Source organism: Strix aluco, chromosome 3 (genome assembly GCF_031877795.1).
Source record: "Strix aluco isolate bStrAlu1 chromosome 3, bStrAlu1.hap1, whole genome shotgun sequence".
Lineage (NCBI taxonomy): Eukaryota > Metazoa > Chordata > Aves > Strigiformes > Strigidae > Strix > Strix aluco.
The window spans coordinates 63,576,651-63,720,829 of record NC_133933.1 but is presented as its reverse complement, the minus strand read 5'-3'; the positions used below and the strand labels follow the sequence as shown (position 1 = coordinate 63,720,829).

Sequence of the window (144,179 nt, the reverse complement as noted above, 5' to 3'; positions counted from 1 at the left end):
TCTTCAGGGAAGTTGTGAAACCTCTTCATGCTGGATCTAAGAGCAATCCTCTTTGCTGTCCCCCTAATGCTTCTGTCTAACATAAACGATTAAAAAACACACATTAACATACATCATCTCATACAGCTTTGATTTGCTGTACTCTTCTGCTCTGTATCCCAAGCTGCTCACTGAAGATTGAATTTCTTGAAAACTAGTTCCTAAATCCCAATTTTTATCTTGCCACAATGCATCATAACTAGGAGTATCAGCCCCTTGCATGCTATACAGAATCCCCTGTCAGGCCACCTGCCCAAATCTCAGTAGATCAGTGTAGCTTAAGCAGCCCAAGTATTCTAAAAACGTGCTATTAAGATTTGTCACGGTTTGAGCTCAGAAGGAAACTGAGTACCACACAGCCGCTCACTCTCCCCTTCTCCCTCAGTGCTGGGAAGGAGGAAATAAAGCAAAAGGCCCAGGAAAACGAGATAAGGATAGGGAGGGATGATTCACCTGTTACAGCACAGGCAAAAGACAGACTTGTTAGGGGGAGAAAAACATGTAATGGACAGAGTAGGACTGTGAGAAGCATTACCACACCTTGAAAACACCTTCCCCCACCCCTCCCTTCTTCCCAGGCTCAGCTCTGCTCCTGATAGCTCTACCTCTCCCCCACAGTAGTGCAGGGGGCAGGGAATGGGGAGTGCAGTCAGTTCTGTTGCTTCTTCCACTTCAGGGGGGGTGTGAATTTCTGGCTTTCCTCCCCTGTTCCAGCACAGTCCCCCTCTCACAGGAGACAGTCCTCCACAAACCAGCTCTGACATGAGTCACTCCCACAGGTGTGTGGGTCACCCCTGTGTGTTGCAGTCCTCCCAGCACCGAACTACAACTGCGGGGCCTTCTTCCCATGGGGTCCCAGTCTTCTTTGGGCACAGTCACCTGGCTCAGCGTAGGGCCCCTCACAAGCCACAAATCAGCATCTGCTCCACCGTGGATTCCCATGGGTGGCAGGGGGGCAGCCCTGCCATCTCACCATGGGATACAGGGGAGTCTCTGCTCTGGCACACCTCCCCCGTTTCTCCTCTGTTCTTCCACTGACCTTGGCGTTTGCACAGATGTTCTCACAACTCCTCCTCACAAGTCCCCCAAATCCTCCTAGGTTCCCCTTCTTAAATACGTTATCTCAGAGGTGCAGCCACTGTTGTTAACTGAGGCCAGCCTTGGTGCAAAGGCAGGTCCGACTTGGAGCTGGGGGAGCTTCAAGAAGCTTCTCAAAGGGGCCACCACTGTAGCCCCCTCTTTTGCTACCAAAAAACCCCTGCCACTCACTCAAACCAGGACAAGATTATATTTTGTGTTATTTGTGAGAGAAGTGGCATATCTTTTCTGAAACCATTCTTGCCACAACTGTCACCACTCATTATATCCACTGGAGTTTGGCTGTAATCACTAAATTAATTTTTAGAAGCAGATGATTATGATTATTGATATGTTAAGTAATTGAAACATAGACCTTAAGAATTAGATTTCCTTTTCAGCTGAAGAATTGAGCATGTTTTTTGTTTGAGAGAAGGCACAAAAATACTCAAGATACCAGAATAATGGTATCTTAAGTCCTAAGAAGAATAGTACCCTATATACCAGGAAGCATTTTCAGCTCTTTCCAGATTTGTATGCCCATGCTGCTGCTGACATGAATTTCTTTGAATTAAGGTATACTGGTTATCACATTTTCCTCATCTCGACTTTTTCTGTTCTAGCTGCATTCCCTGGTTTCCTCAGATTTTGTACTCTGTTATGCACTTAAAAGGTTTTGGAGAGCCATTTTCCTGTGATTATGTAGAGTGCAGATTATAGTGAAAACACTACAGCTAGACCTATACAGGGTCTAAAAAAAATCAGTTGCACAGAGGGTCAGCTGGAAAGAAGCAGCTGAGTTACAGGAAAACCAGCTGTATTTGATCTTGAGATGGATGGTCAAGGGAGACAGGAATTTCCATCTGGATGCAAGGAAACAAAAGTAATTTTGGATAGAAGTTGCAGCATATATTGTCTGAACACTGGAGTCCCTTTAAATAAATACTGAAAGTATCAGTATATCAGATAATAGATATTGACACATTTAAACACACCCTAAAAATGCTAACAGTTTCCTGGTTTTGCTTAATCAAAATGTTTCATATTTTATTTGGTTTAGATGTCCAGCGATTGATGTTTTTAATCAGATGCATGCAGCTGGATCAGACTTGTTTCAGACCAACATTTTCCATTTGCCTCCCATTAGTCACTTCTGAGAAAGATCAGCTTTCTGGGACCTCAGACCATTTGTTCCAGGGTCATCTTTTACTGTCATTGGGTCTGTTTAGACAGAGGCTTGACACAAATATTGTGTAAGGCATAAATATAGTATGACACCCTCGTGGCTATCAGCTCAGTGACAGAACTGGATGCTTCTGCTAAACAAAGCCAGGAAATAGTCAAAAGTATCTTGGAAGAAAAAGACAGGAGAACAAAGAAGTAACCTTTTAGTCACCTCTTATTGTCAGAGCCAAGAATACAAGCAACCTAGCTTTATTTAATTCAAGCATTGTACTATTCTCTAACAAGTTCACTAGATTTAAGTCACACATTAAAAATATAAAGCAATTAAGTTTTTTAATTTTATCTGCACATCAAATGACACTCCACGAAAATTACTTCCAGTATTGCCATTCACCGCATTTCAAGGTCTGTTGCTCTTTCCATGAGCAACTCCCTCACTGAGAGGATGGATTTCAGTTGTGTGAGCTCCAATCTGGACTGAAATCTGGCATCAAACCATCTGGATTCATAACATTAATAATACTGATTATTAAGTATGCAATGCTTTCAGAAGAGCTACTTTCATCTATCAAGTTAACACTGTAACACATTTTGCTCTCCTTGTCCTGTTACAAGCTGTGGCCAAGGAGAGTGCTCAAAACTCTGAAGCGAAGTGGATTTTGGCATCTTGTGAGTTCCCCCATCCTCAGACCTCTCCGAATTATGGAGGTTGGAGGAGCACCACAGCATGCTCCCCCGCCAGTCTTCTGCAGGTGCACACAAATCCTCTCTCTCTCCCCCCGCAGGTGCGAGCCCCTCCAGTGGTCCTGGGGAGGGCTGTCATGGCACAGCACAGTGAGCCCGAGGTGGTCCTCTCCTGCCCAGCTGTGCCAGCCTTGGGGCCACGCTCCTCTGTGCAGCACAAAGCAGCTGCAGTGTGGGAGAGGATCTGGCTCTGCAATTAATGGCACGCACGCACACTGAACTCCTTCTCAGAGCACCAGGCACAGACAGACGAGGTTGTGTTTGCTCGCACACAAGCGAGTATTTATGCGGGCCTCTGCAGACTCTCTCTCACAGGCGCCCGCCTCGCAGCTTCCCGTCTCCTCAAACAGGAGAGAAAACACGGGAGCAGAAGCCAAGGACTCCTGAGTTTCAGTTCAACTGCTGGTATTGACTCATTGTTTGGCCTCACTAATCATTTAACCTCTCTGCCTTTAGTTCCCTCGCTGAAAAAGGACAAAGCAGCTGGATTTGACTGGGCAAGACAGCTCTCCCCAGGAAATAAACAGGGGGGCTGTTTTGGAGAGCTGAAGCAGCTCTCTCCCCAGGGCAGCTGGCCCTCAACAGACAGAGCAAAGTGCAGGGGGAGAGTCAGACTGTGACCTGTGGTATACAACTACTAATCTTTAACCTCTGAAAATTATTTTCCTGAGCTCCAGTAGCGCAGCTTCCTGTAGCTGGTATAATGCAGACAACAAGCTATTCTCTCTCATGCTGTTGTAATGAAGAAAATCATGGCTTACCTCTGCTTACCAACAGTGTGATCCCCCCCGTTCAGAGGGGGTGGCTGGTTGCCACGTTCCCCTTGGAAAGAGAAGGTCACAGAAAAGGCTGCAGGTAGGATCAATAGGCCAAGCTCTGGACACCAAGAGGCATTTGAAGGAAGGGAACTGCTCTGCCTCAGAAAATACCTGTCTCTGCTAACAGCGAGGGACCTTGTAGATATCCACCAACAAACCTACTGCATAAGAGTGCTGCCCGAATGGCCAAACCAATACAGAATGAAGGTTTGGGTCAGTGTGTTGTGGCCTGGAGAATAATTGCCCCTCAGCAAAATTTCATGGTAACATTTATGTTCTGCGACCTTTGGTAAGAGTTCTTCACTGCCACGTGTCCCCCACACATAATATGACTAGGAGTATAACATCATGGTTTTATTAACAACAATGAAGATTCAGTTTGGGTTTTTTTCTAGTTTCCAGATTTTTAAATTCTGATATTGTGGCATTTCTTCCTCAGCCATAAAAAACAAGGCTAGAGGTTGTCATTTACCATTTGGCTGCAGGAGCTAAAGCTTAGCAGAGTAACCCAATGGCTTTTGACAAAAGCATGAAAGCTGGCAACACAAGAACCTGCCAATACAGGCACTTGCCAATGTTAACAGACAGAAGAGGTGGGAAAATATTTCAAAGCACCAGTGAAGAAGCAGAAATGCTCTTTAACTGAGGGGTGTCTTTCTACATCAATTTAACTGGGATGAAGGTAGAAGAAGGAGCTATGCAGTCCTGGCCAACACAGCTACACTAAGCAGAGCTTGAATACCTGCCAGAGCACCGGCTGCTTTGTAATTCTGATTGCTCTTGCGGAGACACAGCAATGAAGCACCCAGCAAGGGTGGAAATCAGAACTTGGGCATGTATGTGCCCCACAGATACCAGCCTCGCAGGGCACCATCCATAGGCAGGTGCAATGACAGGGTCCCATTCACAAGGCTGTGCTGGGGGCTTGCTCTGGATGGGAAGTGCAGTTGGGGCTGGCCAGGAACACAAGATCCCCAAGGAACACAAGATCCCCAGAAGAGGTCAAGCAGAGGTCAGAAGAAGAAACTCAGTCCAGTAAACCAGTCAATCCAGCTGGCCTCAGAAAGCATACTTCAACTCCCTGCTCCAACATGGCCTTAATTAGACGCTTCACAGGAAGTCTGCAAAGGAGTTTAGGCACCAGCCACCTATTTACGTGCCTGCACTCTTCCCAAAATCACCAAAGCAGGTGGAAGGATTGCAGAGCTGGTCTTTACTAGCTGGATGTGACTGTGCTGGCAGAGAAGCAAAGGCACAAGCAGTCCATCTTCAAAAGAAGAGCCCAACCACACGTAGCACCTTAGCACAGGGCCACAGGCAGGGTGAGCACGGGTAAGGTGAAGCATGCTACCAACCACTCTGCCAGCACGTATCCTGGGCTAGTTGCAAGAACAAAGGCAAACTGTCCAGACATGACAGTGACAGGTACCGTACCAGCAACTCAGACAAAAGTAACGTTCCCACCCTGATGGCTAAATATCCCAAGGCATCTGAAGCTCAGGGAGTTGAAATGGGGGAAAGCTCCTACACAGAAGCATAGTGTCCTCTACTAAGTCTTCTAAGTCCTAGGTTTTGCCACCCCTTGGGGAAGTTACTGTGGTACATCAGTTCTTACCCCAGTGAGGGGCTGTGGTGCAGTCTGCTGGCAGAGATTTCATCCCTTAACTTCCCCCAGGGCTCTTTTTGCAGAAAGAATGATCTGGTCTTAGGTAACATTTCAGATCTCATGTTTTAGAGAAGAAAAGCCAAAGCATGCTGATTAAAAACCTGATTAAGAGATATTTCAATGACTAATATCTCACATGGAGAGATAACTCGCTGTCTGTTTCAGAAGTAGGGTTTGGGCAAGCTGTTCTTCACAGAGGCTATACTGCACTGAAGGGACTTAATTAATACTGTGTCCGCACTAATGGGTTATGTGCATTAAATCCCATGAATTTTACATGACAAATCATACTATATACTACCCCATAAATTCATATACTCATATTAAATATATGGATAATTATGCAAAAAACCCTGCAATCTGAAATACGAATGTTGTCCAGCCTCATGCGGAAGGACATTCTGCTTCACAGTGGGTTTGCAATCTGTTAGGACTCAGGTTGGCTCTGAAGCAGTAGTTAGTTAATAGAGTTTAACATTTGGGAACACAGTAATTGCACATGGTCAGGCTGAAGCAGGAGAGGACAGCAAAAAGTTTGGCAGGAAGAAAACTGAAACTTGAGGCTCAAAAGTAAAGTAAAAATGGGATATACTAAAACGATCCTACCTTGTTAATCTAAGGTTCTCTGTTGCAAAAACACCCTGAAGAAAGGAGACACAACATACACCAACTGCACTTTGAGAAGACAGAACATACAGCATGATCAAACTCTTTTTAGCATCTACAGCTTGTCATTTAGATAAGGTGAGATCCAAAAGACTCACCAACAGATAGGCAAGCATGGCTTTCTATGCTGTCTTTTCTAAGAACCTAGCAGGAGTTTGGGACAATTACTAGAAGACGAGTGACACCTCATCTCAGGCATGCTGTACTGAGCATGGGAAAATGATAAGGAAAAGGTCTCAAATTGGTCTTGGTAAAAGTAAAACTGTTTCAGAGCACAAGGTTTTTTGGGTGTTTTGCTTAGGAAACACCACCTTCTTCACAGACATTTAAGCCTCAAATTACCTAACTTGGGCAAAAAGGGTTGTACAGCACCATTAGTGTGGCACACAATCTAAACCAATAACTTCTGAGAATACATTACATTGAGACCACTTATTTCTGCTTTTATTCACCAAAAAAATTACTTGCTCAAACAAAACTATTTGGTTCACTGAACTAGTGATGGAGTTACTCCAGCTGGATGTCTCTGCAGCCCACAGCAGAATGCACCCCTTCTAAAAAAAATGCTATACAAAAAAGGTGACAAGCATCATGCACAAAAGCTATGAAAATGCTGACATTCAGGAAACCTATCTTTGCCTTCTCAGAATTGCTTTGAGACATCAATAACACAAGCAACTGCAAGGCAGCCAAACCCTTCTTGTCGCAGTGACTCGCTGCCCTGGGAGGAAAGCCTGAGCATTTCTCCCAGCGCCTGCTGTGATCAGCCTTGGCGGTCAGCCTTTCCTGTTCTTCTGATCAGGTGGTCATACTTCACTGAAAGAAGGCACAAGGGGAGAGGAAGGGAAAAGCATGGGCATAATTAAAGCTCTTTGGAATACACTGCATTAGCTGGAACCCCTGTGGGTTTACAGAAGTGTATCCTAAGAGCAAATAACACATCAGAGGCTGAGCTTGGGTGACAGATCCTGGCTTCTGCCACCACTGCACAAATATCAGGGAGCCAGAAGTCAAAGTGACATGCGCAGAGTTTGTAGATCCCAATTAACACTGCTGCTTCCTGTGAAGGCACTGTGGAAGTGTCATGTAAGAAGTCATCTGTCCATGTTATGGTGAAAGATGCTCTATGAAGAGCTTAATGTATGCTCTCTCAGCCTCTACTGAAGAAAGTTTTGTACCTTTAAACACACACTTTGACAGTTAAAGCTCCGCAGTTACTTGTACTGCCAGGCAGCTGCACAAAAGGATGTTTCATACCCCAGTTCACCTCTGAAGCCCAGGTAGCCTAAAAGGAATTTTGACGGGGTTTGCCTGGGGGCAAATTTCAGGAACAGAGATTGATGCTGAACACTTGTTTTTCCTAAGTGACTTAACTGGATGCAATTCCCAGAGAAAGCTGTTTCTGGAGACAGCCCAAGGGGTCCTGAGCTTTGCTCTGAAGGGGAAGAGCTGAGGAACCTGTATATGACCTGCAAGGACCTCTATGTGTAAGCAAATTATCATAAACCTATATTCAGTGATGAACTAGTACCATAAACAAGTGTTGGACAAGCAATGCATCTATTTGCTTTGCCACAGAAGACAGTGGAAAAAAACCAACACAAAACCCTAAAGAGATTTAATATAGCGATCAAAACTGTGGAACTAAAAATGTTTAAAAAATTATTTTTGCAGAGGCAACATGTATTGAATAGTTAGGGAAACCCACTACCACCTGTATCACAAATGCCAAGATCTTAGTAGAAATCTAAAGCACTGGAAATTCCTAGGGAAACACAAAACAACCTTTATTTTTTTTTTTTTTAAACAAAACCCAAACACCATCATCCTGGATGTTAGGAAATGGCTAAAAATCATCAGGATTTATATCTCAGGCTTGCACTTCATGGGAGAGATTATTTCCTCAATGCTCATGGCAAGATATCATGCATCTTCCTTCTGGCCATTGCAAAAAAATGTGACTGGACTTAACAGATCAATGACCTAATAATTACTCTAGTTCAATGTTATATTCATAATTAAGCCTAAAGAAGAGCCAAAGTTTATAACATGATAACACATAGTTCCACTTCTAAAACTTGCTCTGACTTCCTATTTTATTAATTGTACAAAGACATCTCAAACTGATTAAAAGTATCCTGATAAATAAGGAAATAAAGAAATGAACCAGTTCCAGGAATCTTTTCATGTGAAATCAGCCCTGATTGAATTAGTCTACAGACTTACTAGGAGACTACAGATGCCAACCCTCTACCCTCAGGGAATTAAATCAAAAGAAATAAATATTTAACTTCAGTTCCTTTTGAACAGTTTTGACCTACTAGCTGATTTTTAGGGAAGAAAACTATGCTATTCATCAAATCTCTTCTACATAACAGCTTTTTACTTTTACACTACTGCTAGTGAAAGAGACATAAAAACTAATTTTTCCTGAAGTTTGCTGAGATGAACTTAACTAGAAACGTTCTTTGCTGTTTTCTGGAGAAGTTATTAATATTTTAGTAAGCTGATTTGTATAGAGCAAATGCTTCAGAATGAAATAAAATTTACTGAGCTGTTAGCATCTTTTCTTTTTTGTTTGGGCATTGGAAGAGTTGTTGCAAGCCAAGCAGATACAGCTGGTCCTCATTCCCCTGTGTCTGTCGCAGACATATATCACTGCCATCGGCTGACTTAAGTCACAACCCCTCCTCTCTTTGCAATCTATTTTCTTATCAAAATAACTCAAACAATCAAAAAAAAAAAAACCAAACCAAACAACCCTGCAACCTGGAAAATTGTCATTCAAATTTCAACACAATTTAATGATGGACTGAAAATAAGATATATCTTCCCTTCACAGGGAAGTAGTAGTAGTAGTTTTAGTCAACATGAAGATATCTGAATCATCTTGAAATGCAGGTTGAAAGGACAAAGGATGATGTGCAGAAATAAGACTCTGTTAAGGATACAGACCTATGTACCATGCAGAAATGCAGATCACAGAAAATTGCAATTTGCACACTCTTAGGAGCTAATAACGAGGATCTAGAAGGCTAATAATAAGGATAGCTACAGCACAGGCACATATTCAGCTCTGGATAACCATGAAGTTGTGGGAAGACTCATAGTTATTGGCATACTTGGCATATGCAGAAACTTGCTCTCCACATTGGGGATGCTTAGATCTAGACTGATAGGGAAGGAAGTTGGAAGGACATTTGTCTTCCCTTTTCTATTTCGCATCTGCTAAGGACAGTCTTAGCATTAGGACAATACCATTTTATCACTGCTTCTCAACTCTCTCGGCACACAAATCTGCCAGACATTAGTGAATATAGTTGATCTATGCCAACAATGAGATATACTCATTCAGGCCACAGCCCAAGTATAAAAAGTCAGAACTTTTCTTCTTCTCTTCCAAGCCTATGTGCTTAAAAAGGGACTGGCCTGGATTCTAGCTCGCATGGCCACTGCTTTGAACTACCCTGGTGGCAATAAAAGGCTCTAAGGCTGATGTCATTGCAAGGTCTCCACACTGGAGAGTAAATCTCCAGTGGCACCATGACTGTGTAGCATCTGCACTGCATTCCTCTTGGATGAGGAAGTCTGGATCCTTGCACTCTGACAGCTCTTCTTCTGCTGCACTGGACTCCTGAGATATTATCAGCTAACCCTGGGCTGCAGCAATTTATAGGGCACCAACCTACTACTCACAGAGCAGCAGAGCTTGCAGCTATCACTGGTTGGGGCAGCACAGGCTTTGAAGTCACTTCTGTACAGTCTTGCCCCAGAGCTGTACCATCTAGCCTATGATCATCGTGTAGGAGCCATCTCTTTTGCACTGTGGTATAAACAATCAGGACTCCATAAAAACTGTTTCAGGATCTGGAAGGTGCCAGCAATATGCCCAGAAAAGTACTTCCCTGATGCCTTGGAGAGGCAGCTGGGGGAGGAGAGACATGATTTAGCATTTCAACACCTTGGCATATTTGAACCCCTGTGCAACTCTCAGCAATCTGAAGGACAGATTTATAATGTAGCCAATAGAGTTGCACTGAGATCTTCCGAACCTGGGCTCCAATCTGTCTGCACAGATTCTGGAAGAGCAGGAATAGGTTTCAGCTCAGTATAAAATCATGTGGCTTGGCAGCTATCTACATTGCCTGGAAAAGTCTGGCAGAGCCAGAGGTTCTCTGTTCTGTTCCTAGACTATGAAAATGGCTGCTCTCCCTTCTGCTAGTGACTGATACCATCTTTGTGACAATGACAGCCATTTGTTTCTTACCAAGGTAATAGACTTTTTAAAAATTAAAAATTTGGGCTTCTTTTAAGTCCACTGCAGCAGCAACAGTAGCAGCAAATAAGAACAGCTTATTTTTTTAACAGATTACTAACATGAAGTTCAAAAACTGCAGGTAGTCTGAGAAATAGAATTTGGAAATCATTAGACCGTATTCTCTTGATATTTTAGCTATCATTAAATCCCTGTATACCATCTAACATATGGCCCAAGTTACCACAGACCTACTTTCATCAGTGAACCATAGAAAATGCATTCCACTTAAGAAATATAATGCCACTTTGCATTAATAAAGTAGATATCAATTTAAGTAGAACATTGTCACATTTTCTCTCCTTATGGGATGGCACGAGAATAAAGCATCAACGAATGGAGGCAGTTTAATGCCTGACAATAATTCAGATAGTCAGGGGAGCAATTTTCCTCTCTTTGTTGCCTGTAACCTGCCATGACTATTAATATCAGAATGCATGTTTATCTACACACAAATATAGTTATTGCAACATCTGTAGGTGTAGGTATGTGCGTACATATGCACATACTAAATACATATGGTAGATGCCTGCGTGAAAAATACTTGATCCATGGTAATTCTATAATGCAGTGTATACTTAAACCACACCACAGTACAGCACATTACTCTATCAACCTGGCACACCTGGGGACTGCAGATGATAAACCTGAATGCCAGAATTGTCAAATTCAAAACCACTGGTATGTGTTTTCATTGTACTAAGTAAATTTAACTAAACAAAACTCTTCTCTGGGGGGGAAGGGAGGGAGCAAGAAACCGCATTTTACGTATGAGGAAACAGAAGATTAAGCGAAATTGCTTCTCTGCCTGGGAACTGCATCTTTGTATTGTAACACAACATTAGTTCCCCAAATTAACTTAACCAGTTTGTATAACATTTGGTTCAGTAAACATGATGACAATAAACAACTTGCTTGAGATCACACAGCACGCCAGTGATTCAGCTTCCTAACTGAGTCCTACGCCTTAGTCACTAAGGGTAGGTCTGCACGGCACACTTACTCCAGATGATTGGCTCTACTCAGCAAACACCAAGACTAATTAGCCGATGATTTCTGTGCAGACATTCCTTAAATGGTTCCCAATCTTAGAAAAACCCCTTAGTACTACTGTCTTGTATTCAGAACAGGGCTTTCACCGCTTTCCAATTACAAGAAACACAACCTGAAAGATCATGAGATTCGAGTGTGAAGTGTCAAATTTCTATAGCAATGGCTATTATAATCTTTCTTTTCTGATTCCTACCTTTTTTTCTTTTCTTTTTTTTTTTTTTCTCCCTGATTCCCTGTGAAATCTATAGCTGCAGCCAAGTGGCTGGTTCAGAGCTCTGTTCTTTCTGGGTCAATGACATTTTTACAGGATTTCTGAGGACTTTTACTTTCACCTCTGCTGACTGAGATGCCAGTCTCTTCTCTTTTCAGAAGCACTTTTCTGCTGTGTGCTGAGCTGAAGCAGAGCCTGACCTGCACTCTAAGCTCTACTTGTCTTTCATACTTCTCTTCCTCTGCAACTATCTGTTCTTACCCCATCAAACCATCTGTAAATAATAATTGAAATAACTTTGGAAAAGACTGAACTGTTGAAAATGCAGTTGGAGGTACCTGTACCCAAAGTTTCTTGCCTATACACCTTTCATCCACTCCTTAGAGCTCCCTTTTATATTTTTTAAACACCCTCACAGCACCATATGAACCACAGTATTAAGGCACATGCTACCTGCCAGCGTTAGTAGCACCCTTCTGGCCCTATAAAGTCTCTTGTCAGAGAACATGAGTAACGCTGCTTAACTCAAGTTCGCTGATAAATAAGTAAATGCAGCAATAAATCTCTCTCATAGAAACAGGCTGCATTTCCAGTATGGGAGGGGAGGGAGCTAAGGAGCCCTGACCTGGCCAGTTTGTTTATGGTGCTCAGAGGAAGAAGGACTACTGCTCCGACAGCTAAGCCCCAGGATGCTGCACACCAGAACAAGCAGAATCAGCACTTACTGGAGTGTTACTGGGGAGCGCTGGTGTTCACCATGACTGCGAAGGAAGTCTGAAGGATTAACTGACCATTATAAATCCACAAATCCTTTGTAACTGGTAGGTGACTTGAAATTCTGTATTATGTTGCATTTGGTTAGGTATTTGCTATTGTTGCAGTTTTATCTGGGGTGAAAGCATGGGAAGTGCTGCTTTTAAGGTCCTTTCCCCAGAGCTATCAGTAGGCAGCTGCTGGAGGGTAAACTGTTTACTCTGTGTGTGAGCAAGCAGAACTTGCATGTAGAAGTGAAGCAGACTCCGTATATCCAAATGATTTCAGCACAACACATCCTGAAGTGCAGAACTATACAAATAACCTCCTTACCTAGACTTAAACCAGGTATTGGTTCATCCTTGTAGAAATACAAGACATGTTCCTCCTTTTCTCCCTTTCCTTCCCTCTCCCCTTCTCCTCCCCCATCAGACTCCCAAGAGACCTCTATTTCTGAATGAGAAGACGACATGACATGGTACACACAGAATGTGGTGGTCAGACCATTACACAAATACCTCGCAGAAGTATCCCTTTTCCAGAGCACAGGAACTACCAGGACCACATACACAATCCACCCAGCTTTGCAGCCTTTCTGAGAGCACTTCAGCTGAGAGTATCCAACAGAGATGTACCAACGTAATGCCTCTTCTGTCACTGTGCAGTGTTGTTCAATATAAGACTTAATGATCATCACCAACAGACTCTCATGGGTGTCTGGAAAATGAAGTCCTTCAGACTAGCTGTCTTTTCATAGCAAGGATCAGGGATCTGCCTTGTACTGAAACTTTATCATGACTGCATGATGACGACAAGATTTCTTTCCAAAGAATCATACCAGTTGTCTTATGAATTTTGGACAAGATGGCATAAATAGACTGTCACAATGCATCCACTGAAACTAAGTTATTTAAAATTTTCATCCTCTTCCCTATGCTTTCAGGCAAGACAGTAGGATCTAAGTACTTGTTCAGCTTTACTTCACTTCTATTGCAGCTTAGAAAAAAAAAATTCAAAATCAAATCAAATTCAGTAAGATGTTCTGAATCTCCTGTAAGATGCTCCATTAAAGACCTTTCCAAGCAGAATTAATCAAGCCTCACAAGCCTTCCTAAATAAGTTATTCCTTTTTTACAGAACAGCCCCAGATGTCTCATGGAAACAGCAAAGAACATGGCTCAAGCAAGTAGAGTTGGCTGGGTAGCAGTTCTTCAGTAAAGGATTTAGGGCTCAGTCTCAGATTTGGCTTTCCGCAGGCCTTGCACCCTATGGGGTGCTGTTGGCCCAGCAAGAGCTGTGAGAAGGGGAATGAGCACGGCCAGCGCACTGGAGCCCCAGCAGAGCAAACTAGCCCAAGGAGAACACAGCTGCCAGTGCTGAGAAAAGCGCTGTCTGCCCAACACGCCCCAAACGACCATGACACGGGGTAATGGGACTGAGATTTAATTTAGATACTAAGAAAATGTGTCTAATGGTGAGGCTACTGAAGCAACAGAAGGTGTAAGTCTGGAGCAGTTGTGAGGTCTCCCTCATTACACACAGTATAAAGCAAGAATGGTTCAGGTGTTACAGAGACAGGTATTCATATGTGTTGGGACACAAGGGTGGGTTAGATGTTTCCAGTGTCCCTTCCAGGCATTCTCAGTGACTATTTCCTGAATTTAACCTCGGGTTTAACACTTCCAACCCATATCTTCTGCTTTCTATGAAATATAATCTTCTGCAGTACTCATACCAGTTTAATGACTTTCCTGGGCCACACATCTCTAATTTAGTTTCCTCACAGTGAAAATGAAGGTGGGAAACAAAAAAACACCCTTACAAAACACATTTTACTTCCTTGTAGAGCTAAACTTTCTGTTCACAGAGCCTAGGACATGGGTTAAATTAGAACAAATGACCCCAATTTTGAGACTGGGAGGCTTCAAGCAGAAAAAACACCCAGTTAATTTCCCAAAAGACATAAAAGCTTCTCACTTTCTTGGAAATTACAAGAGACAAATAAAAACTCCAAATCCCAGAATTTACTGAGGGCAACATTAAAACAGCAAACAAGAGAGAATAGCAAAATGTAATCTGTTTATTAGCTCACACACACATCTAACTCTCGTCACCGAAGAGTACTGATTCTATATTTTAAGAATTGAACTTGGCATTGATGTAAACCTATTGACTTAGTTGTTCTTGTAAAACATTAACCTGAGGCAGCAGTGATTCAAAGCTTGGCAGATACAGCAATAGAGAGGTCATATGAAGAGGGATTTTTTTTTCTAACTGTTAATCTTATCTAAATCTTAGTTGATCAAACCACTGGATTACAAGGTTTTGTGTAATACAGTGTGTGCTAGTTTCCAATACTTGTTACACACAACAGGTAAAACTATCAATTGCTTAGACAATTTCACAGGTTACAGGTGGGTAGGAAAAGAATTTCAGAAGACCTTGCATACAAAATTTTTTCTCATGGAAGCAGGGTCCTTTTTTTTTTTTTTCCCCCTCATAGGAATGACCACAAAACTCTTTCTTATTCACTAAAGAGCTTCCATATACTAGCAACCCCAAAACCATTTTGCTAATTGTGTGTGGTTTTTTCCCCTCCAAAACATTAATTCTTCAGTTATTGCAATTCAGTCAAAACATGTTTTTATAGATGTAATGCTTGCCAATATAGGACACAAAATTTTCCAGAAGAAAAGAATGTTGCTCTGAGAGGAATTACAGTCCTTTTACAAGGTCATACTGTTGTAAAAATGATTATGAATGGTGGAGGTGAGTTTGTGTTCTCTTAATTCTTCATTATGTAGAAGTATTTTCTACACAATTGTCTATATCAGATCCTGAAAAAAAGCAACTATTTTTCTTTGATAAATATATTGATTCCCAGTTAAACTCCCATTTCAAGAACAAGGTCTTCACAACATAAAGACACAGAGACTACAATTATGCACAAGTATCATGTGGTTCCATTTCACAGAGTGTTTTTTCATCAGTTTAACTAAGAACTGCAGTAGGAACTTCCGATATTGTTGCAAGTGGGCATAATTATTGCCTGGAAACTTTCCATTTTAAGAAGATAGTAGCTATGAATTATACTTCAGTAAATAAACACTCACTTAAACAAATGGAAGAGCATACATCTTAACATGATCTGATAAACAATACATTTATTTACAGCACAGATATCTGCTGCAGATACTTATTTTCACAAGAACCATTAAATTTTCTGTAGGACTGAACTAGCACATCATTGAACTCAAATAAGCAATTACTCTGAAAGAAATAAACAACAAACAACATTTGTTTCTATAATCCAGTAAGTTTTAAATGCTCCAGTGTAACTGCACTATTAACCAGGGTTGTTACTGTTCCCGTTGCCTTCTAGACCTGGGTGCATAATCCTACATCCCTGATATTACTGAACACAGAATGATGAACATAGAACAATGATGGAAGAAAAAAAAGTTATGAGCAACAGATTCGCTCTAATACTGGGTGAATCATATTTCTTTTTGTATCTGTCTATTCACTCATGTGTTAAGTGTTTTCTGAATTATAGAACATATAACCTAGCTTCATCCCTTCTGGAAAGACAGATACTTAAATAATTTATAGGTTGAGTCGTCCACCAAACCACTTACACAAAGTAATCTGCTATCTTGAAGCTTTCAGCAAGCTTTCAAATGAACTCAAGGAATTATTTTAGATAAAACTCGAACACTGGGGAGCTGCAGAAGTACATTGAAAGAAGCTCTATTCTAAGGCATATTTTCTTTAAACAGGAAAACAAAGTCAGATATTAGTCAGCATTAGATGTACGTGGCTGAAAGTCCATGCTACAGTGGACTTGCATGTAAAGAAAATCAAAGTATAAACCAAAACTGTATGGATTGTTTAGAAGGGTTTTCTAAGGAAAAATAGACTTAGGCAATCACCCTGAGTTTGTGTGTGTTCTTGTGTGTGTCCTCCTAATAACCTTGAAGCTACCTGAGAATGATGACAACAAATTGCTGCATGCTTGAGTGGAGCTGGGGGTTCAGTCAAGGTGCTGAGGGCAGGGCTGCCATTCACAGACCCCAAGGCAGGCAGGATGACTGACAGGATCCCTGTGAAGTTCAGCAAGGACGACACAGAGCCTGGCAGCCAGACCACAATAACGCCCTGCAGCAATACACAGAGTGGCATTGCAGGGCTGTGGGAGACAGTCATGCTGCTGTGGCAAGGGAATCACAGAAAATATGAGTCTTGGGCAGGAAATTCATAGCCCAAGGCCTTCAATTGAAGAGGAGGCGGCAATAAATTCTTCCATCACCTAGCTCAGACTCAAAATTGGTGTGTTTCCAATTCAGGAAGCAATTACAAACACTGATCAGAGTAGTGGTGACAAGTGACATTTAAGTGCAAGTAACAAAGGTGATTGTGGCCAGAAAAAAGGACTACTTAAAAAGCCCAGAAATGTAGAGCATCTCTTTTCCTATGTGAACGGAATGTAGCTTTTTATTTGTCTTTTGAAACATATTTAATTGACAAAATCAACACAATCTTATTCCCCTATTCTTTGAAACCTATGCAACTGAGGGGAAAACTTTTTTCAGTTCATGAATCACCAGAAAAAGTTAAAATTTATCTGCTCACTTGATCATAAATATAACAGCATCTTTGTTACACCTGTAAATTCCTATGTTCACTAAGGAAACTAACAAAGACCTACACAAGCAGTGAAAAAAAATAAAGCATACAAAGTCCTGTCTCAAACAGAAGACATGACATTTGAGGCCCAACGGAAGGCTACAGACCTCACCATCTTCCGACTTAAGAACTGAACATCTGAAACTTTTTATACTGAAACTTTGTTTACAGTTGATCCCTCCTCCAGAGAGGTCCAACTAGAAATCAAAAGAGGAACACTGCTAAATGTTCCTTTAGGAAAAACTTCCTAGTAGAACATCCTCATCTCAACAAAATCAGAAAAACAAAGCAGAACAGAGCAACATCCAGAATCAGTCATTGCCACCTTGAAGGAGAAACTGCAGGAGAAATTGTAAAGGTAAGTATTTATGCAACTGAAGTGACAGAAAAGAAGCCTGAAAACATTTCCTGCTCCTTGTTTGGGGCAGAACCGTGTCCGATTACATTGTCCATTAGAAAATGGATTTACCATTGAACATAATGAAGCAAAACACTGCCTAAATCTGTGAGAACGGACAGAAAAAACACCTCAGATCTATGCCATAATACTGTCTTGGGACAGCACCTGGTTCTGTGATGTCAACATAGCACCTTGGCGAGACATCAAACTTGGATGTTTGTTTTATTGTTGATTTGGGTTCTACATTATCCAATATAATAGGCACAGAAAGTTGAAAAGTGTGTTTAAAAAATTAGTAAAACTTTCTACACTCAAGAATAGTACTGTGTTCTTTTAATCTCTTACCTTGTTCAGAAAATATGGCTCACTTAATTACAAAAGTCTACATATGTCAAGGATAATGTTACACCAACACAGCATTTGCCATTTATGTACCCCTGAAAAGGTAAAACCAAAATAAATTAAGTGGGGCTGCCTGCACTGGGTCAGTGATTGTGTCCTCTGAGCTGTATTCTTCTGTTGGAAATTCCATGTCTTATCTAAACTTACCAGCACTCTAAAGACACATATCCAAAATTCTGATTTCACACACAGACACACACGGTTATACTTCTAAATTACTCACAAATTGTAAAATTGATCTTAGTAACTAATCATTTTACACTGCATGTTCTTTACTGCATGTTAGCACTCAAACATTTCAGTTATATAAAACTGCCTAATTATGACCCTGGAGAATAATTTGAAAAGCTCTTTTTCTTTTTTTGAGTGTTACTATCCTTTAAACCATATGGATTCTCTAGAAGGAAACAGGTCAGCAAGTAAGAAGCAGTATCTGGTTCATACTTACTAGTCCACTTCAGGCAATGGTCAGAGCCAGTTCCCGGTCAGCACAACCTGTGCGGATGAGCAGCATGCTGGGAATGGATAATTTGCATGCTACTGTGGGAGCAGTCTCACAAGTCCTGTGGGCTACCAAACCACAGAGCAGGAACACAATAGTCATTAGTCTCAGGTATGGTTGGGTCTCAGGGTGGGGAAAGGAAGAAAAAAGAAAATAGCTTTTGGTATCAAAGACAAGCCCTCCTTTCCCCCCCCCCCCCCCGCCCCCCCCCCCCCCCCTTTCTGTGTGAAATAAGCACAAGTCAGCTTCAGAAAAAGCAAGAGAGTAATTTCTGTGTGGTTTGAGACTGATTACTTACAGTGTGTTTTAGTACAGAATTATCAGTATGAACATCTGCATTATAAACATTTGTTCAAGCACTGATAATATGAAGAGCATGCTGGGTCAACAGCTAATATCTAGAATAAAGTACTAACAAGTTGTAACTTTAGGCCTGTACATGTGCTTAGTTTGCACACAGTCATTGTGAATCATGTCACGGGCTCCGTGCAGCATCCCCACTCTGATTTTCCTCATAATGTATATGCAACATTATGTATCACTGTACTGGTACTAGTAACAACTTGTTGCTGTGTATCTCAGTGTAAAGGCACAAAATTAAAGACTTCGAGGCTACCTCTTTAAACTTGCGTTGCTTTACATTCCCACTAACACTAGTGACCACAGACAAGTATTAGTCTGTATGAATGTGATACTGCTCATATGACACTAGATAAAATCCAACACACTACGCCATGTCTTTGTTTTCTCTAATGTAATCTGATGTTCTTTCCTTAGAGCCAGTGAGAGAATTGCCTATCTTTAAGACGTTTTATGGATGTATTCTAATTAGCGCTGTGGTCCTTAATTATCCTTGAAATATGTGCTAGTACAATTCTGTAGGATGCTATTGTCATTACAGCCAGTGGAAATATGTAGGAAGAATATCAGTCTCAAAACATGAATCCATTCCTCAGGCATCAGGATCATTAATTATTATGTCAAGAACGTAAGATCAGAGCAACTGACTATTGAGCAGAGAGGACAGGAACAAAACTCACCGTGATTTAGAAAAAAGGTAAATACTTAAAATAATATGTATTTAATATCTTCAAATAGATTTGCATAAATTAAAACAAAGCCTTACCAGCAGAAACCATCTCTTTATAATAATTCATGTTGAGGCTCATGAACTAATGAAACTCGTATGTACAAGAAATCAGGCCCTAAAATACCTAGACAACTTGTCAGAGTGAGTGGGTAGCTTATGGAGGTACATGATGCTACTGAAAGTGCATTCCTGAATTGCATGTGTTAGTCTTGCATTTGACAAAATTCCAGGAGCATTTTCTGGACACATTGCTAATGACCTCCTCATTTTTTGCATTTTTTTATGTTTATATTTTTTTTATTTTTTAAAGAAACATGTCCCATAAATTCACAGAAGCTAATTTTGACAGATTACTAGGTATTTTGATAAAATAAGGAAGAGCACAACTTCAGCATTATGAACCAGAGTAACAACACAAGTTTGTTGGGAAATCTATCTATGGTTATATCTACTTTCACAAGTAGTGAGCTTAATAGGCATAGATTTCTGTAGCAAGACGTTTGGTGCTGATGACCTGAATTCCACACCGTATGTGTTTTAAGGACAGGAACTCTGGACTAGCTCCAGCCTGGTCCTGTTAGCATTCGGATTGCATTAGGTATGCTTCTGGAACCTATCTTCTGGTTTATTTTTTATTTAAAAGAAATCTACTTCGCATTGCAAGACTGCCCCACAATATGAGCTGATGTACTAAGCAGAAATAACAGGAAAATTAATTTCAAAAGGGCATTAAAATACTAATGTGGATACATACAGAACCAAAGGCCAGAAGAAATTCAATCCCAGGCATTTAGTCAAAAAGTTTTGGATATAAGTCTTCTCACTCCCTCCTCACCCATATATACCTTTCCCATAACATATTTTAGCTTGTCAACACAAGTTTTTAATAATTTTTTCAGCCTGATTTCCTATGCAAGTGTACGACCAGTGTGTGTCTCTTGTCTCCATGCCCCTAAACAAGAACGTATTTCAATCAAATGATATAAAAGGGTAGGGGTCTTGAAAATACAAATTTCCTGTGCTTTTCATAATAAGCAACTGAGAAACTCCTCCTGTTCCTGTGTGCCTCCCACCGCCTCCAGGAATACTTGCTGGTGAGCTCAATGGCAGTTTCAAGAGCATCCCCACGAGAAAGGGCAGTAGGAAGCTGGGCTGGTTTTGCTGCAGACTGAGGGTCTCTGAGGAGACACAGAAGTAAGGACAGCTGCATATCCGGGTGCTGAGTAAGCACACAGAGGGGTGGGGTGTGACTAAGGGGGTAAAAGCTGAGCCAGATGCATCTGTCTGACAGACTGGAGGATCCTGAGCTCATTTGCCCTAGGATTTTTTGAGGAGGTGGGGAAACAGGAAGACGGAAGGGAAAAGATACCCTAAAATGGAAGATATGAATTTTCTCTGCCTCTCTTTGATATCAGAATCTGGAATCTAGAGCAAGTCATCTCATATCTACTGCACTAGTTCTATTACTATTGTGCAGTTAAGTTTTGTGACACAGGTACTAAAAATGTGCGGTGGGTTTTTCTTTTTTGTGTAAGCTGGTTTTAGTATTCTTGACTTATCCCGTCAGAAGTTTGATTATTAAGTAATTAAAAAACAAGGTATGATGTATTACAGAATATTGATTTACGGATGGATTTTAATCTTTGATACGAGAGAAAAAATATTCAAGAGTAAGACAAGACTAATAGAAACAACTGTTACATATGTAATTATGGAATAAAGCATTTAACCTTATTTTCTTCTTCAAATGTAACTCTAATAAAAGATAGACATTGTGAATATAAAAACAACAGCAGTACTTTTGAGATGCTGTCTTAATATTTCACTAGAGTTGAAAAGTCATATAGATAATAAATTAAATTCTAAGTACATAACCTACTATTTATTTAAAGATTAAACACCATTTGTGTTCCAAAAGGTTTTTCAGTTGAGGTTTTCAGAATCTGTGGAAACTTTCAGAACCTTGTTTTTCCTTTCAATTTAGAAAGAAAACCAAGTACACAAAAATATTAGGTATTTTCTGCATGCTAGAAATTTAGCTGGTTAGTCAGCACTACTGAACATGCTTTTAATTTTCTGTGACCTACCTAGAAAGAAACTTAACACTTTGCTAAAAAAAAAAAAGACAAGAAGAGAAAGCTCATCTATCTGTGGTTTCTGCCAGGAATTCTGCCCTTCCTATTCCAGCCAAGAACCATGATCAGCTGCTGCACTATGACAAGGCACATAGCAGGGCAAATTAGAAATCCTACAACCAATTTTACTCCTACATCCAATTAATACTCCTATATATAAGTAGCTTTTTTTAAAAAAAAAAAAGAGAAATGAACCTTCTTGGTGACAAACTGTGTGAATCCATTGCACTCTAGCACTCTCTCTCCTGACAATGTAGGAGACTCAGGAAACAGGTCACAGGACTTTAACACCTTTGCTACCAAAAACCTTGTGCTTAGTGAACACATACGCAACAGCAATCACTTACTCATACCCTTCACACGAACACTGCTTTCACAACAGTGCCACCACCTTGACTGAACTTTCCACCATCCTTAGGAGTTCATTCCCTAACAAGTATGACACGTAAATCGTCCGCCTGAACTTTCACCTCACAACTGGCAGTCCCCAGCGCAGTCAGATCCCTGCAGATTGCTATGGACAGACTGTAGAGTGTAACACCAAAGGGAGATACTTCTGAGCCTGCTAAATTCACATCCTTTTCTCAACTGTATATGGAGCTTTCAAGAGGAGCTCAAGAAAGGCTCCAAGAGTTGTCACATCACAGATCACTGAGCCAAGTTGCTTTAAGGTGGTCCCTTCCTGTCCTTTCTATAACTACACCTAAATGCACACAGGTAAGTCCCAGCAGCTGTTACCAGCTTCAAGTTGTTGAAGATTTAAATTACAGTGGGGTTAAACTTAGTTTTGTTTTTCCAAGTTTTCAGAAGAGGCAATGTAGCTGAAGTCTGGAAGGGCATAAAATGCATCAAGGTAACACTGGCATTAACACTTTGTTGTGCCAGTGGAACTGACTTTGGTATATACTGCAGAGTAAATATATCTCTGTGGGACAGATCTTTTTGGTTTGTAAACCACAAAATTTATCTAGCCTGTAGTCTTAATCCTTATTTGCACACTAGTCACAGAAACTCTGACTGAATTCCAGGTTTCACGTCCAATTGGCGAGACTGCTGCTTAGGGAAATGCTCTACTTAAAGGTGAGCAAATGTAATGAAGGTATCACCAAGAAACACAGAACCCTACTACACCATCTATTTTCCCAGTGCAATGGCACTTCTGGTATGGAAATGTAGAATGCTAAAACAATTATCAGTATGGAAATGCAAAATGCTAAAGCAATTACCATTTTCAACATAGTCAATGCCTTGAGCTTCCCATTAACTTCAAACGGACCAAGTTTTCACCTGTTTTTGTATTTACAGATGTATTTTCAAAACAGAAGTAGGAAAAATTAGGGGAGAGGAGCTTGAAGGCAGATCAGCTCCTCGCATTTTTCTCATCATCTTGCTACAGTTGTTTTCTCTCAAAAGTCTGACCTTATTTCTCTTAATTTTTTTTCCAGAATGATTTTTAAGAAATTTCTCACAAAAATATTTGAATTGTGAGCGATTGGGTTTTTTTAAAAAAAATTGATTAATATTGACAGCTGCCCTCTTTTTTTTCCCCCATGTGTCTTTTTTGTTTATACCTCTCCCCTCCTTCCACATTTACAGGTAATTCCTCTTTTCCTCCATGTCACCTGCTAATCTTCTCTGTTCTGCTTTCACTCAGTCTTCTCTCTTTCATCTTCTTATTCTCGTCCTCTCTGACCTACCTTAGAAACAAACTCGTATTTTCTCTCTTCCTCACATCCAAAAGCTGTTCTCCTCCCCACCCTGCATTGTTTGTGCTGAACTTCCAAATTCTGTAGTTGAATGTTAACAGATAGTTGCCTTCTGGTGATGGAACTGAATTGCTTCATCAACTCAGAATTAATCCAGATTTGCACATGTTTAAGTAGCTCACTTAATCCCACGAGTCTTTTGGAAGTCCAGGCAGTGCACTCAGCCAGATGTCAAACCGCAATGTCTGTGCAGGCATAAAATCAAAACCAGGAAGCCCTGACCCAGATGGATCCTGAAAACTAGGACAGTTCTAGTTTAAATGAACTAAATCTATATGCAACCATTTAAAACACATTCCATTCATATTCTGGGTTTAAGAATATCTGAAAGTGTGTTGAAGTATACTACCTCGTTTCACTTCAGCCCTTAAAACAAAATCATTCAGGCAGCAACTGATTTTTAAAACAAAGAATCAGGCTGGCCCACGGCCGAACACACCATGTTCATCTTCAGTGTACCACTGCTCAATAAGAAGGGAAAAATCAACAAATACATGACGACAGTTCCCACATATAATTTAAACCAGAAAAGAACAAAAGTAAGGAATGTATCCCTCTATAACATTGCTGAGTTGTTCTTCAAGCCATAGTGGATTTGGGAACTAAAAGACAAACAGAAGTTCAATTTTGTTAGTTCTGCAGAGATGCTCCTTCATTTAATATTTTGAACATTAGGCAATAATATACTTACCATGAATATTATACTCACTGTATAGATTTAAACAAATACAAAATCTGCAATATCACAAGTTGGTCATCTGCCTTGTAACACATGCTGCTAACCCATAGGTCTTTGGGTTTGAGATTAGTTTGCTTCTTCTAAGATCATTCACTAGTATCAACTGCAAAACAGCTAATCTTCCACCTATAAGATTATTTTTAATGAGTGTATTAACTACTTAATGCAGAAATACATCTACCTGTATCATCAGTTAATGTGAACAGATGAAAAGTTGATAAAGGATGCACTATAATACAAAAATACAATAATTTTGACATTTATTATATTATTGTTTAACTGATATGAATATAGAACTCCCTTTTAAAACAGAAATGCCTTTGAGAAATCACAAGAATAAAGAGCCTTTAAAAATATTTTATGAAGCACTGTATTTTGTTCTACACAGCATATTATATAGACACCTAGAAGGAAAAAATGTTATTTAAAAAACCAAAGCAGAATAAATATTTATCAGATAAACTAACCAGTTTTTACACATTCAAAGATTTTAGACGTTTAAGAAAAAATTACTTTTCTGAAAATATTAACTTTCGCTTCAGTTCTAAATTTATAAATCAGACTAACATGGAAAGAGCTATTTAATACTAGTATACTAATTGCCAAAGGAAAAAAAACATAGAAAAAACCCTGTGCAGTATTCACTGGGATTATCATTTTGGATCCCTCGTGTGCATGCTTTGTAATCATAGCTCAAAGTAAAATAAAAAAAAAAAAAAATCAAATCTGCAGAGTAAGTGATCCATAGTTACTTTGCTGACTCATTTCAGATGCACATGCAAGTTCCAATGAAGTGAACGCCCACTGAAGACAGCTGTGATGAAGGTGAGGGGAACAGACCAAAAACAGTTAGAGGCACCTCTTCGATCAACCTGCTGCTAAATCACTGCCTGCTGTCAAAGACTGCAATTACCACAGCATGTGGGTTAATAGACTTAGTTCCGAAATCTTCCAGCAGATGTCCTCGCAAGGCAGTCGTGTCAGGGAGGTTAGAGATGTCACCATTTAAAAAAGGCTGAGATGGGAAGGAAAATAGACTTAAAACAGGGGTGATATAAATATATAGATACACAAACTCAAAGTATTTAATTTATTCTCACATGCCAAACTTAAAAACATAGACAGCATGTCAAAAAAATAAGGTTGTCATCTTAAAAACAAGTCATCTGAACAACTACAATAACTATCACATTTGTTTGAAGTAGCATGTTTCCAATTTGTTACATAATTCCTACACCTCACTTATAAACAACACAGAAGGTTCAAAAAATGATGGTGAAAAGCATGAGCACAAGGAACAGCACAGAGACTCTAATCCTGTCCTTCTCCCTTGAGTTTCATATTAAAACTGACACTAATTTTATTGTGCACACAGAGCTTTCTAGTAGTAGTAGCTTTCTGCACTACTCCCTAGTGGCAATGACATACAAATGTTGTCACGAAGTTGGTATTCTTGGAAGCATAAAATCCCTCAGGCATTTCAGGGAGACTTAAAAAGAACAATTTCCTTAAAATAGTAATCCTCATCATTACTGCTTCAAGTGGAAAGTTTTGGTACCACATTAAAAGTATTTGACCTCCCCTTCCACATAATGAGTAATGCATCCACAGTTAACTACCCACAGACACCTATGAGATAATGATTCAGTCAAGTACTGGTCTATAAACTCCAAGCTGGGATTCTTTACCCAGGTCTATGAGACCAGTATCTCCAGCCCTCAATCCATTACCTACTGTAATGCTGTTGTTCATGGCTTCATACGTGAGAAGCCACATCAGGGAAAGAGGAAATCAAGATGATGAGCATCACTGACTCTTCTTCAGGAGCAGACACAGAAATAAATGCTGCTACTTGGGGCTTATTGGGACATGTCAGTCACTACAGTTTGGATGCCGGAGAGAACTCAAGACTGTCCCCAGCTTCAGGAAAATTCTGGAAGGGTGGCTCCAATAGCTGGGACAGACTTATCTGCCAGAGGTTCTTTGGTGGACCCATTATGGTAGTTACAGACAGAAAGTGTTGCTATGTTCTACACGCGGAATTAGGTCAAAAGTAGCATCATCAATTATAGAAACAGATTGCTTATGAAATCTTAGAGGAGTAGGGTTTTTGTCAGTATCTTGTCTGATGCTTCAATAGTATGGGTGACTGATTTCCTGCAGACTGATTGTCCTCAATTTCAACAATGCAAGTAAAAACAGAAAGATTTTTATCTTGGTGTCACTGAATGACCACAGTGAACAATACAGAACTGTTCCATTTCCTAACTAGTGAACACTTTCATGCCACAGAAGCATCAGATAAAGTACATTCTGCACTTAGTTTGTCCTGAGAAAAGAATAATCCAGGTTCCACATCCTGAAAAGCATGTTAAATACAGTATTAAAGCTATTAAACTTTCTCAACTTAACTAAGGTTCTCTTCAGCCATCATGAAAAATAATTATAAAAAACTCTTTAACCTTTTTGTTGTGTTTTACTTAAACAAAAAAGAAAAGCACAGAAGAATTCTATAAAATCAAGATTTCCATTTAAAATATTAAAGGACAAATACAAATGAAGAATGATGGCTGGGGGCAGCTACAGCCTATTGTTAACCAGGTAAGATTACTTTACTAAGCTGTCTGTCTTCGTCTTGATTCTTAAGCCCCTCACCCTTTAGCCATATGATAAGCAATACAGATTTACAGTCCAAGCAGAAGCTAACTCCACTGTTCCCAAATAAAGATTTCTTATGGGAACAAATACACATCTTGGACAAAACCATAAAAGATGCTGAAGCAAACTTGACTGTATCCAGCTCTTCCTCCATAGCTCTGGTTTCATTATGTAAACATATTCCAGTCAAATCTTTACAAACCATGTCAACAAGTCATGATTTCCCCCTCACTCCCCACGAAAACTGTGCAAGGATAACTGTACACATGTCCAAGAAATAGAGGATGTCATTTTATTGGAGGTCCACAGGTAATTGTATCACATTAGGGAGTGGAAGAATCTCATGGTATGGCACAACACAACACCTCACTCCAAACACTTAAAGGTTAAATGATATGCAACATGATCAAATCAGTAATTCTCCATCTTCTAGGCACCACTGATTAATTTAAAATAAACTTTAATAAATTGAAAAAATAATATAGTCCATTAATTTGTTTGTTGCACTGTCTTTAAATGAAACAGCACTTTGAAAGTCACAAATAAAAAAGCAGCACTTTCTCTTAATACCAACACCACTGTAACACATACTGTAGCGTGGCATGCAAATCCATATCTGCAGTCTTTTTTTTTTTTTGTATTAACAAATGGAATGGTAATTTTCTATCTCAAATATTAGTAGCATAACATGTAAGTGCAGATCATTCTGGCCACAAGTGTGGTAAGCCTTAACAAGTGTGTATTACAAGAGCATAGAACACAGAGCATGACACTTACATCCAAAAATCTCTCTCTTTTGTACTGTACATGGTGTTTGTTACAGGCTGACTTCCAACTTGCTGTACCCAGGCTTCAGGAAATAAGATTATTGACCATTTCTGGTTTTGTTTAAAAATAAAATGCAGTCACCATCAAAGCACAACCATTAACAACCTGGTCAAAAAATGCCATGGCTCCATTGAAAAAAAACCTTGTCTTTTTAGTAGACTCCATTACGCGATAAAGTTTCCATTATAGGCATGTTACGAAGTCTTACAGTGGTACTGCAGTGTCACTCCTGTTAAGTAGAGATTTGTATAGACACCAAGAAACGGTGCAGTGTTCAAAAAAGCTGTTCAAACTGAGCTAAGCTTCACAAGACCACGCACTGAGTCTTCATGCAATGAATCCTGGCTGGCTAGACTCAGGACGTGCATTGTATGGCTGTGTGTAATAGGACTTCCACTTGGCAGCATCCCAGGGGGTGACGGAGCTTCTTCAGGAGTGAGAAACTGATGACCTTCGTGCTCCTCTTTTAATGGTATCATGTCTGTCAAACCTGTATCTGATGTGAGATTTGGCATAGAAGATGGTGGTGTTGGTTGCCCTAGAGTTAGAGTTGCACAAGGCCCACTGATAGAAGTCTTTCCTGGTAAAGGCAGCTCTTCACTAGTTATGCTTGGCTCACTCTGTAGTAGGGGGGTGGCAGCGGCCTGCAAAACGAATTTAGTGCTCTGAATGCACTGATCTTGGTCACACTGTAGAATGGAAGGGTGTCAAAATCATATAAGGCAAACAAAACAGAGAAAAAAGGGAGAATATGGACAAAAAGGTATGGAAAAGAATGGGGTGTGAAGAGAAAAAAAGAAAGCCATTAGTATCATTCCACGGTTAGCCACCCAAAAATCCCATTGCATGCTGCCCAAGGAAAAAAAAAAAGCATGCATAACTGAGCCAGTGCTTTGGATTACTATCAAAGTAAATTATGATTCATTCACAGTGCTCATGTAAGGGTTTTGGTAACTTTTAAAATAGTATTTTGTGAGCACTGTAATTCAAATGCTTTGCTTATTCTTGTTCAAAGTCATTTGGAAAGCCTAGCTGCACAGTCCGTGTGTAACTAACTGCATCAGACACCTCAAAACCTCCCTGATTCCAGGTGAGGTGAATCACTTCCACACTACTCATTTTACCCTAGAATAGCTAGCAGTTCAGAGAGAGGCCCATAGGCAAAATCCAAGCATATTTCCAAGTTCAAAAACACTAGGCAAGACTTGGTCTTTTTATAATTGGTTTTCACATGTAGGAATTAAGGTGCTACAGAAGTTTTCCAGAGCAAGAATTCCTTTGATGCAGGTAGTTTTATAAAGATACAGCTGGCAATACAGCCTCTATGAGCAAAAATTCCACCCCCACCCCCCCATTTTAATACATTATATATACACTTTAAGGAATATACTACACTCTACTCAATACTCTAGAGGATGTATAGAAATTAGGCAGCAGTGCAGATGCAATAACTTGATATGAGCTTTCATTATTTTTAGGTTGTTTCTTGATTAACTTAATCTTGACAATGTGAAGAATCAAGGTGCAAACCACAAGTTTTCTGGCAAGCACTTGCACAATAACAAGCCAAATTCAGCATTATATAAATCCAATGAGTATTACCAGGAATGCTTTTGGCTCTATATCATTCCTATGAACTGTTTATACAAAATTATCATTCATTCCTTGAGATGACAAGACAGGTAGGTGTTTCAGTAATGTCCAGCTAGCTAAGCAGGTAGTACACCTACTGCCAAATTAAGCTTCTTTAACACAAACTGGCATGATTTTTGAGAGCTTCTAAGAACAATACATATTTAATTCATAGCCTGATTAGTTATAACATCTGCAGATTTTTCAAAATCCTGTTAGATTCATTTGCCACACTACAGTTCTGCTGTGCAAGAGAAACACTACAGACAAATGAATACAACTATAAATCCAATGCAGCAAAGAAAATTTGGAAGCAAACAAGCAGAATAAAAAAAACATATCCAGAGGTAAGACGTGCCTATTCACTGCTACTATTTCAAGGATTCTGTTAAAGCAATATGTTCTGCTTTACGACAGATTTCTTCTATCTGTATCAAATTACTGAAAGATGTTACAAAATCCAACATCTGTTGAAGATATTCCCGATCATAACTATTTCTACTAATATTACAGCAATTCCCTAAAATGCCCATTCTAGTTTAATAAGACATTGTGATACACTCTATGCAAGACTTCTGCTTCCTTTACTGTATGATCACTATGAATACTTCCTCTGATATTTTCAGGTCCTCCAATTGCACCACTGAATAGCTTAATGATGGATGCACATGCATTACACTCAGAAAGTGTGCAAGCAGACTACTTGGTCACAGTAGACAGGTAGTATTTTAAACGTGTCTAAGTGGTTTAAGACTCCCAAGACCAACTACTTTTTGACAGGCAGATCCTTACTCAGTTACTTATTTTCCAACACACATGCTTTCACAAAGATAAATGCACTGACTTCCTGTTACATAAATTGAGCTCATATAAGCTGCAAGTAATTTTTTTCTCCCCACAAAATGATGAACAGTGCCAGCCAAACAATTGAAGTGGTCCCATATCATTTCAGAGGGATTACCCACAGGCTTAAAGCCAAAACCTTGCGTAAGTACCTTACTAAGAAGAAAACCGTCAGCATCTTTTAAAGTCAAGCTTTCAATTAGTAATTCAGTGTGAATAACTCATTCTTGATTAACATACTGTTATTCACGCCTGCTTATTTCAATTAAACTATAGCCCTTCAACCAACCTTACTATGCAGACCTTAAAAATCTGTTAACTGAATTTTCAAACTTCAAAAAGACCAACAAAATCCATCTTCTCTGAAGAGCAGTAGCCAAACAGCATGTTAAATAACAAAGGAATGCCTACAACCACTGGGGTACATTGAAAACAAATAATGGTAGCAGCTGACTTACTGCTTTAGTGAAGGTTCAGCACTGATCTTCAAAAGAAAATCATTAATGTGTTCCAGGCAATACGAGTACACAGTTTTAAATTAGCTGAAGGTAATTTACTTGAACTCATTGTATCATCTGAATTCATTTTCCTCTTACCCAACTCTAGTGCATTTCAACTGAATCAATACCGAAAAGATAAGTAGCCTCATAAAGCTCCATTAAGCAGTTATAAAACTTTTTCAGGTGCTGTATATCTCTTCTTCATTTTCCATTCTAAAGCCTCTCCTCTTATTCACATACATTTCAGGCTTGCTTTTTTTTTTTTTTTTTTGTTCTATTTAACAGTGACCAACATGAAATACTCTAGGAAAACACAGGCTGCAAACAGCTTTCAAAAGTGAACCAGAGCAGGGTTTATATTAGGAAAGGTGGATGTGTTCAGTGAAGTTCTCAAAGCCATCTGATAAAACCAACACATAATATAAAGATAGACTATTCTTGGGTCTAAACAGCCAACACAAAACTAAACAAGGAACTCAGATTTGTTTACAGGGCTGGCATGGTGGTTTTTTTCTAGTGCCAAAAGTCTTAACAGCTATTAATCACATGAATTTTTCAATGCCAGCATTTCAAATGAAATAAAAAAGCCTATGATTGTAACAAAAAAGACAAGCACTGAAATCTAAAGAGTTAAAAAATCTACTGTAGAAATTATTCTACCAGTATCTTCTTACTTCAGATCTACTGACTTTATTTTCCACTTAGAATTTCCACTGTTTCAGAGGAACAGCAGATTCTGAAGGTAAGACAAGTTTAATAAGTTCTACAAATACAGAAGTTCAATTATATATGTGCATAGAGATTTTCAGCCATCTCTGTATTTATTTTCACATCAAAAGGCACAAATTAAAGCAAATTAGACAAAGCCTAAAATTCTGTGTTTATTTGACAAATAATAAATACAAACAGCTAAGGAAACAATATTTTTCAATTTTCTTCCTGAGGAAAATCTGATTTTTTTTTCTAAGCTACACAAAACATACATGTTAACATAGTTGTTGTACATGGCAATATATTTTACACATTTCTAATGTCAAAGCCAGAAATTATTTACTTTGAATTTTAAATTAAATTTGTTAAAAATTTTCTAAACACTAGTAACATTAAAGAATTGTTACAGTTCTCAAGATGGAGAAAAACAGGTTGAATTACCTCAGCATCTCTAAATAAAGTACCAACAACAAAAAGTTTGGAGGAGACTGACAGCACTGAATGACAATGCTATGAAGGAACAGAAAGTATGCAAAAATACCACACTAAATGGATACAATAGATTGGTAAAGAGTGGAGGGATGAAGCTGTGCAACTGTTCCCAACAGCTGTAGGATTTCACAGTCAAAATCATGGTATTGCAGATACTGTGCAACAACTGAGCCGCAAAGCCCACCAAGTCAATGGCTCCACTAGCAAGTAATACAGTGCTTACGAGTAGGTCTATGAAGAGAAACACCTCTGAAGCCAAAGGGGAAACTATACCTGTTCCAGGGATTTTACTTCAGACTAGCTACTGTTTGTTCTTATGGACTGAATGTCCGTGAATGGTTAGAGCATGCTGGGTGCGTTCCGGAAGCACATCTTCTGAAAGAAATCTAGTTCATGTGCTCCAATACTGCTCTGTGATGTGAACAAAAATGCAGTAAATAGGCACAATCAAAAAAATTGCTTCCAAAACACACCTCAACACAAAGCAAAATGCTGAAGTCCATTTACAGCATGTGCCCTTAATCCATTTTAACTGTGAAGTAAAATGCTTTAATGAAAAACCTCTATCAACCTTGACTGTAGTAATGTTGACTTGGTAGGAGCCCTAAATTCCATTTTGGGCAATGCTAAATTGTATGACATTAAATATACAAGGAAACACACTCGTAAAACTTCCAGCAATGTGGGGCTCGTATCCTTGCTGATCTTTCTACTGTCATGATAGAAATACTTACTCCTAATAAAAAGAATATGAAAAGCAAAGGAAAAAGTACACTAGGATGGTCAGAGTTAACGTTCCCTGGATCAGCTGGACTGCTATTTCCAGATCAATGCTACAAATACTGAAGTGAACGTTTGTGAGAGGACTTTCCTGTATATCTCACTGGTAATGAATGTTGCGCATGCACTATTATGGTTCCTACAATTTTCAGTGGTATGTGCAAGTAAGAAAACAAACGCTAACTACAGAATTTTCATGCAGGAAAGGAAAGGAGAACTGGAAAGAAGGCAATTTGGCACACAAAGAACTACCTAAGCACTGGAGATGCCTAGGAATGCAGGAGTACAAGCAAATTTCTTAAAAATAAAGAAATAAACCTGTTGTGACACAGAGGCAGATAGAAGTAAAATCTATCACTTTATAAGGCATTAGAGAATTCCTAGAGACATGATAATAAAAGTAAACCAAACTAATTCCTCTAAAAAAAAGTGCATGGAGTGAGATAGGTTCCGTGTTTCTTCATAATGGATTACCAAAGAATAAAATACCCTGTATCAAAATCCAAGAAATAACTCAGGCCTTCAAGAGAAGGCTAAGTACTACAGACTTGCAGATCCACGTAATGGTAGCTGATGGATTTATGGTGAAAGAAAGAAAATAGAGAAAATGCTGATTTCGTAATGGATGAGATACTGTGTTTCATGTGAAAAAAATTTCTTAAGAATGAGAAGAGATACTTGGGCAATCAACCTAATGAAGAGCTTGTAAAAATAACCAGCAATAAAATGCAACAGGGAAATACAGATCTACAAATCATGAGCTCCAAGTGACCATGCTTGTCACATGGATAAAGATATTAAGAAGCTGTCTAATGAATTTAGCAGATTGATTTCAAATTATGTCGGAAGAGATTAAAAACACTGGAAATGTGCCAGGAAAAAAATAATTATACATGCTTCCAAGTCTTCAAAAAAGTAAATATAACTTCAGCTCTTCGTAAAATAAGGAGAGAACAGGAAAACAGGCTCTTTTATAAAGATCTAGGAAAAAAAAATCATAGTATGGGTCTATGAAGCACTGATTACAGCAACAACCTTGACTTTCTGAGATTGTGACAAACTGAGTCACTAGCACAAGTAGGGTAGCTCCTATATGAAATATTCGAAGTCTCAAGGGCAAAATTACCACAAAAGCTGTTAAATACAAAAATGGTGCCCCACAAATGGTATCCTGAATAAGAGATAATGTATTGCACTGAAAACGAGTGTCTGGCAAGTTTAAACTTGCCTGATATTTATTTTGAGCTTAAATACAAAAATGATATGCTAAAAGATATATTAAAATAAATGAAAGCAGAATACAATACTAAACAACCCAGAGAGATTTAAAGAACAATGAGAGGCTAGTTGGGTGAGGCACAAGAATTCTATTTAGAAAGACACAAGTCACTGAGTAAAAGATTCAAGGGAAGGGAAGAGAAGGAAAGAGAGAAGGGAAGGAATAAGAGAAGACAAGTGTGAGAGAAGATGCTCATTACAATCTTCCTTTAATATCAATGGGCAGGAGAGACATTTTAGCACACTTACATGGATTAAGTAGTATAACAGCTAGACATTAAGATTCAATACAGATAAAATGATGTAATGTATTCTGGAATAAAATCCAAGGAAACACACCATAAAGGTGTACTGGAACACACTTCAGATTTCTAGTAAGTTATTTCTTGTACTCAAAAGCATTAAAACTTGCTGAAATAGTATAATTATCTCTGATGATGTATAAATGGCTAAATCTCTGCCATTTAAAAAGTATTTATGGAATAAGACTATGATCTACACATGCTCTTAAGTCAAGGAATTTCACTTTGCCTGTCCTTACCTGAAACTGTAGTAATACAAGTTGCAGTACCAAATACATCCCCTTCAAACTTGCCAGTTCTTTGTGGTTCACCTGGCTCAGCTCCAAGAAAGTGTTTTTCATTTTATGCCTCTGCCTTTTTCCCAAGGTACGCAACCTTCCAGAAGGGAAGACTGAACCATATTCCATTTTTTGCCTAACCTTTGTCGGTGAGGACATGAGGTAAAAAGGAAACCTTGTCTTCCACAAAGACCTTCCCTCTACTGTTATGCTTCCACTTAGCATCTTGGGCTTGAGCTAGTCTGTTATTTAAACCATCTATCACCAAAGGAAATTTTGATGTTTGCATCTGAACTTCTAGCAAGAGGGATTCTAGAGAATCTTGCAAAGATTCCTCCTCAAAAAAAGAACCAAAACCAACCAAACAAAAAAACCCCAAAACCCAACGAAAAAAATCAAACAAGGGGATGCTGCATGCCTCACTTTACTTCTGCCATAAAGTGTACTCCACTGCCTTTCACTCAACCACCTTCTGCGGTCCTTTCCAGTGGAGAACAAGTGAATGGCTGGTGTTCCCAGTGCTCCTGTTCCCAAACTTCTTCAGAAGAATCTAAGGTTGTGTACTAGGAAGAAAGCTCAGAGAAACAGATACTGTAAAGCCTGGAAAAGCACTAGGGGTCACACTTCATGGGAAAAAGGTTAAATAGAATAATGACGCTTTACTTGATTATTTCTGTCTAAATTTAAATCAGAACAGGAAGTCTGGTAACTGAAAAGAACAGCTTGAAACAACTAAGCTAGCAGTAGGGTGAATTAATTTTGTTAGAAAAAAAGAAAATCTGCTATGTGGATGAGATTGAGATCTTAATTGTGAAATAGGGAAATCAGTTTTGTTGTTTCCTGCTTTATGAGATAAGACAGACGGGAACCTGAAAGTAGGCACAGAGTCTACTAAGAAGAGCAAAAACGCTGACCTTAGAACAAAGAAAAAGGGAAATGTGAAACAAGAACAAATTGGAAGCAAAGTTATGTCCCACTGCATTGTTGCCAGCAGGAAATGAATTTATAACTTCTTATGCTTCAAACAACTCAGGAAAGAATGCAAGATTTTAAATGAGGAAGAGAAAAATAGTGCTAGAGAGACTGGGAAACTAAGCAGGTCTTTGACAGTTTGCAACAAAACTCAAGGAAGAAATTTTAACGCTGATAGCCAGCTGCCACTAGAAGCCAATTGGTCTTGGATACAGACCAGGAATAATACCCTGAGAAAAATGGTATCACAGTCAAAGCTATTCCTCCATACCAAACAGGACATATTACATTTTTCAAGCTTCTTCTGAGAGATCATTTTCAGGAATGAAAGCTGCACATTTCCAAGTGACTCTGGCAACTGCTAAAGAACCCAAGCCTTTTCCAGCTCAAGTAGTGTGATGTTCTAGGATATAAGATGTTCAAATCCTTGAAGAATTTGTGTAATTATAAACTGTAAAATCATAACAGCTATCTGTTTGACTTAAAGTAATACCATAACAGATTTCTCCATTTCTAGAGACAAATTTAGTCCATTTTATATCAAACTGGCACAATATTTTCTCATTAATAACTAGTAATAATGATAGTGTCTTCTTTCAATGCAAGTATAATTCTTATAATGTTAAGATATTTTAATGCCAGGGACTTACTGTGGGTTAATGATCGTCACATAAGAAGCCTTGACAGATTCAGAAAGTTTGGGTAATCCTTGAAAGACCTCAGGCTGTTTCTAAGGTTTGCTTTCTCTTCCCCCTTTTTTTTTTTTTTTTTTTTTTTAGAATCCCCTCTTCTCTTTTCAAAGGTACATCTTTTTTGAGTAAAATTTGCATGGAGCATTGCCTTGTTCTGCACAACCGCACCTCACAGAAGACTCAGAATTAATACTGTGTCTCTAACACATTTTCTCATAAAGGAGACTAACAAATCTTCTATTTAATCCTCAAAATAGGAAGTAAAACACCTTAGAAACTACAACAAAATTTTTACACCAGTTTATCAGTGACACTAAAACTAATTTGTCTGGGAAGAGTGAGTCTTTTCTTCTTTTATTCAAAAGAAAGGCTGAATTATATCAGAAGGCCTTGTGGCCACCTCTTTTTTGGCAGAGGGAGGGTGTCCGTAACTCATGGCTTCTTTGACAAAGTCTTAGAACCCATATAATATTAAGATATGTGTATAACAATTCAGAAATAGGCACATATGTAAGATGCTTGCCTTTGGAAAAAGATCTCTTTCCAGTTATTCTTTTCTTCTTGGCACTGAAAAATCCTATCTTCCACTATGATAGCCAATGCTACCAGCAAAAAAACAAAGTAAAACCTACTGGCACGGTTTCAAAGATGTTTTTGTTGTAACAATCCAGTTGCCATTTTTTGTTCATTGGAAGTTCAGTGTCCTCCTGCTCTTTCTTCAACATACTTCTCCCCTAGAAACTTCTCTTTGTTCATCTTTGCTTTTTAAAACACATTAGTCTATGTAAAACCGGAGCGTACAAGCAAAGAAGGAAATAGAGTATGAAGAAAGTGCCATACAAAATAACAGTTAGCTGGAAAATGATGAACCAGAGCAAGTCCATGGTACTTGAATATTCCGGTTCAAACAGCAGGTGTCAACAGTACAAGTCAAAATGCCAGTATATTCAATAACTGAACAGTGTAGAAAAGCCTCTCTTTTTTTAGAATCCATGAGCAATAACTATTACAATGTGTGAAACATACATTAAAAAGAGCCTTGAGTTTTTTTTTTTCTTTACTGTTAATAAACATGTCATTCCACCCAGAGTGTCAGCTGTATCCAGTTAGTTATTACTTGATTAGTTCACATGAAAGTGGAGAAGGAAAACATTCACAGGAATCTTGATGAACAACACTATGGGATGATTCCTACCATGTTGCTCTGAGATTGTGTGGCCCCGTACATAGTAATGCCATTTGATGGTCCTGCTAATTGCGGTGTATCTGGCTGTATAAATCCTCTTCTATCAATTAAGCTACAGAATAATCAAAATAAAGAAAAAGTATTAGAGATATTTCTGATCAGTAACTACCTCCTCTCGATAAAAAGAAAGTGAAAAATTTTCTGTCCTACAACAGACCATAATACTTTGCCAGTACCTTCAAATGTTCCCTTTTATTCAACTGATGTATAAGACTTCATTTCTACTCATCAGCAAGGTAGTTGTTTCCTTGTAATACTATCTGCCACATAATCACATATACTGCTACATTTCTGGATTTTTATCACAGACAAAAGCTTTTGAAGCTTACCAGCAGATACCACAAAACCTAAGAACTTTAAACCATGGGTGTGAAAACAAATTATAAAGGTCACTAGTGCACACAGAATCAGTATCTATTTTGAAGCTTCATTTGTTATCAGTTTCCACACCTCTAAATTAAAGCTACTTAATCACAAAATTTAGAAAGAGGAACTTTTGCTCAGACAACTTACTTGCCAGGTGTTTCATGACAGCCGCTTAAGGCTGTTTATAGTGCTCAACTATTACCAAAATGATGCACTCATAAAATTTATTTCCATCTAAGAAAATGTTTTGTGGATAAATTAATAAAAATAGGTAAAAAAATCTATATAAGATTATAAAGAAAATAAATACAATGGAATAATCTCACCTAAAGATTTTGCTAAAATTCCACATGCAATTTTACTCTCGTTTTGATAGCTATAAACCTCACTTAGGTTCTGCTAGTTAATACTCATAAAAAGCTGAATGTACAGACCAAAGTACTATATTCTACATGTGTATTAGCTCATATCACTTCCATACAAAAAAAAAAAACCCAACCCATAAGTTATTCAAATGGTTATGTTTCAATCCATTCGAAGTAGGGTGAGTTTTTGTTTGTTTTTGTTGTTGTTGTTGTTTTAAATTATATGTAGCTTTCAATTATAGTTCCATATATTTTTAATCATAGGCCAAAATGTTTTTTTCTTGTGACTTGAACAATGTTATTTCCCATCTGGAAAAGTACAAATTTTACCACAGGATACCAAATTTTAACTGTAGGGTTTATAGTTTCAGTTACTAAGACATAAAGACAGGAATGCCTTAAAACACCTGAGAGCTAAAGTCAGCATAGAACTGGTTTTATTTCCTGATAAGGGTCCAGACAGCTTCAATTTTTAAAGACAAGAACAGGATGCATAAAAAAAATCAAAGTCAATGAGGTTTCCACCATTTGGAGACCAGTTTAAGCTTTCCTCATGAAGGTCTGCAGAATAGGTTTTTATGTACATGCACAACACTTAGAAATCCACCTGACATTATAATCTGCCATCTGAAAAGCACTCCTACAAAAATCAGATGCTTAGAAAAGTTATATAATTTATTATATCAGAACACTAGTTAGACCTATGCTGACAGCTATGGATCTGAAAGTTACTGTTGAGGACATGTAAAATGCATTCTGAATTTCCTAGCATAGGTTTAAAAATGAGAAACATAATCTTTAACAAAATTGAGAAAAGTCTGGATTATTTACAGATCCTCTCTTGATCTGCATTCTACTCTCAAAGGCATTTGAACATTTTGAATTTTAAGCTGTAATTGCTGCTAAACCACTTTAACAAAATTTAAAGAAAAAATTAATATTTAGTGACTTGGCACACAGCTGAGATTAAAAGTTAAAAAAAGCAATGTTATAATTTACATTTTACAGTCAGAAAATTTTTACTGTTGTTCACAAAATACCTCCCTCTACATACACTTTGGCATCTAAATAAGTTATGTTACTACACTGAATTTAGGAAAAAAAAAATGTACGAACTCTGTTAAAACACAGGAACCAATGCCAGTCTGATCTAATTGTGTGCTGCTATTTGTATCAGCCTAAGATGCTATTTTAAATACTGAGAAATATGCAGTTTTAATAAAGATTTGCATTTGGAGCCAAACAAAAGAATTTGAAGCATGGCATTGAGTTGTTGTGTCACACACTTTTATGAAAAGCAAAATGGCAAATTGGAGAGTGTGACTCACGTCACATTTGTTAGATATGTAACTTTAATAAACTTTCAAATTGCTCATCATGCAACAGCGAACTACTAAAAATCTTTTACAGCTAGAAGTTCTTAACTGCAGTAGCAAAAGTCCAAAGAACAGATAAGCAAGTTTATTTTCATTTCAGATGTGAACCTTAGATATATTTTACAGGATCTGATCACTAACTTAGTGTAACCACAATTTACCAACTCATCTACTACCAGAGAAAAACTTAATTAACACTTCTAATAGACAGTAAAACAAAACTTTATTTTTGATGAGTAAACTCATGCCATCAAAGAATATTTTTTTCACCAATAATCATGTGGCTTCGTTTATACTAACAATATTTTTGATACTCGTACCTTGGAGAGAGGGGCCCACAGAGTGCAGCACAGCAATTAGTAAAGATGTTGCCATAACTGTATGGATTGTAGTTTTCTTTACCTCTTTTATTTGACCATGATCCTTTAATCTGAAGAGATATGAACAAGATGCATCACATATAATACAATACAGAAAATGGCTGAGACAAATTAAGGGTTACCAAAGCAGCAACATGCTACTTACATCAGAGGCAGACCAGAGAAAACCCATGATCCCACTCTCCAAACAGCTTAGAGCTTTGGGCTGTTATAAAAGGCTGGACCCTAAAATCTTACAAGCAAGCACATGCTTTACCTCTGTAGATTTAGACAACTCAAAATCTCAAAGGATCGATATACTCACAGTAGGAATCTCAGCACCTAAACATAATGGCCTAAGTGTAATTTTACAAATGATATGGCACATTTTACAGAAGAGGTTCAATTGCAACATATCATTAAAGCCAGCAATAGAGTACTTCTCTTCCATACTCTTGGGTAAGATCTCAAGCTGTGCAATACCACACAACATCTTCCCTAAAGTTCACAAATGGCTCTAAACTACTATGAAGCAACTGCAGTAATTTACTACCGTTTAGGGCATATTACATTTTCTTTTAGCTAGTGTTGCTTTTCTGTTTGAGATACTTGAGAGCCTGAGTAAAACGTCTTACTGTATTCAACTGGAAATGTATGCTTTAAATGAAATTACTGAACAGTTTACTTGAAATTCAATGTTACATTGCTGCAGTTCCCTGCTATCTGACTTTCAACAATCCAAGAGACATTTATTTGAGGAAAGGGGGGGGGATAGTGAAAGCACTCTGGGTCCATCTAGAGAGACAATGTTGGCCTAAACCTAACAACTGAGGAATACCAGAGTATCTCATCTGTCTTACTAATGGGGTAGATTTCTTCAAAGGCTACTTGCTTGGATACTTGATGCCAAGTCACAATTCATTCTGAGCCTGCTTGTTGAGTTTTTTCATGTTGATTGGTATTGTAAAATTTTAACAGTGACCTTAAACAACAACAAAACGTGTTTGACAATCCCAAAGATGCTACTTTTATATTTGCCAGATACCTATGAAAAAAGGTATGACAGAAAATTACAATGAAATAATTTTAAGATAGTGGTAATTTGTTAGATTACTTGCTAATTTCCAATACGCTTTCTATACCATTAGCTACTTAGGTATTTTTATTTTCTCCTTTCACTCATTTTGTATTTCTCCTTTTAGTTTGGGGAGGACACATGAAGCTCCACACACAGTTAAACACAATTTCACACCAAAACAATGGAAACCTATGTGCATAATAGGAAAACTGCAGAAATTAGAAAGTTGACCTTTAAATTAATGATATACTCCTTGCCAGAGGTTTTAGACCTTAGACTGGCAAAGAAATTTCAAAGGAAAAATAAAGGATGAAATTTTTGTTTGGGGAATTTGACACTTTGCAATTTTTACAGTAAACAATTTTTGAGTCAAAGAATATTTAGGACTCCCAGTGAAAGATACTGAAAATTATTTAGTAATTTCATACTGTATAATATACACTTGTTTCTTTGTCTCCTCTCTTCTGTATTTTCCTATTTCAAGATACAGGTCCTGCGGGTATATATCATAATGGACACACTACGTAATCAGCACATCTTCAAGCCACAACAAATACAGTCCAAATGATCTCTTCTGATATTTTGAATCGAGCATGATCAGGTTACTTCCTTCTTTCCCACTGAGGCATTCACAAAATTATGCAAGCAGGTGGCACTTCTCTAAGAATAACAGAGAAAAACCTTCTCATTGCTATTTAGAAACATACTATGAACTTACATCTTCATTTGTTGTTTGATTGGAGCTGATCAAATATGTGTGAAAACCTGAGAGGCCAACAATGGACCATACTGAGAAAAAACACACCACAGCTTCCAGCACAGTAATCGAAAGTTAAGGAAATACATGCAAATGGAAAAAAAAAATGTTATATCCAATAACAAGTAGTTACAACCACAAAATTCAGGGTAGGCAACTTATAGTCCACAAGTCCCTTGAGATCTTTGGGGTACTTCAAAGGGGTCAGCAAAAATTAAACTCAGAAAAACAAGCCCACTGTCATTAGGCTTTAGTGTACAGGCCACTGAACAGCATCTATACCAGCAAATATTAAGGGTCTGCAGATTGAAAAAGGCTAGAAACTACTGATGAGTGGTTCTGATCTTAACTGTTGAAATTCAAATTTTCATGTTCACTCTGTAAAAGTTATCACACTTGTATTAAGACAGGTAAATTGATAAGTAACAGTAAATAACAGCTCTGATGGGGCGAGAGGAAGATCAAACACAAGAAAGGTAACCCAAGGCTAGCTGAATAGCAAATACTGAACAGATATCTTGTACAAATATTTAGTGCACAATGGGAGTCCTAAACCAGGACTAAGGGTTTTAGATCTGTGCTCATACATATAGCAACAACAGTTAAATAAAACTGCATCTCAGTCATATCTTCTATCTCCTGTCTTTCTTCTATTACTGAAGTTAAGATGCTGATAGGGATCTTAACACTAGCACCAAAGTGCACTAAGTCCAAGTAAAATATAAAATTCGCTTACTCTCTCAAGTCCCTCTAATAACTGGATATATTCTACATTACAACTGTGGGGAGTGCCTGAATGGCCCAGCCTTGGCAAATGGCCTGGATAATAACTCCTGTTAAGCCTGTGAGTGTAAATAGTTGGGGTGGGGTTGAATACTCAAAACTCAGCAGCATTTACCCAAAACTTATCACGTTAAAGAGGAAGACTGTCAACTCCCAACTCACTGTGCTGCTATTAAACAGTAGCTGAGGAATTAGAAGATGACTTTTTGAAGGAGGCATCAGCCTGAATTGTAAGAAAATCACAAAAAATGGCAGAAGACAACTTGAAGTGGGAACAGCAGCAGTCAAAACTTGGGTTTGGTACAGCCACAAGTCACTCTGCTGGCATCTTCCTAGCCCAGACAGAGCATCCTCGCTGTCAGACGCTGTCAGTAGTCTGCATCCAGACAGCAGACTGCTAGTATGCGGTGCAACATATAGGGACTTGCACCCAAGGTACATGTATGTGAGCTCGTGGGGCGCTTTCTCACCTGCATGTTGTAGGGAGTAGCACAGGTACACATACAGCAAGAGCACCCACACTTCCAAGAGGGTAGCGAAGGTGTGCCCATGCATGTGTGTGTGTACCATGAGAACTTTTCAAACTAGCTGTGTTTCCAATCCTTATAAACCACATAACCCAAATGCTATAAAGAAATAACCAGGCTTTAAAAGTGAGATTGGTACACTAGGAAAGTCAGTCAGCACTCAGTCTTGGATACTTACTACAGTGTATATCATTCCTTTAACTCTAAAGGAGTCATCATCTCAGCAATCAGACAATAAAGTTGCTTCTAAACTTTCTATCATCAAGCATAAAAGAGCAACTTTCTACAGAAGGCTTCCTGCCATGTTTTTTTATTTATACATATTTTTATTTACACACAGTAGCTATGAACTCAGAATACATCTACTTTGGGAATATTATCTTCTATACCACTTCAATTGTAAATTGTTTTTAGGGAACATGAATCAACAGCAGAAAAGGCTTTGGTTCCTAGAAAAATAGATATAATAAATCAGTCAGGACAAGACAAGGGGAAAAGAATAGGATAAAAATAATCTGTATAATAATCATATATCAACCTTTAGTGAAGTCAGTTTCCAAGACAACACCAACTCAAAATATTCCACAACAAGGACACAGCCTTAAAACATACAAAAACATCCTTATCGCTGAACCTATCAATAGAAGAGAAATATGACAGCTTCTCAACATTATACAGAGACACAGACCGGAAAATGCATGGATGGATGTAAGTATTTGTGATAAATAATCCTAATAGTAGTTAACAGTGAAGAGTTTTGTACTGCTGGTCTGCTCTCACCTAATGAATTGGGAAATACCTAAACCGTCTGTGTAACTTCCCCTAGAACCTAATTCACCCAGAGTGGTTTAAAAGCCAGAAAAGAGTCATTTGCATTCTGAGCAAATCTGCTCCAAAAGCAGCTGATGACCACAGTGCATTGCTGAGCAGCATGTTCACTACTCTCCTCCTCAAACTACGCGGAGTCAAACCAACACAACATAGGAACTCAGTCTCAGTTGACTGTGCAACAGCCACAGCTAAAGCAAGGAGAACGGATAAGGAAGTAGACTGTTGTTAGCAGAGGGTTCAGAAAAGTGTAAAAGAAGGGAACAACCCCAAAACATTATGCACAATATAAACTGGGCTTTTAGAGGGTAGAAATCGTAAGGAAAGCTGTAGAGGAGCACTGTTGGGTAGAATCTACACACCAAGACAAAGAGGAAGAATCACCAGGTCAGAAAAGGGGAACCTTAGAGGGAGAAGGGCTCCCTGCAACCTCATCAGGTGTCAGAGCACACCACTAACAGTCTTTGCCATGATTACACTCAAGAGGGTCCTGAAAAATCAGTTGCTCTCCCCCGGTAATTCCTACTGACAAAAAACAGAATTCCTTTCAGTTCAAGACCTCTTTCAGTTCCCCATTGAAAGTGACTTCTTTCCCCAAGAAAGAGACTTCTTTCAGTTCCCCACACCAAGATCCAAAAAGATGTCTAGAACAGCAGGTGTTAGATTAACATGACTCAATTAATTAAAAAACAAACACAAAAGAGCAATATATTCTGAACATAAAGCATAACTTACTAGCATAATGTAACACTCCCTTGGTATCTCACACAGCATTGTTAGCAAGACAGAAATGGCAGTGTTCTCTGTGCCCGAATTGACTGGCTTGCTCCAAAGCAGCATTCCCAATACTATTTGCACAATTTGATTTTTTACTGTTAGGAATTGTAACCAAACTATTGAATTGTCCAACATATCACTATCAAACCAGGCCATTTCTACAAGATGTGCTACTAAACCTTTTCAAGCAGCACATCTCTGAATACAACTATGGATAAGCAGCCCATTGTTCCTGTACAAGGATTCTCAAATGCACAGTTACCTTTTGATTTAAGGACAATTGAAAGCTATTCTCAGTTTGAAAATAGTTTGAAAGAGTAATCTTTTGTAAGAAATTATTCCAACTGTTTTAATTGGAAGCTACTGTTGTGTTATTTAGGACAGTTTGTTTGTGCTTTGTAAAATTTGTACAAAAAAAATATCTGAACAGTGGCTTTGTTTAAAAAGAGAGTTTACAGCTTAGTGACTCTACCTGAATCACACACACACAAAAATTGAATCTAGAATGTGAAGAATTTGACACTTGGAAAAACTACCGGGAAAGAGAGGTCTCTCTCTATGCACAACTACAACCGACAGAGTAAGAGGTTTTTCTTCCTACTCTTCTGTGGAAAAGAGTGAACTGTGTGAGGCACATTGAACAAAAGAATTTTCCTTGGCACAAGCATGGGAAAGAATTCTTTTCATTGTATCTTTGTGAGAGGTGCAAACTGTTTATTTAGACACAAACCATTCAAAACATATAAATAAGGAGTGGAAGCTTACAGTCTGTATAGAAATGTAAGGAAGAAACTAACAGTAGTTATGTCAGCTTCCCATTTTTCCATTATGTTAGCTGCTTTCACACAGAAGGAACCTTTTCCATTCTCACTGAGTAGAAAATATACAGAAACCTCCTGTGAAGTGATAAAAAGAATGTGGAGTATTTACAGTACAGGACCACAGAATGGTCTGGGTCAGAGGGGACCTTTAAAGATCAACTAGTCCAAACCCCCTGACATAGGCAGGGACATCTTCCACTAAGATCAGGTTGCTCAAAGCCCCGTCCAACCTGGCCTTGAGCACTTCCAGGGATGGGGCATCTCTGGGAAACCCCTTCCAGCATCTCATCATCCACACTGTAAAAGCTTTCTCTGTATAGCCCCTTTACATACCAAAAGACCACAATAAGATCTCCCCAGAGTCTTCTCTTCTCCAGACTGAACAACAATAGTAGTCCCTGTGTTTGCACGTGTATACTTTTATGTAACAGAAGTTGATACTTGAAAATGAATTCTCTAAAAACAGTAAATCAACATAAGAATACTTTCAGGAATTGAACTCTTCAGGGACAGCTTATGGTGTCAGTTGTTCCACAATCTACTTTTTCTTTCTTGACAAGAATCAGCCATTTTGGATACTTTCTGTTGTAAAAGCAGAGGAATTTGGGTATTTTAAATGAAACCACAGCATGGCTATGGTGTAAGATATATTTATGAATTCTGTCACAAATATATATGGGGCATATTTCCATCACACATAGAAACTACAGACCTTTGTCACGAGTACTACTCTGCAAAAGATGAAGAATAAAAACCACTCCAGGCTATAAGTCTCTTTCCTACCTCCAACATGTGGCGATAAATCTTATTATGCAGGAAGTGATGAAATTATTAACTGAAAAAGTCCCAAATGCACATATCCAACACAGCAAGAAAACAAGCAAAAACATCTCAGATGTTATTTTGCAACAAGATCTACAATTTGTTTCAGTGAAAGGATATCTTGCAGGACTGTCCTTCAGGGCATTGAGGAACCCTGTTTGTTGAGAACCTGTAGAAACAGAACCCAAAATTACCAGCTGAGTAAGAAATTGGACTACCGGCTTTTTTCACCACAGTTAACACAATTAATATTTGAAGATCAACCGCATAATCATATAATAGATTTACTAATATGAATCTGAAAATATGTTGCTCGGCAGCAACAACATCAGAAAGAAATCTTGGGTAAGTTATCAGGTCTAACATCTGCAGGGTATTTTCTCAGTCATACCAAACTGATGCACGCATACTTTCCCATGAACAAGATTTCTGATTATCCCTGTTCTTTTCAGACCTAATATGTAAACAAAAAATTATAAGCTACTTTTGTATTTTGAAATACTATTTTCAAAGTAACTTTTTGACTTGGAAGATTTATTCTATAAACCCAGATTCTCACCTTTCCCTCCTTTGTCCTGGAAGCAGCCAAAGTTCTCTAGACTATAATCTTGCTCCTACTGCACCTGCACAGATTTTTCTAATAGGTGCTTGTTGCCTCTGGGCAAATGAGAATATCTACTAGCGGAAAAAAGCTCAAGAGCAGCATGATCCAATGAGCTAGAGATGCAGAAGCATCCACTTGGGTTCCAGAATCAGGAGATATTAATCAAAAAGGGTAATTTGACAATTTGCTGAATGCAACAAGTGAATTAGTTTGTAATAACTGACTCAGTGTCTCATAGCTATAGGCACATCGTTTGCATTTTACTGTGTAACTTAAATGATATAAATGCATTGGGCTGAAAGTCTTTCCCACAGCAAAAATTTCCCCCTTAGCTAAATTCATCTGAAGATTTGTATGAAGAGAGAAGAATCTTGTCTTTAAAACAAAAAGAAAAAATATATGTGTGTGTATACTGTGTATACACTGTTTGCCATTAGGAAGTGAAAGTTACTTACCTTGTTTTTCTGAGCCTTTTCAGACTCTCATAACAGCCTCAAGGCACAAGACTAATGGAACTTCCCCTACTTTCTTACTATTTTTAGGATCCTTAATGGCAATGGCAGCAGGTAGGTGTGATCTCTAACCCCTAGTGCTAGTTATACTCTTCCAGGCAGTTCCCAATACATCAGAAGTGGAAGGTTCCTCACTGCAACAAACAGCTGAAATACTGATGCCTCAAACAGAGCTGAGTAACCATAAAGACAGACACTACTACTGAAAAGTGTTAAGCTTGGGGAGATAGAAGAAAATCTTGCAAGACAATGCCTTTAAAGTATCCTATTTACAAATTCATTTTATTATCTTCAGTAGTATTGTGTGCACATGTTCTTAATCCTGGAAAGGGCAAATTTCCGATGAATGCCTCAGAAGGCCACAGAAAACAAAAAGTGAAGTTGTATCTCATATCTCATCATCACTTAGGCCCACCAAAAAATTGTAAATATGGCAGCTTGCAAGATGTATTAAAAAATGTTACAAATTTCAAAAATTTGTCTAAATCAAGAGACATTTAAAAAACCCAACAAAACAGGTTTCCTACATAAAAAAGGTCAGAGAAGGAACTTCCCTATTAGAATGAACCAAAAAGGATTTTTTTTTTTTAAAACATCAATGCTTACAAGTTGCTATAAATATCCCTCAGTCCCTTCCTAAAAGAGTATCATCAGAAGGCACTCAGTCTAACACAGGATATCTAGAATAAAGTGTTGCCAAAGGTAATCCTGATCAGATCATCTTCAGAAAAGTTAAGAACAGGATTTGACTAAATTAGCATGACTTCCTCTAGAACCGAGAATTTTGCCATGACTTATGGAAATACATATGGATGACTTTGAAACACTGTAGGAAGATCATAGTCCCAGGTCTGAACACAGACTTATTCAGACACACTAACACAGTCTATGCCAAGTGCAAAGGTGCAGATTAAGTAACTGAGAATCCCACTTAGGGGTTAGCATCAACTGAAGAACTGCAGGGCTGCAAAACAACAAAAACGGTTGAGTGGTAAGTATTAGAAAGGTAGATATGGGGACTTCTAGAAGCATGGTAGACACAGAGAGAGTGGAGTGATTGATATGGTAAGAAAACCTTATTTAAACCACTCTTTTTTTTGAATACAGTCAAGATTATAGTAGATAATTTTGAAAGCTAATTAATGTAGCAAATTAACATCGAGGAACTAATCACAATTCATACCTGCTACCATTGCCTTTGAAGACCAACCAATCTTTACGACTAAAGGAGGTTTTTCCTGTCTCATCCAAGGTAGATAAACCTCCATACCAAGAATATTTTACAATTTTTTACAATTCAGCATTTAACATTCACTATACATTATCTGTAACACCTACACAATGCTAAAGTGCTTCTCAACCACACAGAGGCACAATTAATTTCTCTGCTCTAATTCATACTTAGAATTAGGTATGGACACTGTAAAGATAAAATCTACTGGATAAATCTACTTGACATACAGAACATGAAATATTGGCATAATACCGCTAATTCATATGCTGAAAACTAAAGAAAAAAACCACTGTAGTCTTTGTGAAATAAAAGTAGGCTAGCTTCAAAAGTAGCTTACATTGTCAGACTGGTGATGTTTTTGACTAATGAATTCTAGCAAAATGAGAAGATAGAAAAAACCCCATGCTTCCTTCTTCTTAAATGTAGAAGATGTGTATGAATATACTCATGTATGCCCAAATAAATGTCAGGGATTTAAGTATTAATGGAAAGTGTTCTCTGTCCAGTAATTACTTTTCCCTTTTTAAACAATATGTACATCTTATCTCTGCTCTTTCAACTGCTACTAGAAATGCTGTATCTGGCAGGGAGAACAACTTGTTGATCCAGAATCCCTCAAAATTAGGTGCCCCTAATTCTAGCCTACATGCTAGATTTCTGAGCTACAGGAGAACCGCTCAGCGCTCGTACCCTTCTTCTGTGAAGCACAAATGAGAGCAGGAGTTCTGCTTTTTAAAATACAAATTTTCCCTGCACAACGTAAGCAATTTAGGAAATTGAGCACAATTAGCATATTTTTCAGTAAAACGGTCTCTAAATATTGCCATTATCAAGTTAGCTTTATAAATGTGTTATAAACTGAAATTATTACTTCTATCAGGTTTCTACTGTAATACAGAATGCAAAGAAATAAAAAGATCACATTCCCAAAACGATTAAAGAAATACTCTTCAAGGCAATATCCTATATAATTAGTGACAAGTTAGAACACTCTTAAACTTCCTAGTGATAGTGGGTTAAGACACCCCCACAACATACAAAAGGTCTTTAAAGACAAGTCGTATCACTATCACCATAAATCAGAACATCATCATCATATAGGAGCTACCAAATTTGTTAGTTGTGTGAAAAAAAAAAACAGTACCCAAAAGAGTCTTGACCTCAAACCCAATCCAGAATACAAATAAAAATCCACCTCAAACACATTAATATTCACCTTCCTAGAGCTTATCTGATTCACTCCATTATGAATTGGTTATTCTCAAAATGTCTATGCAAATGAAAGTAACTTGTGTTAAAAATAGGGTCGAGAAAGATGTAAAACTAAACAGCAAACAACAAAAAGTGTAAAATAGCTCCAATCTATTTCCTAGTAATTTACCTGTGTTTGGATGGCAAGTGGCCATGCTTACAGTTTAAAAGCACACAAAAGTTCTTCAGGAAAATGATACTATCTGTATACTTAGACATACAGTATGTGTGCTGCTTTTCCAATAAATCATCCATAAAAGGACCAAAGAAAAAAAAAGGAAAATTAATACTGTATTAAGATAAAGCCATCACTAGATCAACAACTACCATGACCAGGGTCTACTATAGACCAGAATGGGACTCACTGGGGATTGTGAAGCTTCAGAGAAAAGGCAAATAAATAAATAAATAAACAAACCCTGAATGATCAAAAGATTAACTTAAAAATAAAAAACTCAAGCAAATGGCTACATACGTAATCTGATTTCACCAGCATACTTACGAAGGATGACGTGGGTGATAACGAATGCAAATATAAAGACTGTCAGAAAGGACAGAGATAAAATAAACATATAAAAAAATCTGTAGTTTCTTTTCCCCACACAGTTGCCTACCCAGGGACAGTGGTGATCAAACCGTTCTGAAATGAGAGGCAGAAGAAAAAAAAATGGAAAACAATTAATAAAATGCTGTTTATTTGAAAAAAGCTCTCTGAATACTATATTAAACCTCATGATTTAACTGGCATTTGCAAGTTAGCCACAGAGAAATTCTTATTTAGAAAGGAAAAAAATAGAAAAGAAAAAAAGGAGTATTTTAATGAAACCTTACAGCTTTTAAAGAAATAAAGCATGGCTGAGGTGAGCTCCTGTTAAACTAACAGCATTATTGTGATAAATTGTGCAGTCAGACCAATAAGCATGTATTTATCCACTGTCACATGGAGTCGTACCAACTCAATTGTATTTTATTTTTTCAAAATAAGGGTTTTTTTTTTTCTTCCAGTCACTCTTCTACTCAAAACTGGAGTTTTTGATGTTGTTTTATTTATATCTGTCATGATCACACCTCTGACTTACGGCTACTATCATCTCATCCATCCATTATGGTATATGAAATATTTACACCCTCCCATTTCCTTTTATTGCTTCGCTCAAAATATTCTCCATTCCAGACCACCTATTTTTCCACTTAAAGTTGACACTGTCATACAAAATCATTAAAAACAGCAAAATCATTCATATAAACCATTTTTCAAATGTTAAAATTCAGTCTTGTAAATTTGCTTGTGCTTTATTTAGTTTTGGGATTGGTTTGGTTTTTTTAATAATCTATTCAATCTTGTAGGAATTTTCTGTAAACCACACAGTATAAAAATTGGTAGATGTCATCTGAATGCTTTGTTACCCTTTGCGCTATAGGCTCCCTCTTCTTTTTACTAAACCAACCCTTTCCCTTTATTTCCCTGAGAGATTAACTCATTCATGAGACAGAAAAAGGCCAGGGCGGGTCAGAAATGAGTGTCCCCAACACTGTGTAAATGCCCCAGTGCTGGAAAGCTGCAAACAGAACAGTTCGCTTTGCTTCTCCCCAGGCAGCCCAGACCCCCCCACCCTTCCCATCCCAGTTCACCAGGTAATAGAAACAGAGTGATTGTCAGGAAACAAACTGGCATTTCCTAACTTTGCTTTGGAGAGATTACACTGACAGAATTTAAAATTTTTTAATCAAATCCAAGATCATAACATAAGACAGATGCTCTCATGCTGACTCTCTCTCACACTCTGATCCTCGTCCAAATCCTGTTCTGTTTCCTGTGACTTTTATGCCTTCATTGACGTACAATATCAAACTATTTGTAATTCCACAGGAAAGGCAAGCTATAAATTTGAAGTCCTTAAGCCCTATGTTAAAAAGGCACATCTGTCCAAGCACACCAGTTTATTTTAGCTACGGCTTTATGTTAAAGACCTACATTAGAGGTTTTCCTTGAAAGATCTATTTAGTATTATCTTCATTAAAAACCAAAAAGTCAAAACAACATGCAGAACAGATTTCCAAGTTCACCAGACTTGCAGGGGTTTTTTTAAATGGTTTTGCGTGACAGCTGTTTGGACTGCATGCTTCTGCAATAAATCTGTTTCAGATTCCAATGGGGCTATTCAAGGTGAAGTTACTGAACTTTCTTAGGGTAGGGCTTCAGAAATACTTTGATTTAATGAGTACTGCTAAGAATACCAAGAACTAAACACTCTGGTATCTAAACGAGTAGGTAATACTACCTTTATTCAGTGCAATACAGTTGTATTCCCAAAATAAGTTGACAATGAATTTGAACAGTGCTTATTTTTACATCATTTGTGCTTCTGAATGAGTCCTTATATTCTGATAAACACTTCACTTAATGGGTACCTAATACAACCCATGAATAAATAATAACACAAAGAAAAATACAATTACAGAGCCGTTTGAACCACATAATCCTAGGGTACTTTTGTACCCTACTGCTTCAGAAAAAAAAAATCATGACATGTCTTTGGAAGATGAACTCTGTACATACACGTTCATTCTCTTCTATGCTGCCACACTAGGAATCAACAAATTATGCTGACATAAAACTCAGGTTCTAGCCATTAAACAGTATTTAGATATATGAGACATCTATTCAATAGATTCAGATAAATGCAGGCAAACATAAAAACACACACATATATGCACACCCCTATCTATAAACACACATACATATATACACACACATATATATATTCCTTACTAAGACTGACTTGATATTTTCTTGTCCAATTTCTGTCTTCAAACTTTCTTGGTAAACTGAAAGGCTCTGCTTTCTCAATAATTACCTTACCGATCATCATGAAGCTAACTACCTACCTAAGAAGTTTGTAAAGCAGAAATGGACAGAAAAGGCTATGAAAATATGATATGAAAACCACTGCTACAGTGTTAAATCTGATTCAGCTCTAATAACAAAGGAGTATTAAAGGGTTTACATGTGTGTTATGAATGAATAAACTGGTCCTCATTTTGCTGTTGTAAAACAGAAAGGGATGTGACATTTATGCTATATGCCACAAAATAGTATATTAAAGAGCAAGGGATTATTCTACTCAGCAGAGCACAAATATGTAAATCCAAGTTAAAGATAATAGCCTTACAGCTTGTCAGTGGCTCTGCTTAGTTTTTTATGCAAGAAAAAACAGCTAACCCTGGCAAAACGAAGACACATACTAAGCAGAAACTTCTAATGCTGTTAAGAAATATAAACTCTTAAATCTAGAGCTGTTTCTTCTTCCTTACAAAAAGACATGGCTTAGTAAGTATTAATGAAGAAATAACACAATAACTTAAAGTTCACCTCTGGCACTCCCGATGCCTGCAAACAGAACCACCAATGATTTGGCAAAGGAAGCTCTGCCTGACATCTTTACTTGACTTGGACAATGTTCGCAGCAAAATTAAGATTCACCTTAACTGAAAAATTAAAAACTACTGATGCTGAGAAAAACTGGGAATTCTGGTGCTTGTAAACTTAAATGCAGAGCAAACATAAATGCAACTGATTTTTACGAAGAATAACAGACTGTTTAGAGGCAATGAATGCAGTTCTGGTTTACATTTAATGTGCTGCTTATTTGATCATACGCTTGTGACAAGGCTAATGTAAAAATATTTAAGATAAATGAAGAGTATCAAAACATTGGTAATACAAACTCTTGTTAATAAAAAGTGTATAAGAACTCTTAATAAGGGAGGAAGAAAGCTGCAAGTGCTGAAAAGTTTGTCTTTGGAAGCATCCCATGGATAGAAAAGTTGTGACAGATCATCCTCCTGCACTCTATTTTAAGCAAAAGCAGCAAGGTATTTGTCTTCAGGATGTGGTATGATGTTACAGTCATACCTACCTAATCGAGAACTACTGCTAAAACAGATGGCCCAGCTTCTCCTCTTTTAGCAGTCCTGTGAACAACCTCTTGTCTGCGTATTTATGGCTCTCTGTCCTTAGGCCAAGCCTGGTGTTAGTTTTACCCTGTGTGGAGCTCGTTCAGAGAGACAGATGAACTTAAAACTGTGGTTAATTTTCTGTTGCCTAGCTCCCCAGACCAGTTTATCACAGTATCAAACACCAAAGCTAGCCCAAGTGAAGTAGTGAGAACACACTGTCAGAGAAGGGATGAAATGACCCTTTCAGAAGCAGCTGAGTGTTAATTCAGCCCAGCTGTAACATCAACCTTACTACAGGTTAACACTTATCAGGACTGCAGGAGAAATCCAGTTTTGATTAATTTTTCAGGGTCTGAGAACAAAAGCTGAAGCAAACAAAAAAAGACTGAGAAAATGTGTGAACAGTTTATAAGGTGACGCATCAATGAAAAGAGGAGATGGGTAAAAAGAGATAAGAAGCCTCAAGAGCTGTCAGTAAACCCCCAACAGTGACTTTATTTTACTAGTCTTTCCCATGTGATCAGCAGCTTGGAATTTGGATAATAACTTCTGAGGATAGCCAGCACTCTTATAACCAAAACCTAAGGGTGAGGTTTCACAAGATAACCAAGCCAATCTAAAAGTTTAGTGGCAGTGGAAGAGATGGCCACATGCTGCCCTTCCTGCCACTTCATCCCACTTCCTTCTTTCATTGTCTAAGCTGCTGATTAGTCAGGTCAGTTGCCTGAACTGGAAGGAAAGGAAAAACGCAATTATTTTGTTCATTGTTTAGTGAGAAAAACTGACTTACCAATTCTGTGTGTTACTAAGGGCATGTGAACAGGGACAAAGGAGAGAATCACACAGGTGGGGAAAAAAAAGGGGATGAAATTTAGATACTGTCCCTTTGGAAGTAGCAAGCTGTCAGCATGACTCAGGGGCATCATTAACACTCACCTAATGGTATATGCTAACTGGATGACAGAAGAACATACAAGTTACAGCATACTTTACACATTTCTCTTTTTTTTACCTTCTCTGAAACGTTTACATTTGAAAACTTGCTCAAGAAACATTAACTGCTGGATATCTCAGATAAAAACAAACCCAAGAATATTTACCATTTTAATAAGCAATGATCTTATAGATGGAGAGTGCTTCCTTCAGAAGCCATATTGAAGCATGTTCCTTGCTGCTCAAAACCAGAGTCAAATCTCCACTTTTCCACAGCACAGCATGTAGACTCTTTAAAACCTTAAATGTTCAGCTTCCATTTTTCAATCATTACACTCCAGGAAACCATGTACAAAATGACCCCAATACTTTCCTTCCTCTTTCAAAACATTTAATAAAAGCTTTATAATTTACAAGGAACAAAAAAGCACTTTTACATGGAACAATTGTAGGCCAGCTTGGACCTTCTGTGTGTAGCTTTTCTCATCTATTCACACTGGGATTTCAGAAACAGTTATTATTTATGAATGGTTTCCTTTTTCCTTTGCTCAACTGGATCATTGCATGCCAACATACATTTTCTAAAGCTTAATGTGAAGGCAGGTCCCAAAGACAAAACGTCTACAGGTGCAAAAATATCTAGGTCCCGTTACTAGGAGATTCCAACAAGCACAAGTTAGAATTCACTTGGATAATTCTTCCACCCCATTCAAGTAAAGCATTGTAGGGCAAAGACACAAACATAAGGCATTCACTGAATGTTACCATCTTTAACACATGCAAACAGGCATTCTAGGACTGGGAAGAGTCAACAGTCTGCTATTTAAATCTTGCATCAGTCAAAAAAATCACATTACAACTCAACCAACTGTGCCAGCATTACGCAAAATTATTTTTGATAGTAGTAGTAGAACATAGGACTACAAAGTCCATTGTCATGATGCACACTGAGCAATTATGTAGAGATACCGACACATCTGCACATATTTATAGTGATGACAATTACAGCTTTTTGTAGAACTCTGATGTCATGATATGACCACATCTATTCAGGCTTCTTGACTTGATATTTTGTATGACAAATGGTACTTTCAGAATTTGATTGCTCTTGGAATGTTTAGGAAAACAAATGAGGTTTTTAGAAGTCCATTTAAGGAATACTTTTTGTTACAAAAAGTATTTATTTTCTTCTAAGATAAAGCAGTCCAATCCCAACAGCTTGCTGAATGTCATGTATGCATGCACAAAAGCAAATACAACCATGGCATTAAATCATTTACAGTCAGTTCAGAATGTGTGATAATTTAACATCATTAATAAAAAATCCAATATTCATAGCATATTCATAAAAATTATCCTTAGGTCAGATGTTCAGTTCCACTGACTGAAGTCCTCACTCCTCAGAAAATTGCTTTATTAATCATATTTAAAAAAGCCACTGATGGGACTTGTCATCAATTGACAACAGCAAATACATGGATCAATTTAACTTACACAACATTCACCTGCGTGACAGTCATTGCCCTGACAATGCCTTTGCTGTTACTTTTGTGGAATGAAATCAGAGTAGAAATTTTTATGAAAAAAAGATGAATAACAAAAGACCGATTGCAAGTTACATTTATATGCATGCTGATGTTATTTGAGAACATCTGTTATGGACAATACACAATGGATCCTTTAAATCACTGAGCTTCAGTACTTTTGCACTCTGACCCCAAATCAAAACACCCCAAGAAAACCAAATGGAACAGAAAGAGCCTTCTAGACTCAAGTTTACATTCAGGAAATATTCACCAAAGGTTTACTCCAGATTATGTTCTAGACGCTACACTAATCTCTACAAGATGATGCAAACTGAAACAGCAATATAACATTGGGAAAGATGGGCTTCTATTACTGAAATACAGCAATAATGTGCATGGTTATCTACAAGAAATAGTAAAACACAAGGGCTACTCAACAAATATTTCCCTTATAATTGTTTAAACTGTCCCACACAACTAAGCTATTTAGGTGGGGTTAAGAAAATCAGTTGCAATGTCAACTTTTTCCATGCTAATCAATTTCAATAGTGGCTGACTAATATTATTCACAAAAAGAAAATAAACATGTTTATTTTTTTAAATAAAAATAGTTGATTTGTTTGGAAAACATACAGCCATTGCCCTAGGATAGCTCATAGTAATTAAACTATATTGTCACATAGCTCACTTCACTGCTACCTCCAATAACAAATATTGACTAATTAACAATGAACCCCTTTGCACGCACATTGTGACATTTTCAAAGGCAGCAACAGCAGTTTAGAATGACTGTTTGATAGGTATGAAGAGTGCATAGCAAAGGACTGCTTAACAATCTCTCCTTACATACCTATTCTTGTCAATGTAATACCTTTCATGCACTGGGAACCAAACAAGTGCCAGACACACACCCAACTGTGGAGGAAGAGAGTTAAAAACCCCAACTTGTCCCTAGGGGAAGCATAGTATCCTTACCAGGTATCAGCATCCACAAAGTTCATGGATTTGTTCCTCTCTTTTCTACATAAAAGCACTTTTTTTTTTTTTTTTTTATTACACACTTCTGTGGCTGCCTTGTATCTGCCTTTGAATTTCCTAACCATCTTTCAAATTGTTATTGCACTTCTAAGTTTTGTAATATTCTCCGCCTTCCCCCACCCCAGTAATTTATCTTTTTAATTTTTACTCTGACATCTGAGGCTTACAACATCATTTACACAGTTGGGTATTATGATCACCTCTGCTTTTTTTATATGCAGACCAATACACAAGCCACAGCCTCTCTCTGAAGCAATCTATAACATTATCTTTTTAAAAGAGACTTTCTGCCATATTTCCCAGTACTTTCTTTGGCTTAGACTTAAATTTGACACACATGCCATGCTCCCTGAATTTCTAAAGTACATCTAGTATATAGATGGCACACTCAAAGACAAATAATACATCACTTCTGCAAGTACTCCCTTTGGCAGCTTCTTGGGTGCCCCAAAAAGGTAGTACAAACAAAAGCAGCCAAAGCCATTTCTCACATGTAAAAACTGGGAAACAATATACAAGAAAAGCGGGGGGGGGGGGAAGGACATAGCAGCCAACTTGGTAGTTTTATAGTTTTAACTGTTCAGCTATAGAGTCACTTCAAGAGACCCAGAGCTAAGGTTTAACAGGTTCAAAAATCAGACCCCAAAATTAAGTGAAAATTGTACTCTCTTCATTGCAGGAAATATAAGGAAAGAAATAGGGAAAGGTCATGAAAAGAAACTGAAAGCAAGAAGAGAGATAAAATAGTAATGAAGGAAGAGTGCTACAGAATGAAATTAAACCCAAGCAAAACAAAGTCCTGACATGAAGTAAATACTCACTGATTATAAAGGACCACAAAGTCCTGGGAAAATTACTCTCAGACACATTCTCAGTGTTATAAAAACCAAATTGTTACAATGCCACCTCTCAGCTTGTTGTTGAAGTAATTTGAGTTCTCCAGGCTGGAAGATGGTGGTATCTGGAGGGACTACAGGGAAAAGTTTCTCACAGAACACCCTGGTAATTCCTACTCCTTGCCTTACGTTGTGCGTGTTATGTGTTATGTGCATTCTAATTATTAATTCCCTGTTTTAAGAAAATAGATTTACAACACGGGTGCTTAATCTGGAAAACTACTTTTTAAAACAATTATTTTATCCAAATTTTGCTGTTTGGCATACTGCTGGTTACATAACATACTGTGTTTTCAAAACAATAAATTAATGTAGTTCGGTCAAGACCAAAACCAAAAGACAATGCCTACAATTGCCTGGCAGATGTGCTTTACAGAAGCAATGATTTAACCAGAAAGGAGGTGTCTACTGACTTCTAATATAGCATATTTTGTCAAAATCTCTGTCAAAATCTTGACACTTGGTCTCATGTTTAGGATCTATATAGGAAAGCAATCAGACTTACAAGTGAGAGGAATCTTATCTCCTACAGAAAATAGAAATATTGACAGAAAATGCCAGTATGGTATGTGTGCCTTCAGCACTACTGGCATGCTGGTTCCCCATCTCAAAAAGTTTATACTAGGTACAAAGAAGGCCGACTAAGATCCATCAAGAGCTACTGAAGAAAAAAGGGATAACCCCCCAGGGTTCAAGGCAGCTTATGCTGAAAATCTGTGAGCATGAGACTATTCAGAAGCAGCACCCCTGCATGCTCGCCCTCTTCTCCCATTCTTCCCCAGGGATCCACTCTGGCCATGGCAGGAAACAGGCTACGGCACAAACCAAAACTTTGGTCTAACTTAGTGTGCCATTCTCATGTTCATCGGTGATCTCTGAAAAATGAAACTAAATGTTTCAAAGTTCAGTTGTGACATACAATTTCAAAAATCTGAGCTTTGAATCCTCTGTAAAAAAAAAGCATGTGTACTACCATGAGTACTATATTTAAATAAATTGTTTGGAAATAGCTGCTTCTTGTTCAGCTTTTATTATAGAACTCAAATTAAGCAAGACAAAAAATATTTATTAAAATGAAACAAAAAAAGGAAATTACACAGTTCATGTTGAAATGACCAAAACCAAATTTACAAAAAGTCATTTGGTTATTTCAGAAGCAAGCCCAATCACCGGCTTCTTACTAGCATCACACGGTGCAATCAAAACCTCTTGTCAAAACTCAGCAACCATAGAATGGTTTGGGTTGGAAGGGACCTTAAAGATCATCTAGTTCCAACTCCCCTGCCATGGGCAGGGACACCTTCCACTAGACCACGTTGCTCAAAGCCCCGTCCAACCTGGCCTTGAACACTTCCAGGGAGGGGGCATCCATAACTTCTTTGGGCAACCTGTTCCAGTGTTTCACCACCCTCACAGTAAAGAATTTCTTCCTTACATCTAATCTAAATCTACCCTCTTTCAGTTTAAAACTGTTACCCCTTGTCCTATCACTACACTACTTGATAAAGAGTCCCTCCCCATCCTTCCTATAGCCTCCTTTAAGTACTGGAAGGCCACTATAACGTCTCCCTCGAGCCTTCTCTTCTCCAGGCTGAACAACCCCAACTCTCTCAGCCTGTCTTCATAGGAGAGGTGTTCCAGTCTCCTGACCATCTTCATGGCATCCTCTTGACCTGCTCGAGCAGGTACATGTCCTTCTTATATTGGGAGCCTCAGAGCTGAACACAATACTCCAGGTGGAGTCCCATGAGAGTGGAGTAGAGTAGGAGAATCACCTCCCTCACCCTGCTGGCCACACTTCTCTTGATGCAGCCCAGGATATGGTTGGCTTTCTGGGCTGCAAGCACACATTGCTGGCTCATAGTCAGTTTTCCATCCACTACTACTCCCAAGTACTTCTTCCACAGGGCTGCTCTCAATCCACTCATCATCGCCCAGCCTGTATTTGTGCTTGGATTGCCTTGACCCATGCCAGGACCTCGCACTTGGCCTTGCTGAACTTCATGAGGTTTGCATGGATCCACCTCTCAAGCCTGTCCACACCCTCTGGATGGCATCCCTTTTCTCCAGCGTGTCGACCATACCACAGAGCTTGCTATTGTTGGCAAACTTGCTGAGTATGCACTCAATCCCACTGTCCATGTTGCCAACAAAGATGTTAAACAGCGCCGGTCCTCAGACTCACCTCTGAGGAACACCACTCATCACTGCTCTCTATTTGGACATCGAGCCATCGACCACAACTCCGAGTGCAACCACTGAGCCAATTCCTTATCCACCAAGTGGTCCATCCATAAAATCCATGTCTCTCTAATCCAGACACAAGGATGTCTTGCAGGACAGTGTCAAATGCTTTCCACAAGTCCAGGTAGATAATGACAGTTGCTCTTCCCTTATTCACTAGCACTGTAACCCCATTGTAGAAGGATGCCAAATTTATCAGGCATGATTTTCCCTTAGCGAAGGGGACATGCTGGCTGTCACCAATCACCTTCTTATTTTCCACATGCCCTAGCATAGTTTCCAGAAGGATTCACTCCATGATCTTGATCTTGCCAGGCACAGCGGTAACACTGACTAGCCTGTAGTTCCCTGGGTCCTCTTTATTTCCTTCTTTATAAATGGGGGTTATGTTTCCCCTTCTCCAGTCAGTGGGAACTTCACCAGACTGCCATGACTTCTCAAATATGATGGATAGTGTCTTAGCCACTTCATCCACCAGTTGCTTCAGGACCCATGAATGCATCTCATCATTTCCCACGGACTTGTGCACCTTCAGGTTCCTTAGATGGTCTGGAACCTGATCTTCTCCTACAGTGGGTGGTTCTTCATTCTCCCAGTCCCCACCTTTACCTTCTGTGCTTGGGCGGTGTGGCTGGAGCACGTGCTGGTGAAGACTGAGGCAAAAACGTCATCGAGTACCTCAGTGTTCTCCATATCCTGGGTGACCAGGTCTCCCGTTTCCTTCCAGAGAGGGCCTGCATTTTCCCTTACACCGCTACTGTAAGATTTACTCACAAACTAAAATTAAGTAAGAACATCATCATATAGAAAATCCTAATTTAAGAGTGATGGTAAACTGCATAACACGTTCTGATTAAGTGTACCTCTTAGACTGTTGGTTTTCCACAAGTACATGAGCAATCCAATTTTCTTGACATCTATTTTTCACAGAAAATTAGTTGCAGGTACTTGTAGATTCCACTTTTTGCATTCAATACACCTGAATATTTGTATGGCAAATACCTGTATCTCATCAGGAAACAAAAGTACTATACAATGTACCCTGAAAAAGTCATAGTTTATAACAATTCCCATTATAACTGCTGAGGAGAAAAAACACAACAAATTCATTCTAATAAATGGATGGAATTATTTTACAACAAAACTTCAAATTAAAAAATACGCAAGCGGAAATTACAATCATCATACCTGTTTTATAAGCAGAAAAGACTAATCTTCTTGGATTCAACTATCACTTATATGAGTTTGCTCAGACTCTTTTCTGATACACATTCATAATAATTCACATCTGTTGCTTCATCACAGACATAATCAGAAGACAAAGATTTTTTTAAGTTGTTTCCCCGCCATCACTAACTGTATGTTTCACAGGGTAGGTTTTTCCAAATTTAGTATGAAAAGGACACAATCAGATTACAGAATAACCTGTAGAAAAATCCTTCATACCAGTTTATTAAAAAACCTGAAACGTTATTTTAAAATAAGCTTCAGAATGTGTGTGGGAGTTGCTCTTATTTATGCACTCTCAGAAAAGACAACAGCCTTTAACTTTTATTTACTGCACTGGTCAACAACTGCATTTTCGTATCAGGTTTGCTGAGCAATGCCACAACACTGTGATGTCCAGGTTACACATGTGATATACTATTTTTCTGAAAATGTGTCAAATGCAATTCATAGACACCCCTACTTGACAAGCTCAATAGCTTTTACAACACTTACAAAATTCTAAAACATCAGAAAAACTTATTTACTGAAGGAACCATCTACAGATACCAATCAACTGTATAGAGCCAAAAGGCTAAACTTTTCACTCTGATGTAAGTGTACTCCCTAAATGAGTATCATCTAAACATGAAACTGTAATTCTTCCAATGACCGCTTTGTATCTAAAAATATCACTGCTGAATGCTGCAATTACATTTCTCAGCTGGGGACATCTTTCTACATTATTTTCCTGAATGCGTAAGGTCCAGGCTCAACAGTGTGCTGATCAGTTGACCTGAACTCTAAATGTTATCTCATTAACTAGAAACTACTCAGATTTTATTGGTGTGGTTTTTTGGTTTGCTTTTAAATCCAACTATATTTTGATCACCTTGTCTGCCCTCCAAAGAAAATAGTCATGAAAAAAGACGAGATGTTCAGAGGAAGAAAGAACCCTATCATCACACAATATCCTTAAGTTCTGATATCTACATACTCTCAAAATAGCATGCTTGCCCAGTAATTTCTTACGGATTCTGACTTTAAAATTCTTAGTTTTAAAACTGTTCAAAGGTAAGAATCACCTGCAGTGTGTACTCTGGTGACAGTGCAAGCCCTAACCATCTGAAGCGTGCCTTACAGTTAGTCTGTAATGAACTGAAGAAGCAGCTCCTTGCCCTCAATTTAGTTTGGTGAAGGAAACAATTCTGAAACTCCTGTAAAGTTTGGTTCTCTGCACTGGAGAGTTCATCACACATACTATGCAGCCCTATTCGAATTGTGTTCTTTGTTTTGCAGAGCAGGTTAGGAAAGATGTATGCATCAGAAGATATTTTTCTTTCTTACATTAGCAACAACTATCAGTTAGGCAAAAACTCCTCTTCTGCCGCCTCTAAAATTCTTAACATTTAACAGAACTGGTAGGAAAGAAGGATGAACACAGCAAGTGACCTCATGAGTAATCTTGCCACTAACTCCGATTCTTTTCTCTCTTGTATTAAAACTATTCATAACAATATATAAGCTACTAAATTGAACATATGCTGTATCTTTTTTACTCACCTACGCAGTTATCACAAAGGCTGCAATGTGAGGCACGAGGTGGGCGGAAAATCTTGCAAGTAAAACAGTATTTTAGTTTCACTGTCTGTCCATTGATGATCACTTCTTTTGTTCTGGGAGGGGGGCGGTATCCTCCTGAACTGGAGCCATTTGCAATATCTAAACAGAGAAATACAACGTATTAAACTTTTCACATGAGCTATGGTGTATGCACAGAACTGTCCTTGATGGCAATCTATAGCAAGTTTCAAATTTATATTAACACACTTAAACAACTTTTTTTACCTTCTAATTCTCCTAAAATAACATGTTGCAAAAAGACAGTTAGTTACAAAGAGCATCCACAGCAAATCAATCTGAAGTAAAGAAACCACCCAAACCCAGTTCTCAAATGCTGACAGCTACCTTGAATCCCAAAACTCTTGCACTCTCATACCCTGTAAGAGTTCATAGAGAATACATTAAAGACAACTATGACTACTGGTACAGGATGGTAAAACTTGGACAAGTTATCTTGAGGATTTTCCTGAATTTTTTAGAATTCCTGTAATAACAAAAATTCTATCTACAATTGCTGCAGAAATTCTACAGCTTCCATATAGAATCTGCAGATTCACTTAAGCAACAGCAGCTCTGTCATTAGAGCCTGGCATATGGTAGAAAGAAGATCAACTGTCACTCTGAGATCTCTTAAATGCTGTGATACAATTGAGCACATTCAGAATAGTATTTCACAGCTCTTGCTGTTTCAGAGTTTGAAAATCTAGCTCCCAGTGTTAGTTTTATACATCTCGAAGTTTGTTGCATAAAAATAGTTTCCAACTACCTCATTTGGTACAAGTGGTGGGGTTTTGTTTGTTTGCTTTTGTTTTCTTTTAGGACACGAGCATTCATTTTTCCAGCAACTAAAGGAATAATTAGGCTAAATCATTAAAGTTCAATTTTGTCCTTTAAATGTGCCCAAGCTGAGCTGTAGTCTGAAAGCTGAACATGTAAAAGTGGTACCTGTTTCTCAGTTTATCTGTTCTTATGTAATCACAATCAAATCAAACCACAGAAGTGAAAAAAAAACCCTAAATTTTTACTCTTGGATGGGCAGGACAGCAATATCAATAGGAAAGTATAATACATTATTTTCCAATATATGAATGAAGCTACATTTCAAAGTCACAGTCACCTGCACAACTGTGTTTTAAGTTGTCCCCCTCACTTTCATGTTGGGCAAGCATGAGGCTGGATGACAGGTTACTAAAAGATCCATGACTTCTATTTGAGCTCAAATGGTTAGAAATATCACTCACAATTACAATTTCTGCCAGGTCTGCAGATATATTTACACAGCCTACAAAGTACACACTCTGCAAGGGGGTAACTAGAAAGCCTCCTACCTAGCAAGGATTTCAAATTAGTGACAGCATAACTGTGCCAGCAAAGGTGTAAATATATAATATGCTACATTTGGCAGCAAATGCATCTTAAGAAGTTCCCATCTGCAACGTGCTCATCCACTCCATAAATATGCATCTGTAAAACTATTTGCGGGACACCAATGTAAACTTGACCACTGAAACAACTGGCCTTCAGAAAACTCTTGGAGAAGAGGGTAGAAGGAGGGGAGCAATAGCTGAGAATGATGGAGTCAGGGTGTGAAGCTAGTAAGTATCCCTTATGAGAATGAAGTGGTAAATACTGAAGAAACAGCAGCTTAGAGGCAGCCTACTGGACTCTGATGAGGTACAGACATTTGCTTGTGCTGAATCTAAACCGACCCTGCAATGGGTCAGGTCCTATGATCTGCATGTGAAAGCACAGATTACTGTGTGGCTCCTATAAAAATCAGTAATACTGATTTTGAGCTCAAGGCCAATACTACTTCACACAGTATCTTTTGTTAAATAGGTATTGCAGTACAAGCTACTAGTGTATTTACATGCTGAAGCATAACTTGACAATAATAGTTGTTTAATGTGAAATATGAACACTATCTTAAGTTTCCTTTTTTGTTGTTTTTTACAGTTATGTTGTTTAAAAGAAACTCATTAATTAAATGACTGTGATTTTAAAGCACTAGCAGATATAAGAATTTGATGAGGTCAATAGAAAAATTAATTTCTTCAGGTTACAGTAAAAATTTTAATGCAGAACTAAAAGTAAAGTAACTAGACGTAAAAAAGCCTAATTCAGAACTAGATCAGAAACATCAGAAAAGATGTTCTTTTCAGGGCATAGCACAACTGTGCTTATACTACTTAAAGCTTTAGAGACATGGATGATTTCTAAATCCAGAAAACAGGGAAAAATTTCTTATAATTCAGAGATTACATTAAAAAAGCTTCAATTTTTACAATGAGAACTTCTGTAGAACAAGTTATCATAGGCTGCATTTCATGTAGTACTAGTACAGATCTACCTTGTAGTACCAGTACAGATCTATATAAGACAATACTTTTTAGGGAAGAAAAACAGCATAGTAAGTTTTTGTTATTAAAAAGCCCCTATAGCTGATTTTAGTTACTACCACTGAAAAAGATAAATATACTTTAATACACTGTACTTTCAGTGACATTATCACCAGCAGGCTTGTAACATTCTTAGTCCTTCTATAAATCCATGGGCCTTACAAAACACAGCATTATGCCCATTTCTGACTGTAGTCTGGTCAAGACAGACTTAAATTGTGAACAAAAATGTAGGTCATTAGCCCTAAGTGGCTTTTTATGTAATAAAGCATTTAACACATGCACACATAACATCTTCATTAATAAACCAGTGATTTCCATCTGATACTCATACTCAAATTTAGGTACATAATTGCCAAAAATACTAATGAAGCCTGAATTTTATACTATACAGTTTTCTATACTGCTAGAAACATTGATGCACTGAATTTTCCTAAAATAACACTAAGATTTCAGATTTTCTTCTTTTACAAAATATTATTCCTATGTACCTAAATATTGAAAGAAAATGACTTAAACCAGTCAATGTGAATTGTTTTGAATAAAAGCACTCTTTTTTCCTAATGAAACATTTATGCATAAAAAAGGTACATTGACTAAACCCAGCATTTTCCCACCTTTCCAGGAGTTAAAAAAGTGCACTGTATTTATTCTATTTTAAAACAGGCTCTGGCAGAATCTCAAAGGCAACTTCCCTCCTCTCTGGTGGAGAAGGGAGACTAGTAGCCAGCCCATTATACTTACAACACTGGTTTCCTAAGAGGATTTCCTTCCAAACCTTTGCAGGGAAGTTCAAGTTCACAGGGACAGCAAATCCCAGCTCTCTGAGGAAAATTAATTTCAAAATCCAAGGGTGAAAGCTGATGCAAATGGAATTAATGAAAACAGTCTTTCTGACTTTTCATGGACTCAGGATTTTACCCACATTTCTAAATTGCATAATCAAACCTGAAAGTCCTAGTCTTTGTTTATTAACATTTTTTTTTTCTGGAAACAAGCATCATGGCAAGGTCAAATTTGCTTGGATTTAATCAGATTTATCTAACCTAAATGTACTAAACATGTCCTGCTCTCACAGTGATATTTCAGTCTGTAATTAGCCTTCAGTTGGACTGCCCATACTTGGGTTCTAACACAGTTAAATCTTTTAATATATGCGATCCCCTTAAGGCACAATAAGATTAATCTTTAGGGAACCACCTTCCCCAAATAAATCTGCATTTGACCACTAGTTTTTACATTTTTCTATTCCAATCCATTACTGATGTAGTAATGCAAGTTATTTTACAAAAAGGGTAAAATTTTCCCACTAATGGGATTGCCTTCCATCCTCTCTGCTCTGCCACATTTTATAACTTCTCTAGCAGTGTTAAATGTTCATGCACTAGATGGGGCTCCAGCATTTTTATTACCCCAAACATACACTCTGTATCTTTGCAGGACCAAGGTATCTGAACTCCTGCAAGAAAGTCACTCCAAATATTTAATGGAGATACAACACACTGCCTAGCAATCTTCTAATGTGACAACAAACTCCACTTAGATCTCTCAAAATACTATGCTGAAAACACATGGGAGGTGCTGTTTAGATGAGACACAGAGGCTCAAATTTTGTATACATATCACCAGGATTCTCCCACTCAATCAAGCATTTGCTTTTTTGGTCAACTTTCCTAAGATACTAGGACAAACAGTCTCTAGAAGGTCTCTCCACATTGTCTCTACACAAATTTAGCAATCCCATCATTCAAGATTTGTCATCAACTCTAAAGGGACACAATTTCAATCTTCAAACAGTATCATTAGAAAAGTTAGTAACCTGAAGTAATGTTTCCTGCTAAGAAAAACATATAATGCAATGAAAAAAAATCTTTATATATGACCTATAACATCTGAAGAACAACAACAAAAAGAGCCCTGCAAAAATGCAAACCACGAGGAAATGTCTTCCTCTGTGTTTAATCACTTAAATCCAAGCTACATGCTTAACAACAGTGGGCTAGAAGGGGAAAGAGTAATTTACTTATTTTTTTTTAGGGAAAAGAACTTAAATTTTTTTTTTTCCAGGCAGTAATCTCAGGGACAAACAATACTGGGAACCTGGCTTAGGCTGAAACCAGCAGCTGCTAACTGCATTCTTCACATAATTCTTCATCTGATAGCCAACAAGAGATACCAACCAAACATTGCTCCTGACTTTAGATAAGAGACTTACTGCCTTGATTTCAGAAAAACCTATGCATTATTTTCTTAAGAGTGGAATTGCATCATCTTCTTCAAGTCTAAAACTTTATGTGAAAGGCATTCTCGCTCCCAGAAAGAAATGTAATCTTTAGTGATTTGCTGAGGGAAAGAGTAAGAGCTTTCTGAAAGACCTACTGATGCACAAAGTAATTTTACTAAATTTATTTTTAGAATGTTGTTTAAAGCAAGCAGTATCAGGTATGGCTATAAGCCTATCAAACTGGTATCCCACCTTTAGAGAGAATGCAAAACATACACACGTTGTACCTACGAAGTTGTATGTACTTGTTCAGGTTATTGTTAATTCTATGAAATGCCTATGCTGTGGTACAGATTTAATTTTATAAGGTTCTAAGGAAATCAAATTGTGCATTTCAAAACAAAGACAGGCAAGGAATTGTGGAGAAGTCTCAAATATAGTCCTGAGCATCAATGAAAATTAGAGAGCCAAGAAAAAAAAAATATTCCAGAGATGGCATGCTGGTGTAGCTAATATACTGAGTTTCAGGGCTTTTGAAAAGGCAAAAGAAAGGAAGCAAAAACTGTGAAATGGCCTGAACTGGTTGTATAGAATAAATTAGGAAGATTAAGATGGTTACCCTGAAGAAAAATCCAAAGCATTTCCTTTTTAAGGTTGCAAGGATAAAATACCATGATCATATTTTTATTTATCTGCATCACCTATCCAATGTAAGAAAGATCGATATTGTGGAAGAATTGTTAATCTTGTATACATCAAATGGACCAAGGCTTTTCCATCTGTGAAACCCATTCGCCTGGGTTTGGTTATCCTTTTAAGCCTTCCTATGTAGAAGTTTATTATCCTATGAACATCTTTCCGCTTGAGGTGACTTCACATTAAACTAACTACAAGAGACACATAACTGCAAAGAGGTTACAAAATAAGGCTGCTCCCAGTTTTCATGTTCCCATCAAAACAACAGCCCCTATCAATATAGTATTTTGTGTGATCGCAGAACCCATGGTAATATGCAGCATGAAAAGGATGCTACTACTATTGGGGTTGCCCTGGAAAAAATGACTTTTCAATTTTCATGAGTTATAATCAGAGTAAAAATACTGCATCAACAAGTTTATTCTCCCATTTAGACAAAAAAAAATACCCTGCTGCATTTGCATTTAACTGAGATTATAGCACTTTTATAGCAAATAACCCTACTTTATCTTCAGTGATTTTGCATTACACAAGTCTCATGCATCTAGTTGCTTTTCCTATTATGTTATATGAAAAAATACTAGAGTATTTTAAGATTTATGCTCCTCCCCTCTCTTAGGCCAAATACATATATTTCTTAAGTATTTTCTTACTGGTCATGTAATGACTCTTCTTCTAATGCATCCCCAAAAATCTCCTTTTTGACATATCACAGTGCTGACTCAATCTGTTTGTGGATAATACTCAAGTCCCCTTTTACTGTACCATTCGCTACTTAGCCCACTTTTTGTTAGTATTTGTCTCCATTTGTAATCATGCATTTTATATTTGTTCCCTAAATTTGCTAAGACTATTTGGAATATCTTTCAAAAAAATAAAATTCAAGCCAAGTGCTTGCAAATTCCCCCAGCTCAGCATCAATTTCAAAGTTAAGCGTATTCCCTTTTTCTTGAGCCCACAATCAGTCTCTGCAAGACCTTACTTGATCACTTACCATTTGCCACTAGAGTGTCTTTCTATAAAGTTGCTCATTTACTCTGTGGTAATTTCATCTAGACATTATTCCCAAAATTTATATAGAAAGAATACCATGTAGGACAGTATCAAGAGCTCTATTACAGTCAAATTCAGCACAACTGCTTCTTCTTTTCCACCAAAGAAGGACATCAGTTTGGTTACATTTGATTTGCTCTTGAAATACTTTGTTGCTTGTTTTGAGTCTTAAATGGCCATAAACCCCACTCCCTGCCAGCCCCAATTCTTACAATTTGATCGTTTAGAAGTTTGCTCCATATCTTTCCAGAAAGATAATAGTTTCTAGAGATAGAATAGAGAGATATAGACACGGTATATTAGATTGACAACTTTTTTCTTTTTCTTTTCACTTCTACTACTTTCCTTCCTTACCTGCACCTCCTATCAGATGGCAAGAAGTGTGTAAGTTCTCTTCTGAGATCGGAGTGCTGAACCCTTCAGACTACCCTGTTATTTCTCCTTTTCCAACTACAGAGCATGCCTTCAGCTTCTTTCTTCCTTTGACCTCTAACAGAATCTGTCCTGTTGTCTTCTACTGTTCCTTGCTGGTTGTAACTGACTTTATTCCCCTTTTGCCTTTCTGACACTTTCCTTATATGCCTGTGCCACCTCTTCATACTCACCTTTAGAAACTGTCTCCACTTTCAATACAAGTATCTTTTTGACTGCAATCTTCATAAAACTACAAATACAGACAGAATGGCCACTTACTACACTTCCCAACCTTCCTCTGTATGAGGACAGCTTGATGATGTGCATTTAATTTAGTACGTTTCAATAACAAAGGTCCCTTTTGCTTTGTGGACATTCTTTTTTTTGTTTGTTTGTTTGAATTCCTTTCACTTTTTGTTTTGCTATGAACACAGATGGTGGCTGGGCTACTACCACCTCACCAAATCCTCAATAAACAACTGCCTTCCATTCCTGTACCCTAGTGGTGGAAACAGCAGCATCACAGCTCTGTTAGTCCTCCATCTTCACCTGGTAAAAGGCGATAGCCTATATGGAAACATTTCACACTGTCAGCATGACCATCCTGTTTCCAAAAAGTCACCTGAATGAATGGAGTACTAGCAGTTTCTTTAGAAGGTCTTATTTTGAGAACTGTTCTCCTTAATCAGCTTGTCCTATTCTATGTTTTCTAACATACAAAAATAAAGGTTAATAAGCTTTAAAAAGAACTTCAAAATAGCGTTCTTAAATCAGAATTCCTCCTCTTTGGGCATAAGACTCAAGTATCTAAGAAATACTTGAATAAAGTAAAAGCCACAGATTGGACACATTACATGCATGAATTTTAGAAAAGTTACAATTTGGTAAAGGTATTATTTTTAGGTCATTTATCTGAAGAATCTCTTGGCAAGATGCATATTACTGTTAACCTTGCACCCTGTCTTTAGAAGGTTCCTCAAGTTCAAAAGGTACAGCAAATTCCTAGGCAATCAAACCAGAATGATAGTTTTGGAGCACGTAGAAGCTTTCTTTTGAACTGCAGGAGCCATCCAGCTCTTCCTGCTGCACAGATGCAACTCTACTGAGATACATCTTTTTAGGGCACATTTAAAAGTATATTTTAATAGTACAAAGATGTTTCTTCCCATTTCCATTGTTGATTTCAGAATCACAATTTTAGGGTAGAAGGATTTGTTATAGCTACCTCGTTTGTTCCTCTCCATTAGACTTGCCATAAGCCCTCATGCTTGGGAACCTGAGCCCCAAACTCTGCATTTGCTGGCAATACATTTCCTTACTTCAAGGCTCCATTGACCCTTTTTGGAAGACTACTAGTTTTGCTTCTGCTAAAGGTAAGACAGAGGTTTTGATCAGCTCAGTAGTCTGCACCTGTGATACAAGTCTTGTGCTACCATTTTTAAAGAAAGTTGTAAACACCATTTCTGACAGTCACACATGAAAACATTCTGACCCTCCTAAACAACCTTTTAATACAATCTTTGTCTTTTTTTCCAGTACACATTTATATTTTTCATTTTGTATTTAGCCAAAACTCTGTATCTGACAGACTTGTTCTTTAAGGAAAAACCATTACTGTCACCTGCTTATTTGAAATAATTTATTTCTTGACTTAGATCAATGTTTCTTTGAACACAGGGTAAATAAGCAATTCCTTGAACAGAAACCTGTGCCTGTATTTTGGACTAAAGCTGGTACCTTATTCTAGGTAAAGGATTCCTTGAAAGAGAGAATGAAACCAGACTGTAGCACTGATTAGGAAAAGGTGCTAAATGAATGCTTCACTATATTTTTCCATATTTTTATGTTTAAAAAAAAAAAACCAAGCAAACAACTTGATGAGTTTTTGTAGCCTAAGCTATATACCTTATTTCTGAGGTTTTCAGATGCTTAAGCAAGGTGATTCAACCACTTCTGAAACTCAGATGAATAGCAAACACTTTAATACCTCTATCATATTCGAGAATTTGAAGAAAGGAGCTGAAACCTAGCACACCCTGTAGCCTTTGAGTTTAGCACGCAACTTTTTCTGCACAAATTTTGGCAGAAGAAAGATGGGCAGGGTGGGGGAGGGGGCAGGTCACAGTTCAGATATCCTCAGCAGCAGCTTAAGAGCTGTAGAGTTAACTTTCTGATTTCTTTACTGCAGAGCAAAGGTTAACTCCGTTTATGAACAGATTATGAACACTTCATCACTGCAGAGAAACTAAGGATATCGCATTCTGGCAGAACGGGGTTTATTGGAGACTGCTGCAGTCAAGCACTTCGGACAAGGAACCTGGTCCTCCCTCCTACCACCTCCACAATAAAGAGACGGCACCTGCTCAACCCAGAGAAAGGAAAAGCTTTGAGGAAATCCCATCACAGAAACACAAGGTGAGTAAAAAACAGAGTGGAAGGAAAGATCAGAGAAAGAGGAAGGAGTGACACACAACAAAAGATGCAACCAAGTAGGATTCAGGTAAGAGCCATGGAGGCAGGGCTGAACGAAAATACAGGAAAGACAGGGCAGAACACAGGGTGCATGTATGTTAACAGATGCAATAAAAGAGCTAGAAAAGAGCCCCGGTGTGGACTCTAAATACCAGAAAGCACAGAATTCTCCAGAAACAGGAACCAAAACTGAAAGAACTTTTTGGAACAAGCTGCAGTAACTTGTTTTTCTGTCAAGGCCCTAATAACAAGAAGTGCATTGTTACAGTGCTGCCTCCTGCCTGACCTGTCTAGGTTTCCATTACTCAAAGAGCAACTTACTGCTCCTTTTGACTTTTTTTGGTGTGTGTTTATAACCACTTGGATTATGAAAATAATGTATCTAAGACACTTTCTATGCCAATTAGCAAGCATTCAAAATACCTCATCCTTCAAATGGAGTCAAGAACATAGTTAATATTTACAGCCTGTTTACACGTCTGCGATTCTATACGAATAGAGAATTAAACTGCACATCATAAAAACTCTAAAGTGACTATTACACCACGACCATTTCAAAACCACAGATACAATTAAATATTGCATATATGGGTACTCAATTTAAAGACTGAGATATTCATTACCTGTGGTTAAATTGGGGAAAATCCTTTAATAAAAGCATATTTAAAACCTGATGTACAGAACACTCAAGATTTCACCAAGTAGCTGAATATAGTGGTGAAAAATATCTGTCACAGCAAGATAACTAAATTCTAGTATCTACTCTTCAGCAACTCACTTGCAATCTCATTTACCAGACCATCATTATTATCAACTTTATAAGTAATTACTGAAAAAGTAAATTTCCATTAGAAAGGCCATCTGTTTTACATAAAAAGTCTAGGTTATACAAGTTACTGTTCTGAAAATTTTTTCCCCAACTGCACCATCATTATTACTGGTAGATAATCAGCAAGTAAATTTCAGTAACAGCTTCATTAATGGATTTTATTTTCTGCCTAAGGGGCTCAAGAAATTCAAAGAAACTGACACAGAAATGGAAAAGTACCTATAGAGGTGATAGGGAACGTAGGACAGTACCTAGATGAATACTACCATGCTTTTCAGCATCTTACCCTCCTCTCTGTTCCTTTCTCAAATGCAGGTGTGAAAGCCTCCCACTGTTTAGGAAGATTTTATTTCATTAGTTTTCAAACAGTTTAAGGAATTAGGACTATGATTTTTCTGTAGCTGAACTGTCAGCCACCAGTGGTACAACTCAAAACACCACACCCATCTTTCTCTTCTAAACTGACAACCATTTGTTTTCACTCAAACTGTTCTCAGTGAGGGAAGCAACAAGTATATCCTTACTTTAACCAGAGTTAAGACAACTTCTCTCAAATACATTTTTCTTCACATACAGTTATGCTCCAACTTTTCCTTACAATGACCACACATTATAGCAGGAATAAATTCTTCTCTCAGTCATTACAGAGAAAAAGAAACAAGCCAAAACAGAACATCAACAGTAAGAAGCCCAAGAATTTGTCTGCAAATCTTGCTTCTAACCAACTCTGAAATCCTGTCCTTAGCCAAAAATGGGTTTAAAGAAATATGTTAATATAATAAGTGACAGAAAGACAGATGGTCAACAGGCTTGGACACAAGTGTCTTCCCTTCTAGTTCTGGTTTAAATATGCTTCATGAGTGCAGACTTCCATACAGTGTCCTCCTATGGTGGTCCGGCCTTTTCCTAATGAGAACCTCTTCTGACTAGGTACAGCAGTGCCCCACACGATGATGCTTTTCTGAGATGGTAAAAGGTCAGCTAACACAAATGGCTTGGTTGTATGTGTAATAAGTAAGATGGTATGTGTGTTGGCCAGTAGAAACAGGTGAAAATTTAAAAACAAGCTTGGTATTCATCTAATAATTGTTAAGCTTTCATTTTTAAACTACCTTTAAACACCAAATTTGAGAAAGGTGACATTTAACTAAAATATACAATTTTTTTTGTAATTTAAACTTTTAAAAGTATCATTCATGTTTTATTTTACTTAGAAAGCAGCACTGCTTTTTAAGTAATGTCTTAAGTAACGCATATCAGATATGATAAACATACACTTTTATTCCTTGGAAACAGCTTAGATTCTGTTATTTATCATTAGGACAGCAGAGACCAGGATGATGACTGGCAAATTAAGACTACTTGTGCTTCACCACAATACGACAGAAAAAAAAGAGGAGTGCTGGGATTGCTGGAGTCAAACAGATAAGAGAGGTCATTACGGCAGACTTAAGAATTGTAAAGGTTTTACAGAAATTTAAGTTCTTCAAGTAAGTCTTATAGAAGGTTATTCAATTAGAAAAATATTCTTATGATTTCAAGTATCTAATAAATATATTTAACTTCCAATCATAAGACATTTTACTGGGAACTCCAGTACTGAAACAGGTAAAGAATATCCACTGCTCCTCAAGTACTGCGTTAATAAAACTGAATGAAAACTCCATTTTAAAAAACACAGAATACTCATGAGCTGTCACAGTTATTACGGCAGTAATAAAACAGTTACATGGCAACCTTATTTCAAAATAGTTCTTTTGGGAAAACTCTAAATTTTGAACAGTTGTTTATCTACAAATCAGAACACAATTTTATGATATAAAAGGACATTCCTTTTCGGCAACACTAAGGAATGTACCTGTCTGAATTCCATCCTCCTCCTATATGTTTCTCCTACCGAGAGGATAACTTCTTTTGAGAAGAGGTTGGGGCAAAAAAAGAGAAAGGATGGGGAAATAATAACTTCTTCCACATTTCCCCAAGTAGTTCTGAGATGCTTTTTTACCCCACTCTCCATCTTTTCCTTCCCAACTATAAGAATAATCCCATTACCCGTTATAGCAATTTACACACTTCTGTGCAGCAAGCTACATACTCAGTATTTGATTCTGAAAAATGTTTGCAGTGACAGCACTGGCAAAAGCTAAAAAATAAGCTCTAAAATCGGTCTTCCCAAGAAATCCGTTAACTTTCCCAAGAACACAAATTTGAACTTTGACATCTGTTTTCCAAATATCTGGATTCTGTGAATATTAGGAATTCTTCTATTACACAAGCAAGAACTGAAATTATTGTGCTTGAAGAGTATTCTAGTTGCTTAATATAAATATATTCCATATACATTTTTAATGTTTATTTAGAGTGTAGTGAGAATACGGCTTCAAAATTTTCCTCCATTTAATTTTTTTATGAAATGTAAAGACAGGTTGACTGAAGATCTTCTTTTAAAATAATCCAGAGTACCATATCCAAAAGTAAGCAAACAGAAGAAATTTATATGAATTTAAATTCATCCATCTGGGATGGAGCTATCTGGGTCATCTAGGATCTAACATTTTTCTTCCCTGTATACTATGTACAGTATGGTCCTTGCCCAGAGCTAAGTCCCAACTGGCTAAATGTAGTCTTCTTCCTGTCATGGCAATGACAGCTGGCTCCTGTCTCTGCACAATTAGTTCAAACAATGTATACAAGCAATGCAGGTTTTCTTCCTGAAACACAAATGCCAGCAGAATACAGTTTTTGGAAAGCTATACCAGGTCTATAAAATTTGGTGAACTACACATCTCAGACTTCATACAACCATGAGAAAAGATTTCCTTCCCACAAAGTTCATGTAATGTGGTCGTTGATCATACAGTTCCAAAAGACTCAAGCCTACATGAAGAGAATACAGCATAAGTACAATTAGCTGCTGCATGTAGCATGTGTTGATTCCACTTCAGAACTCAAATCCAAACACTCTGAAATACACAAAATGCTACTAATTATATACAGACATCTTAACATATAAATAGTGTAACAGCTGTGGTCAGGATCTGCCAAAATCTGGTGAAAGAAACTGATCTCACTGTACTGACAATCAATGAACTCATCCCTATATTTTGAAATCCTGCTTCTTCTTGAAATAATCCATACCAAAGATAATGTGCATGCTTCCAGAAAGTAAACCCATTCTTCCTCCTCTAAGAGCAGTTTTCAGAAACCGAGCCATTTGGACAAGATTTTTCATCACAATGAAACCACTGGATTCAAACAACCACTGAAGTACGTACATATTTAAAAACAAACTTGTTACCTTTCCTGTGCTAAAGTACATATGTATTTAAAAAAAAACCTGTTGCTTTTCCTCTCCTAAAGGCTCATAAATGCTAAAATAGTGAATACTAGTTGTTCCTGGTTTTGTTTTACCTTAACAATGCTTCTTTGTCCAACAGATCTCTGAAGTGGAAGATATAGCTGCATGATGTGCATACTGTCTCTTAACAGTTAAGCAGTAAGAGGAAACTAATGCCACACTGTTGTTAAAATTTTGCTATTTTGACATGAATTCTCCTATCCTTCCCACTTACATGGGCATGGTTCACAGTGCGATTTTGGTGTGTACAAACTACGTTTGCTTTCTGAGTAAACTAAACTAGAACTTTGGCTCCATGTGTATAGCAAATGAACTCTACCCCATAACATGGTGTCAGAGTCTAAACCAATGAGTTTGCCCCTCAGACATTTTCAACTGTGTTTTGTGGAGGACATACAGTCTAGAGAACCAGACAAAACCTAGTCTGAACCAAACCCCTCAAATTCACACTCTACAGATGCAGAAGTACCTGTAACAGCAGCTTTAATGCAGTAGAAGCAAATGAATGCACTAAATTATTTGTCACAGTAAACAAAGCCTAAGACTGTACTATAGTACATCAAGGACACCACAGATATTTCTCCTGTGCTTGTATAAAACTGTATCTGTCTTTTCAATTATATGAGTTAGTGTTCCTGTGAAATTGCTTCAGAAAACAGGATTTCCATTGACTATCATATCAAAGCAGATATAGTAGCCTTTAGTAAACTTTAGTAGCTTACTTCAAAATAAGCAAACACAACCACTGCTTGTGAAGCAGCTCTGCAAACTCATCCTGTTTTCTCATCCAGGTAGCACATTTTAGCTATTCAATATATTTGTAGCTGTAGAAATTCCACAATTAGAATTTAGTTAACAATTCTCTTGATAAATGAGGCTGATCAAAATCTAGTTCACTCTCCTTTAATTGTGTTGGCTTTACATAGATAAAAAATAGTAACATTTTATTACTGTTATTGAAGAAAAATCTTTCCAAGACTGCATCAACTTATGAGATGGCATATTAACATAGAGACTTATCTGACTTCTTCACAATATAACTAACAACATAATTAAATTCAGTTAAACTCTGAGGGTGTATTACTTCAAAAGATGCACAACTGTAGAACCTTTGCAATATCAGCTTTCTTGCCAGAAACACTTTAGAAAGTATTCTCTTGTGCACCACAGAGACACTTCTACCAGACTTACTGAGAAGTATTTACAGTAATAACTATCACTCTCCAAGGCCAGGATTTTTACTGTCTTTCTTGGTGAAGAACTGATCAACCATCTTTCCACAGGAATCACTGCAATGTCATCAGACATTACAACTCCAGAACAATTACTGTAGCAAGATAGGAGTAACTCCTCCCATGAGCAGAGCAGCACACTGCCTTCACACAGTACATGCACCCTCGGGAGGAAAGCGAAGAGACAACAGACCTTCAGTGTTACCTATTTGTCTCTCTAGATCTGCTGCTTCATCTGGTGTTGCGCGTGGGAGGACACCAGGATCACTGAAACTAGTACGCAGCAGGGTCCCCATCACGAAAAAGAAAAGAATCCCACCAATTGCAGGTATAGCAGGTGTAATCTTCTCTGACAAATACGGACAACTGGAAAAAAAAAAAAGATTAAAAATAATCAATAACACATAGTGCAACTTGCTCTCAAAAACTGTTTACCATTATAAATGCATACAAAGAATTAATTTTCTTCTAGTGATATATTACTTGTCTTGGAATGTTTACTGAAGCTGAAATTTCTGTTTATGTGTTCATGACACTTCTGAAATTTCTCATCATCTGTTTAATAAAGGTCCAAATAGCATAATAATGACCTCACTAATATGCAATACTCATTTACATAATAAAATATTTTTATTACAGGGTATTATAAGCTCATATATTTGTTCATCTACTGTCCAACTGCATAAAGTAAATTGGAGGGGGTGAGGGGGAAGGGGAAATAACCTGAAGATATTCAGCAATAAAAAGCAAAGCACATAACATGATGAAATAAGCCACAATGAAAAATGTAATTAAGTCTATAAAATGAATTTATCATCCATCACAAAGATGGCGCTCAAGAACTTACACCTGTGACACATTCCTTTAATAGCATTGGTATATACCCATTTTATAACAGCACTACTTTCTAAATCCATTTCTTGTAACTTGGTAAACTTGTTTACTCATTTACAAAGTAAGAAGAGTGCAAATGACAGTGCAACACATCTGGAAACAAATAATCCAGGGGGGTCTAGGGCAACATCAACAGCCCTTTACCAGCACAAAAAAAGGCTCTACAGTACCAGATTTACAATATACATGCAGGGCTTAAGATTGGATCACAGTTTTAGCAAATTTTCTTCTATGCTTCACATACAATAAAATCAAAATGGACAGAAGCACTGGAATCTAAACAACACACAAATATAAGTATCTCTTTACAGCTGTGCAAAAAGAAGGGATATGAATACTTAAACGTCACACAGATTAACTCCTGTTAATCTGAGTCACACAATAGCTCACTGTGGCATCATCTTAGAAAACACACAGGCTGAAGACTCTCTTTATAGCTCTTATATTAAGTAGAGGTGAGCAAAACACAGAGATGGCTTCATGCATTTCTGATGTCTGTGTGAGGTCATAAAATAAACCTAAAAACAACGTAAGCCAAAACCCACCAAGTTCTGGGCCTTAGGGCTTCATCTAAAGCTTGCAGGTATCAATCAAGTTTAATTAACATCATCTTCCCTGCTTCTGCTGCCTGCCTTAAATGATGATTCAGACACAGAAGCTTTTGCACTGCAAGTCAGTTACCCTCACTAGGACATGAACAAGTGATGACAATGTCAGCTTCACTGTCCATCACTTCTGCCAACAGGATGGGGAGAGAATGGAAACACACTTCATACCAGCTACCACGTACCAAGAATTTATCTCCCTGAATAATCCTGTTAAATGTACTTGGCTGTTCCATCAAACACTGTAGGTTTCGCGGATGCAGTGAGTCCAAACGCATTACACAGCACATCATACCATCACTATGAGCAGAATTCATCTTTTACCCTATGTGAATGTAATATTACAGGTGTAACAAGTTACAAAAGATTAAAAAGACAACTGCGTATAAAAAAAAGAGGCAAGGGGTAAGAGTTACTGTAGTTTCATATAATGAAGGGACTGTTTAAGTACTAGGAAATGTACTTCAAATGCACACTTTTAGAAAATCTGTTTCAAAGACCCAGATTTATGAAATCAGTGCTAACTAAAGGAAGCAGCAGCAAGACAGCTGGAAGATAAGCCTTGCTCCCTTCATGTCAGAGAAGTCAGAACAAACAACCAAAGAGAAGCTTTCATACCACATAAATGTCCTACTGTTCAATTTATTTCTTGCCACAAAGGATTACTGAAATCAAAAATACTGTAATATGCTCAGACAAGAGTACAAATAGGCTGCAAGAATGTATTTTTAAAAGGATTAGAGGGAACATGTACGTTAATGAACACTAAATATAGCACAATGCTATTATTCTTCTATTGCATTATTCATTACACATACCAAAGAAATTGCAACTGTGATGTCCAAACAAGAGCTGTATGTGTGCAAAAGGTACCATGAGATAATCTCAGGGCAGGACAGCAGGCACAATTTAGACAGGTGCCTGTGCAAAAACAGCAATGGCGTCTGCCTACACAATTTAATTTCTCAGTGATATTCAGTGCGTTCTCTGAAGGGCTGAAAAGCCATCATGACAGTGACGTGTTTTAACAATTTCATATGGAATTGGTAGGAAGAAGAAATTCCTGTGGTGAAATACTGAGAAAGCCTTGCATTGCTGAAAAGTTATTACTTCATTATAGTAAAAGAACATAAAAACGTCTCTCTCTGCCTTGCTGAACCAAGCCCACCTGCAGTGAAAAAAACCCCACTCTCAGAGCCCTGCACATCCTTCACCATAGGTAAGTGTAAGGTAATCTCCTTCACCTCAAGGTGTTTTCATGGTTTAACACCCTGTATTTTAATCAACTTTGACTTGGAATTACTCCAGCAATAATGTAGAAAAGACCAAAGATGTCATCTTTGGCAATAATAACCAACTAATGTTCCACCAATTCAGAAATTATTTCAAGTTGAGAAAGTGGTCCTTACACAGATTCAGATTGTAAACCTAGGCAGGACCATTCAATCCAGTCCAATTTACGTATGAACAGACCATATAATATTACATGGATCTGCAGAGAGCTCAGTCATAATTGTCCTTTAGAAAGGCCCAATTAATTTTTCAAATTCCTGTCAATCAAAAAGACCCACAGATACTGTATAGACCATTCTTTTTCTTCATGTCTGTATAAAAAAACAGGGGGAAAAAATATTAGTATCTTCTGGGTTGTTTAAAAACAATCCACTAAAAGTGGCTTCAAATTAAAAATGTGGAATTTAGCTCAAAATTGTCAAAAGATCTGTAGAAATACAGTTCCATATTTACATAATTTATATTTGCATGCTTATATAACAAATGTATTTGTACTGCTACATTAAGTCAACATTATTTAAACAATTTTAGTGTTACTACTTTTAAATTTGTCAAATATTGTATACAGAAAAAGATTATTCCTAATGTTTACTCAAATTTCTTAATTAATTTGCTTCAATTGACTTTGCATCCCTTCAGACATCAACTTTCCTCAGATATTACGAGAAATATCTTTTCTGGATGGTATTTTCAGTGAGTTTTTAAAGTAAATATTAGCAGGTATTTCCTGACAGCAAATTTCTGAACTTTCACGCAGAGGACTGCCCATCTGCAGCATGATTTATGATAGAGCAGCACAGATCTCCAGAACAAAATCTCTGTCCTACTGCAGAGCAAATAGTGACACCTTTTAAAAATCAGTGCTTGGTAATTACTAGACATGAACTGACATCCTCAGTTTACACCTTAGACAAAGTAAAACTATTCTTCTTAACCAGTATCTGCAATGATAGCAAGTACTGACTAGGTCCATCCCAGAAAACACATTTTTAGGAAGTATTACTTGACTATAGATCCCACTAGAAAATATTTTTGTGGAAATAGCTTCTTCAGAGAACAATGTTCCGATTTGCACACAGCAACCAGTACCAACCTGAAGTTTTGACTTCATTAATAGAGGGGCTTTATACAAATCAGCCCTGCTTTTTTTCTTGGCTTCTCAGTTGCTTTTTTGAAGCATCATGTGAAAGTTTGCATGAGTGTGGGAGGGAAATAAAATCAGCTGGAAGACTAGTCTGTCACAGCTAAATAAAATAAAAACACACTGGCATTTAAGAGATAATTATCAAGTATCATCTCCATGAACAAAAGATGCAGGAGAACACAAAAGCAATTCTTACCACCCAGCAGCCCTCAACTGTGTGTCTGCACTCCCTGTGGCTACCGAGACAGCAGAAAAATACACAGAGTAACCATACTGAAGAGCACACACAGTGAGAGTCCTACAACTTTCAAGCTCTTTTGTTAGCAAAGGCAAAGAGAGAAAAGAAGCCTCCTTAAGGCCTTTCCTGGAAAGATGACAGTTGTTGTTATTCACTGAGAGGAAGATACAGTAAGTGACAAATCTATCCAGTAGGGATAATGGAGATTTGGAGAAAGGCTAACCCTGTAGTTACAAAAAAAACATTAGTAACAAACACAACCACTTACTAAAGAGCACAAAAAAGACAGGGTTTCACACCTGTGAGAAATGGGAGATCTCACTTAACATTTGCTAAGCTGGCAGGCAGAAAGCAATAAAAGTACAAATAATAGGATTCTACATGTCAAGTTTTTCATCAACATAATACTCTTTGCAGCAGTTATAAAAAATGCACTCCAGGAAAACCATAATATAAGTATAGTTGAACCAAGCAACATAAGAAAAAAAATTGTTAATTTTCCTACATCATCAATTTAATCTATGTTTCTGCAGGTATTGCCTATTTAATATACAAGTAGCTATTGGCGCACAGGTGATGTCCAACACTAAGAGAGAAGGCTTGCACTGCGAACCGTGGGTTCGGTCCCACATGAATGAGACTCTGCTGCTTTCCTTAAAACTAACCCAAAGGGTTTGTTGTTTATCCTTCCACTCTTATTTATGGCTCCTCTCACCTTCCCCTTCCTTTCAACTTCACTGCACCATTGCTCCAATTCACTTGGTCCCAAACTTGTGCCCTTATGCCAACACAAATCTTTGTCAGGTTCTTCTGCGAGCCGGGTTAGTTTACTAAAATGTATGAAAACAACACCATTTTTTTGACTTCTCCTTCTGCCTCTTTAACAAATCAAATATACACTTGGAAAGGAGGGCTGATATTAGCACCAAGCAAGAGAGACAGAAGCACATACAAAAACTAGAGGCAGAGGGAACCTGGGACAGAAGGAGGAGACCTCCATTTCAGCAGCTGTCAGTAAGGTTTTCATTCAGACCACTAAGGTTTTCATTCAGACCACTGCCTCTTGTGAAACCATGTTCTAACCTTGAACTCTTTCAATTTAGTGACAGAAACAGAATACCCATATAGATAGATTAAAGGCAAATCAAGACTCTTGGCTAGAAGAACAAAAATGGCTTATAATTTACTTTTCTAATGACAAGTTACCAGTTCAAAGAAAGCAGCCAAAGATGTGCACGTAGACCACAACACAGACTGTGGAAGATGCAAGGATGGGCAAAACACAAGGGCACAGCAAGAACCTTGGAGGCTTCTGCCTGACAAAGACTGTAGGAAGATAAATGGGACAAAGAGAATGATCAGACTGAAATAACCTCACTGTTGTAGGGTTTAGAAGGTTGCCTCTTTTTACTTGCTTTCCAGCAGAATCTCAATTAGAGAACACTATATTCCATATTGCCATTAGGAAAAGCATTGGCCTAGTATAAGGAGGTATAAAAGTGCAAGGAGGCACCATGGATTCTCACATACGTAGCAGGCTTCAACCTGCTACAGATGACTTCAAAGGTACTGCACCTATGACAGTAAAACATAGTTTTAATTCACTCAGAATTGTAAGAATGGTATAAATTTTCCCATTGTATAGCCGCAGCTACAGCACAGAATCACAGAATCGTCTAGGTTGGAAAAGACCTTGAAGATCATCTAGTCCAACCATTAGCCTAACATTCTCAACTACACCATATCCCTCAGCGCTATGTCAACCCGACTCTTAAACACCTCCAGGGATGGGGACTCCACCACCTCCCTGGGCAGCCCATTCCAACGCTTAACAACCCGTTCTGTAAAGAAATATCTCCTAATATCCAGTCTAAACCTTCCCTGGTGCAACTTGAGGCCATTACCTCTTGTCCTATCGCTTGTTACTTGGTTAAAGAGACTCATCCCCAGCTCTCTGCAACCTCCTTTCACGTAGTTGTAGAGGGCGATGAGGTCTCCCCTCAGCCTCCTCTTCTCCAGACTAAACAACCTCAGTTCCCTCAGCCGCTCCTCATACAACATGTGCTCCAGACCCTTCACCAGCTTTGTTGCCCTTCTCTGGACACACTCAAGTAATTCAATGTCCTTTTTGTAGTGAGGGGCCCAGAACTGAACACAGTAATCGAGGTGCGGCCTCACCAGTGCCCAGTACAGGGGTAAGATCACTTCCCTGTCCCTGCTGGCCACACTATTTCTGATGCAAGCCAGGATGCCATTGGCCTTCTTGGCCACCTGGGCACACTGCTGGCTCATGTTCAGCCGGCTGTCAATCAAGACCCCCAGGTCCCTCTCTGACTGGCAGCTCTCCAGCCACTCCTCCCCAAGCCTGTAGCGCTGATGGGGGTTGTTGTGGCCCAAGTGCAGCACCCGGCATTTGGCCTTATTGAAACTCCTACCGTTGGCCTTAGCCCATCGCTCCAGCCTGTCCAGATCTCTCTGCAGAGCCTCCCTACCCTTGAGCAGATCAACACTCCCACCCAACTTGGTGTCATCTGCAAACTTACTGAGGGTGCACTCGATCCCCTTGTCTAGATCATCAATAAAGATGTTAAACAGGAGTGGCCCCGAAACTGAGCCCTGGGGGACACCACTCATGACCGGCCGCCAACCGGATTTAACTCCATTCACCACAACTCTTTGGGCCCGGCCATCCAGCCAGTTTTTTACCCAGCAAAGCGTGTGCCCATCCAAGCTGCGAGCAGCCAGTTTCACCAGGAGAATGCTGTGGGAAATGGTGTCAAAGGCCTTACTGAAGTCGAGGTAAACTACATCCACAGCCTTTCCCTCATCCAGTAAGCAGGTCACCCTGTCGTAGCAGAAAACAATGCCACAGAAAAGAATACACACCTAATTTAAAGACTAGAAGAAAAATAAGATCAAAGAATGTTTGAACGTATCAGTTCTTCAGCCAGTATTTCCAGCTTCACCCCTATCCCAAACCCCAGCATCTTACAACTACCTCTTTGAGAGGACCTTATTTTAAAGGTAAGGTGAGGAAACTCTTTAAGAAAGGTCTGACACAAGGAAAAAGTTACAATAGGAAACAACTTGCAGTGCATCAACCAGTTAATGGTTAATTCTTTGCTGTTGACACACAAAAAATGTGGTGTAATTTGAGTATAGATGAGTTCAAGTAATGTTACATGAAATGCCTAACAAGATTAGCTAGGGAAGTTCTGCGTTAGTTTCCTACATCTGCCTGATTCTTTTGTACAGCCTTTAATATGCCTATTAAAATTTCCAAGAGATATTAAGAAAACCACAGACTAATTTCAATGGGATTTGGAATTTGCTTTTTAAAAAATTGATTTATTTCATTATTTTTTTTACGTTTTGAACTATTTTTAAAAATCATATACTCTCTCATTTCAGAATGGTCCATCAGTTTCAAAAAATTATTTGATAAAATACAAGACAAAAGTCACTCTTTAATACTTAATTTCAAATCCAGGAAATTTGGAATGCTGCAAAGATTTGAAGACTATGGGAAACAACAGCTAACAAAAGGCAGAATGACAGCAGGAAGAAATAGGCAGAATATTACCTCCTCCTCAGTTTAATAATCTAAAATATTATACCCTAATCATAAATGCAGATTTATTGAATGGTTTCAGACAAGAAGCATTTAACCTTGCTTGAATGCTTTACTAGTTTATTCTATATTTTATAGTACTGGATACATCTTACTTTTGCCTGTATTTGTTACATCACTTGGGGGGTAACTCCACTTAAAATTAATTCTAATTAAAAACAATTTTTAAGTGGGAACACATACAGAAGAATAGCAAGTATATTGTGTACATAAGTGTCCCAGCTTTTACCAGAACTTAAAAATTATTACTTAAACCAAAGAAGATTAACATGAAATCACACAGATTACAAAACAGCATGATCCTCAAACCTAATTAAGTACTTTAGAAGTTCTCTCAAACCTAGTACAAAATAAAATTAGCTTAGTGTTACCCAGAACAGCAAAAGCTCAACAACTGGTCTTCAAAGTTTCATGTGAAAACCTGACAAAGTTTGGTCTTTAAAGCTGATGTCAAAACACATGCACAATTACCAAGAATGAAAGACTGCAGGGACCTGTCTCTCCCCTACTCAAACCAGCAAGTGTTCAGTGGAACTCCTTGCAGCACTGACTCCATTAAATTGTAGTGAAATCACTGAAATCAGAATTACACTGGCTGGATTTGGATGTAGGAGTTCAGATAAAGCTAAGGAAACAGTGTGGATTACAAAATTGTATAAGATAATCACAAACTCCCTCCTACAAGTAAAGATCTTAAGGGTTTAATGCAGCAGATACGCAACAACCAAAGTAATAGCCTTACATGACCTCCTAACTTTTATTGCTACATGAATTAACTCTAATGATCCACTGTCAAACTTCAAAGCCAGGATAGATAAAATGCATAACACAAAAAGAACCTGTCTGCAAGACAGATGTGGTTACTGAAGCTCCTACAAGGGCAACTAAATTTTGCTTTGCTTATCTAGGTTTGATAAGTATTTAACATAAATGTGTATACAGGAACTTTTGTTTTACAAAACACAATTTCTAAAATTTTGACTGCATCAACTGTTGGCCAGAAATTTCCAAGCAAGGTAGTAAGAAAATGGGGAATAGCTAATGAGCTATGCATCAAGAGCCTGAATCTTACCAAATAATCAGGTTCTTCTATTAAAGGCCAATGCAAGTATGACATATCCTCAAAAGACAAACTCAGAACAGGCTTCCAACCCTGCAGCAAATCAAAGGATTGCTTTGTTGCAATTTCTGTTCACTGACTAACTTGAAAAGCTAAAAATATATTTGTACTTTAATTCTCTGGTTTTGCACACAGTGCAAGTTCTGGTTTCCATAGTAAAAGACTACCGATTAATGAATTCCACTAAATACACAAACTCACGATTTCTTTTAAACAGCTCATATAGAACACTTTCTTTCCTGTTATGTGTCGTATTGCTTCCTTATTATTTCTAATTATTTCCTGTTATGTGATTTTATAATTAAACCATCAGGTTAATCCTAAGTACTTATGAGCAGAAATGAAAACTGGGACAAAACAAGCGGAAATGCTTTATGCCACAAACAAGTCCCTGAAGGAGTACAAGCTGCTAGATGATTTTCCACAGGATTCTCTGGAAGTTGAAACGTACACAAATAAGGTGCAGCTAGACAGCAGACTCCAAGCTTTCAATAAGCAGTATTTTGTGTTTGCCCTGCACAATTTGTAAGGTCTAAAGGCTATACGTAAAGCCTAGCTAAGGCCTGTCAATGAAATCCCTACCCCTGGCCACACTCTACTGTCACTTCCCTTGTATAAGCACATGTGAGCTGGCTAACACAGAGTTACAACAGGAGTTGCTCTCAACATGTTCCCTTTCCTGGGGAAAAAAAAAAAAAAAAAAAAGCACTTTGTTTGATCAGTTTCCTGAACAAAGTCACCTACTGTATGATATAATGATTGCCAGTGGACAGGTAGGAAAACACACAGAGGGCAGGATGAAGTTCAACTGTCATTTCCAGAGGCATTCAACTGCGATGTGGACTTACCCATAAAATGAAATCCCACCCATAGTTATAAGAGCTTAGGAATAGTAGATCCAGTGTCTTATATGTTGGGGGGTTTTTTCTGTGTTTTTTTCCCTCCAAATTCTCCATATTGCAAGTCTTTTGCATAAAACACAAATGCACTTTAATCTAAAATACAGGGGAAAAAATATTGAAAAACTTCAACTTCTCAGTAGAACCCCTACAATACAAGCCTTTGCTCTTTCATTGAAAAACAGAGCTAAGCTTCACAGATACAGCACTTCCTGGGGCTCCTTTACTGATAAAAAAGCAGAGAACTGATGATCCTGCCCACACTATATATCAAAAGTGTACTTCACATTGTTATAAATAAAGCAGCTGGGAACATAAAGCAAGGAGAAACATAAAACCAAGAGTTTAACCTCCTCTTTCCCAAAAGAAGCAGAGCTGAGCAGTAGCAATTCAGCAACTCGATCATCCTTCTCAAAGACCCAAGAGGCCTGTTTGTAGTGCTTCGCAGGCGTGGGTCTCCACAAGTGTTGCGTTGGGAGAATTTTACTTAAAATAGCATCCTTTGTTTTTTCTTACTGCTTCCTCACAGTATCACAGGAATTCTCTTATCCCAGACTAAGCATTCATTGGACAGACTGGCATACTGCAGGCTACTTCAGATTAAAACAACCCCAACAACTAACTGGCACACATCATGCCAAAGCAGTGCCAGCTCTCTGTATCTAAAAATGAGTCAGTTTAAATATAAACAAATTGCAAGAGCAGCTTGAGGCAAATCTTTTATTTCATGGAATAAAGCACACAGTACTTCATCTACACAGAAAGCATCCCCCTATTTTGGTTAGCAATGTAATTTAAACAGCTAGGAATAGCCTTTTACTGTTTTGCAGCAGAACTGAGATCTCTGTGCCAGGCATGGAAGCCCAGGCATTAGAAGTTTAAGAAATACCCTACAGTGAAAGATTGCTTCTGAATTACCAGAGTTAGCAATGCCATAGCATTTAATTACCTTCAGGAATGTGTACAGAAAAGATTGAGGTGTTTGAACATTGAAATACTTGTCTGAATTTTTCCTTTTTTTCTTTTTTTTTTTTTTCCTTCTCAGGAAGACATCTAAAATGTTCTGTATACACATTTATGTTAAATACTTATCAAACCCAGATAAGCATGTTCAAATTACAAATCAGTGGCTTTATCATATTATGCTTTTCTCTATAGTTCCCCAAATACATCATGCACACGCACTTTCCTCTTAAGAGACGCCACTGACTGAAATTATTCGTTCCATATTCCCTTCCTGGACACTTGTATAGTTGACCAGAAGTCATTTCTTCCATACATCAATTCTGTAATTTAAATCACATGTTTAAATAAGGGAAATGTATTCCAACATATTTTCTCTTAAGCGAACTACATCAAGAAACATCTATTACAGAAAAATACACTTAAAGGAAGTTATAAAAGAAATGTTATTTTCAAAGTTAAAAACTAAGGATGAAATCATCCATATTAGTGGTTAAAAGTTGAGAGTATCACAGAAGGTTCTGTAGTAAGCTCTACAGCACAAAAAAATTTCCCATTTAAGAGAATGATGTTTTTCAAACAAATGCCAGTCACTTAAGAAGCACAGTTACTTTACAGTTAGCTGTTGTATAGTAACTACTTTGACTGCTAATGCATAAACAAGACCTGAATAGATGAACAAAGAAATGCCCAGCTTTTACATTGTTTCTTAAAAATATTTTATTTAAAATTCCCAGTTTTAAATTTTTTTCATATGCAACTTTACTTTCTACTATTTCATTAAAATTTTCAAGCCTTTTCCTAATTGAGTTGTTACTGCAATTTCATTCAGTAATTACCACAAACTTCCAATTTTAATGTAAATTGAACCAGGATTTCAGGTAGTGGAGAATAACGAACACAGGGTATTACTGCTACCCTTCATCAAAAGTATAATATACGTCTTCAATTTAACATGTGTCTATTTTTGTCAGACTGCCAAAACTTTTCTTGAAAGCATTACAAGAAAGTGAAGCAAAGCAAGGAAAGTTTTTATTACATGTCACAACTGTATATTTCAAACTTTTTTCTTCTAACATTTTAATTATGCAACCTGTTATCATCTATGTGATAGGCGCGTCTTTTGCACCTTCTTTTGCCACTATTTATACCAACATCTAGTAGATGGTATTGCAAATGGAATAAAGTGACCTCTCTCCCTAAGGCAAAGCCAGCCTTGAAAATCAGAGCAAAGCTCAGTTACTTCATTGTTCCCAGAATATACTCTAAGGAATTGCAACACAAGATTTGTTCTCCATCTTTCCACTGTCAAACATGCTTTGCTGTTCTCCTCCCAGTTTCAGATGCTGTTATGTAAACAATTCTCCCAGACACACTCAACCATGCAAATACCACTCCAACTGTTGGTCTGCACTTCAACACTTTTGCACAAAGAGGAAACTAGCAAGGCACAAAGTTAAATAGAAATGGAAATCTGCAGCCTTTACTCTTTTCTGCTAGCCTGTCCTCTGATTAAGTCCATTCTCCATGGAGAAGCTTGCCTTTGGGATGTGCAGAGCATAGTATAAAGAGATGAGCTACATGTAACCAACTATAAGAAGCATGCTCATTATGTTTCTTCAAACAGTTGCACTAAACAAAAGAATGAATGTCCAACATGCCTCCTCCTTCCCTTCTGTGCCCTTACAGACATGACAACAAAGTTCAGACATCATGTCCTTCATTTTTCAATAGCTTTCCTATGTAAAGGTGCAATGTAATGGGGATTTATAGCATTTTCTGTCTACATGTGTTCAGAAAAGAGAGACCTTGGTGCACCTTGTTCCTAGTTATAAACATTAAACTAATGCTCACAATGAGTAAGCGATAAAGTGTATGAAAGACACATGCAACACTGCAGCAGACTAAGTAATTTCTATTTACAAATACAAGACAGACCAGTTGCACAAGATTTTGTTTCTTCGCAGGTATAGAAAAATCCTTTTTGTCTCAAAGCATAAGAAACTACTCTGCTTTACAACTTAAATATAGAATTATTTATTCCAATACTCTGCTCTGTCTGAAAAGAAAAAAGAAAAAAGCAAAGAATGGACACTCATGCAAGCACTCTTCAATCAAAATACAGCTGGAAATCTAACCTCATGGCCATTGAACTTTACATAACATTATCTGCACTTATTCCTCCAAGAGCAATTATTTTGCCCTCTTACACTCCAAAACAAAACTTCATTTTCCGCATCCATTAAATAGTAACACATTACCTAGTGCTTCATTAGCCTGAAGAAGATCAAACCCTCAAAGGTTCACTGGTATGAAGAACACACCAAAGAACTCATCATATCACTGTGAATAAGTTCACAAATTGAAGCACTGCCAGGCAACTGAGCTTCCTGATGAACTGAGTACTCGACTCATGCCCTTCTTAAAGTAATGAATGAAATTATTTTCCCTACTCGACCATTTCCATTCTTTTCTCATATTTGACACTTTGTCAGATACATTTCCATTCTGCCCATAAAGTCAAAGCTTCTTGCTAGCACACAGAATATTCTAATAAGATTTTGCTGAAAGGATGAAAAAAGGACTGAAGACTACACAGCTTATAAATAACAGACATGATCTTAACCCATACTCTGTAATCTAGAGAGAAATTCACATTTCAAATGTATGTTAATCAGAATTCTAAACATTGCATTTTGTCCTGGATTGCAAAACAACATTAATATCCTCCATGTCCCAAATACATACTAACCACCTATTAACTTGCTTAAAACATGCAGAAAATACTGGGGCTGGAGGGGAATAGAAGTAAATATGCAAGAGTAGGGAGTGCAGTTTTTCTATTCAGAAAAGCTACGAACCTCAAAATAGCAAGCAGCTTGGAAAATGCCAAGTTGTTAGTATAACTGCATCCATTCCCCAAAAAGATTTTTAATGCAACTATCTTTGAATTAAAATTCATAGCCATGAATGCATGTGAGCCCTGTTACTGTTCAACTCCTCGCAGACACTGAGAAATACTAAGATAGGAGCTCTCTGCAATTTTTCAGTCTGTTAGACCAGTGAACAGCCATTAAAATGTAATAGTCCACATCTGCCAATCATGAGTTCTAGGCTTGTGTTTTGGGCTCATGCACTGCACAGAGAGTATGATCCACTTACTGTGAATGTCCTCAGAACAGCACAAATCTCTGGCTTTGAATGTGAACACACTCTGCTGTTTCTCAATTGCAGTGATAATTATTCATAGCACCCTAAGCTGCATTTTGATCTGTAACTTTAAAAAAATGTAAACTCTTGTTCTGCAAGCTTGTCCTACACTAGGATAAGGTCCCAGAAAAAACAGCATTTAGGAACATGATTAGCACTGACTGTAATGGGACCTGGTGCCGATATAAATCTAATCTTTGAGAGAGTTTTATTAATTCATCCTCTATGAAACCCTTCTCTTCCTTTTTGGCAAACATACATACATAAGCATGACAAAAATAGTTAAAACATCCATAGAAATGAGTCCACAACTTGGTGTTCCAAAACTTGTAGTATCTAGATAGATATTAAGACAAACAAAAGGGAACGCCTTTTACAAGATGTCTATAAACTGAATGATCTGTGTTCTTACTGTTAGCTTTTAAGCAGGAGTTTCCTTGAAGCCCAGTTCCCATTATCACAGTCAAGAGCATCAGCGTGTAAAGAATAATATTTGCAGAAAAGCATGTTAATGACAGCTATATTAAAAACTACAATAGAGCAATAAATGAAACAATTTTAAAATAGAAGAGTCAAAAGTGACAAAAAATTGTTGAGGTTTTTAAGAAGGAAAGTTGAACAGCAGCAAATACTTTATTATTTTATTTTTACTATTTCTTCACTGACTACTTGATGTTCAAAGCAAAGGACTTCTTTCCTTTGTGTTTCCTTACTGTTCTTGAAAAGCGGTCACACTACTCTTGTCAAAAACCTCTCAAGGTGCTTCTCGTATGGTATGGAAGAGCTAAATTAAACCTTAAATCTATAAACACAATTTAAAGATTCATAATTTGAAGGTATGTTTCTACATCACTGAAGACTAAAGTAAAAAAACCCAAATCTCCAGGTTAAGAACATCAGCAAGTGTAAGTTAAGTATAAAGAAAGGCCCTGGCAGCATTACTGGCCAGAGGCAGCCTATTAGAGTCAAACTGGTACAAGAAAGTGTCTAGATTACAAAAAAGGTATTGAAAGTTTTTTGAAAATACATGGCTTAAAACCCGCAGTTGTTAATGTGCTGCATTGCAATAATGTCTATTTTGTATATGATATTATATTAATGCTAAAATTAGCTAAAAGTATGTATTCTTTCAAAACAACAAAGCAACATTCCTTATTTTTTGACCTACTCTGCACTCCAATGATTGTAGCTTAGCCAACCCTCTGCAGCTGCTTCGACACCATGCCAATGCCTCCACTTCCTCAGCCTTTCTATGCTTAGGAAAGAATCTCTGGAGACCTAAGAGTATTGCACAAACAATACTCTGTCCTCCAACCGTTGCTAAATACAATATCCATCTTTGCTTCTTTTGTCTCTCTTGAAGGACAGTCAACATGTGCTTTGGACTTCATTTTTGGTTGATGAAATCATATTTTATTTTCTCTCAAAAAGTGGATGGATTAAGAGAAGCCCATTACAACAGAGGTCAGAAACAGTTCAGTGGATAGGACAGGAGACCAGGAATTGGTAAAGCTGTCTTCCTGGATCAGGCAGGAATCTGTTACGTGACCTTGAGCAAAGGCAATTCACCCCTCTATTATCCCTCTGCTTTTTTGGAGCATACACCTACCCAGTACACAAGATAGAACAATTATGTACCAAATCCTGTATACAGACTATAAAAATCCCCCCTGATTATTTATTTTCATTGGGTTTTTTTGCTGCCAATGAACACTGATGATGGTCTTGGTCTCTAGTATACAAAAATACTGTCTAAGCAGCAAGCAAATCAGCTGGAATCTCCAGGCAATACTGAATTACAAATAATTACTAACAGGATACACAGCTTGGCTTAGACAATAAAATAGGAAGAAAAAGGAGGAGGACTTAAAATAGTAACTCTATATGTTACTATGCTGATTATTAGTTGTCTTATTAAAAAAATACCACGGTTACAAAAAATTAAGAAAATATATGGAACCAGAAGTGTTTCAGCCTCTCCTAAGAAGACAGGGTGTTTGTCCTTTATAAATTTAAGTCTTGTTTTATAAACTGATACTATTCAGGTTTAGACAAGAACTTAACTGGTTTTCAAAAACATTTAACGGGAACCTGATGTTCACAGCTATGTTAGCAATAGTTTCTTTCCAAATATAGTCAGCACATGTCTGTCCAACTTTTTAGACAACAACTGTATGGAAATTACTTCAAAGTTCTGAGGGAAAAAAAGTTTTTTGAGATTACAGAAAAAAGGAGAATTCAGATAAGTGAATGATATTGAAAAACATGCATGTTCCAAGAAAGTATCTTCATTTTAAAAAGCCCTAGACTTTCTGAACTACAGGATCTGAGTCTTGAAGCAATCAGATATTAACTATTTGCCACTATGAAGAGTAACGGTAGTCCATACAACCAAAGTAACTTCCTCCTTTTGTTGATGGTGCCAACTGAAGCTCCTCTTCCTCTCAGCCCATCCAGTCATTTCCACCCCTGCCTTGTGCTGACATAAATGTTCCAGGGAATGAGGAAACAGAACAGACTGATGCCCTCCCCAAGAAAAAAATGAAGAGCAGAAAACGTGCTAGAGTAAGAAGAGAGATGATTGATTGGTTGTTTTTAAAATTGTTGATTTTTATTGTTTAGATTTCTCTCCTATTTCAGACTGTTAATAAATAGTTGATCACCAGCCTTTGAGTATCTGAAATCATCTTCAGTTAAAACTGTAAACACAGATACAACAGAGAAAAACATTTAAATATTTTTAGGGGAAATCAGACACCTCCATTTAATTTGAGGCACACACCACAGGACTGACTCCAGCCTGACAACATAAGTAAATTACATTGTAAGTTACATCCCTGGAGTATTCTACATAAACACAGAACCTCCAACCAAAAAAGAAAAAAAAAAAAATCAAATAATCTAATGACAAACTTTAAGAGGAAAGCAACAGACATTCATACATAGTATAGGCATTATTAAGCAATACTTGCTGCACTTCATAATCAAGATGACTGATTAAGGAAACAATCCAAAGCACCTAAATACCTAGCCCTTTGAATGTTTTACTCTTGAACTCCACAGAATTTTACAGACAAAACTTTTTCAAATGGAAAGCCCAATTCCACTCAGTCTCTTCCAAACATAATTATTTAAGTTAAAATAGGCTGGGTCATCTGCAGAGATGTGAACTACATTTGCAAAACAAATTTTACCATTACCATCATAACAACTACAAGGGAAGTCTCACTTTGCTCCTTACTTTCTTTTGTTGTTGATTTTGATATATAGCAGTCCTCTGACTCCTAGATAATGAAAAAAATGTTGGTGTTATGTGGAAGTTGTTGCTACTTAATATAAAATTTGTTTACTTTGCAATTTTCTCCTGTGTCAAGCAAAAATATTTGCTGCAAGATGAGTTTACTTAGTAGAACTGAAATCTTCTTGGGACAAAATGACAGTTAAATCATTGAATTGATATATATTCTCCATATTATGGTATATTATTATTGTTAATACCTCAATAACTAGATGATTTGTAGGCCCAAATAAATTACAAAATAATCCTATGATTTCATGGGTAAAAAATCCCCTATGTTGTCAAACTTCCTTTATTTTTTGCTTTCTTTCTTTAAATATTGAATGCAGACATTGGACATTTTGCACGTTCTATTTGCAAGAAAAGCACATCTCCAAGTCAGTCTGTCTGGCATTACCATTAGAAATCTTTACTTAAGAAATTGGACAAATCTGTATTTGTTCCCAATGCCTGTATCAATTGATTAAATCAACTCCAGCAAACACGGATCACATGACCCTAATCCAAAAGCCGAATGCTCAGTGTCATCTTTAAGATGACACACACACACCTCTGAATTGGAAAAGGATTAACACTGCAGCACTGGAAGGGGACTACAAATGGAGTAAGTAGTGAAGCTTGCTGACCATCTGAGCTGGGAAGCACCAAAATGCCCTCCCCCAAAACTAACTGTGGGATAATAGCTTCCCTTAGTTCACAGCCCCTTCCTGTGGGAAGGGATCCCCATCACCAGTGTTCAGGAGTCCTGAGTGTTGCTCTTCTACCCCCATGCACATCAGCCATGAGACATGGATAGCAACCGTAACAACAGAGCCTTGTGTTCACAGTGAAATGAATCTTTTGGAAGACGGCAACAGTAGAGCTGTCCAGGGAACCATCCTGATAATCAATCCTTACAAATAAAAATGTAAATGTTTTTTCTTCTTAATTAGGCAACAAGCCCATCTCAGCACTTGACAAATACTTTGGTGCTCCAACACTGCAGACTCCAGTCAGGGGACCATTCCCTCTGCTCAACAGAGAAACAACTACAGAGACTATTACACCTGAGAGGCCCTTTAGACAGGAAGATGTCGTAACTCAGCAGTTTTAATGATCTCAATCTGGCAGGAAAGAACTATATCCCACAGTGTTATAAACCTATAATGAAGAGAGAAAAATAATTTTTCTGGGGAAGGCGTTTTCAATGCAGCACTGAATGCTTCAGTTTTGTTCCTTTCAGTACTGCTGCTTTCACCAACAAAAGGAAATTCTGAGCAACAGAAAAGTACATTTCCCTCTCTGCCCTGCAGCTCACTCTGTGACTGTGCAATCAATGGCAAAGTCTGAAATAGGGAGAGGGGGAAAAGAAAAAAAAAAAGACAGTGCAGTGAATAATGAATGCCATACAAAAACGTATGTCCTTGTATGGCCTCGATCTTAAAAACAAGGCAAGTAAGATCCCTGAAGAAATGCAAACATTCGAGAGACAGACAATCCTTTTTTACCAAGATTCTTTTTCTCTTTTAAGTATCCCTGGCAACTATGTGCACCCCACCACTACTGTTTTATTAAGTGACATGATACTGACTAAACTGGGTCAGCACAATGAAAATGACCAGCAAGTACCACCTTCTTGATAAAGTGTACAAAAAAATATATGTCAAAAAAAGTATATTCAGATTATGACTTTTATGTGTTATACAGGTGACACTCAGACTAGCTTTGCAAATTATTTCAACTTTACTAACAATTCTTCTGGCAGTCTTTTTTTGCTTGGTCTAACAATGCAGAATGTAAAGACACTGTCAATTGCACTTTGGATTTTAATCAGGTTTCATCTGCACTCAGAGTTGCATCATCTTAATTAAAGATAGGACTTTAAGCAAGTTGAAGTGGCTTTATACCCTATAGGTATATCACCCAATCCACTTTAGGCTAATTTATGTCTAATTTTGCAGACCAAAGCAAAAATGACTTAGAACACCATTAGATAGAAAATATGGAAACTCCCTGTGTGTACAAGCTTCAACTGAAACCTGTTTTCGCATGAAGTCAGTACCCTAGAAGATTTTGGATCCTTGGACTCCGAGAAAGTCATACAGGAGTTTTGGTTTCTGCACTCAAGTGAAGCTGGGGATACACAGACACAGCAGAGGATTAAAGAATTCTCCAGCTACAGGGACAGCAGAAGAAAAATGTCCGATATGGATGGGAGCTGTAGTCACTGTAATAGTTCAGGAAAGAGCTGAACCTGAACTGGCTCTTTCAGGGAAGGTTAGAGAGCAACAACAGACATCTGCACTTTAATATATAAAATCTGGAAGACACACTGTGAAAAATTAGAAATAATGGTTCAGGACATTAAATTCAGCACATTAAAGAGACTACAGAGAAAGACAGAGGAATATCCATGTCAAAGCTGAAGGGTAGATGGTATTCAGAAAAGTAAAACTAAAGTCAGATACTGAAATTCATTAGTAATGTCTTGCCAATTAGAAATACAGATTCCCTGGATAAAGGAGAAGTAGCTTTTGTCAGAGTCATTTAGGGAAATCATACTTTTAAAAGGTTATATTCACAGTACTAAGGGTTTGCAATAATTGGGCTGGGAGATAAATAAGAGGTTAGCGGAACAAAGGTTTCATCATCTTGGAAAGACTATCTTCACAAATAGACCAAAAAAATCCAACAGTAGCATTCCTGATAGACAAAGACTTCTTCAATCAAAAAGCACTGCTCTAAGAAGGAAGCAACGCTAATTAAAATCTGGGTAGGAGGGACTTTACAGAGGAAACAGGTCATAGAAAATAAACAGATATTAAAGTGAATCAGCTTTTTAAATACTGAAGTTAAGATGAAAGGATAAAGCAGACAGTAAATAGGTATTTCCCTGCCCCTTCCCCTCCCCAACTCAGAAGGACAAAGACAGTAGAACTAAAGAACATAAGAACCTGGGTCTGAAGGACACTTTGTCATGTCTTAAGTCAAAAAGCACAAAAATTATCCAGGTGGGGGTACAGAGAGAAACAGGTGCCCAAAACTAACCGTACAAACAAACATCTCAAGAAAGTTACCAGGACTGAACAGAGGTTAACAGAAAACACTGAGGGAAGACATACTGATAAAAGACATTTACATCCTGGAAGTCAAGAAAGTTTGCTTAAAAAGAGAACTGCTCAAGTAAACATTTGAATTAGGAAATTGAAACAAAAAGTACAATTCTGTCACTTTTTTAATTAGGGGGGGGGTCACAAACAAACAGGAAAAGAAGTGTGCATTTATGCCATATAGAGATCAAATGTTAACGTGAGCATCCAAACAGATGTTTTGTCTGTTTCCAAGAAACAACAGATCAGCAAAAATAGAGGCATGGAAAGAAGACTAACAAAACTGAGTGAAGAGAAATGCAAATGCCCACAGTCTTATGTGAAAGAAACCCAGAGAGCATGCCATGCTCCACCATGGGGATGATAATCCAGAAAACTGAAACAAGCCGCTTATTGAAGTGGAAATTAAGTAGGAAGATTTTTTTAATAACACTACGCAATTAGCTATATGTACCATATGACTAGCAAGCAGCAAATAACTGCATTTGTGAAAACAATTCAGACAAATATAGAACTCTGAATTTGCCTTAAGTACCACAGAAAAAGCTTTTGAATGTATTTTGAAAGAACTGAATAAATAGAAAGTAAACAAAGATAAACTACAAAGTTTTACTCAATACCTACATTTGATGAACTGAAAAAAAGATGAGCAAATGCAGTCCATCTAGTCTATCTAGATTTCAGTAAAAAATTTTGAAAATTAGACTTCAGCTTATCTGAATCTTTACTTTTAATATTAAATGTTTCCTTTAACACAATTTTATAATAAAGATTCCACACAGTTGGAAGGGATTTACACTAGACAGAGTCCAACTATTAATTAAACCTCAGAATGGTATTTGTATGACTGAAACCAGAAAAAGAAAGCTAACTTGATAGTTTTATCTATCTGACTGAGAAATCCTATCATTATTTCAGTCATGGGCTCACCAAATCTTAGTACCTGGAATGTCTAACGTGTAGCTTTTAAAAAGTGAATTGTTTGCCTTAGAAGACATAAAGTAACTTTTCAAAAATGCAGCCCATTTCCCAAAATCTGGAGAAAGAGCCATAACTCCGGTTGACAAACATTTATTGTAACAGAATCAGAACTAAAAAGTAGATGCAAACTTACAAAAGCATATGCTTGCTGCAGTTACTTTTGCTATATTTCAGCGTCTTGTGTCTGTGTTTGTTTTCAGGTGTGTGTGTTTGCCAGTGTGTGTAACTGTTTACATCTCTGAGCAAGCATAACACCATGGTCATATGCTACTCTGGAAAGAATGGTGTTATTGTCATTCTTTACTTAACAGAAAAGCGCTATTCACATTTTTTAAATTGCTGAGAGTTCATGAAGTTCAGCTACAGAGATATCAAAATGCAAATGATGTATTTGAGGAAGTAGGAAGAAGGGATATATCCCTCTTATTTCAAGTACTCAATCAGTAAAAACAGTGTTTTCCTTTCTTCTTGGCTGAGAGATGGTGGGACCATCCAGCTGACATCTAACAAAAAGATGAGTTACTCGTCTTTGAGAGAACCTTTCAGTTAAGAACTTCACAAACACTGAGGATAAACAGACAGCAACAATACCATTAAAGTAAGTGTTTGTTTTAATATTCCTTCATGGAATACAGACAGGCCATTCAAAATGCAAGGCTACGAGCAAACAGGCTTGTTTTTACTTCTATCCACAAGATTTTAAATATTCAGATGCTCAGTAATGCAGTGGTGGATAGAGAACAAGGACTTAGAGCTGAAACAAAGACTGCCAAATACTCAAAATGGCACCAGCTAGTGTGTAAGGCACCCACAACAGCAATAGGCAAATGAAAGTCTCATCTCCCACCATTATTCTTTTCATATTTACTCATCAATTGAGGTGAAATAATGATAATTAAGTAAATGTGTAAAATCACTTATACTGAAGTGACACACGTTAACTTTGATTCCTTCACCATTAAAACTACCAGAGAAATTCCTGCCCCTTGTCCTATCCAGATTTAAAGTTTCCATTTCCTAGTTCGAGATCCCACACCCTCTGCAAAGACCTGCACAGTACCCCAAAGCCTTATTCTGCTTAGGCTTGCCAAAAATCTCTGCCTCACTTAAATCATAACAGGAGCTCACAACAGTGGAATGACCCATTAAAATGAAAAACTGAAGTTGACCTGTTAGAGGAGAACAGAATGAGCGCAAGGTATTTCTGAGGAACATAATCCACTTTTGACAACACAATCACGTTTTGACCAAAATTGCTTTTGCAATTTCAATTTTCCATGCATAAGTCAAAAAGCTAATGTAAAGTGCTGACCCTTTATTTGACAGTCTACTTCGATGATTTTGTCTCAAATTAGTACATTTTTAAAAGCAGACTACTGATTCTAGATTACTGCTACACTAAAGAACCCTAATTTATTAAAAGGACTGTTATGAAGCAAAGTTGATTTAAACAGACATATAAATTAGCATTAGTGGAAACAGCTGTGTAAATCCAATTTTATACAGAAGAAAAAATAGACAGAAAGATAAAAATATTTTCTCAGATTACTAAGTGATTCATAATACATATGAATATAAACCAAGTCATACACAATATAAACCAAGACACAGACAATAATAAATCACACTACAGAGTACAGAAAGTGATGGAACCTGTCAATTACCCCAAAACCAACAATTATAAAAGTCAGTGTCTCTAACATACAGTAAATAAAGTGAGGTAGGGAAAGTCTAGACTTGTTTACAGTTATTTAGATTTACACTTTTTTGCAGAGAGATAAAAATATATTCTTGATGAACTCCTGAAACCTGGAAAAAACCCACTTACATTAAATAGTAATCTTCTTAATAAAGACTAACTTGTATAAGAACAGTAAAATTTTGTCTGTAAGAAACATTCTGTAACAATGTTAAAGCTTCACATTTACATACTTGTAGCCAAAAGAACTATCCTCATCTAAATTGTTTAATTTATAGGAAACCAATACTAATCTCCTTAGATTAACAGAGGCACATGATTAAAAAAACCAGATCAACCAGGAGCAGAGGCAGAAACTTATGTTAACATTTTGTACTGAAAGTTTCACAAGAATGGACTTCTGCAGCTTGTTAGAAACTCATTCAGAGGATTTAGAAGTTACAATAAGTATATTGATAAAGTATTATGCAAAATATGAAGGCTAAGAAGTTCAACTTCAGTAAAAGGAATTTTAAGTCACTGAAATGTGCAGGTGGGAAGATGTATGTTTAAAAGGTGAGGTCTAAAATCTGTAAGTTCTTAAAAAAAAAAAAAGCCCATGGGGCCAGAGGTCAAGGAGAGATGCACCCGATCTCTCCTCTTGCAAAGCAGCTTTGGAAGGAGAGACTAGCAATATGGTTTTGAAATGGTCAAAATTAGAACTTGAATGTAGAGTGTATTTGGAAAACTGCTCTATAGCATGAAAAATCAGATAGATATACGCAAATCTGTTACAGACAAAGGTAGGACTCCATGTGATGGAAGGAGTCCATGGGTCCTGCTCTGCCTACACACCTTGCAGCTGCACAGGGCCACTGCTCACCCAGCGCCAGTGCTCCCCAGGAGCCCGCACAGCTCCCTCACCCTGCAAAGGGCTGGGGAAGGGCCCTGCGTGCTGCAGTAGCAAGGGGAGTGGATTAGAAAAATCTCTCTCTTCTGGTAACAGTAAACTAATATCAGACTGTCTCAGCTATTGAAGAAACTGCTGCCTTACTCTTTCAAACCAAGATCTTATATTTCCCCCAAACCTAGTAGGTTTACTACTCTTTTAATACCTATTTTCATAACCTTTGCCAAGGCTTTGCAAAGGGTTTTACAGCCACTCATTTTGGTGTTCTCTCACTGAGCATAAAGTTCATCCCTAATAGACAGCCAATACAAAACACAAACAGCATTTAAGGTTTTTTCCTAGTACTGCATTTGCTTAATGCTGTCTCACTATTTGAAGAAATTCAGCTATAATAGCAGCCACTATTTTTAAGCAGTAAGCCATTAAGTAATCATTTCTCCTCAATATTTCATTTTGCTTCCTCAAAACCACTTCAAAAATGTTATTTTTACTCATGATATTGCTAGATACAGCTACTAAGAGCTTAGAAAAAAATGTTAATTGTAAATAACACTAATTTCACTCTCAACACTACATTACATCATGCTACAACCAAAACAACCAGAAAAGCTGGCAATCACATACCAGATACAGTAACAGTGTCCACAAATACTGCACAACACAGTATATAACCTAAATAACATCCAGCCTTGAAGAACTTCTTAGCTACAGAAAGAAGTGTCAAGATTGGTCTTCTATTAAAGCTTCCAAAGGTGATGACCAAGATTACAGGATTTCCAACTATGATTAGATACCTGAATTGAGTATAAGAAATGATAAGCATCTTGATTGCTCTCCATAATAGGCCAGCTGCCTTGGCAAAACAGTGAATGAAAACAGATGTTTTGCACTAAAATCCATCCCCTCATGCAAAGCATGAATTAAAACCATCTCTAAACTCATCTAAAATAGTTACATGTGCAAACCTCACAAGCTCCATGGAGTTTGCTAGACTTCTTTATGCCTTGTGCCTTGTACAAAATTCAAATTTTTCAGAATCAGACACCATACACACATATGTATAGATGTATATGTATACATATGTTGAGAGCAGAACTACAGAGAAGGACTTGGGAGTAGTAGTGGATGGAAAACTGTGAGCCAGCAATGTGCACTTGCAGCCCAGAAAGCCAACCGTATCCTAGGCTGCATCAAGAGAGTGTGGCCAGCAGCTCAAGGAAGGTGATTCTCCCCCTCTACTCCACTCTCATGAGACCCCACCTGGAGTACCGTGTTCAGCTCTGGGACCCCCAACATAAGAAAGACAAGGACCTGTTGAAGCAAGTCCAGAGGAGGTCATGAAGATGATCAGTGGACTGGAGCATGTCCCTTACGAGGAGAGGCTGAAAGAACTGGCGTTGTTCAGCCTGGAGAAGAGAAGGCTCCAGAGAGACCTTATATCAGCCTTCCAGTACTTAAAGGGGGCCTACAGGAAAGATGGGGAGGGACTCTTCATCAGGGAGTGTAGTGATAGAACAAGGTATGACAGTTTTAAAACGAAAGAGGGCAAATTTAGATTAGATATTAGATGGACATTCTTTACTGTGAGGGTGGTGAGGCACTGGAACAGGTTGCCCAGAGAAGTGGTGGATGCCCCCTCCCTGGAAGTGTTCCAGGCCAGGTTGGACGGGGCTTTGAGCAACCTGGTCTAGTGGAAGGTGTCCCTGCCCATGGCAGGGGGGGTTGGAACTAGATGATCTTTAAGGTCCCCTCCAACTCAAACCACTCTATGATTCTATAAATGCATAATTAATCATACGCATAAATATTTATATACATGTGTACATACACATATGCACACATACACACATATGTATTCTGACCCTTATGGTCTCAAGAAACTTTAAAGTGTTTCCAAGATAACTATATCCGTAATGGGTTGATCCTGGCTGGATGCCAGGTGCCCACTAAAGCAGCTCTATCACTCCCCTCCTCAGCTGGACAGGGGAGACAAAATACAAGGACAGGGAGAGATCACTCACCCATCACCATCACAGGCAAAACAGACTTGCTTTGGGGAAATTAATTTAATTTATTACCAATTATATCACAGTAGGGAAAAGAGAAAATGGAAACAAATCTTAAAAACACCTTCTCCCCCACCCCTCCATTCTTCCTGGGCTTAACTTTACTCCCAATTTCTCTACCTCCTCCCCCACAGCAGCACAGGGGCATGGGGAATGGGGGTTGCAGTCAGTTAATCACATGTTGTCTCTGCTGCTCCTTCCTCCTCAGGAGGAGGACTGCTCACACTCTTACCCTGCTCCAGTGTGGGGTCCCTCCCACGGGAGAGTCCTCCACAAACTTCTCCAACGTGAGTCCTTCCCACGGGCTACAGTTCTTCATGAACTTCTCCATCGTGGGTCCCTTCCACAGGGTGCAGTCCTTCAGGAGCAGACTGCTCCAGTGTGGGTCCCCCACGGGGTCACAAGTCCTGTCAGCAAACCTGCTCCAGTGTGGGCTCATCTCTCCACAGGTCCTGCCAGGAGCCTGCCCCACCGTGGGCTTCCCACAGGGTCACAGCCTCCTTTGGGCTCATTCACCTGCTCTGGCGTGGGGTCCTCCTCCATGGGCTGCAGGTGGAGATCTGCTCCACCGTGGACCTCCATGGCTCCAGGGGCACAGCCTGCCTCACCATGGTCTGCACCACGGATTGCAGGGGAATCTTTTCTCCAGTGCTTGGAGCCCCGCCTCCCCCTCCTCCTTCACTGACCTTGGTGTCTGCAGGGTTGTTTCTCTCACATATTCTCACTCCTCTCTCCAGCTGCAATTGCTGCTGTGCAGTAACTTTTTCCCACTTCTTAAATATGTTATCACAGAGGCACTACCACCATCACTGACGCGCTTGGCCTTGGCCAGTGGCAGGTCCGACCTGGAGCCAGCTGGCATCAGCTCTATCAGACATAGGGGAAGCTTCTGGCAGATTCTCACAGAAGCCACCCCTGTAGCGCCCCCCGCTACCAAAACCTTGCCACGCAAACCCAATACAATATCTAACTACAGAGCAATTGAAAAGCTAATTCAAAGTTTTATCTCAGAGGAAGAAAGACAGATGACATAGGCAATAGCTATTGCAGGAGAATTTGAGAAGTCTTAAGGAAGAAAAAAAAATGGATCAAAGCAAAGATTTGGTGCTAGCAGTGCCACAGTCAAGCACTTTTGTTTTTCTTTAAACCAACTATATAAAGCTGACCTAACCCTCTACAAGAGGGACTCTGACAAAAATGCAGTAAACAAAACAATTTATGAAAAGTCAATTTAAAAAAACCTTGCAACTTCTGACGTTTGTTAGCTGTAAGCCTGAATGTCAGTGGGAGTCCTTTCTGACAGAGACTTGTACAGTCCTAACTTCATACTGTGGTTCTACTAATCATAATCCAAATGGGCATTCTGAGGAATAAAAAGATATATTTGGCCTGAGCATAGCAAAGCTGGAATTCTCTTCTTTCCCAGGACATCTGATAAAGAAAGCTCATTAGAAACATTTCTGAAATCGTTTTCTCTCACCAGAACTATTCCAAATCTGCAGTTGCTTTAAAACCAGCAAGTTCATTGCACAGTGGCATCGATACAAGTAAGAGGAAGTAAAACTGACAGTGCAACTCCACAAGCCATGATTACTCTTTAGCCTGAAAGAATCCATTAAAAGTAAAATGTTCTACCACAATATAAGGTAAGTCCATCTTCAAAATAAAGTGAAATTTAGGATTATTAAAAAGACCAAGTGTATAAAAATAAATTCTCATTAGTAAATTTAAACACATTTTTACTTTGGAATAGGAGTGTTGCATTCCAGAACAAACCTTTTGATTTCTTTCACAGTTTTTCAAAATACCACCAGGTTGTGAAGCAATTTTTTTTTCTTGGCTAAAAATAAACATGCTGTGAATCATCAAGAAAACCATTACCCAGCACTTCCTGGGCTCTGCTAATTCCTTTCAGCCACAGAACTGCAGTTTTTATCCTTTCTGGAGCCACTGTCAGTAAAGGCACTTTAAAACATCATTACGATTTAAACTTGCCCTCTATGTACACTTACACAGCATTAACATATGACTGTAAATTCACAACTCCTCTATAAAGCAGTTATCCAGATAAGGCTTTATAGTAAAAGATTGGCACACATTTAGCAAAGTATCAGATATCAGAAACAAAGCACTGTACAGGAAGAACAAAATTTCCAGGCTGCACTGGATTATGAAAACAGAAAGGGAAAAATGGCACAGCTTATCACATAGAAGATGAAACTGGATGCAGACAGATGAAATGGTTCCCAAAACAGGCATAATTTAAAACATTAATGCAACAGTAGGTATTATCAAAAAACCAACCAACACCCATGCTTTAACCCATATAGAAAAATTAAATTTTTCTTCATTGTCGTTATTCTCAAAATGCCTGACACTGAAATTTTAACTCTTAAAAACCACTGTCTTTTCTGAAAGCTTCACATTTTTGCATGATCTATATTAACAGCCTCCATCATGGATAAGAAAATATTTTAAAAACCTTGTTATATGCTGCTTTTTTCCAACAGTGAAAACAGTAAGGAAAGACCCTAAGAGGTTCCTGAATTGCCTCCGCTCTCTGCCTACTTTGCTACATTAGCCATCAAGGTCTTATCCAAAAAGCTAATTAAAAAAACTGGCAGGAAGAGACCTACACAGTGCTGATCTGGAATTTGTTAAGGGGATTTATTTATAGCAGTGTTGCCTATTGCAATCAAATAATTCCCTAAAAGATTTATATTGGTTTACCAATTATGTACCAAGTGTTCCTTTATCTGACACTGCACATATATTATTCTATGGATCTGTATACAACACGGAATTTAAAAAAGGAAGGGGGGAAAAATACAGTGAATTTTTGCAAGCAGCTTTTTTCTGTAAAGTGAATCTTGTCCACGCACACTTGAACTTGAAAATCAGTTTGCTTCAATTATGCCAGATCTTTTTTTATATTAAAGTGTCACATACCTTGCTTTTAAGAAAAGAAACTTAAGTTATTCCTGTTACTATTCTTTTAGAAAGAACATTTATATTCTTTGCTATTACCTACGTTAATACTGATCACAGAGATTAAATTCTTGGAGGAATGGAGAAAAGACTGAGCAAAAAGGGAATAACACTGATTTCTGATACTGATCTCCTTGAAAGCAGAATTTTCCAAGGGCAGTTCACAGACATCTACAATGAGAAACTGAGGATTCTGCATCTTCACATACTTAATCCAGGAAAAAGAAAATCTCTGAAATCTATTTCCTTTTCTTACCTGCAATCACAGGATGTTAATGGTTTAAGAGTCAGAACTTGAAAAAAGATACTAGGAAAACCATTTTGACATAGAACATGTGTTTAGAAATACAGACTATTAGGGGCCATGAGAAAACTGAACAGAGGTAGAAAATATTTGGAGCTACAAAAGGGAATACGATGATATGTCTGCCTACTGAATGAAAAAAAATATTAACAGGCTGATGAATACCTTTCTATTCCGACATTTTAGATATGTACAGCCTTCCCAGAGAGCACAGCATGTTACAGCAGGAGCATCTGTACAAAAGCTCCATTTTAAATCTTCCTAACTCAAAAATCTCCTGCTGGGAAAAATTTATCTGAAGAACTTAATTAACAGCAAGTTTAATATACAGTCTCTAAAGTATACTGTTGTTTTTCATAGAGTAACAAAATCAAAATAATACAGACATATGCAGCAAAGGGAACAAACTCCACTTGTCACACACAAAAATTCATGCTTATTACCTCCCGCTTTGTTCCCACAGGGTGGAAGGGTAGGGTATGTGAAAACATACAGCTCTGCTGAACGGAACATCCATCACAGAGAGCTGACCCAACCCGCCACAGGATGGTATCAGATAGACCATGGGTTCTTTCCTAAACACTCAAGTTTCTTTTTGGATGCCGAAGGGGTTATTTCTGGAATTACGAAAATTTTACAAATCTCTTCCCATGACCTTTCTGACATTCAAACTTTGATGAATAGCTCCCACACTAGATTGCTCATTCTGAGAAGGAAATTTCATGTTCCTTTTCCTTAGTGGCAGATAAATTATGGATTGTGCACAGCAACAGTTAAACACAGTTTACAAATACACTGGCATATCTGCCATTTGTTCTTAATTCAAAAACACCTGACCTCTTTCCTGGCATGACTCTTCCCTTTTCAATCCACCAATGGACCTTGTCAAAAGAAACTTTTAAAAGCTATTCTGTACTGTTATCTCACTCATGTCACAGGTTGCGCAGGCTATCCTAGAGTTACAAACAGAAACTAGGCCCAGAGAAAAATCAAGCACTCCGAAGTCAGAAGATGTCAAAGACATTGCCAGAAACAATGGGCAAGATGCCTAGGAGCCTTGATTTACCCTTGCCCTGTGTGTATGCATTATGGTCAAGTTTTTAGTTACAAGATCACATCCTACCTCCCCCCACAAGTCTGCTCCCCGATTCAGTTAAAAAGAAGAATCAACACACATTTACTGAGCAGCTACTCAATATTTTGTTTTATTCACAGCATTTAAAATATAGCTTGAGGCCTTCTATACTGAGCACTACTCAATTACTTCTATGAAGGCAGACTCCTCAGTTTCCTGGTGTGGTATTCCACAAGGCTCATTATTATATCAACTGAGGGTCTTACAAAAAACAGTCCTCAAAATCCATCCCTAAAATCTATTAAAGCATTACCCCAATATTTGATGGAAGAATTCAGGCACAAGAAAGGCAAAAAATATTCAAGATTTGTAAATACCAAACTGAAAGACCTAGCAGCATATTTTCCAGACTAAATAGCCTCACACAGTATTTTTATTATATATCAAAGTAGTATTTTATATTTACTTAACACAAAATCATGATGAATTCAGTTGCACTTAAGAGCTCTTTTCCAAGAAAAATTCCAGGTTCTTAAGTTGAACCAAAAGAAAATACAAGTAGTGACTACCTACAGAAATTCTGATTTTAAGTGAATCACTGTAAGAAATCTGGGAAACGTAGGAATACAGTCCAGCTCTCAACACAACACTGAGCTGTACCCTATAATTAAATTCTAAAATAAAGTCAATGATATGGTTGGTAGTCCCAAGCTTCTCAAATACATACTTGGATGAAAAATGTAGGTCACCAACCTAAAAATAAGAGGATTACATATGAAGGGCTGAAACTTTGTTACAAGGAGGACAGGGGACACACACAACACAACCAAAACCAAACCATACAACACAGAAAACTAGTCATGTATACCAAAACATACATCCTGAAAGCAATGCAATAGCATGTCAATCAGCAACCTAATGAAGAATGAAAAATAATGTCGTATTTGAAGGTCTATTAACACTCCGTGGGCAGATTCCAATAACCCAAAACCTGACAGAAAAAAACACTCTCATAAGAAGCTGCAAAGCAATTAGGGATTTTGGTCAATGCAATGCTTTTTCACTACAAGTACAGTGTGCGAAATGACGAGTGCTATGGACACGTACACTTTTGTAGAATGTTGTGAAAAACTTAAGCTAGAAGAGTTCTACATGTAGCTAGCACATGTTAAAAGATAAATACCAGTCAAAAGTTATTAAAATCTAATGGCAGGTATTTGTGTAATCTAGTCCTGATACTGTTAAATGGAAGCTCTGTGCTGCAAATTATTTCAGAGGCAAAGGTAATTAATAAAAAGCTGAATCATGTTATTGTTTAATTTACAGAATTTTATAAAATGTTTGTACTAGATAAAACTACAATAAAAACTTATGTCAATTTCAATCTTTTTGTGATTTTTTTGTACCATATCCACACATGCCGAAGGGCATAGCAGAATTCCCCAAAACAAAAATATATTAAATGGAATTAAGACTGAGAGTATGGACCTACGTATATACCACGTGTATACACATTTTTATTATACAGATAAAACTGTAAAACACATTACCAACCTGGGAAGTCAGGATCTGTTTTAAAACTATGTCATAATGCAGAAATATATCTTTTTTTTTTCCTTCAAACAAGGAAGCAGAGTAATCATCAGAATAAAACTAGCACAAAAAATAGTTTTTTCTCTATCCCTTGATGTCTTTAAATGAAGGATGGATATCCTTCTGGCAAAAGCACTTTAGCTAAGCACAAACTTCATTTCAGTCAGAGAAGTCAAAAGGTTCATTATCAGGAGAATTGGATGAAATATAAAGACCTGCAGTATGTAAAGAATGGCAGACTAGATGATTTAATGGTCTCTTCTAGCCACAAACACTATCAAGAACTGTCCCAAAGGAAACCATGCAATAAACAAATCATTATAATCAATTCAATCACACCCACACTCACTAACCTAGAAGTCCCTCACTATCCTCTTTGCCAGAGCTAAAGGCCACCTTTGGAGGTGTTTTCCACAAAGTAGAATAGCAAAATGAATCCCCTACACATCCTCCTTCCTTATATTCAAATATAATTTGCTATGTACTTGGACATATTTATCCTTCCATCTCAGTCTCCTCCATACACACACTGCTCTTTTTAAAAAAAAAAAAGTTAAATAAATTAAGGATGAGCAGGTTTGGGGATTTTTTAATTACTTTCTCAATTAGAATATTTTCTGTCAGCAGGCAGCTTGATCTAATATGCAAACCATTGGTATTTACCAAAACAGTAACTGTGTCTCACAGCTCCTAAAGCAAAGTCGTTAGCCTTAAAGAACAGAACAGCACAGCACCTTTGCAGCAAGCAAAGAAAAATTAATTCAAATCTATATAATAATTTTGAAGTACTTTTATTCTTGGTGGTATTTTTTGTGGTACATCATATTATTTCAATATCTCTTGGAAAAGAAACTTACACTTCTAAAGAAAAATTATCATTAGGCCTAAAAAGCATTTAAAGTACTTGTGGCCAGGTTCAGAAATGTATTTAAGGTGTGTCTCTGAAATTCTGCTGATCACAGCATGAAGCTAGGTATCTAAATATCTCTGCGGACCAGGATCTACTTGTACAGTAATCCCATATAAATCAATTTTATTATGAGAAAGATATAGCAGTTTATTTTTGTTGCTATATAAAAGCAAAGTAAATAACAGTAGTATGATTTAGGAGATTATTTCTTTCAAATAAAAATCTTATTAATACATCACAACCAGGGGTTTACATATCTGAAGTTACCAGAAGGATAGTAGATTACGCTAAAAATATGTACAAGCATCCTGTTTAAGCCAAGTGGATGACATATATTTGCTGAAAACAAACTTGCCAATTCCTCTGTCCTCTACAGAACTCAATACCATTAAATCCAAGCAGCGGGGAAAAACAACAACAAACTTTTATATGATACTTTTAGCTACTATTTAAATCAAATTTTAACTACAGGTTATGCATGCAAGTTCAGAGAGCTCTTGCAGTCCCCTCAAACCAAAAATGTGGCAGTTCGGAGGCATGTGTCTCAGTCAAACACACATGAAAGCATACCCTGCAGACAAAGCATTGCCTGTCTCTGCACCACTCCCACACAAGGAAAAGAAAAGAAAACCCAGGTAACAATATAAATTCCAAAAAACACTCTGTGCCAGTCAGCTGCAATAGTTACTGTCTCCAGTTGCAGATCCAGTCTTTGCAACTGCCACAGAACTCCCCGGCCAAGCAGGCCAGGCAATTATAGAGTTCTTTCACACATTTTCTATTAATTTAGTGTATATACAAAACATCATCCAAAAGCATACATAGATCTTTTTGAGAAAGAGGTAGATATTAACTATTACATATGGCCTATTGTTGAGATTTTAACCAATTGCCTCAAAGTATCTCAGAAATTATTTTGCTAGTCAAAAAAGAGACATGATTTGGGGAATAAAGACATGATGAAAAACCAAAACCACTGCATTTTTCATATCATTTCCATAAGGGAAAAAATGTCTATTCAAGACAGTATCACTCTTTCACTTGGATTACATGTTTTTCCTTGCTACCTGCTCTTCTAAGATTTTGTGCACATTCTCTTTCCACTCAGGATGCGATAACAGGCCTAAACTGATGGAGCGTATTTGGACTCCCAGTTTTCAAAAACCCTTTTTAAAGTTTCATCTCAGTATATGCCTCCATTTAAAAGAATTAAAGAGAGAGAAATTACGGAGAACATGCAAAAGCACATTAGTTACATTTTACAGTAAGTATTACTGGTATTTTCAGCACACTTGGAAATATCTGGTACCGTATGCACACGTATACAAAACATCACTGAAAATCCCCTGGTGGCCATTCCACCACACAAGGAAGATGAAGAACAACTGAAACAAAGTTCAACCATTTTATTTTCATCTTGGACATTCTAAGGACCAGAGCACATACGGTCATGCTGTCCATCTACTCTTTCTTTTTCAGCTTCTTTCCATAACTTCCATAAGACCAGGACAAACCTTCCACCTGATTTTGACAAAGTATAAGGGAATAAAGGATATCTAAAAGCTCTTTTGTTCTAATTAAAATCAAAAGGTAGAGGTGACAAAGAAATTAGTACTCCACTAAAGCAGCAGCTGTTGCCAGTAGTTATCTTTTGTATGGAGATCCTGTGGGAAGGAGGGTAAGAGGGTGCTGGGGGCAGGTATTATATATCAGAGTTCTCCAAAGAACTCAGGGTGTGGCATTTTCATGGAGAGGAGATGCGGTTATTTTAAAAGGTTTTTATAGATTATGCAAAAAAAAAAGCTTCCCTACTTATGAAGAGCAACTTGTTAAACAAAACTGCCTGAAAATACTTGGGTTCTAGATCCAAGAGAAAAATGTATCTTGGGATCTGTAGGAAAATTAAGCATAGTTTGCTCCACTGCCTCTTGACAGCGTAACTGTTTCTCATATGCAAACCCTAGTTTTTCAAAGTTTCTTTCCCTACAACAAAAAGGCTTACAAACAAAAGGTTACAAACTTAACCTCTTTAAACATCTTCAGCAGTCAATACAAATTTTACAATGCTCTACCTTCTATAAGCAATGAGGAAACTGGAACCAAAGTCAAAACTATTGTACAAATAAAAACGTATGATGATGATTGGGAGTTACATTTTAATACTAAAAAGCACAAAGATGTCAAAAAAAAGCTACCTTAAGAATTATTCATTCTATATTCATTCTTTAGTCAGCAGCAGAATGTGTGCCTGGTTAAGGCACTACCTTTCATGCTGAAAAGCAACAAAGATTGTTTCCACACTTAAGCTAGAAGTCACAAGTACTATTTACAAAAACACATTAATGGTTTTGTTCATTTAGTTCAATGGTCAGTCAAAGGGTACAGTTTATGAAAGAGAGGAAAAAATAGATCCTAATATATCTATATGCTTTGTTTTAATCTCAAAAGGGAAAAACATAATAGGAAATACCTATAAGAAAGCCTTCAATTTTCAAATCGCTAAGCAACATCACCACAACTGCCTTTTTTTCTCTGGCTACTGCAAATCTTTCAAACATTATGTTTGTTATATCCTGCAACTGGTCTTTCTTGTCAACAGAACTGAAAGAATAAGTGTAACTTAGAGAATAGTTTACTGTCTGAACAATCAACATAGCTTTCAAAAATGTTAAACTGTATCTCCAGGCAGCTGTCAATAAAGGTGGCAGGGCACATAATCCTATCCCAAACCAGTATGAATATTTAAGTCTGAGTTTAAAATCACAAAATACATCATACTTCCTATTTAAATTGCATACTTCAAATCATTAGAAGGCCATCATTGCATTTGTTTGGATTTTACCATTCTCAGACAGGATCTTAATGAAAAAGGAAACTGTTTCATGTAGGCAAACATCTGCTTATACAGAAAAATGCATTTCCAGTATTTGTATTAACACCGAAAATTACTATAATCCATGTAGACCATCCCTTAACTAATAAGACTTTGTCTAATCTCTTCTACAAATAATTCCACTAAAAATATACAGTAATTAACATTATTCCTTTCAATACACCAAAGACCAAAGTTATCATCCTTGCTTAAAAAAAAATCCAAACCCAACACCCCACCCAAATAAATCACCAACAAAACAAAAGAAAAACCACCACCAAAAGAAAACACCTTCTTGGAAGAAACGCTTCTTCAGAGTATACCTGTTATGAGCAATGAAAAAGCATGTTGACAAGTAAAAAAAGACTTGATTAAATATATAAAGGTAAAATAATTTTGTTTATTGTGAAATTCAGGAAATAAGATTATATTTCTGCTGCATTTCTGTTAAGTCTGATTTAACGTAATTCGTTGCACTGCAAGGAGGGAGGAAACCAATTTTGATAACAAGGCTAAATTCATGAAATAACTGACAAAACAAGCCACTCTTCACTTACTCTATAGAAGTGACTGACACACCCCAAAAAATAATTTGGGGTAATTCTTACTTTGACAGTTGTTCACATCTCTGTTGACTGTAGCAAACAAAAAGATTTGCTTTCCCCTGTAAGCAACCATCCAAGGGCAGATATAGTATTCAGAACCATCCCTGGATTTGTACTCCTGCTCTCTAAAAAACACCACTAAAACTCACTCTGTTTCCAAAAACTGAAAAAATTACAAAATTGCTTTACCCACTTCTCAGTCTTTTAACTAGACTTGCTTTAACGTCCTTCAAGTCTCCTGACTATGCACTACTGATTAACTAAGAACAAGACTCCACAAACAGATGTCAGGTTCTACAGACAGCAGCCAAATAAAATAGCCCCAAATCAGTTTTCTTTCATGTTCAAAAGGTAGACTTTACATCCTTACAAACTCTCAAAACCACATCATCATCTATAAACATTTCTACAAATATACAGAATATCTTCTATAAAGATATTTCCTGTATACCTTTCCATCAGTTTACAGAAGGCCTTTTACAAACCATTCTTCCTCTGTAAATGTCTAAATCCTAGCAGACTTCTGTCAGGCCACCAAAAGTAAACCACTGTACAAATAGGAAGACAGCTAGGGGCTATATGCACAAAGCGCTCAAGCAACTATTTCTCCCTGCATATACCCAAGACCAAAACCTCCTGCTGTTACTGTGCCATCACAGATGAGAAAAGGCAAGCTGGAGAAGCAGATCTGTGACATCGATGTCCAGTAACCATCACTCAATGCCAACAAGCCAAAAATCTGTAGGAAGTAGATTTACTGCTACTGCTGATCAAAGAGGAAGTGAAAGAAGGAGACAGTGATTTGTTTTAGTCATGCTAAGCCTGAGTTGACAGATATTCATAAGAAAATGTCAGAGAAAAAGGCTGAGACATCAGTTTAGGCACCAGAGGTCAAGATTTTCACAAGCAGATGTATCTGAATTGCCAACACAAGGATGACAGTAGGCTTTATGTTATTCTGTGTCTTCCATGACTGTATTTACTTCTAGTTGTCTCTGTCTCATTAATGTACCTTAGTTGTTCTGTTCAGGTTTAGAAAGGAACTGTTCTTGTAGTTCTCCCCCCCGCCCCTTATCTTTGGATAATCTCATCCATAAACAAAAATTGAAAACCGTGTGGATAACAATGTCAAAAGCTGCTGACAAGGTAGACAAAACAATTCTGAATTTTTTTTTTTTAGTGGCCTCTTTCTAGAAACTTTTAAAAAGAGGAATGGTGGAAATGGAAGAGTAATTCCATGCATGCTGCTTGTATGGTAAATAGTTTGCATTAAAAAAAAATCAATCCTATTTTTCACGTGGCAAGGAAGTTAGACACTAGGACATTTGCAAAGGAGATTTTACAGCTGGTTTAATATGATCCTCATTATCTGCTAGAAAGGAAGACCCAGATCTACTTAATACCCATACAACATAAACCTGCTCAGGTAGCCAAGATCCAAAATACGAGACCTCTGCAAACCCCAACTACAACACATACAAGACATGATAACAATCCATATTGCAAAAGATATCCAAAGCAAAGTTTTGTTCAGATTTCTAGAATCCTCTGCAGATACCCTTTCTGTTTCATTTCAAAGTCCTGCAGATCACTCTTAAGTGCATACAAGAAAACAGAGTTATACAAGAGCAATCCTTGAATTGAACCATCTGGCATTTTGCTGCATGAAATCAGCAACAAATTGTTAGATGACAGACCCCAAAGAAAACCTGAAAGAAAGTTTTACTTTGTATTTGCATTCATTAACTTGGGAAAAGCTGGGAAAGAAAATCCATGGACTCTGCAGCAGCATTTTTACACTAAGTGAGAAAAATGATCAGAAGTTTTAATTTGCACTTTTCAGATACTGAGAGAGGAATATATTACAGATGAGTATCAGAAAAAACTTTTGTATCCAAAAAAATAATCTTTTGTAAGAGACAGAAGTGTTGGATAACACAAAAAGTTAGAAGAGATCCACGTAGGATTTCGAACGAAGGCAAGAATAGGCACCATGGGATGAATTAATGAACTTCCTCATCAAAAAGTCGATGTTTCTGCCTTAAATATGCCAGCAATTACTCAGTAGAAAACTAATAAAAAACTTAAAAGTTGCAATGAAAAATTATAAAAAAACAACCACCACATATTGTCAGTTTCATAACCTGGTGTCTTCTATCAAAGAAGTTAATTGTTCTCTTTTCACAAAATTCTACAATTGATAATACTCATGGAAATATTTCATGTCTTTCAATGGGAATAAAACTGGCTATTATTCAAGTGATGCTGTATTTTCTCTTTCACAAGAATGTAGGAACTATAATTATAAGGATTTTTTTTTTTTTTAAATCAATGCTTTAGAAAACACAAAACAGTCTAGTGCTACTCACTCTCCAGAATCAAACTACGTGCTGTTGGTAGATCTCACACACAAAATCCAAGTTTGTTAAGGGCTGTCAAACCAGGAAGATAAAATAAGTACTCTGGTGACTACATTTTTGATCTAAAATAATAAAGACATAATTCTGTCATTATGAAATTACAAAGCAGATTTTCCAATTACTTTTACTAATAACACTATACACACCTAAAACAGGGACTAAAATTAACATAAATCTGTGCGAAAACACAGTTAAAGGAAAATAAATAAAGCAGACTTGAAGTGTACCCTAAAGAATGTGCTCAACAGCAGTCAGAGCTATGATGGTTATTTAAATCTCACAATACAAAAAAAAAAAAAAGCAGAATATATGAAGAAATAGGTTTTTAAAAACAATTGCCTACTAGTTTAAAGGCACTGAGATACCTGTCTCTAAGACAGGGAGTTTTCATCTAGTCTAAAGTTATATACCTTTAAAACACCTGCCTAGAATAAAGACTACTACATAATTTTCTGTCAATCAAAATGAAATATTAAGGTTTTTTAAAATCTATTTCATAGGTAATTTTTTTCCAAGTATACTTAATATTTACAAATATTTTCTTTTTTAAATCTGTGACTAAATATCCCTAGATTCACAGCAAATCAATAATTTGAACACATTAAGATATTTTCAAATAGTTAATAGAAAAAATAGAACATTAAGTTCTTGATAAGCCCACATAAACTTAAGGCAAGCATAACCATGAATTTTGAAATAAACCACCATGAGTAATTTATAAAGAAAAGTTTTATATTTTTCTTCTATATGTTACATTATTTTCTGATCTTTGTGATACAAATCATTCTTTGGTAGTTAATACTTAAGGCTCACAAAATAAATCTTTATCAGACCTAAGCGGAAGAAAGATGTCTGGAGAACTATGTCGCTATCCCTTCTATTTGCTAATTCTCAAATACATTCAAGTAGTAATTACAGCATCAATTTGAACTACATTTGTCAGAAAAAGTTACAAACTTCTGGAAGGACCCAGCTGAAGGTCGTGGTAACACCAAGCACTAATCAATTTGTCTAGCACCATACGGCAGTATGTTCCTGTTTCTACACATTATCTCAGTAAAGCCTACAATCAATTACACTACCAAATCTGAAAACAGAAAACAGTAACATTAGTCACCTTAAATTTGTCTTTACCACAGTATGTCTGACTTTAAAAAAAAAAAAAAGAAAAAATATTAAATTAGTTGCAAAGTCTCAGAGTTAGAAGCCAAGTTAGGACTAAAAAGTAACTAATTTAGAGCTCTCATACAGTTAAGAGAATGCCTCAAACCCAGTATTTTTAATAGGCATGTTATTAGTTGCAGGGGGGACAGGGAATACATCTATTCAAATGTGCAATCTACAGCTAGCCTTTTTCCCTACTCAGGCAGAAGCACAGCTAGTGTGTTAGCACAGAGTGGGAATATGATACCAGGCAGTTATGATCCATTCCTATCCTACAGATTTTTAACATTCAACTATGAAAGCTTTACAGTTTGAAACTTCTGTTCCTCACAATTCCCATATTCCTTTAACATTAAACATTATTTTTTGCATAATATAAAACATTACAGCCACAAAGTAATAGAAGCACATACAGACTAAAATAGTTTGATACCCATTCATCCAAAGAGACCTCTTCTCACACCTTTGTAATGAACCACCACAGCTGGGGTCACAGAGACAGAGATGTAGGAGCTGAAACTTCATTACCACTCCAGTTGAGAGGGTAACTAACACAATGATCTTCATAAATGATTAAAACTCATGGTGAAGTCTCGCCTGTACTAACTAGCTTGTTTGCAACATATTCTGAAGCTAAGCACAGCTTTTTCCTTTGCTACCAAAGGAAGAGATAAAAAGTATGGCTGAGTGGCAGGAGGACAGGATTCCACATGTTGGTAAACAACTGACAAGTTAACTCTAATCAAATAGAGCAGGTTAGCCGTTTGCTTATTAAGCACTGAAGAGACTATTAACAGTAGTGAGAACACCTAGCTACAGGAAACAAATGAGATCTCAAAGATCTGCAAAACAGTAGGTCCAGAGGTGGTTGTTATCTATCCAAATTACTTATTAGAACACTCAAATTAAGCATAGTAATTACAGCCATGCCACAAAAACCAAAAGTGTTCTCTCATTGTCAAATTGCTCCCAATGCAATTTAAGAGGTTATTTCCCATTAAAACCCTAACAACATATCCCAGATACACTTTAACAGTTTGAGAGAAGTGAAACTCCCCTCCACTTGCCATTGTGGACCAGTTTGTTGTCCTTCCAGTCATTTCAGGACCATTCCAGCAATTTGTTTGTCAATGCTTTCATCACTTGTCTTTGTCTATCTCAAAGTTACCTTGTTAAATTGAGGTTTTCATTACTAATTCCACGGTTAACACTGGACAGGTAAACCTGCTGAGATGTGTTAAAAAAAATCCTAAGTACTAGTTCATTAAAATTCAGATGTTTAATAATGCAAACAGTAAGAATGGATTCCATGCGTATTTATTTTATGCAGGCCAAAACAAACATTCGTGTTTTCACACACCATTAATTTTGTAATATATGTCTCATCAACGCTACTGAAACTCACAGGAAGGTCATAATACATACTGTAATTTAGAAATTCATGTATTTAGAGCTCAATTTATCACATGAAAGTGCTTTGAAAGCTCCCCAAGTTTCTCATCCTACCCTTGATTTTAGTTCAGTATATTTAAGATGTTGACCACATCATTTCTAGTAAGGTGACTGTATAAACTTCTCCAGTGGCAGCGGATTGCTGCATGCCATAGTCCTTTCCATGTTATATGTCAAGACTGTTGATAAGTGTACATACTACAACTCCAGGGCTTCCTAGAAACTATGCATACACTATCCAAGAAACCAGGTGGGCCCCACTTTTGATTACTTGGTCCAATCTACCTCTAGCTATCAAAGCAGCTGTGGGCATCAGCAAGCTGTTCCCATCTGCCATTCTTCTGCAAGGGGGAATAAAGGGCCCAACTCTTCCCTATCACAATGAGATACATATCATAGGTGACATCATCTTCTGGAAAATGATGCCCAGGAGTACAGTACTACTTGTTTACAAAGAGCCCTCAGTCTTTGCAAGAGATGGATCCATAAATTGCCTTAGTAGGCAATAAGCAAATTGTATGTTTACTAGTGGAGTATTTTTCCTACTAACAAGAAAATACACTTTTAACTAGCTGATTAATATGAACACAGAAAAAAACCATGCTTTATAATAAAATTAGATTATGCAGTAGGACTGGAAAACACCATCTGGTCAATTTGGTAACCTACTAAATTTTTCACATCATACTTCATTAATTACCTTTCCTAAGACATCAGTGAATATTTAGATTGATTTCTTCCCACATTAATAGTCTGCTATGATAACTCTAAACTAGATTGTAGGGAAATATCTTTGGAAGTCCCTCTTCTCCAAGAAAAGATCAGCTATACGTGAGCCACTTCAGATAAAGCTTTGTCTAGCCTGCTTTGCAAAAAAACTTCTAATGATGACAATTCCACAATCTTCCTAGGAAATTTCCTTCAGTTCTTATCCTTCCTTCTGCTTCAAAAGGGTTCTTTTCCCCTAATGTCTACTAACTGCTAACCTGAATACCTCCTGCTGCCATTTAAAGTTAGAACTTCCTGTCACATACCAAACAATGAGGAGAAGCATTTATTATCATCCTTCTACATATACAAAGGTAATCACCATAACTCTCTCAGCATCATCCTCTCTGGGTAAAAGAAATCCCAACTTTTTTAAGGTACCTGGGCTGATGAGAGAGAAGGGAAAGAGAAGGAAGAAATTCTTGTGATGAAGAAACTAATAGGTTCTCTAATTTTGAGAGAAATAAAAGGGAAGAAGTTCAAAAAATGGAAATAAAAACACTCAAGACATTTCTCTATTTAACAACCTAACTTATCTATTGTTAGGAAAGCAGCACCCAAGGGAAGACAGCATCTTTCATTACACTGCCCTTATATATCACCCCAAGCACAATCAGGACTATAAGGAAGGAGACTGAGTTATCCAGTAAAAGCAACAGAAAAAACACATGTTCAAGTAATTAAACACACGCCAGTTCAAATCTACAGTAACAGTTTACACTGACACGAACAGAATTTAACAATCTTTTTTGTAGACATTTTAAGCATTGCCTGTGATCTCTTCCAAACATGTTAAGATTTCACTTCACAGAAATTGTCATTCAAGTCTGAAAAGAATAATCTGATCTAATCTGGTTTGTGCATGGATTCTTAATACCCTATTTGTCATAGTTCGGTGCCACTGAAAGAAGTCCACTCGACACCAACAGATTTTTCTTTACAGAGTTTTTTGTTGTTTTGCACAACACAGAGCACACAATTTGTTGAATTCCTATCCTGCATCTAACCAAGCAATGCTGCAAGGAGAAATGTAATATTCTGAGGCATTTCATCTAAGTAGGTTAGTGCTACTAGTGGAATACAAACTAAAAACAGAGTTTCTGAAGAACAATTTAAAGCATAAGCATGTGAAAAAAAAAAAAAGTCTGAAGAAAAAAATTGGGAAGATACCATCTTAAAATACAGTGCATTCCAAAAGATATTTTTGGCTTTAAGAAACAAGACTTTAGAGTTGGTCTTCAATTTGTAGTATGGATTGTGCTACAAACCACATTTCTAGAACACAACTACATTTCAGATATTTCTTAAGAAAGAACGTAATAAGCTTGTCCTCAGCCAAAAAGAAAAAAAAAAAAAACACAACAACGCATTCCCAGGGCTGCATCTATCAGTGACCATTTTCTCCTTCAGAAAGATTCCGCCACATGTCAAAGTCCACTCTACAGGTATACTTTTAATAAGTATGTGGATGACTGGATTCAAGCTCTCCCAGAAGCCAGCCCCCTGTCTCAAACTAAGTCACAAATAGTACTGAAATGTATTTAGTATCTTACCATAAGAATAAGACAGTCCCTTTAAAACCTTGCTTTCATCAAATAAAGAAAAAGATTTGTTTGAGGATTATTTTTTACTTAAAGAAAATTCCAGTGGAACCTGCCAGTACAAGACTAGATTGCGTTCAGCTACCTTAAGCAGACATCCTCCTCATTCATTCCCACAACTGCTGAAATCCCCTCAGTGACCTGAGGGTCCTTGCTTTAAATGAGGGTAGCCCCTGGCACAATATTAGGTATGGAGGGTTGGTAGTTTTGAAATGCATTCACTCCCATTGCTCAGAAAGACAGCTGGACATAGCGTCCTTCAGAACAAGGTTCATCTTTTTTTCCCAGTCTTTGTGCTGAAGTGAGGAACCTTAACAAAATAGATGCAGGGCTCTCAGCAGGATAAGCTCTCAGCAGGATGGGCTGTTGAGATAAGGGAGGAGCTGCAACTACTGAGTCCCAAGATAAGGAACGGGGATTCAAGGAATGCTAAATTGTCATGCTGAAAAGACCTAATTGGGTGAAAAGTCACGAGAGGAAGAGGAGGCATCTTCAGTCTTCATCCTGAAGACCCCCGCCCAAGACCACCAGGAGCCACTACGCAGGCGCAACGGGGAGGGACTTGGGGCAGGATTTATGTTAATAATTTCTCAAAAGTAATTGTAATATCTCTCCCTATTCTCGGGATTATAATGAATATGTAAACACTTTACGCTATAGAAAGGAGCTGCTTTTCGCTCCAAGATGTGCACGCTTGTGGAGGAGCGATCCCCTGTGCACCCAGCGCTGAATAAACATACCTTCTTTATAACCTTATTGGTTGTAAAGTCGTTACTCCGCACGTCAGTGCAAGAAAAATAAACTCAAGATGGCAGGAAGCCTTGATAACTAGCTGAGGAAGCAGCCAGTGCCAATCTTATTGCAAAAAACCTACCCCAAGCCATAGTGTAATAATAAATAATAACAAGCAGCAAAGCAAAAGTAGTTTGGCTTCTCCACCCTGCCAGCTATATAGTATTAACGAGTTTTTGTACCTGCTGATCAACACAGCTGAGGAAAATCTGTACTGAACCAAAAGTTAGCACCCAGCATGTCTGTCACACATACACAGACCTCTGAGTTGCCTGTAATCTGATCAATACCCAGCCCTTTCGTAACTACCACATACAGTTAAACACTACTTTAAGTTATACTTTTTTCATGCACACTAGACCAGTGCTGTCACAGGATAACCAAGCTGATCTCCTCAGTTTCCTCCACCAAGCAAATGAACTTTAGTCCACTTCAGTCAACACAGCTATCAGAAGGGGGAGTCATCTTACAAACTGAAAATAAATTTAGAACTATAATGTATGGCCAAAGCTGAAGCAGCAGTAAGTTTCCTGCACCTTCAAAGCAAAAAAAAATGTTAATATTTAATGCTAACATATAAAAAGCAAAAATTAAAGCTGATTGTCAGAATTAGAATACAAAAATTAAGTTGGAAGTAATTACAAAAATGATAATAGTAAAAAGGTTCTGAAGCACTACAATATAAAAATTAAAACCAGTCAATATAGGCCTGGTATGCCTAATTACCAACTATCTGCAGTACATTACCTTGTAAAGAGTAGTGCCTTAAGCATTAAAAGATTGTTCTTCTGCAAATTTAAAGAAAGCCCATGTAGAAAATGGTCACAAAATGAAAATTGTCTGCATTAAATACTATTACACATGGACTCTGCCAACCTAAATTTGCTATGAATTTCCATTTCACCGAGACTCAGGCAGTTTCACCGGTCACTTTGCTATTCCAGAAGTTTAACTATTGACATGAACTTAAATCAAATAGCTCCCCTTGTGCAACTTGCTTTGAACTTTAACTGAAAAGCAAAATGAGTATTTAGGGTTACAGAGTGTTTTTTCTTATAGCAATTCCTATGCAAACAACATTTAGACCCACTTAATCAAGTATTCTGCACCATTTTAAAGACAAATTATGTATCAAGCCATTTTGTTTTATATAGCAGAGCAGTAGCCCCTCGTGCAGAAATATTTCTGTCGTGGCCTGGGCTGTCCAATTCTACTCATTCCCGGTTGTACTTTGTTGCCTGCAAATACCATCACTGAAACTTCCCCAGTTTCTTCCAGTCACCCACACCATTGGAACTGTGAAAGATAACAATGGCAAACAAGTGCCACCCGAACAGCCAAACGCCTCCCTATGGTAAAGCACACAGCGCAGCATCTCTTCTTTTCCAGTGCCCTTGCTATCTATAATGCTTCCATCCTCAATTAGAGGAGCACAGAACAAAAGCAACTTTAAGAGACTTATCTGCAAGACTTGCAGAAATGAGAAGAAAATAGGGCAAGATTTCAACACCACTACAAAACGAATGAAGGCCCTTGCCTTCACCTCTCCCATCCTTGCACCAAGTTCAAAAGCTGTCCTGAGCAGAAGAGGCAGTGCTGCCCCTTATGGATCTCTGTAAAGTGCTGGAGGAAGAAGCATCAGTCCACAGAACACAATGGCAAAGAGCAAGCACATACAGGGTACTTTGAAAGAGAGAAGGCGAGACACTGATTTGGGAGGGATTATGTGGAAAAGAACAGAAATAGCACCTGGGTGGGAACTTACTGGTCTAGTAATTACACACAGAAAAACTACGCTAAAACTAACTGCAAGATCGCTACAATCAAGACTGCCAAAATGAAATAAAATGCCAGCATGCCTGTAGAAGTTAAATTTGACACCCTTCTGCCAGGCTCTTCTTCCCCGGTCATACGCCTTGTGATAGAGCTTTTAGTTTCAAGACCTCGAGCCCCCCAAGGAGCCCTGCTTCACTTAAAGTTGTGGATGAGACTGTTCTGGAAATAAACTGGGGTTTAAGTGAAGATGACTTCTGTGTAATAATAATACACAGAACTAGAGATCGCAGACACTGAAGATGTGTGGTGAATGAAGCAGTTTCACTGCTTCTTCATTGATGCTGCCTGTAGCCACAGGCTAAAGCAGCCCCACAGAGCAGAGCTTAGCTGCCAAAAACAGTTGTGCTACCAAACTCATGAGTAGGATGGGATTGCTCAAAACTGTAATTTCAGTGAAAGAGTTCTGCCATGTCCTCAGAGAGGCATGCCCAGCACAGGCACAGGTTTCAGAGATTTTACTTGCTCAAAATCAAGCTCTTAGCACACACAAAAGACTCAAGGTTGTTCAGATGTCAGTACTTTTACGAAGACAACACAACATACATCTCGGAGACTTTCACACTTGCAGACTCCTGCCTATGTACAACAAAGATTCAGAATAACCCATTATCTCTTCTATGTAACCTGCAAACCTGTCTCCTGGGTCTTTCCCTCACCATCATGGCACTGGAAGTAAAAAAAGAACAACTTTGGCCACAACCACACAGCTTCCCTGTCATGAAAGATTAGCACAAGAGAAATCAGGAACAGTAAGAAAAGGGAAAGGTATTTCTGGACTGGAAAAAAAAAAAAAAAAAAAATTTTGAAACCTGAAAGCACTATTGGTATTACTGTCCTTAACAGCTCTCTTTACTGACCTGCTCTTAAAACAAATATATAAATAACCAAACTCCAAAAGGAATTGAATAACGAAGATCTATGAACCATGCTGTCATTCCCAGAGTTCTTAATTCTGCACTGATGAACTAGGACTGTCAATGTAGCTCTGTGAGCCCCTTCAACATCTCCTATCTATCCACAACTATTTTTCATGTTTTTCACTTTCAGCCTCTGAAGCGAGAGAGATGTTGGTAGGACACAACATGCATAAGCAACTTAACAGTGCAGTCCAACTCTGTCTACAGTACCAGATACAATAACTACTGAAAAATACAGCATGTATATCAAAAGTTATTACTAGCTTACTTACAGGTACTAACTAAATACGGACACAAAACAACTGTCCCTTTAGTAACTGAAATTAATGTCCAGAAGCAAGTACTACAGCAGATACCTCAGTTCCTTCCCACTCCTTATTCCACCCCCCCTCAACTCTTCTGCATGCATTGCACAATCTTCTGAAATTGTCAGCCTTCATCATTCAGAATATGAAGGCAAGCATAGCTGGCCTAGGGATAACTAACATAACTATGCAACTCTTATCTGTAAGGATCAGCTTCAGTGACAAGTTTTATGCTCCCTAAATCTTTAACCTTTATTTTGCAGTCAGAAGGAATATTTGTGATAAAGCTTAAATTAAAAGCTTATTTCAGTAAGTGAATTACTTTTGCAACAAATGTCACTTCTTCTGTATTGAACTAAGAAGCAACGAACCTATGTTCTCCTTTCACAAATGCCATTTCTTTGTTGCAACAGCAAGGGCTAGTGTCAAGAACCATTTAAAAAAGTTTCAGAACAGAAAATAATCTTACTTTTCCCAAGAACAGTCAACCATTGGGTAATGCTGCACCTCCAGACTATCATTTAACAACTTTAACTGTTGGTTAGAGTTTCTAGGATGCAATAATAGAAAGGTATGTGCATTGGGAAGGGCATTTTTACACCTTTCAATCAAGCTGGATGTCAGCCCACAACAGTTTCAGTAATTGGGATCCAAGCACAGCAGTTGTTTTTCTCTTATCATACTGTCTTGATTTTCACATTCATAGCCAATCCCTGTTTCCAAAACTCCTTTTGAGTATGAGCCAAGTAAAAAAGGAAAATTATTTTACCCCACCCAATCTTTATACACTTTCCTCTGAAATGCCCTTCTGCCCCCAGCACACTTCTTTTGATATACTCAAGTACTGGAAAGATTCAGGCTTCAAGGGACTAGCATTAAAAAACAATGCACAGTGCAGCCTGATCCTAAAAGGGTCTGGGCTTCATTACATTAGAGGAAAAAAACTCATATTTTACTCTGAAGATGAACACTCACATCAGTGATGAGAAGTCTCAGAGCCTCCACAGCTCAAGGAAAAGAGAAGAGAGCCTTCTGAGCTTAGTGTCTTGTAAAAGAAGAATGATTATCCTTTCAAGGTCTTATATTGAATTAGATTCATCGCTGTCAGATTTCAGTCCACAACTTCTTCCCCATCTTCTGCTCTACAGACAATTCCTTCTGCTCTGATTAGCTTTAGGTGTCTTATTTAACAAAATCATTTTAAAGGCAAATTCTTTTATCACACTGAATAGAGACATTCACTCCAACTGCCACTTGTATGCAGGCTGTTCAATTTTCCATTAACTGCTTTATGATTCTTCCTTCATCCTCCTCTGCTGAAAACTTTCAACAGTTACAATACCAAACAAATCAAGAAAAAAACACCCAAGTAGGCAGCTGAATGGTACTGTGAAGAAGCAGGCAATTTCCCTGGGTTGTTTACTATCTCAGCTGAAGCATGGGAGAAATGACAAGGATTGAGAGAATACTTCTTTCCTGGTTCAGTTTAGCATATTTTGAGCTACCTCAAAAAAACCCTTAGTTTTATACAAACTAAGGTGAAGAAGAACTCATGCAGCTCTTCCATAGGCTCAGCTATCGAATGCAATACAATACATTGGCTCTGCAGTCTGGATATGGGGAACACAGATGACACAGGCAGGGATGCAGGAAGAATTGCTTCTGCCCGTGTTGGTTAGAGAATTGGGTATAGTGTCTTTTTAAAAAAAAAATACAGAAAAACCGTAAGACATGAACAACTAATGAGCACTTCATAATGTGTTATTTGAAAGATGCTGCTGTTCAAGTTCTGTAAACTACAATCCAGTTACTTCAGAAATAAAATATGGTAAAGAAGTCAGAACTCTGTAGGTTCTCATTAAGCAACTAAAGAGTAGTTTGGGAAAGCCTAAAGATGTTCTGTTTGCACCCTTGCAGATGCCAAACAATGAACCAAGACTATGTAACAAGTTTCCTCAAGTTGGGATACAATTTCAAATCACAGCAAAGACGATCTGACAGTCTCCTCCCTCTCCCTTCCTCGCACTTTTTCTGAGTTTTCCTTAACATTTTTTCTGAGTTTTCAGGGATTCAGCTCAGGGATCTAAAGCAGCAGAAAGTTCTTTGTGTGGGCAGAAGGGAAGGATAAGCTTCCTGCAGGAAGGGAACTCCCTGAAGTGGTTCACCACTGGGTGGGGAAAACAGCAGAGCCAGACAAAAGTAGTAACAATCTGAAGTAACATCTCTGGGAGAAGGGAAGAGGTGGGCCTATTCTTTTCAGCAGCCTACAACCATCGGATTCATCTTGCTGCAACTGAGCCTGCTAAACAGAAAGGAAACTGGGATGCTCCTATGAAATACTCTGAAGTTTTTGTTTGAATTGATGAGCAGTAAAAATTCAACCCCCACCCCCTCAGAAAAAGCAGGCAGGTCTACAGGCATGAAATTCACTCTGAAAAACTGTGCTCTGAATACATGGTATGGGGAAAGGCTGCTTTGGCTTCCACTGCCTCAGAGAAACTTAGCAGTGATAGCTACCACAGGATGTAGAGATTCAGATATACTTTGCTCAAGTAAAATACACTCTGTTTCATTTACACTTTCTCCTTATTTCCAATTTGTAATCCAGAACTGGACACCTGCCTTACTGGAATTATTTACACTTTTTTTATTTCATCAATCAAATCAGTGTTTAAAGGGAGTTTGGATTAATCTGACATATCTAGGGTGTTTTCCCTTCCTTAAAGATAACAAATCCAGCTTTAGCAGCTTTTCAGACAAACCATTTCATCTTTTATGTCTAGAAGTCCAGAAGCTGGAACGAGCTATCTATTAAAGCACAAGAGTTGGTCTGAAGCTAGTACTGTCAAGTAGCAGGCTTAAGGAGGAAGCTGAACCTGCAGGATCCGAACAACTTTTTGACCTGGCTCAAACACTGGGAGACAGACCCCATGATTTCACAAATCTGCACAATGATATAGGCAAATACAATGCAGATCATGGGAAAAAAAATGTACTCTCATCCCTCGTGACTGCGAAAAGGGGAAAACTAAGTCCTTGAACCTCACCTTTACTGTCTCCCCATCCCTTCTACAGCAACAGTGCTCTTAGTCAATTAAAAGTGAACAAGTGGTTAGGAAGATTAGATAGAAGGAAAGAAAAGTTCGCAAAATTTATGTGAGACAGACAAACTGATGAACACATCATACTGCTGGAGCAACTGTATACAGATACATTCTTCTGGATGAATTTTATTTTATTTAAACTTAACGCTGTTGTTTACATGAGAAGAAAATACTAACTCAGCAAAAGACAGATGGATAGTAGAGGACAAAGCTTAGTGAAAGAAGTGATAAGTGAAAGAACACAGGAAAAGAACCTTCAAGAAATGCTGGAAATGCACTTCAGAACAGAGAAAGCCATATTCAAAGGCAAGAAAATAGAAGAGGGGACAGAAAAAACAGCTATGGGTATTTCACTTGCAAAATTTTAAGTTTTGTTGAACTGAGACTTTAGGTACAGATCCTAAGACTAGATAAAACTACAGTTCTTGTGAAATATGCATGTAATAAATGGGTCATTAAAACAAGATTAAAATTATCTCACTAGATATACCTTTTGATGTCTTATTGGAAGAAGTTCTCAGATCTTCACAGACAACACAGAATGGCTAAGGTGGGATGGGACCTCTGGAGATCGAGTCCAATCCCCCAGCTCAAAGCAGGGTCAGATAGAGGAGACTGCTCAGGTCAACCATCTGGTTGGTTTTCAGTATGTCCATTGCCTCTCTGGGCAACCTGTGCCAGTGTTTGATTATCCTCACAGCAAAAAACAATAAACCAAACAGACAAAAAAACCTCCCACAACCCGAAAAAACTTTTATCTTACATTTAAATGGTATTTCGTGTCCATCCATTGTATCTTGTCCTGTCATTGGGTACCACTGAGAAGAGCCCAGTGCTCCTTTTTTTTTTTTTTTTTTACTCCCCCTCCCCAGTCAGGTACTTACTTTAATAAGATTCTCTCTGAGCCTTCTCTTCTTCAGGCTAATTCACTGAGGCAAGTCAGAAGTGACTAGGCTCTTTACACAGTGCATTCCAATCTTTTGTATCACACCACGCAATACATTTCATGTACCGGTCTACTCAGACTAAGGACAAAGTTTACTTGGCTGTTTCCATACCTAACGCCTGTCCAGCCCTTGGAAAGAATTCAAATCATGTTGAATGATAAAAGTATTTTAAAAGTTGTATTTTTTCCGCTATATAAAAGCACTATGAGCTTCAGCTCTAAAGAAACCACATTCACAAGAAGCAAGTTTATTACAGCGTTGCAATACTGATGAGAGAGGTCACTGCTATTCTTTTACTTTTCTTCTTTAAACTTTTAACTGCTTTACATAGTTCCAAATTAGGAAAAATTATAACTCTTCCACATTTTAATTCAACACTCGAAAGCCCTTTTTGCCAATAAAACAGTATTTACTAGGAACATGCATAGACAGTTGTGCCATGAAAACCTGTCACACCATGAGCAAACAAGGATGCTAGCAATATTTAAGTACAGGCTGGTCTGACACTTGCTTCTCTAGCCTGAAACATGGCATTCATTACCAGGGGGATATCTAACAAGCGTACTGAACATGCAAGACCAGGACTGCAATTTCCTCATATCTAGACAGCTCAAAAAAGAGGGTACACGGAATTTATCACAATCAGAAACAAAAGCTTTGTATTAGTACTCCTTTCCCGGGGTGGGGGAGGTGGGGAGAGAAGCTTCCAACGCCTGCCAATGTTGTTTAATCTACATTCATAACTTCTGGTAATGTACTGAGTGTTTATGCTAAAATAGTAACAAATTCTAGTATATCTGTTCCTTGCTGTGAAGAACTAATATATGTTGATCATATGTATAAGATATACTAAACCCCACAAATTTATTTCATATATTCACTCAATGAAGACAATGTAACAGTGTCATCTTGCGCTTAAAACTCTAACATGAAATTCAGAAACTGCAGATTTTATGTACAACTTAACTTCTGAGTTCAGGTTCTAAGTTTTCAATTTAATTCTCAGTATTCTATTTAATCTCTGCTTTGTGAAATATTTTTTTAAAAATGAGTAAATTTTAAAGAAGCAGCTGAACTGACTGCATATTCACCACAATAAATGCATACTGCCAGTATTTATTGCAGTAAGCAACTTAGGGGGATGGCAGGAGTGGAAAAAACATAAAACAAAACCAGCTGTGATCTCATTAGCCAAGTTTATTATGTAAGACCTCATTAGCCACCATCCCACAATAATGTGAATAAACCCTACGGACACTGATGAAAAGGAAATGATCAGGGATACAGAAGCTGAATAATCATACAGCACTACAGTCCACTGTCAACTTGGTAGTTAAAGTTCTGGAATGCAATTGGGCAGATCTCCACTAAGGCACACTGCAGAAAGCCCATGGTCAGGCTTCGCAAATACAAAGCCCTCTTCACCTGGTAACTGCAGTATGAACAGGAGTTCCAATATGAACACATACAACGGGGTAAAGGAGAGGGGGTGTGTCACACAAACTCCAAAATACTTCAGCCTCCTTCCCTAGGTATGTTTTACGCTAGTAACATTTAATACTTCTGCAATCTGAGAAATGTGAACACAATTTTATTTTTGGCTATTACACATAGGCTTCATCTTTATTTCTTGATTTTTGTTTGTTTGTAAAAAGTTTAACCACTTTACAGTTTTTGTATTAAATGGGCTGTAACTATATGAAGTTTAATAATCTTTGGTAGCTGTAGCTGACTTCAGGGGATTTTTCCCTTTTTCCGTCAGCTTTGCCAAATGAAAGATGAGCAGCACTGACATGTATAAACCCTTACTGGCAGCCTGGAACTTAAGTGATCATCAGCTACTACAGCCTCACTTAGATGGATCATCAATCAGGGCAACAAAAACTTCCTAGATAAAGTTGTTATAACATTTTAAGCAATTTTTAAAAATGTTCCAGTATTTTAAGCCAGTGGGTTTTTTGAGTGGGCTATTTTGAAATAATCATGCAGCTTAGAAAGCTAAAAAGATTCTCTCCTCTTCTGCAGTTATCTTCACTTTCTCATTAATTAGTTCACATTTGAATGTTACAACAGTTTAATGCTACACAAGAATGGTGAGACCATTTCCATCAGAAACTTTGTTTGTTGTTTTTAACTACTTAAAAGGTATAACTTAGTTGTTAAAAGATGAAGTATATATTTAACATCCAGTTCAAATGTCAGTATTTCAGTTTCTACTGAATCTACAAATAAGACCAGGTATTTTTAATAAAATATTTTTTCCAGCCAAAAAAAGAGAATGAGCAGAACAATTTGGTTCAAGTTCTGCACAGACTCATATTTTTTCTTTTCATTCTAAATGAAGATAATTTCTCAGTCATCCAGATTCACTGATATACTCTGTTTTGTATGAAATGCCATCTACAAAATAATAATGCAACACAGCTATGACAGAAAATAAATCATGTAGCAACAAAGGTATTTTTTGCATCATTAGTCCAAATTGAAACATGAGTAAAAAGAACACCTTACATGAATCTAAACATGTAACATGATTCCTGAGAAACTGACTTGAGAAAACATCTTTCCTTCAAACAAGGTATGAAAATTTCTGTGGGGTCGATGTGAGAAAAGTCCCAGAGATGGTCACATGACAATGCCTGTCTTCCAAGAAGAACTAACAGAAATTAGTTTTTCAATAGTGTAAATCTATTTAACACGACTCTCCCTACACTAGTCTCCAGAAGATACATTTTATAGTTTTGGCACATGTCCATTCAGATAAAGGGGCAACAGTACCTACTCAGGGAAAGACAAAACGAAACAGGCATACTATACAGACTATATCAACAATAGAAACCTCAGACTGTTGAGTAATAAATTAAGATAGATTTTATCAAACAACTGTCACAAAATTCCAAGTGTAACCTCACATTTTTGGGAGCTGAAGATGTACTGAAGTATTATCCATTGGCATTTGTAAATATTTGAAGACATTTATATAGGTAATAATAACCAAACTTTTGAAATTACCTATTTTCCCCCCCTCTGGAAGGGATATCAAATATCCCAGGTGAGAATTTATACCTAGCTACAACAAGCATGCTGAGCTATGATGAGCACAGAAAAGCACCCCCAGCAGGCTGTGATGGAATTTCCCCTCTTTCTCCAAGGGGTCGGGGTGACATCAGGCAAAGAAGACCACAAACGTTCATATTTCACTCTGAAGATGCATGTGTATCAATGGTCCAAAGCTACACAGTGATTTCCTCAAGGTCCAGGGAGAAGGTATCTGAGAAGCCAACATCACTTCTTACACTTCTTACTCCCTATTTTCATTGCCCTCCACCTCCACAAAGAAAAGGGGGAAATAAGAGTAGAACTATAGGTGAGAATGGAGTAAATTAAAGACCAAAAAGTATGTTCAAAGCTTGTCTTCTCCATGAAACAAGTAGATAAAAGCCATCAACTAAGCTGAACACATACCCACCCCAACCAACCAACCCCCACGAAAACACCCCCAAAACCCCACCCAAGGGGAAAAAAAAAAAAAGCAGCTATTTAACCTTTCTTTTGGAAAAGAAGTTAGTGTTATAAAACCATAAAAAGCATCTGCAGTTTCAGAAGGAACTAAAGAAAGTACAACTTTCATAAACAAGAAAGGTTATCCTTCTGTTATCCTCACAGAATTGTGCTCTGAAAAATGAAGCATTTATTCATTATCCATTTCCACATAAATAGACCTAGCCTTGAAAAGTAGAGGTGCATGACCTAATATCAAATGCTATTAGCACATTTCTGGGTAAAAGGATTTCAATTTATATCATATAAATCATTCAAAGCAGGTTTAAAAGTTTAAACTGATGTACCTGCTCAGTGAAGTGCTACTTTAAGATAGGGTAGTACAAAACTCTTCCCCCATTTGGCCAGGAAGAAACTTTAGCAGACATACTTGCACAGATCACTGGGAAATTTAGAAGAGATTAATTAAGTAAACTTTTTCGTGACCAAGGAAAGTCCCTTGTCAAGGAAAAAAGTATTAGATATACTTTGTACCTGAAAGATACTTGATTCTGACAGTTAACATTTTCAGGGTAATTTAAGTGCAAAGAATAAACAACATCTGGTTGGAATGCATACCATCCCTTCAGAATCTGCCATACCATTTGGTATACCTATATAAACTCAACACAAAAAGTAAACCCTAAAGATTAGACTCAGTGTATTCCATGTCTATCTCACTAAGTTAACAGAGATGCATAATATGGCAAAAGGAGAAACAGAAATATTGCTCCAGTTTAATTTTAATGACAGATTTTTTTTTTAAACAAAGAAAACTGGGGGAAAAAAACCACCTACTCATCACTGCATTCGCCTACGCCACTATGCACTATCAGGCAGCTACTGCCTTCCATGTAGAAAAGGATGCAGTTCTCTGTTCAACAATCAGTTTATGTGCCATGATTTTTGCTTTAAAATCCATTCTGACATCTTCAGCGGGAAATGCCCTACAAGTTTCTATCAGCCTTTAACAGCCTGAAGTCAGATTGGTAGCAATTCCTTCGAAGAAACTTGTAGTTTAAGGATGTGGTCATCAAAAGACACAAGTAACCTCCTCATCTCGAGCAGAGGAAGAAAGATGAAGGAGGTTATTAGATGAACATTGCACCTACTTGGAATACAACCTCACACTAAGAATCCACCTCCTGCAAAAGCAGAAAACATTTGCCATAAGATGAAGATGACTGTTGACACCACAGCAAAAATGCTCAGCTTCCTGATATCAGTGTTTACACATCGAGGTTTGTCACAGTGAGCAGCAAGTTACACCACTTTGCCATAGTGTGTGCACGCTACAGAAGTTCAATATTGAACAATCTACACCGCATCAGAAAGTGTGACTCATGAATGTCCTCCAGTCACACTGGTTTTCAAAGTGGGAGGCATGGAGCAGGTTGCCAGCAACTGCAAGAGCAGAGAGAAAGCAATGATTTGTACACACATATGCACATAAACAGTCTCAGTTTAAATAATTTTCCAACATCCATCTTTTGAAAGACAGTGCAATTACACAAATGCTCACAAAAATCAAGTGTTAACTAGCTCAAAAAAAAAATAAATCTCCAGTTCGTTGAATCAGTGCAAGTGTCAAATGGTATCAGAAGTGACAGGGCTCTGACTCACGTTTACAGACAAAAAAGCCGCACTGCTTCAGCCCTTCCGGCATCCTACCATCTGCTCCAACCTTCTTCCAGAGCCACTCACCCTGCAACTGAGTTGACAGAAGAAAGCATGATTGTGCCTGAGTCAATTCAGTTCAGTCGGCATCTTCACTTAAACCCACCTTTTTAGGGGAAGTTTAATGTGCCTGCCTGAAGCAGCTCAGGTGCAGACGTGTTCCCTCCTGCTACCTGTGCAGTGAAGTCCAAGAAGGAAGTGGGCTGGCACACAGGGGCAGCGTTAACTCACAGTAGCAAAGCAGCCAAGCTCATCTACCACCACCCTGGAACCCCTAGAGCTTGTTCATCCATACAAGACTTGCCATTTAACAACAAGATGTCTGTTTTATGTATCCTACTGTGTTAAATGTCAGCCTCCATTTTGCTTTCCTGTAACCCACAAAAACAGTACCCCAAATGACCACAGGCATGAAGGGTTGTTTTCTCTTTTGAGTATGCATACATAGCTGAATAAAAACAGTAAGTATGAAGTGCCTTAGTTTTGCCTTTCTTTATTGCACCAATAAAGGACTTTACATATATGTAAATACAGTGGTTGAACTGTCTAGGTACAGCAGTGAGATCTGCCCTTCGGTTATGGATGCTATCTTTGCTCTGGGGAAAGGAATTTGTTTACCGAGCTTTTCATGCAGCTACTTCTACATGAGCACTGAATAGTTTTAAAAAATATGTATGTCTGTGTAATGGGGCAGGGCAAAGGAAAAAAAAGGAAGTGCAACACAAAGTCAAATTTGCAAGAAAAAAGAAAAACAGCTAAATATCATGAGGTTAGAGTTAGAAAATATGTTTCCAGGATAAAATAACATACCCAAATTTTAAAGACAAATTAAGTAATTTGTGGTGCCTCACTTGAGCATTTCAAAAATAGGGATAATTTTTAAGATTACCTCAAGCACAGCATCCCTCTTGGGACCCAAAAGTGCTCACAATAATTCATGTTACATTTAATAGACAGGTTACAGAAATAAAAGTGCTTGTTATTTGCATTCTCTTCCTTTGGAAGGGGAGGGAGGCAGGAATTATAAATATTTCACCTGCTTGAAAGCTCATGGTTTGTTGTTTTTCTTTTAAGCAAATTCTGGCTTACCTCTTTGAAAATGAAAGAGAACAGTGAAATGATAAAAGGAAGAAGTGGTGATGTAGTTGGAGTATATGAGAGATAAAAGTCAACAGAGAGAAAGGAATAAAACCAGCCAAAAGCAGGAGCTGGAAAAAGTAGGCAGGAAAAAGCACAGAAGCATAAATATGAAGAAACAAAGATTACAAAGGCATGGTTCAATGCCAAAAGCTGTACAGGTCAAGACGTATGACATATGTTTGCTTTTGGAGAGATAGGATTTGTTGATTCAGAGAAATGTATTTCTCCCCTGGAGAGGATTCCAAAGCACATGAGATACAGCTCTGGATGAATGGGTGTCAAGAGCAAAATAAAAGGAAGAGGGGGGAAATCATGTTGGAGGAACAAATGAAGCCAAAAGGATAAACGGACAAGTGTTTACGTTAGCATGACGCTTTCCCAGGAATTATCTGTCAAAGTCATCTCTTTCCTACTCCCCCCTCTTCACGGCCTGAAACCAGTGAATGACTTGGAACACGAGTACCTATTTTCCAATTTCCAAAATCAAAGGGAACAAAATCATTTATTTCAATTGTAGTGAAAAGACCAAACAATTCCAAGAACATACAGGGTATCTTCCTCTTCAACGACAGTTTGACCTTATGGTTCAGACACATGCCCATTTAAAAATCACTTTGCCCCAGGTGTACACGAATGACTGAAACATATTTCGGTCATATTCTCTAAATAGCTGGTTAACGAGGAGCATCATAACCAAATCAGCCAAATAATGGAAGTCATACTCTTAACAACTCAAGATGTTATCAACTGATCAATAAATAGTAACTTCAGTCTACTACGAAGAGATGCAGTTAGAAACTGCTGCAAAGTAATGCTTTTTAATCAGAGACATCCCTCTTAGTAACATTAACAACCTTCTACAGTTCAAACATCACAAACATTCTCATAGTCTTAAGGTTTGTTTTTAAATTATCCTGCAGAGGATGAGTAATAGTTTTCCAGTGCAAGTGCTTTTTAAAGACTAAAATCTACCTTATTATTATAAAAATGAAATATCATTGCCACCCTCTACTTTGATTTTCCGTAAAAGGAGAGTGCAAGTGATACAAGAATGACTCAAGGCCACTACACACACACAGAATTTATATAGTTATATAAAGCCCGAGATTTTTCCCTGCTTCAAGACTGTCAGAATAAGCACCGATTTCATATCAAAATGTAGCTTGACTAAAAATGTTGTCCATCACATACAGTTACACTACAAATAAGCTCAAAGACATGATAGAAGCTGTAGTGTTATAGACTCTGATAGAGCACATAACTCACAGTAGTAATGAAATCAGAAGGCAACGAACAGCTAGCAGCTCATTCTGCTTTAGCAGTTTTGAATAATGTGGCAGCAGAGAATATTTCTCTCTGAAGGATCAAAGTGTTAAAACGTGTAAGTAAACTGTAAATGGTGGCTTAATAAATAAGTTTCATAATCATGGTTATAAAACATTACAGTTTTGAGCCTACATTTACATTCAGGTATTTGCGGGAAGTCCAGAGCTTGCCTTCAGAGGCTCTGCCGAAGGTGATGAGACCGCACACAGATGCAAGCGTCAGCCCACACAGAAAAGCTTTCCAAAACTAGGCCTAATCATGGCAAACAGAAGAGAGTAGCACCCAGTCTTGATGCAATACTATCAGGTTACACCTTTAATACCTCTTTAAAACCAGGGAAGTTAACACACTTGTAGCACATGCATAGCATCATTGACTGCATTATTTCAACTACTCAAAGGGTGTTCAAGCAGCTTCAGAACGTCTGCAGAAGATTTACCATTAATAAATCCCTCTAAAGTAATCTGGAGTCCACTAAAGACAATTCATCTGCTGAGCTCACATATATATTTAGCCACAGGTTACCTGCTGAGCATTTTTACCTTCTTTACTACTACCAGTATGTTAAGATGCTCTGCATTTCACTGATACAATTTAGGGTTTGTTAATGGCACTATCCTCTTCCTTGAAGATGCCAAGTAATGAACGACCTTTGTTGTTCAACTGTATCACTTAGCAAAGCACACAGAATTTCCAGAGGCAGCACTGAAGCTTACTTATAAATAATAGTTTCTAGTCAAGAAAATAGCAAGAGCTGTATATGTAATTTGAAAATTTTTTTCCTGCCACAAACCACAAGTCAAGCTACAATAGCTTAAAACAGGTAAAGTAGCATTAACTCTTTTTTAAAAGAATTCAATTATTACTATAGCAAGTGTTTTAGCAGCGTGAGCACCTTTGTACTCAGTGCTTTAAAAAAAGTGAATAAAAGTCAAACTGTATTGTTTATATCAAGTGCCTAATTCTTTACCGCCATGAATAGTTAATTTAACCACTCCAACATAAATGCAAAAATCAGTATATTTGATTTAATGTCACTGCGAGTTCACTTTATATAGATAAAAAGACTCCTGAAGATTCTGAGCAACAGGGAAAAAAGCCCTAGGACACCAGAAGCCTTGCTTAAAAAAAATCCAAACCTCCAAAACAAACATAGCTTGAACGAAGACCAAAAACTCACATACAAGTTATCATCACAAACGGAAAGTAATGCTGTTACCTAGTGGTGGAAAGCTAGGTACATGCAAAATTTTACAGCTTTTTTTTTTTTCCTTTTACTAACTTGGAATTCTCATCTACGAGCTATTAAACAACTTAAAGAGATAAAAAACAGGCCTTGTTCATAAACTAATGAAAGATACTGCTTTTCTTGCATGCAGTTCTGTGACAAAGGGTCGGTATTTTTGCACCTGCCAGTTTTGATTCTCAGCAGAGCAACTGACAAACAAGAAGCTACATCATTTCCTGACCATCCCAAACCTGCTGGTTTACACTCCCTCTTGCAACATCAGCAACACCTGGAAGCGGGTGGTATAAAAGCACTACAACCTTAATCCTCAAACATCTGTCTTCTACAGAGTATGATAACCAAAACAGCATGTTATCAGATCATATTTTCATTTATATAAACCAGCATTAGCTGAATTCACTCAGCATTCTCTACAACATCTGGATAAACATGTTTCTTTGCTTTCAGCCAGAAAATAACTAGAGGAAGAGAAGGAATGAAGACTTCAATGTCACTTACTCAAATGCAAAGAAGAGTCCACTGGTGACCAAGATGAGAACAAGAGTCAGGTAGAAGACTCCAGTCTGGCGAGCCATCATGATCCTCCCATTGCAGAAGAATTTGTTTCTTCCAGGAAAAACCTCCCATTTTCTCTTGGGAGCCGATTTCTTTTTCTTATGGGGAGACTCCATGGGAGACGAAGAGCTGTGTGTGCTGATCTGACTGTATTCACAGTCTTTCATGGGCCCACTACCACCTCCAGGAGTCATCAAGAGAGAGTAAAATGTGGGGAGAACCCCACCAAAAATATATACAATATATATATGTGCAAATATTCTTCTCACCAAGATAACCCTCTCCACCAGCCCCAGTTAATTAAAAAAAGCAAATAAAAAGATGAAAAGTCTGCTACCAGACTAGCAATAGGTGTATCATGCAAGCACCAGTTAACTCTTCAGAAACCAAAGCTGTCATATCAGAAACGCTTGAGAGGGATCCTTCCTTCCTTCCTTCCTCCACCAGTTACAAAACAACCATGTAGGACAATCCTTTTTAAAACAACTTATCACAAAACAAGACAAAAAAAAAAAAGTAATTATAAAGCAGTTAGGCTGTCCAAAAAAAATTAGTCTTTTTTTCAAGTTTATTTTCAAATGGGAGGGTTTTTTTTCCCCTTCCCACGCACACCCTGAGAGATCTCTCCGAGGGTCAGAAGGTTGGTCAAGGCAAGGTTTAGCAATCGAGTCTATCATTCATAGAGATTTGTTATAATCCTCCTTTGCGCAGCAGATTTCACTGCTAAAAATGACCATTTCTAAAACGTTCCCTCGAGAGACACGCGTAACTCATTAAGCCAAAAAAAAGGAAAAAAAAAAAGCAAGAAAGAAACCAGGCTGCTACTCCAGCTTCCGAGAAACACTCCAAGCTCTCTTCTTCCAGAAGCCGCAATTCAGCGGGAAGCGGCCGCCGCTCGGCGCAGCCCTGGGGGCGCAGGGCTCCCCGCGGGCCCTTCTCCCCTCTCACGGCTCCGCCGAAGGGGACTCTCCCGAGCCCGCGGCAGCCCGGGGCAGGGCCGGTCCCCGACAGACACCAGCGCCTCGGGAGCGGGTCCTCATCCTCCCTCCCCGCCGAACCGCTCCCCCGCCTCACGCCCCGCGCGGCGCCGCCGCCGCGCTTAACCCCCGCCTCCCCCTACACAACAGGTCCCCGCCGCCGCCTCATGCTCCCCAACGCCTCAGCCCCGCGGGGCGGGCGGCCGTGCGGAAGGGAGGCTGGGGAGGGCGAGGAGGAGCGGGAAGCTTCGCCGCCGGTGCGAGATCTCTGCCGGGACTTCTCCCTCCCTTCACCATCCTCGCCGCCCGCCTCAGGGCCGCCGCGGGCGCTCGCACGCCGCTGCCGCCGCCGCGCAGGCTCTCGCCCACGGCCCGTGGCGGTGCCGGCCCCCCCCCCGCATCCTGCCCCCTCCCTCCCTCCCTCCCTCCCCTCGGCGCAGGGGAGCGGCTTCCCGCCGGCGTCCCTCGCTTCCCTGTGCCTTCCCCTGGAGCAAGGTGAGAAACACGCCCAGCTGCCGCTGCGCCGGCCGGAGAGTGGCGACTTTCTCTCCCCCTCCTTCTCTTCCTCTTTTTTTTTTGGCGCCTCTATCCCGGTTTCTCCCCAGCAGCCAGACCCAGAAGCAGCAGCTGCCGCCCCTTCATCTTCAGGGGAAGGCGGTAACCACCGCAGCGGCGGCCGCTGGCGGGAGGAGGCGGCGAGGGACGGGACCACACGGGCGCGCACGCCCCGCCGCCGGTCGGTCGGTCAGTCAGGGGCTTCCCGGCGAGAGGGGGGGCAGGTCCCCCGCACCAGCGCCGCCGGGGACACCGCACCGCGCCGCCGGCCCGGCCCGGCCCAGCCCTCTCTCCGGCCGCTAACGCTTCCCCATCGCCGGCCCCAGGCGGGCCGGAGGCACCGGGGAGCGAGCCGGGCGGTGGGTACCCGCGCTGGAGCCCCGCTCCCGCCGGTGGAGCCCCACTCCCGCCGCCGCCTCCCCCCGCTCAGCCCTCGCCTCCCCCGGCCCACGCAACCCACCGCGCGCCGCCCCCGGCACGCGCGAGCGATGTCTGCCGTCAGCCCCGGGCGGCGGCCCCGGCCCCGGCCCCGGCCCCGGCCGCGTCCTCCCCGGCTCCAGCTGCCGGGCCCTGGGTGAGCGGCGGGGGAAGTGAAGCCCCGCCCCGGCGGCCCGAGCTAGCGGGCCCGGCCCCCCGCCCCGTGCAGGCTCAGACACGGGCGCCCGGGGCGCGCCCGTCCCCCCGCCGGGAGTTGTAGTTCCGCTCCCCCGCTTCCGCGAAGCGGCCCCGGGGGTGAGAGGGCGGCGGGAGGGACTACAAGCCCCAGCATGCCTTGCGAGCCGCCCCGGCGGGGCGCGGCGGGGCGGGGCCGCCGGCAGCGCGGGAGCGGGGGCAGGGCCAGGCGCAGGACGCTCCCGTCCCGTCCCGGCGGCGGCGGCGGTTGGGGGGGCGGCTGCCGCCACGGGCCGGGGTTGAGGGGGCTTCGCCCGGCCCGGCTGTGCCTCCCCGCGGCAGCCCTGCCTGCCCGCCTGCCCTCCCCCGTGGGCTGGGCGCGGCCGCGGCGGGGGTTTGTGGCCGGGCGTGTATTTGAGTCAAGCCGGAGGGCCGGGGCTGCAGCCCCTGATCCATCCCGCTGTCCCCCACTCCGCGGCTCGCCCAGCGTGCCCAGAGGTCGGTCCTGCCCCAACTACCCAAAGTCCCAGACCGCACCGGTGGGAGGGGACAGCGGGCGGCTGTCCCTACTTTTGCTCATACATGCGAACGTTTCACTGCTTTAGCGGTGCCATTCTCATGCTCCGTTACGTTGCTGGAAGAAACGGGCTTGTCCACCAACGCTGACGTGTTTGTACAGACCCTTACTCTGCCCTGACTTCATGAGGCAGTTCCCAGAAAGCCACGAGCCACGAAGGAAGAGCTTTTCCAGAAACGCAGTCCTGCACCAAGCCCTTCTCGTGCAGTACGGCCCCGGTGCGAAATGGCAGCGGTGGCAGAGTCGCCTGCAGAAAGCCCCGGGGAGGCAGGGAGGCTTCCCACAGCTACGGCACAACCGCTCTCAAGGCTGCTTGCGGTTGTTTCTGCTGAGTACGTTCTCCATACGCATCCAAAGGAGAGCAACGCAGCTGGTGAAGGGTCTGGAGCACATGTCGTACGAGGAGCGGCTGAGGGAACTGGGGTTGTTTAGTCTGGAGAAGAGGAGGCTGAGGGGAGACCTCATCGCCCTCTACAACTGCCTGAAAGGAGGTTGCAGAGAACTGGGGATGAGTCTCTTTAACCAAGTAATGAGCGATAGGACAAGAGGGAATGGCCTCAAGTTGCGCCAGGGAAGGTTTAGACTGGATATTATGAAAAATTTCTTCACTGAAAGGGTCGTCAAATATTGCAACGGGCTGCCCAGGGAAGCGGTTAAGTAACCATCCCTGGAGGTATTTAAAAGACCTGTAGATGCGGCACTTGGGGACAAGGTTTAGTGGTGCACTTGACAGTGTTAGGTTTGTGGCTGGACTCGATGATCTTAAAGGTCTTTTCTAACTTAAATGAAACTGCTAGAGATAAGCGGACATGTACAGTGCTAGCAAGGGTTTCACTTTGACACATCATCTACAAAGGTTTGCAACTTACTAGCAGAGCTGTGTAACCTACAGACAACAGACTAGTTTGGGACACACAGGAGGAATCAACCCTTGGTTCAAAAAACCCAAAGGCATACTGAGCACATTTCTGGAAAAAGTTAAGCCATATTACAATCAGTCCCCATCACTCATGGTTGAATGCTGTCCCAGGAGAGACACCAAAAACACAGTATGAGGATGCAGCTGAGTTCTTGTACACAGGCAATGTGTTTTCTGTCTCCATAATTCCATTTCTAATTTTGGAACGGAATATTTATCCCTTTAATTTAATATGATAAGCTTTATCCATAAACAGTGCCTGATAACAAAGGAACCATGGAACAGATTGACCAGTACTGGATACTCCCCCTTCCTTGGAGGAAATTAAATACTCTGGTAACCAAGTTATGCAGAGTAGCCTGGTAGACACTCTCCTGGTGAGTCTATTATCCTTTTTTTTTTTTTGGATACACAAGAATAATTTTGGAAATCTTAGGGCCACGTGGGAAAAATATGGAGGGGTGTCTCCCTTTGCAAGGTGTAAAGGAGTAGTCCTTCAGCAAGTGGGCAGCAGGATGTAAAAGCAGTTTCTGATATCATCTCTCGTGCAAATGCATTGGCATCCTATTTCCCCACATGTAACAGATGCTGCTGCATTATTCCTTCCCATCTTCTCCTCCACCTCCTGTAGTGCCTGTTGCCAACAGTTTGCCTGTTATAACTTAGGTACCACACCATTTTTTATTCTTTGAAATGTTCTTTATAAACAGCTAATAACTTTTCTATATCTAGAGCATCAATATATGCCAGCCAAAAGCTGCTGACAGAAGTTTTGTGGTTCACTGACAAGCATTTTTAGTCTTCATCAGGTTTTGATTAGCATATTGCTGGAGTTCTGTCTTCAGTGCTTTGACAATATTAATGACTGTATGATGTCAAATGGCACTATTCTCTCCTGAGATTGTGAAATATTTTAGACATTCACAAATAGAGCAAACAGTTTATGTAAAAATGTCATTGTTGGCTTATCTTCACAGGTAGCGCTCAGGCTAATTTCAGAAACACTCTTTAGAAGCAGAACATTTGTAACCAATACCAGCACCTCGTTCAAGCTGCTGGCTCACTCCACAGTCTTTCCCTTGGGTTTTAAGATGTTATGGTTGGAAAGTGATATCAAGCCATATTAATTGAGAGAAATACATAAAGGAATTTGAGGAGTGCCTGGAAAAATAATTCTAGAAGTCAAACTCAGAGAACAAACACACTTTTGCTTTCAATTGTGAATCTACTTTGATTCTAATAGGATCATCCAGCACCACACATTGTACTTTTCACGTGGTAGCCTGTTCTAGTCCCTAATCAGTACCAGTATTGCATTGCAATTTAGAGTATCATTGATGTCCTTTTGCAAACATTAT

At 38.3% G+C, this 144,179-nt stretch overlaps 1 protein-coding gene across 5 annotated transcripts; it reads right to left on the bottom strand.

Moving 5' to 3' along the window:
* Nucleotides 1-25,323: 25,323 nt before the first annotated feature.
* Nucleotides 25,324-140,475, bottom strand: ZDHHC14 (zDHHC palmitoyltransferase 14). 5 transcript variants are annotated; one of them, XM_074818839.1, is made up of 9 exons: nt 139,125-140,474; nt 78,216-78,388; nt 63,286-63,444; nt 50,422-50,559; nt 46,439-46,487; nt 41,722-41,824; nt 39,887-39,996; nt 37,409-37,511; nt 25,324-28,377 (listed from the first exon to the last, which is right to left on the bottom strand). In XM_074818839.1, exons 1-9 carry the CDS (start codon nt 139,373-139,375, stop codon nt 28,021-28,023), a joined length of 1,443 nt encoding a protein of 480 aa, XP_074674940.1. In that variant the 5' UTR covers nt 139,376-140,474; the 3' UTR covers nt 25,324-28,020. The 5 variants fall into 5 exon arrangements, with proteins under 5 accessions (XP_074674940.1, XP_074674938.1, XP_074674941.1 ...); XM_074818837.1 differs by having other exon boundaries at nt 25,324-28,422; nt 139,125-140,473; XM_074818840.1 differs by having other exon boundaries at nt 78,228-78,388; nt 139,125-140,471.
* Nucleotides 140,476-144,179: the final 3,704 nt, after the last annotated feature.

What these genes read in the sequence shown, in the direction of transcription:
- ZDHHC14 (XM_074818837.1), bottom strand. Translation starts at nt 139,375, where the DNA reads ATGACTCCTGGAGGTGGTAGTGGGCCCATGAAAGACTGTGAATACAGT. An exon ending in GGACTCTTCTTTGCATTTGA is followed by an intron (nt 78,389 to 139,124) that starts GTAAGTGACATT and finishes TTTTTTTTCCAG; the next exon opens with TTGTCCGTATTTGTCAGAGA. An exon ending in CCTTTGTGATAACTGCGTAG is followed by an intron (nt 50,560 to 63,285) that starts GTGAGTAAAAAA and finishes CTCTCATTTCAG; the next exon opens with AACGGTTTGATCACCACTGT.